This window comes from Microcaecilia unicolor, chromosome 3 (genome assembly GCF_901765095.1).
Source record: "Microcaecilia unicolor chromosome 3, aMicUni1.1, whole genome shotgun sequence".
In the NCBI taxonomy this organism is placed as follows: domain Eukaryota; kingdom Metazoa; phylum Chordata; class Amphibia; order Gymnophiona; family Siphonopidae; genus Microcaecilia; species Microcaecilia unicolor.
The window spans coordinates 419,112,332-419,235,593 of NC_044033.1; the positions used below are offsets into that span (position 1 = coordinate 419,112,332).

At 43.1% G+C, this 123,262-nt stretch overlaps 1 protein-coding gene and 1 long non-coding RNA gene across 2 annotated transcripts; one reads left to right on the forward strand and one right to left on the reverse strand.

Annotated features, from left to right (window-relative positions):
* Positions 1–28,823: 28,823 nt before the first annotated feature.
* On the reverse strand, positions 28,824–38,816 carry LOC115465182. The gene is made up of 3 exons (XR_003941347.1): positions 38,774–38,816; positions 29,320–29,354; positions 28,824–29,037 (listed from the first exon to the last, which is right to left on the reverse strand). It is a non-coding gene; the product is annotated as an uncharacterized LOC115465182 (long non-coding RNA).
* A 312-nt stretch (positions 38,817–39,128) lies between these two features.
* LAPTM4A (lysosomal protein transmembrane 4 alpha) lies at positions 39,129–115,584 on the forward strand. The gene is made up of 7 exons (XM_030198829.1): positions 39,129–39,356; positions 70,373–70,493; positions 73,295–73,371; positions 73,455–73,577; positions 88,002–88,097; positions 97,092–97,187; positions 114,918–115,584. Exons 1-7 carry the CDS (start codon positions 39,135–39,137, stop codon positions 114,990–114,992), a joined length of 810 nt encoding a protein of 269 aa, XP_030054689.1. The 5' UTR covers positions 39,129–39,134; the 3' UTR covers positions 114,993–115,584.
* Positions 115,585–123,262: the final 7,678 nt, after the last annotated feature.

Sequence of the window (123,262 nt, forward strand, 5' to 3'; positions counted from 1 at the left end):
TGACTCCTCACAAAACTGGCTCAGGAGCACAAAACCCCAAAGGTGTAGTTAAAGCTCAACTGAAACTAGTTAGAAACTAGGTCAGGAGCAGGGCTGTTAGCCTGTCATCCATCTGCTTGGGAGACATAGAAATACTGAACGTTCTATGCTGCATAATACCCTTAAGGGGTGAGTCATTATTTTCTTCCTCTGTCTCCATCTGCTGGTAAACAAACACAACCCACATGTCTGGACTAGTCTGATAGGATACTAGCTAGAGTTGTCAACTTACCCAGCTCAACTGAAAAAGATCTGGGGCCTAGTTTTGCCCCAGTGCATACATGGGTTTATAGTTCTGATTTTCTTAGGGTAATCAATGTAAAAATAAGGCAATAGGGCACTTAGGGGGAAAGTCACTAAGCTGCAGTGAGGTATGGCATTTTACCACAGGTCAGCTTAACACGGGAGTCACTAACCTGTGGTAAAACAGTACCACATGTTAGTGACTTCCCTGGTAAAAGAATAACAACTTGCAATGGTCTTGCAAGTTGTGTTATTCTTCCACTCTGGAGCATAAAGCCACTAACATTCAGCTCAATGCTCCTGAGAAATCCTCTCTTGAAGGGGTTGCCATTATGAACAAGGTGTGTATTCTGGGGTTACCATCCCCCATAAAAGATCCCCCCCCAAATATCCCCACTCCTATCCCTCCCTCAAAGACACGGAAGGGCCAAATACTTGAGCCTTGTCCCCCTCATTGGCAGATCCCCTCACCCTGCCATAGGTCTCCTGGCCTTATCTTCAGCAATTAGTGGTCCAGGAGTGGCAAGACAGGAGCAATTCCCAATCATTTCTGTCCCTATCAGCTTCAGGTTTCAAACTTTGTGCCCATGACAACTAGGAATTATCAGGAATGGGATGGTGAATAAGACTGAAAATACTATAATGCCTATGTATCGCTCTATAGTGCTACCTCGCCTTGAGTATTGCATTCAGTTCTGGTCACTGTATCTCAATAAAGATATAGTGGAATTAGAAAAGGTTCAAAGAAGAGCAACCAAAATGATAAGGGGGATGGAACTCCTCTCATATGAGGAAAGGCTAAAGAGGTTATGGCTTTTCAGCTTGGAAGAGACGGATGAGGGGAGATATGATTGAGGTCTACAAAATCCTGAGTGGTGTAGAATGATTTTTTTACTCGTTCCAAAAGTACAAAGACTAGGGGACACTCAAGGAAGTTAAATGGAAATACTTTTAAAACAAATAGGAGGAAATATTTTTTCACTCAATGAATAGTTAAGCTCTGGAACTCTTTGCCAGAGGATGTAGTAACAGCGGTTAGCGTATCTGAGTTTAAAAAAGGTTTGGACAAATTCCTGAAGGAAAGTCCATAGTCTACTATTGAGACAGACATGGGGAAGCAACTGCTTGCCACGGCATGGAATGTTGATGCTAATTGGGTTTCTGCCAGGTACTTGTGGCCTGGCTTGGCCACTGTTTGGAAAACAGGATACTGGACTAGATGGACCATTGGTCTGAAACAGTATGGCTACTCTTATGTTCTTATGTAACAACAATCTTGAAGTACTACTGCTAAGTTATAAGGTATAAGGCACAGTGCTGACCCCTTTATGATGGTGCCTGGGAGCATCAGTCATGCGTTATCATTCCAATGCTCCTGGGCAGGAAAAATAATGCCAGCTAGTATAATTTTCCTGGAATAAGGCAGCTTACAGAGCACAATGCAAGTGCATTATTCAATTTCTATAATAATATGGTGCTTTTCATGCACATGCATGCTTTGCATCTCATTATTATGCAACACACAGTATTTTAAACTAATGCATGATTTTTGCCATTTAATGTGCATTAAGGGGCACAAATTGTGCCTTATTCCTTTAACACGTTAAATAACAGACTAGAAGCAAGAGCTCTAAAAATGTCCTCACTTTAAAATTAAAGAAACATTTTTATTTTATTTGGCTTTAGCTCACATCTTTTCTAGTAGTAGTTTAAGACAGTGGCATAGCCACAGATGGGCCCACCCATTTAGGGCTCAAGCCCACCCAATAGTAACACTCGTTTAGCAGTAGCTGGTGGGGATTTCTAGCTCCACCAGCTGAAGTCTTTCCCCTGATGGTAACAAAAACGCTACTCTCCACGATACCGGCACCGGCGCATTCTCAGTTTTTAGCACATGCCTGCTGCAGAGTGCTAAGGTGGAAAGAAGCGTTTTCATACCAGCCGAGATATTTTTTGGGTGGTGGTGGTGAGGGGAGAACACTTGGTGCCCACCCACTTCTTGTCTAGACCCACCCAAAATCTGTTGTCTGGCTACGCCCCTGGTTTAAGATGAGTTATATTCAGGTATATTAGGTATTTTCCTGTCAGTCTCACAATCTAAGGGGTCCTTTTACTAAGGTATGCTAATGGATTTAGCGCATGCTAACAATTAGCACACACTAAATATCATGCAGCCCACTGCATACCTATGGGCTGCATGGCATTTAATGCACACTATTCATTAGCGAAAAGGACCCCTAAGTTTGTACCTTGGGAAGACTGTTCTGTAATGGCCTCCCAAAGGAAATGGTGACGTGCTTGGGAGCAGAAGGAGGTGTTGCTATCTGAAAGGAATGCACACGGTCTTTGTCACAGAAAATAGGTGTGTAAATAAGGAACTGCTTTGGTAAGAAACGAGGATGTCAAATGTATTTGTTTTACAGTAAAACATAGAAACTCCTGATTACAAGAAAAAGTCTGTCTTCTCAACTTTTCTCTTTCTCGCTGATAAGGAGAAGCATTTGGCAATTCATTTTCTATTTACAGTTCCTGGGGCTCTTAATGGAAATGTGATACCAGTAGCAGTATTAATATTTTGTTGCTATATGTAAATAACTTTTCTATTCAACTAAACACAGTATTTCCCACCTATTCTGTTTTTGGACTCCAGAAAGGTCTTTATTTTCTAATACTGCCACCTGCTGTTGGAATATAAAATCTCACCACAGCAGAATTATGAAAATTAGGGATTTTGGTTTTCAGGGCTTATTTTTGCACTTTCTGGTGTTGGCACAGACTCCTTGCTTCCAACTGCACAGACTTCTCACTACCGGCAGCACAACATTATTTTCACGGACTCTCAAATTTGTAAAACCTTGATTTTTCCACATATAAATTTGTGGAATTTTGAATGAATGAAGAAAGGTTGTAAATCAGATATTTTCCGAATTTCATTTAAAATTACGGAAATCAGAGCTGCTGAGTGCTGGGCACAAAAAAGTTCAAAAATAAACACCAAAAACCAATGCCTATAAAAATTAATAGCCTTACACATGTTGCTGTTCCATCTGTGATATCAATGCTCACCAGTGGGTTTACGATGGTGGAAAATTATAAACAGGATAGAGTCAATCTAGAGGGTGACTGCTAAAATGGTGAGTGGTCTTCATCACAAAGAGCATGTGGACAGACTTAAAGATATCAATTATATATATATATATATATATATATATATATATATATATATATATATATATATATATATATATATATAATAAAGGCAAGAGAAGGGAGCTATGATAAATAAATAGTAACATAGTAGATGATAGCAGATAAAGACCTGTATGGTCCATCCACTCTGCCCAACAAGATAAACTCATTACACAAGGTATGATGTGATATTTCATATGTAAACCTGATCTTGATTTGTCCTTGCCATTTTCAGGGCATAGACCATAGAAGTCTGCCCAGCATGGTCCTTATTCTAAAACTTTAGAAGTTGTCATCAAAGCCCCTGAAAAGCTCCATTCCAACCCATCCAAATCTATTCAGCCATGATCAGGGCACAGGCCGTAGAAGCCTGCCCAGCACTGGTACTGCTTTGAACTGCTTGTTGGGAAAGGCGGTATAGCAAGTATTAATAAATAAATAAATAAATAAATAAAACAATTTAATTAACTCTATAAATTCTATCTTTTATTTACAGAATAATTAATTCTGTGAATTCTATCTTTTATTTGTGTAAAAGGGTCTATGGACTCTGTAAGTAGGTCTATGCTTCTTTCAATGGAGTATACTGTGGACGCCAGTGTGGTAAGTGGACTGAACCATTTGCTATAGCACTCCCCCAGGATATTGTGTTTGTCAGTACAAGCTAAGAATGTTCTAGTCAGAGGGCTGAAACTGATGGAAGTGTATCAAGGTCAATAAACTGCTTTAGTGATGTGATGCTATTTGTAGGCTTCAGGGGTACCACTACTACTACTACTACTACTTATCATTTCTATAGCGCTACTAGACGTATGCAGCGCTGTATACTTGAACATGAAGAGACAGTCCTTGCTCGACAGAGCTTACAATCTAATTACTGGACCTAATCTAATTTTGACAATTATAACCCACTTAATTCCCTGAAAAGGTCCAATGTGGAATACAATATATTTGAAAATATGAAACAGTACAATAAGTAATGCCATTAACCAATGTATAATATACATAAAACTAACTAATCTAGTGGTTCCCAAACCTGGTCCTGGAGGCACCCCAGCCAGTCAGGTTTTCAGGATATCCACACTGAATATTCACTAGCGAGATTTGCATGCACTGCCTCCACTACATGCAAATCTCTCTCATGAATATTCTCTGTCGGTTTCCTGAAAACCTTACTGGCCGGGGTGCCTCCAGGACCAGGTTTAGGAACCACTGAACTAATCATCATTAGTCAGTTATTTGCCAAAGAAGTACGTTTTTAAACCTGGAATCACTATCATATATAAAATGTAGGAGTGTGAATGTAGATGGCTTCTCCACTGGGAATGACCATGGAGGAAATATGGAAACATCAGGCAAGAGTTAAAAAAAAGCCCTTAATTTGATGAACAGGAGCATTTTCAATTTGTTCTGCCAAAAGTGGAACTGCAATTTAAAATGAATTGCCATCATTTCATTTGGTTTTAGCAAAGATGTAGCTGAGGGCACGGACAAATTAGGGTCACTCTGGGAGAGGGAAAAGCCAAAAAAATTGAGGTCCTTTAGCCAATCATGCAGAAACTATTTGACAAGCAGCCAAATAAGCCTATCCCTGCCTGACCTAACCAAATCCCATGAATGATGATGTCAACATCTGTATAGGAAGACACATTACAGGTCAGGCCAAGGCACCATGTTCTCTCAGTTTTTCAGAGAGAGAAAAAATCCTGTGCTTGCTCCAGTGCTTCGATATTTCCATTGTTGAAGTGGAGAAGATACAAAATAATAATAATAATAATAAAAGAAAAATCATCCATAGATGATACAGCTCTGTGTCAGAAGCAGATAAGAGGGGAAGTTATCAAGATGTGGTAAAAGATCATCTTTGAATGCACCTTGATTTCCCATGGGATTTTGCAACCTGAGGTATCTCAGTCCTACAGGTTGATGAATCCCGTTTTAAAGGAATAATGCTGCTTGTGAACCACCACATAAATGGCATTATTCCAGCGGCCCGGGACCACTGGGCCAAAAAGCCATGACCCAGCAGTGCCATAGCGAGGGAGGCTGAACCCGGGGCCGGTCACTGCTGCGCACCCCCCCCCCGGGTGTAGCACGGCGCACCCCCCCATTGGCGCGCACCCCCCGGAGTGCATTCTTACTAGCATAGGAAAGCGGGGAGCGGGTGGGAGGGCCGATCCGCCCCGACTGCACGTCGCTGGTTCCCTGCGTCGGCTCCGCTGGTTCCCTGCTCTCTCTGCCCCGGAACAGGAAGTAACTTGTTCCGGAGCAGAGGGAGCAGGGAACCAGCGGCGCCAACACCCCCCCAGCGGCGTGCACCCGGGGCGGACCGCCCCCCCTTCCTACGCCACTGTGACCCAGTACTCCTGGGCTGGCAGAACAGGGTCCCTCCAGCATATGACCACCCTCCTGGGTCAAGTCCTGCTCACCCCCACCCGCTCACAAAGTCCAAACCACCCACCCCCACTTGCAAGGTAGCTCTTGCCCCCTTAAAGGGCTACCTTTTAAACACTGGTGGTCTGGAGGAGATCTTCAGGCAGGAACAATGCCCAATTGCTCCTGCCCAGTCTAGCACTGGCTGCAAAATGGCCCCCCTAGTGGTAGTCATATTTCTATATGCATTTGCATGTTTTGTATCTCATTGCTATATAACCCATGGTGATTTAAATATCACACAAAAAATTAAGTCAGTCTGAGTTAGGGGACTTCAAGTCATGTTAAGAACTAAATAATATAACTTAAAGCCCTGACACAGGCATTATACAGGGGATGAAGTTGCAAAGAAGTGTAGCCCTTTTTTTCCTGTCTAGCATAATAGAGGGGCACATTCCAAATTAGGGGGAGGGGCAGGCAGATTTCCCACTCTCCTTAGCATTCTTCATGAACAAGGAGAAAGAATGGTATTTAGGGGCCCTAGACTTCTGAGGTCTGATCTGCTACAAGTCCCAGTTTAAAGAAAAACAAACAGGATACCAGCTTGAGGTTGTTAAAAAATCAAACCTTTAGAGGGTAATTCAATAAGGAGCTGCCTAGTTTTAGGCAGCAGGAAGGTGTGTAAATGGTGGCATTCCAGTCATTTATTCGTGCTTAAATTTCATCTACACACATATCTGTAGGCCTGTTTCCAAAATTCTCTCTCAAGTGAGACCCCTAGCCAATGTTCACAATCTTCCTCATGTTTCTTTAATATTTGCTGTATACTATTCTCATCAGTTTGTATAGTCTAGGAACCAGCTTCCTTTTTGAAGGGGATTTAAAGAGGAATTTCTCTACTTCTACCAACTTTCTATGTAAATTAATGGATACCTCTTTCCTCGTTATCTATATTGAACGGTGTAAGGAGATTTAAAACAGCGGTGCAAATCCAGTGATCCACATGCATGCACCGGCGTTTTTTCACCGGAGGTTGAATGCAAGTGGACGGTGTAGGTTCCACCTACGTGGTATCCATGAGTAGTGACTATTGTGTAAATGTGAGTATATAACAATTGTGTGTATTTATAAAGCAGATAGAAGCCTGTAAGATCTACTACATGCTGTATTGCATTATTTTATTTAGAAACCCGACTCCTGATGACGCTCAAGTAGCGAAACACAGACTGTGTAGGGTCTGGGCTAATTTGCAAGAGGCGATGGTGGAGGATTGATCGCATATTGATTTGGAATGTTTTGGAAGACTTGAGTCCTTAACTACCAAGAACCTTATGAATAACAGAACTTTATGTGGTCTATGTCGTGAGTGGCTTGAACCTTAGGATAATAAAGCACATGGACATAAGAACTGATGACCACAAGACAGAATTTTGATCATATGACAGGGTTGTGGGGATAATCCCACTGATAAAAACGTTTGAAGAATTGTTGATTATTTCGGATTGTTCACTGGTTATAGAAGGTAGATAGTCATTGGTTGTATTAGCTAGAGATCTGAGATCTGAGGAGTGAGGATATGTGTATGAGTGTGAATGAGCATGTGTGTTTGATCTCAGGCGAGTAAACTGGTGTAGACATTTTTGATATTTGAATTAACATGTAAAATAAATTACAGCATTTATTATAACTGTTTTGTTTAGTATATGAATAATATTGAGTACAGTTATTTATACTGTTATTTAACCCAGTAGAGTATAGAGTTGTTATATTAAATGCTAAATCTTCTGTTTTGCCAGCATTCATCTTAAATCCTGAGTGTGCTGCATACAACTCTAACTCCTCCAATAATAGGGGCAGTAATTCCTTCGGATTTTGTATAAATATTAAGGTATCATCTGCATACAATAACATTTTCTTATGATCATTAGCTGTTTTTATAGACTGAATATGCTCATTTAGCCTTATTCTGACTGTTGGTGGTTCTATTGCTAGCTCAAATAACAGCAGGGACATAGGACGTCCTTGCTGTACTCCTCTATACAACCTGAAATTCTAACATTATTACCCAATACCCTACTTCTAGAAGCTACATAGAGTGAACTAATCCATGACCCAAAACAATTTCCCAATCCCACCTGATCTAACACTATAAATAAAATGGGCCACTCAACTGTCAAATGCCTTCTCTGCATCTATCATTATGCAGAGGACATTCAACTGTTTCTGATATACATGCTCTATAAGGTCTACTGCTCTACGTACATTATCTCCAATAACTCATACTTTAATGGATCCCATTTGGACATGATGGACTAAGTGGGGGAGCACCCTCTCTAGCCTGTTTACCAATATCTTGGTGAAAACAGTGTTTAGCAGTGCAAAGAGTCTAAAGCTGGTGCATTTTGAACCATCTTTCACAGCTTAAGTAGCACCACCACCTATGTGTCATACATTGATTTAGGCAACTCCCCACTCTCCACCACTTCATTGAACTGTTTGACCAAAATTGGCATAAACATCCCCTGCATAGTTTTATAGAATCCTCTATGGAATCAGGCTACCTTCCCTTGTGGGAGCCTCCATAATAACTGCTGTACCTCTTCTAACTATATGTGCCTATTCAACCAGACCCTATACTCCTGTCAACCTCAGAAGGGGTAGCGTGTCCAGATTCAAGTGCAATGCTCCCAATGGGCTTTCTGAGGTGTATAGACTTGTATAAAACTGACAAAATTCCACCACTACCTCTGTCTGCTGATTCCCCTTCCTCCAACCCTGCTTATTCATCCTCCTCTCAGCCGTATAGCCCATCCATTCAGTCTGCAATCATAATCAAGTCTTTCCACCACTTGGACTGTTTATACTGAAAGACTGAGTCTGTAAAGTCCACTCTACTCCTATTAACAGGATCTACTCTGTCAGTCTTTGACCTGGGACTGCTCCATTCTATTATTGTCCGTGTTGACTCTTGTGCTGCCCTTGCCCACCACAGCTTGAGATCCAGGCTCTCCTGTCCCACTGTCACAGCCAGAGCTTCCATTCCACTCAAATGCTCCTCCTCACTCTCCAGTATCTGCATCATCTTCCTCCTCATGCAGGAATATGGATCTGATCAGAACACCCCCATTTGTCCGCTGCACTTTTGCCCCATTTTCTAGAAGCACAGCTCAAACCAGATGCCCCACCTTTCCAGGCTGTGAGGTGCTTAGCCAGCCATTGGTAATTCTGGCACCCTTGTTCCAGAGGTGCCATATTGGCTTTGTAGAAAGACATTTACCTCTTTAGGAATGGCTAGACACTTCTGCCTTCCTGTTACTGTGAAGACCAGTTTGGTGAGGAACCACAGGCCTGCTTTATATCGTGCTCACACAAGCGCTGCTTGTACACTAACAGTTCCTTATGCTTTTTCAAAGTTAACAAACTCAAGACTGGGAGGACACTTACCTCCACACTGTCATATGTACAAGCTATCTGCCATCTCAGCATCGTGAGTACATGTTCGCAGTCCTGATAATGGAAGAGTTTAACAAATTCATGTTGGGGGGGGGAGGGTTTCTGTCTGGTTGGGCCCACGGTTCTTTGTTTGCCCTATTTCTTGAGGGGGTTCTGATGTCACACCCAGGAAGCAGGCAGGCATCCTGGTACATGGACTGACCCCTCTAAGCCTTCTGGCACACCATAGATCCTGTTCCCCCCCCCCCCCCCAATTCCTATTCTTTTGCTGTTGCAGATTCTCCTCTAATTGTTCCTGCTTGCACCTCAGTACTGCTCTTTCCCTCCTCTTTCTTGCCCATTCCTCCTCAAATCCATCATTTTACCCTCTTCTATGTCCATGTGCTCATTGCAGGTTGCCATTGTTGCTTCCAGTCTTTGCCACAGCTGCAATAATCTCTTTTTTTGGCTGTACAAATTTCTTTGACCATGAAGGCCACACTTTATTGTACTCTGGCGCCCATTTCTATCAGGGAAAAACTGGGGTGAAGATGCTGAAGCTCTCAGCACCAGTCTTCCCTGCATATATATCTTTTATGGAAGGGATGAGTTTACTGTACAATGGCTTTGTCATTCCCCCCAAACTCTTTGAGGTCACTGTGATTTTGTCTTAAGCAGTGATCAATCCATCTGGCCCACGAGGAGACTTCAATTGCCCTGGAACAGAAAAGTTTTGGCAGAGCTTACTCACCTAAGTCTAGCTGCCATGTTCACCAAACCGGAAGATATATATAAATATATATATAAAATTTGATCTGGCTCCTAGAAACTTGATAGATCATTTGTTCACTGCTGAACTTGTTAGCTTTTGTGGTGCTTGTGCTAGACTAAGTAATCGGCGCTTCTTTTAGGTGGGATGGATTGGCAGGATGCTTGCAGAGCCATTGTTTTCTAGGTTATCTATTCATGTCCATTCTAGACTTCTAGAGTTTAAAAGCTATTAATATTTGCTCTCTGTTTGGCGTCCTGTGTGGACATGAAGTGGCTTAGTCCAGTTTCTATTGGGAAGATATCCATGTTACTAAAATCTTCAACATGCAAAGCAAGACAAGAACCTTGGTTTGTACATACTGCAGGATTTAACATGAATGAACATAACTGGCCCCTATGGGAGTGGCATCTTGAAAGGGCCTGTTGACACCCTATTATTAGGAAACCCACACTTATCTGGGGTGTCTTGTCAGCAGAATTCAGGCATAAAGAAGTAAACCTCCATGGGGCAGAGCCAAATAGCTGTATGAGAATGAGAAAAAGACTGCCCGGCTTAGTGTGTCTAGATAGTTACCTATTTATGCAGCACAATAAGTTTGATATCTATCTAATATAACAATGAACCTCAGTTCCCAGAGCTGGCAGGCTGGTACCTCTCAGTTTAGTACATCTGGCCCACAACAAACAGTAAATTGATTGGAGTGTGGAAGGAATTCATTTAATATTTTCCACTGTCTAGAAAATTTAATTTAAAGCTAAAACTTGCAGCCAATGCCAAGCTGTTTACTGACTCTACCTGGAGTAAGCTGGAACTGCTTCCTAATTGTAGCCTTTGGAGGCTTGCTAATTTATGTAGCTGGCTGTGTAGTAAAAGTGCAGTTGTATATATGGGGTGAATTCTGTAAAACAATTAAGGGAAAGCAAAGCAAATTATGTACTGATCCAAATCCTCTTATTTTTATCCCTTCACATTAGAGTGTTAAATTAATCTTATACACATTTGCAAATTTTTACTGGTCCATCTAATTAACAATTCTGGAACAATTTTCAAAGCGATTTCCACAGGTAAGCACTAAGCAGGTGCTTACCTGGGAAAAAAATCCCATGTAAAAGTGGCACTACAGACAGGATTAGGGTGGGGTCAGTGAAGTACAAACAGGTGAACTTGCAAATTATGTGAGGTAAAGAATCCTCATGGCACTGACCCACTGCTGGATTTTCAAAAGGAAACGTCACATAGTATTTTCCTTTGAAAATCTAACATGAGGGCTGTTTAAAAATTGCCTTCCCTCTCTCCACATTTTGAGTGCATTGAATTTAGAGTGGCATCCATTTCTCTACTGTGCACGGGGGGGTAGGATCTGTTTCGTGTATGTGCAAGTCTGTGTGCAGTAGAAATACTAAAGTGTTTGCAAAAACAAACTCTTCATCTTGAGCCACAATAACTGGTTCTATATTTAGCATGAAGAAAACAATGCCAGGCAGGTTTTAATGCAGGACTGGCTTAACCCTTTAGGAAAACAAAGTAATCACTTAGGGCAGCAGCTTCTAGGATGCAGCAAAAACCAGCTGTAGTCATAGCAAAATGATAGCTCCTGACAGCTACATAATCTCAAAGAACCATCAGTATATATTTTTACCTGCAAAGAGAGTGATTAATGTTCAAGTTGCCCATTTACCTGGATAAACAACTTTTGGAAATTGCCATCATTATATATATAAAGTAAGATGTTCAATTATACATTATTACATTAATGTTCTGGGAAGGGTGGTTGAATTTAACTCTCAAAATCTTAAGTAGGGCAGCAATGCTAGGAGCCTTAAAGTTAATTGAAGGGAGCACAATGCTGATGGTTTGCCAAGGGCTCCTAATACCATTGCATAAGCCCTGTTTTAGTACCTGTGCACTGTGATTCTGTAACTCTCTCCTGACTAATTTGCCCTCTAGAACAGCAAACAAACATGGGGGATAAACATACCGGGTTTGATGTAGTCATATCCATCTGATGGACAGCCAAATTATATCACCAGTTCATCTATCTTGTGACACGCCCAATGAACCCATTAAGCTAGGCCTCCTTAATACCCACTTTTTAAAAGGTAAACATTTCCTAGTGAAAAACTTGATTTTACAACATTCATTAGACATATTGGGCCAGATTCTATATATAGTGACAAAACGTTGTTGCTGACCCCCCTCCCCCCCTGAGTTTAGGATATTCTATAAACCTTGCCTAAAATTAGGTGTGGCTTAAAGAATACGAGTAGTGGCCTTCCCACGATTAAAATGTAGGTGCAGACATTTACGTCAACTAAAACCTGATGTAAATGCCTATGTTTTATTTAGGTGTGGATTGGGCATATTCTGTAACAGTGCACTTAAATTTTCAGAATGGTCACAACCTGCCCATGCCCCTCCCATGGCCACACCCCCTTTTGAGATCCATGTGGTCTGATTTATGTGCATCACTTTATAGAATATGAATCACCGGGACCTGATGGTATTCATCCCAGAGTATTAATAGAACTAAAAAATGAACTTGCGGAGCTACTGTTAGAAATATGCAATCTGTCCCTAAAATCGAGTGTAGTACCGGAAGACTGGAGGGTAGCCAATGTTACTCCGATTTTTAAGAAGGGTTCCAGAGGAGATCCGGGAAATTATAGACCGGTGAGTCTGACGTCGGTGCCGGGCAAGATGGTGGAGGCTATTATTAAGAATAAAATTGCAGAGCATATACAAAAACATGGACTGATGAGACAAAGTCAGCACGGATTAGTGAAGGGAAGTCTTGCCTCACCAATCTAATGCATTTTTTTTGAGGGGGTAAGCAAACATGTGGACAATGGGGAGCCGGTTGATATTGTATATCTGGATTTTCAGAAGGCGTTTGACAAAGTGCCGCACGAAAGACTCCTGAAGAAATTGCAGAGTCATGGAATCGGAGGTAGGGTATTATTATGGATTAAGAACTGGTTGAAAGATAGGAAGCAGAGAGTAGGATTGCGTGGGCCAGTATTCTCAATGGAGGAGGGTAGTTAGTGGGGTCCCGCAGGGGTCTGTGCTGGGTCCGTTGCTTTTTAATGTATTTATAAATGACCTAGAGATGGGAATAACTAGTGAGGTAATTAAATTCGCCGATGACACAAAATTATTCAGGGTCGTCAAGTCGCAGGAGGAATGTGAACGATTACAGGAGGACCTTGCGAGACTGGGAGAATGGGCGTGCAAGTGGGCAGATGAAGTTCAATGTTGACAAGTGCAAAGTGATGCATGTGGGTAAGAGGAACCCGAATTATAGCTACGTCTTGCAAGGTTCCGCGTTAGGAGTTACGGATCAAGAAAGGGATCTGGGTGTCGTCGTCGATGATACGCTGAAACCTTCTGCTCAGTGTGCTGCTGCGGCTAGGAAAGCGAATAGAATGTTGGGTGTTATTAGGAAGGGTATGGAGTCCAGGTGTGCGGATGTTATAATGCCGTTGTATCGCTCCATGGTGCGACCGCACCTGGAGTATTGTGTTCAGTACTGGTCTCCGTATCTCAAAAAAGATATAGTAGAATTGGAAAAGGTACAGCGAAGGGCGACGAAAATGATAGTGGGGATGGGACGACTTTCCTACGAAGAGAGGCTGAGAAGGCTAGGGCTTTTCAGCTTGGAGAAGAGACGGCTGAGGGGAGATATGATAGAAGTGTATAAAATAATGAGTGGAATGGATCGGGTGGATGTGAAGCGACTGTTCACGCTATCCAAAAATACTAGGACTAGAGGGCATGAGTTGAAGCTACAGTGTGGTAAATTTAAAACGAATCGGAGAAAATTTTTCTTCACCCAACGTGTAATTAGACTCTGGAATTCGTTGCCGGAGAACGTGGTATGGGCGGTTAGCTTGACGGAGTTTAAAAAGGGGTTAGATAGATTCCTAAAGGACAAGTCCATAGACCGCTATTAAATGGACTTGGAAAAATTCCGCATTTTAGGTATAACTTGTCTGGAATGTTTTTACGTTTGGGGAGCGTGCCAGGTGCCCTTGACCTGGATTGGCCACTGTCGGTGACAGGATGCTGGGCTAGATGGACCTTTGGTCTTTCCCAGTATGGCACTACTTATCTACTTATGTACTTATGATGATTAGCGAGCTATGCATGTAAATCCTAATTAGTGACAATTAGTACCAATGCTTGTTAACATCCAATTATCAGTGCTGATTGGCTTGATAACTAATTAAGTTGCGTGCGCAAATCAGCTATGCATGTTGATTTTTGTGCGGAACTTTAGTTGCTGTTTATAGAATCTGGCGGATTGTGCCTCTGTCATATTTCAACCCAAATGTCCCTACAGGTTTCTCTTACCTTCACTACAATAGACTTGACAAGAGAACAGGAGGCTCCTCTGCCCCTTTCCCCATGCTGTTGGTCATGATTTTAATTCTATGAATGAGGTTTTTATTCTTTTCTATTCAAATATTGTTTTCCATTTTTTCTGGTTTTAATCTTATGAAAACTGCTTTGATCTGCTAAGGCAGTATAGCAACGTGTAATTAAAGTCTGGAATTTGTTGCCAGAGAATGTGGTAAAAGCAGTTAGATTAGCGGGGTTTAAAAAAGGTTTGGATAGCTTCCTAAAAGAAAAGTTCATAAGCCATTATTAAGATAGACTTGGTAAAAATCCTCTGCTTACTCAAAAGCGCATGGCTCGGGGTAAGGTATCTTGCAAGGATACCTCACAAACAGGGAAGATAGTGTTTCTGGATAGTGAGGTTGCACAACAGACCGTAGTAGGCCAGGTGCCCTTAAATACAACTAAAGATCAGACAAAAGATGGCAAATCAATAGTGTCAAGTACTAAACATCATGCAAATAGGAACAAACATACTCTGAAATGTGTATATGTAAATGCTAGGAGTCTAAGAAATAAGATGGGAGAGTTGGAAAATATATTGCACTAAATGAAAAATTGGATATAATAGGCATTACTACTACTACTTAACATTTCTAAAGTGCTACAAGGGTTACGCAGCGCTGTACAATTTAAACATAGAGGGACGGTCCCTGCTCAAAGAGCTTACAATCTAAGAGACAAGTGATCGGTCAGTCCGATAAGGGCGGACAAATTGGGGCAGTCTGGATTTACTGAACAGTAAGAGTTAGGTGCCGAATGCAGCATTGAAGAGGTGGGTTTTAAGCAAAGATTTGAAGATGGGCAGGGAGGGGGCTTGGCGTAAGGACTCAGGAAGGTTGTTCCAAGCATAGGGTGAGGCGAGGCAGAATGAGCGGAGCCTGGAGTTGGCGGTGGTGGAGAAGGGTACAGAGAGGAAGGATTTGTCCTGTGAACGGAGGTTACGGGCGGGAACGTAAGGGGAGATGAGGGTAGAAAGGTAGTGAGGGGCAGCAGACTGAGTGCATTTGTAGGTAAGAAGGAGAAGCTTGAATTGAATGCGGTTCTGATTGGAAGCCAGTGAAGTGACCTGAGGAGAGGGGTGATATGAGTATATCGGTTCTGCGGAATATGAGATGTGCAGCAGAGTTCTGAACATTACTGAGACCTGGTGGAAGGAGGATAACCAGTGGGACACTGTCATACCGGGGTACAAAGTATATTGTAGTGATAGGGTGGACCGGACTGGTGGAGGGGTAGCATTCAAGCTCATTTTCAAAGCACTTAGCCTCCCAAAGTTCCATAGAAACCTATGGAACTTAGCCTCCCAAAGTGCTTTGAAAATATGCCTCATAGTATATTAACGAGAGCCTTGACTCAGATAGATTACAAATTCAGCAGGACACAAATCACACCTTTGAATCATTGTGGGTTGAAATTCCATGTATAAAAGGGAAAAGGACGGTGATAGGAGTGTACTACCGTCCGCCTCGCCAGGATGAGCAGGTAGACGCAGAAATGATAAAAGAAATCAGAGACGCAAACAAAATAGGCAATGCGATAATAATGGGTGACTTCAATTACCCAAATATAGACTGGGTAAATGCAACATCGGGACACGCTAGAGAGGTACAATTCCTTGATGAAATCAAGGACAGTTTTATGCAGCAGCTGGTGCAGGAGCCGACGAGAGAAGGAAAAATTCTAGACTTGGTCCTTAGTGGAGTGCATGATCTGGTGAGGGACGTTATGGTACTGGGGCCGCTTGATAACAGTGATCATAACATCATCAGTTTTGATATCAACCTTGAAGTAACTATACACAGGAAGTCAAATACGTTAGCATTTAACTTAAAAAAGGAGACTATGATAAAATGAGAAGAACGGTGAAAAAAAAACTTAGGGGGGGGGGCAACTGAGAGGGTAAAAACTGTACAACAGGCATGGACGCTGTTCAAAAATACCATCCTGGAGGCCCAAGTCAAACATATTCCGCAAATTAGAAAAGAAAGACGGAAGTCCAAAGGACAGCCGGCGTGGTTGAAAAGTGAGGTGAAGGAAGCTATTAGGGCTAAAAGAAACAACTTCAGAAAATGGAAGAAGGAACCGTCTGAAAATAACACGAAGCAGCATAAGCAGTGTCAAAGCAAATGCAAGGCGCAGATAAAGAAGGCCAAGAGGGATTCCGAAAAAAAGATAGCAGTAGAGGCAAAAAAACATAGTAAAATATTTTTTTGGTATATTAAAAGCAGGAAGCCGGCAAAAGAATCGGTTGGGCCGCTGGATGACCAAGGGGTAAAAGGGGTGATCAAGGAAGACAAAGACGTAGTGGAGAGATTAAATGAATTCTTTGCTTTGGGTCTTCACCGAGGAAGATTTGGGTGGGATACCGGTGTCGGAAATGGTATTTCAAGCGGACGAGTCGGAGAAACTTACTGAATTCATGGTAAACCTGGAGGACGTAATGGGGCAGTTCGGCAAACTGAAGAGTAGCAAATCACCTGGACCGGATGGTATTCATCCTAGAGTACTGATAGAACTGAAAAATGAACTTGCGGAGCTACTGCTAGTGATATGCAATTTATCCTTAAAATCGAGCGTGGTACCGAAAGATTGGAGGGTGGCCAATGTAACGCCGATTTTTTAAAAAGGTTCCAGGGGAGATCTGGGAAATTATAGACCGGTGAGTCTGACGTCGGTGCCGGGGAAAATGGTACAGGCTATTATTAAATACAAACTTGCAGAGCACATCCGAGGACATGGATTACTGAGACCAAGTCAGCATGGCTCTAGTGGGGAAATCTTGCCTCACCAATTTACTTCAATTCTTTGAAGGAGTAAACAAACATGTGGACAAAGGGAGCCGGTTGATATTGTGTATCTGGATTTTCAAAAGGCGTTTGACAAGGTGCTTCATGAAAGGCTACAGAGGAAATTAGAGGGTCATGGGATAGGAGGTAATGTCCTATTGTGGATTAAAAACTGGTTGAAGGATAGGAAACAGAGAGTGGGGTTAAATGGGCAATATTCACAATGGAGAAGGGTAGTTAGTGGGGTTCCTCAGGGGTCTGTGTGAGGACCGCTGCTTTTTAATATATTTATAAACGATTTAGAGATGGGAGTAACTAGCGAGGTAATTACATTTGCTGATGACACAAATTTATTCAAAGTCGTTAACTCGCGACAGGATTGTGAAAAATTACAGAAGGACCTTACGAGACTGGGAGACTGGGCCGCTAAATGGCAGATGTCGTTTAATGTGAGCAAGTGAAAGGTGATGCATGTGGAAAAAGGAACCCGAATTATAGCTACGTCATGCAAGGTTCCATGTTAGGAGTTACGGACCAAGAAAGGGATCTGGGTGTCGTCATTGATAATATACTGAAACCTTCTGCTCAGTGTGCTGCTGCAGCTAGGAAAGCGAATAGAATGTTGGGTATTATTAGGAAAGGTATGCAAAACAGGTGTGAGGATGTCATAATGCCGTTATATCACTCCATGGTGCGAATGCAATTTGAGTATTGTGTCCAATTCTGGTTGCCGCATCTCAAGAAAGATATAGCGGAATTGGAAAAGGTGCAGCGAAGGGCGTCTAAAATAATAGCGGGGATGGGACGACTTCCCTATGTAGAAAGACTAAGGAGGCTAGGGCTTTTCAGCTTGGAGAAGAGACGGCTGAGGGGAGACATGATAGAGGTATCTAAAATAATGAGTGGAGTGGAACAGGTGGATGTGAAGCGTCTGTTCACGCTTTCCAAAAATACTAGGACTGGGGGCATGCAATGAAACTACAGTGTAGTAAATTTAAAACAAATCGGAGAAATTTTTCTTCACCCAACGCATAATTAAACTCTGGAATTCGTTGCCGGAGAACATGGTGAAAGCGGTTAGGTTGACAGAGTTTAAAAAGGGGTTAGACGGTTTCCTAAAGGACAAGTCCATAAACCACTACTAAATGGACTTGGGAAAAACCCACAATTCCAGGAATAACATGTATAGAATGTTTGTACGTTTGGGAAGCTTGCCAGGTGCCCTTGGCCTGGATTGGCCGCTGTCGTGGACAGGATGCTGGGCTCGATGGACCCTTGGTCTTTTCCCAGTGTGGCATTACTTATGCACTTCTGGGATAAGCAGCATAAAATGTACTGTACTGTTTTGGGATCTTGCCAGGTACTTGGGCTTGATGGACCTTCGGTCTGTCCCAGTATGGCAACGCTTATGTATGACTTATGTAACTGAATGAACTCTCCACCAACTGGTGCAAACTGCAACCTTTAAATAACTAGTCCTTCTGGTGTTCTCCAGCGGAACTCCTGTATTCTCCTCCCTGGGATAAATTTAAACACGCTCTGAAGCAGGAATATTTACACTTTGTATAGCCTGTCTATGCCAGTCCCCCAGAACAGTGCTCCAAAAGCTGTGCTCTCCTCTATATCTCCCTCCAGAGTGGCCTATGCATTGGATTTACCCTTGGGATGGGCACTCCCTGGTTCCTATCCCATGCTCCCGGGCTAGGTCTGTCTTCTGCCCACCAAGAGCTCCTCTCAATCAGTTGCCACTTTGCTGAGCTGCAACTCTCCTTTTTAGCCAGTGGTTTCACTCCTTCTCATTGTGATTCCCCTTTACTCCTCCAGATCAGTGGCAGGGGACCATCAGACAACTAAAGGGCAAACTATTACTTTTATCATCTCACTAACTCCACCTCCCCTGTCACTCATATACAGCAGGGCACTATTCCTCTGCATCTTATTTTCCAAGTTACTCCCCCTGGGCTGGGCCTCCCCCCAACCAGGGACTTCCCAGTCACTCCCCTTCAGTGACTCAGGGATTTAGTCTCTCAGTAATACCCAACCTAAAAGGGGATTACACTCTCCCTCCAGTTAACCAATCCCTTGCCCTCAAGGGATACTCTAGGTTTTGTTCTCCCTTCCCTTTGGAGCAACACAAACCCCACACAATATCATTTCAACTTTATTCAACATATAACAACATTTCCTTTATCACTCCTCCTGGTGGTCTTTGTCTTCACATAATCCCTGTTATGCAACCACATTATCCACCTCAAGCTTCATCACATTACTTCACATTTTGTAAAGAAATAATCCTCTATTTTTCCCCCACCACAATCTCCTCCTACAGGGAGATATCTCTTTATGAAGGGTCAGCTTGCCCCCAACCCCTCTTTCCTCAGGAGAGACTACTATTCCCTGTCTCCTTCCACACCCATTGGACATGTTATCAATGGTGGTGATTGTGTGTGTGTGTGTGGGGGGGGGGGGGGGGGCGGGTCCTCTTTTTTTACCAGCTTTAAACAGGACACCTAGGTAGCAAGGCTGTTCAAAGCTGTAACAATGTCAGTCACTCCCAGCATGAGTCAGGACACCCAGATACTACGAGGGTGGCAGCCTGTTCAGCTTTGTTACATCACCTGCCTTAACCATCTATATATACTCCAACATTTTTTCATACCCCCACATTTTCCTCCAAACAGTTGAGAACACTTTATTGCAACAAAAAACTTTTATTTAACACATAATTTGTCCTTCACACTTTACTTTTCCATAGCTATATAACATGATTGAGACCCCCCACTCCTCCCGCATTTGGGACCTGGGTCCAACCCATCATTTTTCCATAACTGCCCAAACATCATTTTTTGATTTGGGCAATTTGAACTCAAATCCTAACTGTTTCTAACCAGGGCCTATGCCCAACTATTTATTTTCATACTTCATTCTTTATACTTCTCTCTATTCCTATTTCCACACCATAACTAACACATTGTAACTGTTTTGTTTGTTTGTTTACTTGCTGGACCTGAGTCCTAATCCCTCAGCCACTTTGTTTAGCCATACCATTTGGGTTCTGGCTTCTGAACCATCATCCCACCAGGTAACAGTCTGGTCACACTATGATATTGGGTTCGATGCTAGAAGTCCACAATCTCTACACAATGTTTATAAATTGACCGCCCAATAGGCCAATTCTCACATTGGGTATCAATATAGTGGCAAGTTCAAGTGTCCTCCGGTCCATCCAGAAGGCTCCAGTTCGGCCTCATACACTGGAAAATGGCCTCCCATGTCCATACCTTCCTCTGTCCATCTACCATACACATCACTGGCAAGAGCACATAGGAGTATTCTAACCCTCACATAAGTACATAAGTAATGCCATACTGGGAAAAGACCAAGGGTCCATCGAGCTCAGCATCTTGTCCACGATAGCGGCCAATCCAGGCCAAGGGCACCTGGCAAGCTTCCCAAACGTACAAACATTCTATATATGTTATTCCTGGGATTTTGGATTTTTCCAAGTCCGTTTAGTAGCGGTTTATGGACTTGTCCTTTAGGAAACTGTCCAACCCTTTTTAAACTCTGCTAAGCTAACCGCCTTCACCACATTTTCCGGCAATGAATTCCAGAATTTAATTACACGTTGGGTGAAGAAAAATTTTCTCCGATTTGTTTTAAATTTACTACACTGTAGTTTAATCGCATGCCCCCTAGTCCTAGTATTTTTGGAAAGCGTGAACAGACGCTTCACATCCACCTGTTCCACTCCACTCATTATTTTAGATACCCTCTATCATGTCTCCCCTCAGCCGTCTCTTCTCCAAGCTGAATAGCCCTAGCCTCCTTAGTCTTTCTTCATAGGGAAGTCGTCCCATCCCCGCTATCATTTTAGTCGCCCTTCGCTGCACCTTTTCCAATTCTACTATATCTTTTTTGAGATGCGGCAACCAGAATTGAACACAATACTCAAGGTGCAGTCACACCATGGAGCGATACAACGGCATTATAACATCCTCACACCTGTTTTCCATACCTTTCCTAATAATGCCCAACATTCTATTCGCTTTCCTAGCCGCAGCAGCACACTGAGCAGAAGGTTTCAGCGTGTTATCGATGACGACACCCAGATCCCTTTCTTGGTCCGTAACTCCTAACGTGGAACCTTGCATGACGTAGCTATAATTCGGGTTCTTTTTTCCCACATGCATCACCTTGCACTTGCTCACATATCCCAAATAGTTGTTTTTAAATGTATATCCTTTGTGCTTATTCTGGGAAGCTTTACAGCTGTCGCTCCCCCTCGATGAACCCAGGACTCCTCCAATAGTTTCCATGGCACTGGCTCTCCTAAGCATCTGCCTGCTGTCTCCTCTACTTTCAGGATAGCTGCACCATGTACTCTTACCAAAATGGTGCTGATGTTAAGGCTCCTGAGAAGTTAACTTCTGGATTCCTCACTACCCACTCAGTAACAGAGGCCTTGGGGATATTCAAGTCCAATTCCCCCAAAGCCAAACACAGGTATCCCAACATCATGGTGGGTTTTGGAAGGCCTGTTGTTAAGTCTTTTGGTATTTTCCACAAAGTGTTCTATCCTTTTCCCCAGGTGGTCAGCACACTCCCGGGGTCTCTACCCAGGTTTCTATGGGGAAGCTCACCCACAGCCATCATGGGGATAACATCTGGGTAATACTGGCATCCAATTCTCTAGCCCCATCGCTTTCCCATTCTTCATCCAGGGTTTCCGGCAGGTTCAGGTCCCCCAACCCTGAACAGATCTGCGTGCTCATCAGTGAGTACAAAACATCAAGGAAATGGCCATTTTCGTAACAAAAAAATAGATGTTTTTCTGGTTCGAGAATTGCTATGTTTGCCACTTGATTTTTGGATGAAAATGTCTAAAATAGGATTTAGACATCATATCGAAAATGCCCCTCCAAGCCGCAGCTACGGCATCTGATTGGTGATGGATTAGTTCCTCTTCAGGGCTCTAGCTGTTCACAGTGAACCCTCCAACAGCTGGTTGGTATCAGAGATCAGTCTGATACATCCCCCTACTCAATACAGACAGGTGGATTCTCAGTCTGGTGAAAGTTGTAAATAATCAGCTCATGAATTCTTCCCTGTACTACACTTTGTACGGAGAGGTACAGTTCATAGTGTCACTGATAATTCAGTCCCTCTCCTCAGAGAGATGCATATGCCATCAGATCTTCTTCTCTACCCCCTTTCAGGTCCAAACTCTTCACCAAGCCCAGGATTGGCTGTGCCCGAATAGTCCCCAGGTGACTATTCTGGACCAATCAGGTCCATATTCATCTGTTCCACAGATGATATATAGACTGGAATAATGAGGGGCCCTTGGCTTTGCAGACTGTCCTTCTTATCAGGGCTTATACAAGATGGCTCACTAATGAGGTGGCTAATGAAGATTACCTCATTCCAGTGTCTGAAATGATCTCCTCTACAGCTTCATACAGAATAGACCAGAGAGCCAGTACAGTTGTACAGCTTGTCCTTGGATGATGTCAGCTAACACAGTGCCTGCAAGAAGTCTTGTAGCATCCATAATAGTATCGCTCAGAAAAGATGGTTCATAGCCTGGTCAGGTTTCAGGCCTACAAAACGTGAGCCATTTTTTCAGCGGTCTTTCTCTAACTTCTTTCTATGCGGTTGGGTTACATACGTCCACCAGCAGATGGAGACTGAGAAGAACTGGCTTCTGAGGACCCCCCTGCCAAAATGATACAAGCTCTTCAACCACATTCATGTGATGTTTTAACTGTTTTACAGTTTACTTATTTTTTGTATTCATGATGTGCACATTACATTGCAGATATAAAAGTATATGAATGATTTTAGCACATACTTCTTACTGGCCAATGTTCTAAGAGAAGAACTAAGGGTAAACATTTTCTAGCACCGGAAAAAGCGCATGGTGAAACCGAAACTACTGCCAGGCTCCTGGGTGAGCCTGGTGGTAGGGCAAATTCGCCACATGCTACCTTAGCAGTACCCCTGCTGCCCATTGATAAATGGCCCATAGTCTTCAATTTTTAAAAAATTGATACGAGTTACATTGGGCAATTCAGGGCCATCAGATCACTGATCTGGGTCTGGAACTGTATCCTTACTGTGAAAAAAAAATGCTGCTGTCTTGTTTTATTTAAATTTATTGTTCATGGGCATGTGAAATGGAGGGATATTATTGATATGACGTCTAAGTCCGACTCTGCAAAATGAGCAATTCAAACATGGAAAATGTCCCCACACTGGGTCATCTCTCATGAGTTCAGGTAGAGCCGATGGTGCAAGACAGTCCTTCAAATTCCTATTCCTTTTGAATGCTATTAATAATTCTTTATCAGAAAAGTATGGAATACTCTGTATCAATGACCAATTCATCACATTTTTTGGATTAAAAGTATTTCAGACACCAATTTGATATATAAGCGTTACCATGTTGGAAGCATAGCTTGTGGTCATTACACATTGTGCTATTGTGAGAGTGAAGCTAAGCTTGAGTTAAAGGTGACAACCTATCTTGACGTCTGTCATTATGATGTCATGATGTTATCAGTTTGGCAGTGATTAAAAGTTTGTTTATTAAGATAGATTATTCTTTTTGTCACTATTTATGCAATAGGTATGTGTTGAGAATTGAATGATGTGAAGGTATTAGTTTTTGACGTTTTTTAGTAAGTACTGACCTTTGACCTCGATATGAGGTTTTAAAATAGCAAGCCACAGCACAGATGGTAATGCTGTTGCACTAAGTCCGACTCTGGACATTTTGCCAGACAAAGAGGGGCATAATCGAAAGGGGTGCCCAAATTTTCCTGAGGACGTCCTCGAAGGATGTCCCGGCGAAGGGGCAGAGAAACCCATATTATCGAAACAAAATGGGCATCCATCTTTCGTTTCGATAATATGGTCGGGGACGCCCAAATCTTGACATTTAGATCATCCCTAGAGATGGTCGTCCTTAGCCTTGGTCGTTTCTGATTTTCGGCGATAATGGAAACTGAGGACGCCCATCTAAGAAATGACCAAATGCAAGCCCTTTGGTTGTGGGAGGAGCCAGCATTCGTAGTGCACTGGTCCCCCTGACATGCCAGGACACCATCCAGGCACCCTAGGAGACACTGCAGTGGACTTGAGAAATTGCTCCTAGGTGCATAGCTCCCTTACCTTGGGTGCTGAGCCCCCCAACCCCCCCCCCCCAAATCCCAATCCCCACAACTGTACAACATTACCATAGCCCTAAGGGGTGAAGGGGGCACCTACATGTGGGTACAGTGGGTTTGTGATGCGTTTTGGAGGGCTCACATTTACCACCACAAGTGTAACAAAAGTAGGGGGGGGTGGGCCTGGGTCCGCCTGCCTGAAGTGCACTGCACCCACTAAAACTGCTCCAGGGACCTGCATCATGGAGCTGGGTATGATATTTGAGGCTGGCAAAAAATATTTTAAAACATTTTTTTTGAGGGTGGGAGGGGGTTAGTGACCACTGGGGGAGTAAGGGAAGGTCATCCCAGATTCCCTCCGGTGGTCATCCAGTCAGTTCGGGAACCTTTTTGTGGCTTGGTCGTAAGAAAAAAATGACCAAGTAAAGTTGTCCAAGTGCTCATCAGGGACACCCTTTTTTTTCGATTATGGGTCGAGGACAGCCATGTGTTAGGCATGCCCAAAACCCGCCTTCGCTACACCGCCCGAGAAATTTGGTCGTCCTCACAACGGAAAGCGGGGACGACCCTTGGAGAAGGACGCCCGCCTCCCGATTTGTGTCGAAAGATGGGCGTCCTTCTCTTTCGAAAATAAGCCTGAAAGAATTCAGGTCAGTTATTATACCATATTTTATTTTGTACTTGATCTTACATTTGCATTCTTTTACCCACTGCATTCAATGCCTTAAAGAATCCTTTGCATTTGCTTTGCTTTAATCATTTCTTATGGCCGTTTTAAGCCACATTTTCAATGTTCATAAGTATACAACAGCTATTTGATTTCATGTTAAAACCCTTTTCCATATTTTACATAAGTATATAAGTGTTGCCATACTTGGAAAGACTAAAGGTCCATCAAGCCCAGCATCCTGTTTCCAACAGTGGCCTATCCAGGTCACAAATACCTAGCAAGATCCCAAAAAAGTACAAATCATTTTATATGGGAGTGGAGGAGTGGCCTAGTGGTTAGGGTGGTGGACTTTGGTCCTGGGGAACTGAGTTCGATTCCCACTTCAGGCATAGGCAGCTCCTTGTGACTCTGGGCAAGTCACTTAACCCTCCATTGCCCCATGTAAGCTGCATTGAGCCTGCCATGAGTGGGAAAGCACAGGGTACAACTGTAATTAAAATAAATACTGCTTATCCCAGAAATAGTATGTATGTTGCTCTATGTTACAAATACACACTAGCTGTTTTGTTCCATTTCGTTCTAATTATATTGGTCCTCCGTCACCTTTTAACTATTTATCTGGAGGAGTGGCCTAGTGGTTATGGTGGTGGACTTTGGTCCTGGGGAACTGAAGAACTGAGTTCAATTCCCACTTCAGGCATAGGCAGCTCCTTGTGACGCTTGGCAAGTCACTTAACCTTCCACTGCCCCATGTAAGCCGCATTGAGCCTGCCATGAGTGGGAAAGCATGGGGTACAAATGTTACAAAAAAAAAAAAAGATTGTTTTATATTCATACTGTAAATGTTGTATCAGTTTTCTATATATTTTCTACCAATATGTCTTTTATTGAGATATGTTTATATGTGTTTTATATCTATATAGACTCCTGAAGAAGGCACCTCCCGTGCCGAAACAAGGTACCTTGTAGAGTCTTCTCTCAAATAAATTTTATTTCAAATATTGGACGTCTCTGGTCTGCTTTTTGAAGAGTCTGGTTCTGTTCCCACTCCTGTTCTTGTTCCTGAGATTTTCCATGGGACACCGTTGTTCTTTTCCACCTTTGGTAGTTTTATTGCAAGTATAAGCAATTAAGTGTTTTTGCCATTGATGATCATCCATTGTCCCTGTTTTTTCTCAAACCTTCTCCATTTTCCTACTGTCATTTGCCTATTGTCACGATTGTGACTGTATTCCATGCCTACACTCATCTTGCCCCCGGGTGACCGGGCCCTGGGGTTGATGTGGACTGTCTTTTCCTGTTTCCCAGACGTCTTCCAGGTTCTATTCTGGTCCTGATGTTCCAGCATTCCAGACCTGCTCCGGTGTTTCTGCTGCCAAGCCTCACCTGTGACCTCATCTGTAATTGCCTTTATTAAGCTCCTAAGAATAGTCAGATTTGCCTTTGCAACAGAGGTCTTCAGATGTGCTTTTGTCTGTGAGTGCTTGTTGCTGTACTAGCTCTGCTAGTCCTTGTCTAGTTTGTCTTTAGCTTCTGTTCTTTACCGTTTATTTCTGCCCTGTGTGTCTTTAGCCTCTGTTCCTTCCTGCAGTATTCTGCCCTGTCTGTCTTTAGCTTTAGTTCCCTTCCTGCTTGTGCATCCTGCTTGTCCTTAGCTTCTGTCCTACCCTGCTTGTGTATGCCTTGCTTGAAAGTCCTGAATCCAGTCCAGTCAAGCCAAGTTTGTTCCAGTGTTTGGTTCCAGTCTAGCCAAGCCTAGTCTGTTTCAGCATCTGGTTCCAGCTCAGCCAAGCCTAGTCTGTTCCAGCATCTGGTTCCAGCTCAGCCAAGCCAAGTCCGTTCCAGCTTTTGGTTCCAGTCCAGTCAAGCCAAGTTTGTTCCAGTGTTTAGTTCCAGTCTGGCCCAGCCAAGTCTGTTCCAGCATTTGGTTCCAGTCCAGCCACGTCAAGTTCTTTCCAGCAGTTTGAGTGGTTTTCCTGCTGTTGCCGGTCTCTGGCAGCAGCCCAAGGGCTCACTACTCCGGATCACCCTCAGTGGTGTGACACCTATCACGTTCTACGTGGGATTCCTTTCGGTTTTCTCTTTGAACTCAATCCACAGAGTCATAAGAAGCATCAACAACTATCTCCAGTTCAGAAAAGAACTAAAAATGTATCTATTTAAGAAAGCTTACGATTAATCTCATACATCACTGAGGTTCCCTAACACATGTAACTAAAAATAACACTGTAATACCTCTTGCTAATTGTAAGCCACATTGAACCGAAACCTGGGATAATTGTGGGATATAAGATTGTATAAATAATAATAATAAAAAATAAACAGTACATACCAGCCTCTATGACAGCTGCAGATGTTATGGCCAGTCCTCTCAGAGCAGCAAGCAGTCAAGAAATGAAGTCTGAGACCAAGGAAACGTGGCAAAAGGATACAGAAATATTTATACAAAACAAATATGTGACACTAGAGAAAGGCTAATCCACTAATGTGTATTTTTTAAGGAGAAAATCCCTCAGAAACCTATCGGACTAGAAGTCCTAGGTTTGCAACAGGAGTGGAGGAGTGGCCTAGTGGTTAGGGTGGTGGACTTTGGTCCTGAGGAGCTGAGTTCGATTCCCACTTCAGCCACAGCCAGCTCCTTGTGACTCTGGGCAAGTCACTTAACCCTCCATTGCCCCATGTAAGCCACATTGAGCCTGCCATGAGTGAGAAAGTGCGGGGTACAAATGTAACAAAAATATAATAAAAACCGTTGATGAGTTTCTATCATAGGGATTCACACAACTCTCCTACTTTTTAATTTTTTAAAGTGCTCTATGCTGTGATTCCAAATTCTTAGCATTTAAATTTCGACTTGCATCTCTACATACAGGCTTGATAGAGAGCGCCAATGAATGTAAAGCAACACTTAGCTTAGGTCCGACGGCGCCACTGTTTCACCTTCACATGGCTTCCTCAGGGACTGGTGTTGCTGATTCAGCTCTCAATTTTCTAAAAAGATAAGATTCGGTCAGCAGTGTGAAAATACGCTTTAAAAAGCGGATATGTTTTAGAACACTGGTGCATACTTTCAAGTTATATTCTTCAAGAGAAAATGGCGCTGACACATCACACGCTGTGTGTGCTCTATAAATAGAACATTTAAATCAACTGCTCAAAAAATGGCTGCAAGAGGGGGCGTGGTGTTTGAGATTGACACATAGTTTAATAGAACACATGCCAATCAATTTTATTTTTCAAACCTAATGGTTCTAATGATTTCAATTTATGAGTTCATTTTGCTTCCCTTCTTTGTAGCATTAATTTTCTATTACCCCCTCTTTGGTTCCCATGTATCCTATCAAGGATGCAACATCTCAGTTCTTCAAATTTATGTTTAAAAGTGATACAATGTTCTACTATTGGTTCTTTAATGTTCTTTCTCGCGATGTTAGATCTATGTTCTAGCATTCTTGTTTTGAAAGCTCTTGTTGTCATACCAACGTATAATTTACGGCATGGACACTGGATGAAGTAGACCATAAAATCCGTTCTGCAATTGGTTAAATTTGTCAAAGGATATTCTTGTTTGTTCAAATCATCCTTGAACTTTTTTGTTTCCATAGTGATTCTGCATATTTGGCATGTTCTTCAGTTTGAAGTCAGGTGGCGTTACGGTATTAATCCTGCAAGGTCGCGTGATCTGTGTCCAACTGTCCTCTTTAAGCAGAGCTTCTTCATCCCCACTGCTGGCAATTTTTGATTCCTCGTGAAGCATTTCATCGATGTATTTCTCATTCTCACAGATGCTTCTCTATCTTGCCAACTCCTCCCTATGTTCCTCCGTTTCATTCATGAGGAATTTAAGCTACAGAAATATCACACATGGAATCAGGCCCTCTCCTTGGATCATGCTTTCTGTCGGCATACAGGCAGAAGCTGTTACTGGGGCAACAGCTTTGGTGACACAATGTTTTCCAGTACCTGTTGATGGAAAAAAGAAAACTGAAAAAACCCTACCAACTTCCCTACCTTTTCCTCAGCTGTTCTGTAGGTTAATGAATTGAGTCGAAGTTTATATTAAAAAAAAAAAACCTTTCCACTGGGGGAACTAACTAGTGTACACACAACACTAGGGTAACAGAACTCCTGGACCTTTTTTATCAAACTGCACTAGTGGTCCCCAGTGTGGTTGTCGCATGGGAACTGCTAGAACGGCTTGATAAGAAAGGCCCTAATAGTTTTAAAAGGGGAACAGATACTAACCTGCTGAAACTCTGACCGGTAACTCTCTTGGGAACCTGAAAAAGAAAATAAGAATTTTAAGAAAAAGATCCAATACATTCGCAAATTTAAGAAATTGTTGGTATTAAGAAGATTTAATGGTACTTATTTGATAATGGAAACTTCCTGGTAATAAATACAGAAAATGGGAGAATTATTCTGAAACAGAACGGTTTTATAGGTAATTATTAGTGTTTATAAAAGAAACTATAGTGAAACTGCTCAGAGTTAATGACGGGGGTCTTTTACTAAAGCTTAGCTCGAGTTATCTGCAGCAGGGCCCATAGGAATAAAATGGGCCCTTCTGCAGATAACTTGAGCTAAGCTTTAGTAAAAGACCCCCATAATTCTTATTGAAAGATTTTAATATTGAACTGTGCAATATTATTTATTGCATCCTACTGCACAGTTAAATGTTTAACATCTATGTTTACTTGCTACCTGAGCTCGAGGTTTCAAATATTTTAATTGCAATTTAAAAACTAGAATAATAAATTTTAAAAAATGTATTATGTAAAATGTCTCACCATGTAGCAGCAAAACAAGCACTATAAAGCACTACAGGCCAAATTCTGTATATGGTGCTGAAAAATCTGTGTGGAAAAAAATTACACATAGGTATATTCTCTAATGTATGCCTAAATTTTATAAATAGACTTAATTTCCACAGGCTATATAGAACACACCGAGCGGCTTGCCACACAACTAAATTTGGTTGTGTCCATTTAGGCCATGAATCCCATGAATCCCAATGCCTAAATTAGGCACAGATGGGGGTGGGGGGGGGGGGGGGGTGGGGATTCTATATATGGAGCCTAAAAAAATCCACGTGGAAGCATATTCTATAAGCGGTGTGCAGATTTAGGTGCAGTATATAGAATATGCCTAGTTGATATCCCAGTGTCTAAAACTACGCATGTCCATTTACACCAACAAAAACGTGATGTAAATCCTGTCGCGTAGTTTTAGGTGCACTGTGCTATATTCTATAACTACGTGCATAAATTTCAGAATGCCCACAGAACGTAATTTCCCCACCTATAACCATGTCCCTTTTTGCCTCTGCACATTAGAACTTAGGCACACTGCATTACAGAATACGTTTTGCTAGTTGTATGCGCAAATTCTAATTATTGCCATTTAGTGCTCATTATTGCTTGTTAAGTGCTGTTAACAATGTTGATTGGTTTGTTAAGGGGTCCTTTTACAAAAGCACACTAGCAACGCCCTTAGAAATAAATGGGCATCTCTAATATTTAGCGCATGCTTATTTCTAGCGTGCGCAAAAATGCTACCATGCTTTTGTAAAAGCATCCCTGAGGTGATTAATTTACTTGTGTTGCTACAGAATATGCTTGGATTTCGGAGCGGATATCTAGGTGTGCTATATAGAATCCGGGGAAGAGCAGGTGTATTCTATAATAATGAGGATAGATTTTAGAAATATCCACACCCCACCCATGGCCATGCCCTCTTTTCAACTATCCAGCTTCCGGAAGGGTATGGAAGGCGGGAAGAGGGTGTGGTTATGAGATGGTCGGCTTCGGCCGATAATGGAAAAAAGATGGCCGGCTCCGACGAGCATTTCGCCGGCTTCAGTTGGTCCATTTATTTTTACGACTAAGCCTCAAAAAAGTGCCCCTTACTCCCCCAGTGGTCACCAACCCCCTCCCACCCTAAAAAAAAATTTTAAAAATATTTTTTTTGCCAGCCTCTATGCCAGCCTGAAATGTCATATCCAGCTCCCTGACAGCAGTATGCAGGTCCCTGGAGCAGAGTTTTGTGGGTGCAGTGCACTTCAGGCAGGTGGACCCAGGCCCATCCCCCCCTACCTGTTACACTTGTGGTGGTAAATGTTAAGCCCTCTAAAAAACCCCCAAACCCACTGTACCCACATGTAGTTTCCCCCCTTCACCCCTAAGGGCTATGGTAGTGGTGTACAGTTGTGGGGAGTGGGTTTTGGGCGGGATTTGGGGGGCTCAGCACCCAAGGTAAGGGAGCTATGCACCTGGGAGCAATTTCAGAAGTCCACTGCAGTGCCCCCTATGGTGCCCGGTTGGTGTCCTGACATGAGGGGGACCAGTGCACTACAAATGCTGGCTCCTCCCATGACCAAATGCCTTGGATTTGGCCGGGTTTGAGATGGCTGCCCTTAGTTTCCATTATCGGCGAAAACCGATGCTGGCCATCTCAAACCTGGCCATCTCTGACATTTGGCCGGCCCCAACCATATTATTGAAACGAAAGCTGGGTGGCCATCTTTTTCTATAATACGGTTCAGTACTGCTCTTTGCAGCGCCGGTCAAATAGATGGCCGGCGCCGTTCGATTATGCCCCTCCACGTCACTTAGAATTTAGAGCAACACATTATAGAATATACTTAGTGAGTTGTATGCGTAAATCTCCATAAATGCCAATTAGTGCTGATAATTGCTTGTTAACATCCAATTAACAGCACTGATTAGCTAGTTAACCAATTAAATTATACACATTGTTATAGAGTATGCTTCGGTTTCCTTGTGAATTTTCAGGTGCCATATATAGACTCTGGGGATATATATGTTCCCATATAACAAAGATATATGGGTTTATAATAAATGGCACTATCCAGCATTAGCAACCAGACTTTAAGATGCAGACTCGAAATTATTCCAACCTTTGTTGCTAAAGCCTGTTATTTGCTGAAGTTGTGAACTTGCATATAGATGACGACTGCTGACAAGGGTCCCGATGTGCTAAAATAACAAGGTTGTTATCAGCATCGACGTAATGGCTAGAACAGCCAAGGGCTCTTGGAGTCTCCCATGCAGCTGGAGAGACACTGTGGCTGGCAAATTGCACACTGTTTATGAAACCTCAGCTTCTTGTCAAGGTGACCCCATCAATGTGGAGCCTGTGAGACAATGTTGGGGCCCCTGAAGTCATAATAATGGGGATAACAATGTTATATGTGTATCACCCCCAAGGCCAGAATGTACATCAATAGCACAGCTGCAGCCATGATTTCTGTATAAAAAGTGGCTCTTATCTGAGACAAGAGGCTGCTGTATTGACATTCCATCCATGGAGCAGACCTGCACTGAAGTCTGCATCAGGTTGCATGTGTGCCATCTACTTTGTATAAGTGCTGTGGGCTCAGTGTGACTCTTTTACTTAGGAGTATAGCTTAGGGATTTATGTGTATTTACTCTGAGCTGTTTCTATGATAAGACTTCCTTTGTCTTTATTCTTGCCTTATTTGTACATTATTTTTGCAGCTATTGTAAATAAATGCATACTCTGTTTTTATAATACTTGGTTGTGGAGTTAGCTCTTGCTATTATTTAGGGCATAGTGAGCTTAGATCTAAGGATAAAAGGGAACACGTTTGCTTCTGACATTTCACTGACTAAGGCGATATTATACTATACATGTTTCTTATATTCCACTAAGTTCAAAACAGATTATAAGCGGATAACGAATTCAATTCCTTCAGCTAAGGAAAATTACAACAAGGTTCTATAGATAAAAATTCTAACTCCTGGCCTTATTAACTCGTGCACATGTCATTCTCAATGAACAGCAATGTTTTTAATGCGCTTCTAAAAGCACAGTATAGCAATAATGTCCTAACAGTTAAAGGTAATTTATTCCACAATTTTACACCCTGATACAAAAAAGTACATTTCAATATTGATTTTTTAAAAACATCCTTAAAAGCAAGATAATTCAGTTTCAAATTGCGCTCTGACCTTGCCAAGGCAAAAGAAGAAGGAAGTCTAAACTGTGAATCATCTTATTGGAGATATATGGTGTATATATGGTATCAAAACTGCTGAGATTACTGCGACAGACGGTCCACTTGCGTAACGGTCTTTTTTAAGACCATTTTTAAGGTCTCGTCTGCAGATCTTTTATCCTTGGAATCTTTTATTCGCGTTTTGAGATTCCTTTGATGTGTTATATTCATTGTTCACCTTGATTAAAAGACTCCTGATGTAGGCCTATCCGGCCGAAACACAACGTTGGGTCGAGTCATTTTTAATGTGATTGTTATATTATCATTTGTTTGAAAATTATTAAATTTTGCTTATTTTAAAGACAATTTGGTTCCATTCTTTGGATAGCCTGGCTAATATTCCCACCTTTTTTATTTTTCATAGTATGATATATACACCATACAAATAATTTTAAACTTTATTCTTAAATTTGACTGTAAGCCAGTGCAATTCCTTTAGTAAATGAGATACCCTATCATATTTTCCCAGACCATATTATCAGCCTTGTGGCCATGTTCTGCAAAAACTGTAATCTGTATAAGAGGTTTTTGTAAAAAAAAAAAAAAAAAAACCCAAACAACGAGTTACAATAATCAAGACATGGGAACAAAATTGCCTGCGCCAATGCTCTAAAGTTATTTGAATGGAGCTTGGAGTGAATAACTCTGAGCTACAGCAATTGAAATAAAGAATCTTAGACAAGGCCTAGTATTAAACTGATTCATTTTAGAATTTATGCTTAGTGTCAGGTACCCCAATATCACTCCAATAAGGGTTGTATCTATATGCACCCACAATTTCTTCTCAATTTATGGAAGCTCCTGTCCTACTACTACTACTACTACTACTACTATTTAGCATTTCTATAGCGCTACAAGGCGTACTCAAGCCCACTAGGACCTATGCTAATAAACGGGGGAAACCATGACAATTTTTTAAATGAAGGGGAAAGGTAATCAGTAAGACTACATCCCTGAGAATAGGTGGCTTACATTAATCTCGTTCCTTCTGTTTCTATCAAGAAAATGTGGATTGCTCCACCCATGGGTCTGTGCAATTTGTGTTTAAAGAACAAAAGAGCAAGAAAAGGTACCAGACAGAAAACACTGCATAGGATCACAACAGTTTATTGAATAAATGCCCTGACAAAGCAAAGTATACCTGTTATGATTGTGCCCATGTTTCATGCTCTCATTCACCTTGCCCCATGGTGGTTAGACCTGGTGGCTGCTGTGGACTGACTGCTGGCTATTTCCCATGTTCCAGAAGGTATTCCAGTCCGGATCTTCCAGCCTTCCAGACTGTTTTGGAAGTTTTTTTCAACTAAGCAGTACCCGTACCTGGTGAACTCCCTTGTAGGTTGCCTGTATTAACCACCTGGAAGCTTTCTAGTTTGCCTTGCAACAGAGGTCCTCAGAAGAGTCTTCTTCTGTGTTTGTTGCTGTGCTTTCCTTGCTACTTTCTGTTCCTGCTAGACTCTGCTGGTTTCCTGGTTTGCCCTTCTGATTGCTGCCTGCCCAAGACTCTGCTTGCTTCTTGGTTTATTCTTCTGTTTGCTGCCTGCCCAAGACTCTGCTTGCTTCCTGGTTTATTCTTCTGATTGCTGCCTGCCCAAGACTCTGCTTGCTTCCTGGTTTATTCTTCTGATTGCTGCCTGCCCAAGACTCTGCTTGCTTCCCGGTTTGTTCTTCTGATTGCTGCCTGCCCAAGACCCTGCTTGATTCCTGGGTTCATGTTGATTGCCGCCAGCCTACTGACTCTGTGTGGTTCCTGGGTTCCCTGCTGCTTTGCTGCCTGCCAGTAAGACTCTGCTTGCTTTGTGGACTATTCTCCTGCTTGCTGCTTTTGCTTCTGTTCCAGCCCAGTCGCTCCAGTCCAGGTTGTACCTGTCTGTCTGTGTTCTGCCTTGTCTCCCGTTTGGGTGATTCTCCTGCCACTCCTCGGCAGTAGCCCAAGGGCTCACTTTTCCTGACAAGCGTGACAATACCTGATTCAGGTGTCCAAATTATATGCCGAAACATGCAGGCTGAAAAAGAAATCAAGTGATGCTTTTACCCTTGTGCTGCAAATTTGGGATATCAATGAGGTGTATTCCTCTTTTCATGATATAAGGAAGTGGACTATTATCTGCAACACTCAAGTGATGTTGGACCCCTGACGCAGGCATATTTCACCAAAACACTGCCATATCAGGTTGTTTATTCAATAAACAGTGGAGATTCTACTCTGCATTTCTGGCTGTTTCGCTTTTTGCTCTTCTGTTCGTTTGCTGTGAAATTTGTTTCTTCTGGTTTGTCAACTTGTGTTTAAAAACAGAAGGGATTATTTCCAGTAACCAGTCAAAACCATTTTGGTGGCTATAAATCCCTGCATAAGCAATTTGTCTTGTATCTCCTCTATGCTTTGCAGCTGTGCATTCAGCAAAGATACCTCCATATTCCTAGGTATTTTTTTAACCAGTTTTTCTATTAAAAAAAAACAAACCTGTCTCCCGATACTGTTAAATCTCACTGTACTCCCACCAGATGTGTTTAAATGTGCCTCAAGAGTCATACTTCCTCCAATACCCCTCCTATCCTGTGGGTATAACCTCTTAAGACATATAAAAGAGGGTTGGGAATTGGGAATTCATATGATCTTGCTTAAAGAGTGAACATAGATTGGCAACCAGGAAGTGTGGAAAAAGCAAATGGGAAGAGGTAGGATAGGGAGAAATAGAAATATTAATTGTTCACAGTATATTAACACATGTACACAAAAGCCAAACCAATAAAGGCTTTATTGAGGGACCAGAGTTGTAAGCCCATTCCACAACAGTGGGGACAGTGAGTAGAAAAGAAACGACAGATCTGTCAATCTACCTTTGGTAATCGTCAAAGTTATAGAAACTATTCTGAACGGGACTACACACAGCATGTTTTCAATAAGGAAACTTGATCAAGGTCTTTAATGAACTGACCGTAGTAGATCAGAAAAGTGCAGTGAATGCTGCCTATTGAACTGACAACAAATTAGCCAGTAAGGAAGTAGTGCAGACACTTCTGAACTGGGTAAGGAGTTCATTAGGAAGCTGAACCTTGAAAAGAGTGATAAATAGAATTCACTATGGGAGGCTTGATCTCAGTGCTGATGTTTTTCAGTATCTTTATATTAGTGACATTGTGGAAAGACCTGAAGGGCAAACATGCCTATTTACGGCTGAAGAGAAAAAGTTCAATAGAGTTAGAGTTAAGAGTTAGAGTTGCAACACAAGCGAGGTGGAATAATTTCAAAGTGATTGTAAAAACTGGAGACAGGCCAAGTTAGTGAAGGAGTAGCCTAATGGTTAGTGTAGTGGCCTGAGAACCTGGGGAACCAGGTTCGCATTCCTACTGTAGCTCCTTGTGATTCAAGTCACTTAACCCTCCATTGTCCCAGGTACAAAATAAGTACCTGTACATACTATGCAAACTGCTTTGATTGTAACCACAGAAAGGAGGAATATCAAGCTAAAAGGGAAGTACTGCTGGGCTACCACAGCAGTCTGGCACTAGTTCCCACCCTCAGCATGCATCATATCTGGCACTACAAAAATATATTTTTGTAGCGCCGGTATGTACTCGGCGGTAATCGGGCAGCAAGCCGTTAATACAACAAAAAGAATGTGTGTTTTTTTTTGTTTTATTAACGACTTGCTGGGTTTCTGCCAGTTTGGCGTTGCGGGGTGCTCTTCCCCTGACGAAGCCCCAGTTGGCGAAACGGGACCGTTGGGGAGGCCCTTGTTTGAGCCGCAATAAGCTAAGTAGCTGTGGTTGGCAGTAATGTTTTGCACTATGGCTGTGATATATAGCATTCATAAGTATTAGAAGCGCACGAATGAACTACTACTACTTAACATTTCTAGAGCGCTACTAGGGTTACGCAGCGCTGTACAGTTTAACAAAAAAGGACAGTCCCTGCTCAAAGGACCCAGGAGGAGGTCGGTAGAGGACCAGTGATTATACGATGGTGACTATACTGATGCAATCTTATTGATTAAAAGTTGTCACCGGTCTGAGGTCCTCTCCCTCTCCGTTATCAATACACTATCTTACAATTTATATTTATTACCTGCTGTTTTTTGGTTGATACCTTTTATAATTCAGCGGAGCTGTTCCCACAAGTTTTTGTTACCTTACATAAAATGGAAAAATACTATCTGAATGTTATGGAATGCAGAGCACAATATCTAAATGTTTATGAAATACAGAAGTCCAAGGTTTCTGTCACATAAGATTGCGGTTGCCACTTTGCTACAGGAATCTTTCCAAAACTCAAGTCTTATCACTGTTTTGTCAAGGAACCTCAAACACATCTTCTCTCCCAAACTGGTTACATATTCTTTGTGTCCTTGCTGAGCTAGAGTCAGTGGCACCATTTCTGTCTGGGGAGGGGAAGAGCACTCCTTGCTAGATCAGCATGACCTTGTATTCACAGCTTTTATAGCTCTCAGCAAAAATACAGAAAATGCAGCTTTCAGGCATTTTAAAGTTTGAGCTTTTAGCTAACTGACTTGTCAGTGGTCAGAAAAGTGCAAATCAAAAGTTTTTACAGCTTTTGGCAGTGCATTCCATAGTTGTGTACTTATAAAGGAGAAGGTGGAAGCATAAGTGGATTTATATTTGAGGCCGTTGCAGCTAGGGTAATGAAGGTTTAAGTATGAACGGGATAATCTGGATGTATTCCTGGATGGTAGGTTAATTAAGTTGGTCTGATTGTTAATTACCTGATTCTCATAACATGATATCTGTTTTGGTGGCCCTTTACTAGGTGAAAAACATTGCTGCACGCATACAGGGAGTGCCTATTAACAGCCCCTCCAAATGAGACAGTGATTTAAAATGTAGAACAAAAACTCCATTGGCTCCCTATTACTGAACGAATATACTTCCACACGCTGATTCACAAGATTATCTACAGAGAAACCCCAGGCTACATGTACAATCTGATCGACCTTCTAGCCAGAAACAACTCAAAATCTCGAACTTATCTCAACTTACATCTTCCCAATTGTAAAGGACTAAGTACAAAACATATTACGCATGCAACTTCTCCCTTATAGGCAGCCAAATCTGGAACACCTTACCAAGATCCATTCGAATGGTCAATGACCATCTACCCTTCTGGAAGCTACTAAAAACTTACCTCAAGCAGGCCTAAATGACCCAACTTAAGTTATGAGCCCTTCTGCGCTATCCGGATCAGACTATGAAGACAGAACCTGAAATTTGCTCCCCTATTTATCCTAAGTACATCCCTCCTCATACCTTCTAATATACTCTCCCATACTAAACAATACACGAATCCCATAATAACACACCCCTCTCCCAATCCCCTACCTCTACCATTCTCCTTTCTTACCTACCCACATCTAAACAAACACCTCTTTATTCACTTTATTACAGCTATATCCATTCAATGTTACTTTGTAAATCAGTTGTACCATGTAAGCCGCATTGAACCTGCTAATGAGTGGGAAAGTACGGGGCATAAGCGTTACAAATAAATAGTACTGTAATCGATGAAACCAATACGTCCTCTGTACACCAGTAAACTGCACAACCCAGCATGTTTGAAAATAAAAGTCAGATTAAATAAAAATGCTACCAATAATAAAGAACGATAAAGTGGATGCAGCAGCTCATCATAGATTTGCTTACTTTGTTTTGAGTGTTCTAGATTACGGCTGCGCGCGGGCGCAAGAAACAGGAAACACAGACTAACCTAAGTGGCTTCTTCAACGTTTTTACGTCATCCCGGCTCCTGTTTTCTTCAACCTTCTCCGTTAATCCACGCATCGCACGCTACTCTAGAAACTGCACGGTCTCTAGGAGAATAGCCAATCAATTCCGCCACACTAAAAATTAGGCGGGACCTCGGTAGTGATTGGCAACTACGTCGTCCTACTAAAGAACGGGATAATCTTTTCGTTCTGTTTCCAGTCACGCCGATAGTCTCCGCCTTGAGCTTTTGCCACTCGCATTTGATTGGTTATCGCAGAGGTCGCCGCCTCGCCGGCGTATGTGTATTTTTTTTTTTTTGTTGCCGTTGTGGGACGCTAGGGTCGCGCGGCCTCAAGAAGGTGAAGGTGTAGAGCGCCGGCGTCTTTTAATTTTTGTAGTGCGTCGCTACGCGGATAACACCATGAGCTTGAAGTGGAGCCGAGAGCGACTTTTCAGTACCAGGTGTTGCGGCTGTTGTCATGTTCGCATAGGGACCATTATTCTGGGCATTTATTATATGGTGAGTGCAAAGGAGTTTATGCTCATGCGCTATGTAGTTTGGGGTAGGGGCAGCTAGCTTGAGGCTTTGCCTGACCTGTTTATAGCGTTTCTAATAACTTGTTACTTGGCTTACTTATTCTGTTCAACCGAGTGACTGATTAGGAAGTTTGGTGCGAGGTTGTTAAATGCCCTAGCAGAACATTTAGTCTTACTACTACTTAACATTTCTAGAGCGTTACTAGGGTTACGCAGCGCTGTACAGATTAAGAAAAAGGAAAGTCCCTGCTCCAAGGAGTTTACAATCTAGCACTTCCTCTTCTTAAATTAACTTTGTGCCCCCCCCCCCACACTCTCCTTGCCTGATAATTGAATACACTGATCCTGTAAAAATGTATAATTGTATATTGTACCTCTTAGTATTAAACTCTTGATTTACATATGTCTGTAGTACCACTCTCCCTGTGCCTAAAATTTTGGGTGGATAGCTCTTTCAGTTAGTGTGATTCTTATATTGTTTTGACAGTAGTGATGCCCTAGATAACCACCTGCTCTATCTGCCCATCCCTTCAGGTTAGCAGTGACAAGGGAGCTTTCTGATCCCTGCCCATACTATGCATGGACGTGATTATTTACAAGGGCAAGCAATCAAGTGAGCCTTTTTGTCCCAGATTATTTAAGAGGCTCAAAGCTTATCTTCTATGTCATTTTGAAGAAGTTTGTTTTATTTCTTACTAGTAAAAAAGGCCCATTTCTGACACAAATGAAACGGGCGCTAGCAAGGTTTTCCTCGGAGTGTGTATGTGAGAGAGAGAGAGTGAATGTGCAAGTGTGTGTGTGAATGAGTGTGTGCAAGTGCGTATGTGAGACACAGTGTGAGAGAGGTGTGTTTCACACAGATACAGTGTGTGCGAGAGAGAGTGTGTGTGAGACACAGACACTCTGTGAGACTGAGTGTATGAGACCAAGAGAGTGTGTGAGTGACTGTGTGACACATAGAGAGTGAATGTGATACAGTGTGAGACATAGTGTGTGAGAGTGAGAAAGACATTGACTGTGAGAGAGAGAGTGTGTGTGTGACAGAGATACCTGCCCCCCTCTCTCCCTCCCTCTCGCTGGTGTCAGGCCCCCCTCCCTCTCTCTCTCCCTCCCCCTCTCTCTCTGGTGTCAGCCCCCCCCTCTCTCTGGTGTCTGAGTGTTACTGTGCAGGACGCTGAGCTCTGGCTGTGCTTAAAGGAACTGACCAATCCTATTTAATAGAATGCACCTCCAACATTCTGAAGCTGAGAAACCTCATGTGGTTGGTCACTTCTGCTTGTGACGAACCCGGAAGTATGTGATGTCAATTCAGGAGATAGATACAGAGAGCAGGAATGCCTCGAATGCCTCAGCCATGCAGTCAGCTTCAGAATGTTGGCGGGTCATTTTATTATATAGGAAGGATAATATTTCAGCATCTTCTCTGAAAGCATTTTATCAAACGTTGAAAATCTGTTACAATGCCTTTACATTGGTTTTTCAGTAGTAACTCAGGCAAAATACAAGATGTAACCAATAACTCAAGGACTTTAAATACAGAAGCAATGTTAACTGTATATTGCTCCTCTTAAGTATTCAAAAACAAACCTGTAATAGCTGTTGCAGGCTCATTTGATTGTATCTTTATTATAGCTGGCACAGAGAGTGAGATCCAGAGACCCTGCCTACTCTTCCAGCAGACATTGAGATCATGCATTGCATTTTTTTGTACAAAGATTAACACTTGTTTCTATTATGTGGATTTTTAAAAGTTTTCAAAACTATGGGTGGAACTTGGTATGAATAGTAACATTTATAAAATTGCTGGCTTCTTTAGGTCAAGTAGGAGCAAAAGATAGTATTTTAAAAAGCATTCCATTGATATTTGTTATGGTGGGTGGGGTAAGAAACAGGGACAGGCAGATGGGTAATCAGCAGGTGACAAAACAGTATAATGCAATTCTTTATAATGTGTTGGGGTGTCAAAATACGTATTTCATCACTTTAATTTCAAAGGCCTTGTCTTTAAAAAGTTATCTGACCTTTAAGGTGATTGATTGCAAGTGCCCAGGATATGAAAGTGCTCATCTACATAGCATCTTCACTATATTTTCTGAATGGAATACAACATTTAAGGAAGAACTTGAGTAGGATCTCTTTATGTTGAATATTTTTCCCCATGTGGGTAAACGTCATGATCCTGTGATATGAGCTTGGACAAATTGCAGCTTGGTATATTGTGGGACCTGTACCTCGCTCTGCTTCTTGAGCTTCTTTGAAAGTGTTTCCACTAAATTTTACTTCAGATTTGGTTGTTGTCAGAACTCAGAAGGCCAGCATTGGTAGAGCCAGGACTTTTTTAATTAATTCATCCTCCTGAAGTAGTAGCTGTAGTAGATCTTTTATGATTTTTCTCTGTTTTTCCAGCTCTGAAATTCAGTATAAGGAAAAGAAACCCTGAAAAAGATTCCCTCTTATAGCTGTGGGGAATTTGTTTCACCCGAATTTGTGCTGCTCTTATACCAGGCCCATTTGTTAAAATGAGCCCTGGCCCTGTCTCAGCCAGCTGAGGTAGGGCTTGCCCTGGTTGGCCCCATAGGAGACTTGGGACAGTCTTTGTAGTCTTTGTCAAGGGGGTCCAGCACAAAAACAGCTGGCCTCCATGTCTGAGGTGGGGTCGTTGGACTCCATTTCCCCCTCCCTTTCCTCTGGTGGCTTTGTCAGGGGAGTCTTTACACCCCTCTTGGCTGGATGAATTGGTGGTGGCGATGTTCCTGAGGAAGGAAGGGATCCAAGTGCATCCCTGTCTTGATGACTGGTTGATTCGTGCAGCATCGGAGCAGGAGAGTCTTCTGGCCACCAACTGGGTCATAGCTCTGTTTCAGTCTCTGGGTGATCAACTTTCCGAAAAGTCATTTGGTTCTGCCCTGGTCTTTGGAGGATCTGGAGGTTCACTTTGACACAGTGCATGACAGAGGCTTCTTGCTGGAGATCCGGTGGAACAAGCTTTAGACACAAGTGCTCCACCTGTTGGGGTTCGTGAGTCCCTGAGCATGGAATTATGTTCTGGTCTTGAGGTCCATGGCGGCCACTCTGAATATGGTGCTGTGAGCAAGAGCCCACATGCGTCCTCTGCAGCACTGTCTGCTGAGCAGGTAGTTGCCAGTGTCTCAGGAGTATCAACGAAGTCTTCAGTGGTTGCCCTGGGTGAGGCACAACATGAATTGGTGGCTTTGCAACTCCAACTTGCAAAAGGGGATTTCCTTAGCCTCTCCGCAGTGGGTTGTGGTGGTAATTGATGCCAGTTTGTCAGGTTTGGGGGGGGGGGGGGTCATTGTCTCCACAGGGATGAGCAGAAGCTTTGTACCGTGATGGAAACAGGGTGGCTGATCAATCTGCTGGAGGTTCAAGAGGTGGTGGATGCCTTCCGGCTTTTCAGGACTCTCTGGAAGGTGTGGTGGTATGCGTTCTGTCAGACAATACGACAACGGTGGTGTACATCAGTCGACAAGGAGGCATACATAATGTAGCGCTGACCACAGAGGTATGGAGTCTTTTGGAGTGGGTGGAGGCCATGTCCTATGTCTCTCGGCATACAGCGGATCAGCACAACATACAAGCGCACTTTCTCAGTTGCAGTCTCCTGAATCAAGCGGAATGGGAGCTCTCAGCAGCGGCATTTCTCCAGATACAGCAGAAGTAGAGAAGGCCAAAGTTCAATCTCATGGCAGTACAAATGCACTGCTGCAGCCCTGGCCAGTCTGCGCTTCTCTACGTTTTCCCACTGTGACCCTTGTTAGGGCGAGTCTTGCACAGGATTAGGTGTCACTGGGGGCCAGTCATTCTCGGATTGGCCACAACGTCCTTGGTATGTGGACTTGGTCCATCTGCTGGTGGATGCTAGTGCTGTCCGATTCAGTGAAGGAGGTTTATGATTCAATTCGCTCATATGAATTGATTTTTTTTTTATTCGATTCAGTTCTTTTAGGCTACTATGGAAATGAATAGCTTAGGCGCCCCCCCTCCCCGTTTAATAAGCCTGCTATGTGCTAATGCCAACTCAGCCCATTCACTTTCAATGGGCTGTGTCGGTGTTGTCGTGTGACTTGGTAAACGGGGAGGGGGGGGTAAGTATGTTTAATAAATCACTATTTGCATTGTTTTGGAATTCAAAATATAATTATAACAGAATGTCAAGTACATCATCATGCACACAGAGTGTAAGTTCAGAAGTCTACATTCCCAGCTGGCTTTTTGATTAGTTGCAGGCAGTCTGCAGGATTCAGAGTGTAGTTAATTGTGAAGTAAAGGGAGAAGGGAGGGTGTCAGTAAGGAGTATCCTTTTAGAGATCAAGTAGGTGCATACAAAATTGCCCTGGCATATACAGTATACACGTAAAAGTTGTCACTCCATATATGTTGCACTCACATATTTTCTATCTACATGCCATCCCTATTACCCTCTCAGATAATGAAGTGAACTAAAGTTATATCAACTAAAAATAAAATTCAGTATGTGAGGGTGACTTGTGTCCCATCTAGATGCTGCAGAATCTGCACTGAATTTAATTTTGTTTATATAACTTTAGTTCACTTCATTTTCTGAGAGGGTAATAGGGAATGCATGTCACCCACATTCTAGAATGAAAAAGTGCAGATAATACTGTAGAAGAGGAATCTATTCTTCAAAGATGAATAAAAGTGTTACTATACAGTAGCTACATTTTTTTGTAACAATTTTAAAGAAATCCATCCAAGTATAGAAAACTTTGTGGTAGGAAGAGCATCCATGACAGGAGAGGGAGATGTACCACAATAATAGAAGAAAACCAAAAAGTAAGATAGCTAATCCATAAACCCACACTAATATTAAGGAGCATAAACTAAACGCTATTCTAGCCCCCATATTGTTCACAGTTTGAAAATTCTCTTGCTAATATAACTGAGGTGAGGTCCACACACTAAATCTTACTCTGCTGCTCTCCACAACTCAATCTCAGCACAAGATATTTTGTTTTAAGCATCAGTTCGAGGCCCCAGGGTGGTGGGACAAGGCGGGTTTGTGAAAGAGAAAAGGGGGAGGCTGGGTGGGAGAGAGAAGAGCTGGTGCAAAAGGGGCTCTGAAATCTGTAAGAGATGCTTGCAAGAATCTCGGAAGGAAAACCCGGGGGTTCCTGTCACCGTACTCACGTTGGATCTCCCGGTCCCTTTTCATTGCTCTCCCCAGAACTGCCACACCACAGCTCTTCCCACCTGGCTTCCTCATACCCAGCAAAGCCCGTGTAGCTTTTAAAACTATTGTTCTTCACCAACAGGGAGCACTATCAGTCAGCGACACTGCTTCTGTGGACCCCATGGCCTTCCCTCTGGTGTATTCCTGCCTCTGCAGAAACAGGAAGTCGTGTCACTGGGAAGGCTGTGCAGCTGGCACGAGCAGTGTCGCTGGTTGCTCATGCTGCCAGCTAGTGAAGAAAAATGGCTTTAAAAGGTACGCATGGGGAATCAAGATATCCAATTCATTTTTTTTTTGTTAAAAAAAACCCCCAAAACATGAATCAGCAAATCGATTTGAATCGTAAATTGGACAGCACTAGCGGATGAACCCCTTCGGCTTCCGTTCTCTCCCAATCTGTTGCATCAGGGTCTGGTTCAGATGGAGGATCCCTCCTGCTTTGGTTTTACAGCCTACTACTACTTAACATTTCTAAAGCGCTACTAGGGTTGCGCAGCGCTGTACAGTTTAACAAAGGACAGTCTGGTTGAGATTGAGGAAGAAGGGGTATTCTAACTCGGTGATTGCTACTCTTATTAAGGTCAGGAAGCGATAGACTACGACAGTATATGCAAGGGTGTGGTGTACTTTTTGAGGCATGGTGTGCAGCCTGCGCCTGGTCATCGTTTCTGGCGACTGTGCCACAGTTGTTAGCCATTTTGCAGGAGGATCTGCAGAAAGGTTTGGCATATAGTTCTCTACAGGTTCAGGTGGTGGTGCTTGCCTGTTACATGGGGCATGTGACTGACGCTTCTCTGGCAGCTCATTCGAATGTGGTCCATTTTTTGCAGGGCGCTCTCCATCTCGTCCTCTGCTTTGCCGGCCATGCCCAGCCTGGAACCTGAATCTGGTGCTCAAAGCTCTACAGCAGGCACCATTAGAAACATTGCACAAGGCTTCAGACAAAGGTCTTACTCTGAAGACTGTGTTTTTGGTGGCTATGGCCTTGGCTCGCCAGGTCTCTGAGATGTGCAGGCGTTGTCATGTCGGGATCCATGTCTTCAGTTTCCGGAGTCTGGGGTTACATTATGTATGGTCTCTTCCTTTTTCCGAAGGTCCTCTTAGCATGTCATCTCAATCAGCCTCTCTTTTTCCCTTCATTTAGGAGGGAGGACTATCCGGAGGATTTTACAAGGCTTTCGCTTTGGGACGTTCGGAGAGTGCTGCTCCATTATTCGCAGGTGTCTAACGATTTCCGGTGTTTTCATCATCTCTTCGTGTTCCTGTCAGGACACTGGCAGGGCCATGCAGCATCAAAGACAACGATAGCACGTTGGATCAAGGAAGCGGTTTCCTCAGTCTAGGTTTTGGAGAGCTGGGCTCCGTCGCTGGAATTGCGGTCCCAACGTGTGTTCTTTCTTCAGAGGAAATTTGTCGGGTAGCTACTTGGCCTCCTTGCATACTTTTTGAAATATTACAGGTTGGATGTGGTCGCATGTGTGGATGCCAGTTTTGTTGTGGCAGTGTTGTCTAGGGGAGTGGCGGCTTCCCATCCTCTTTAGGGATTGCTTTTTTATATCCCACCAGTTTTTGCATTCATCTGCTTCAGAGGCTCAGGAAGGTAAAATTTATGCCTTACCTGATCATTTTGTTTCCTTTTAGTTGCAGCAGATGAATCCAGGATACTACTCGTTCAGCCTCACTTTGTTCTGGTCTTTGACAGTGGTCTCTTTTGTACGTGGCCTTTCCGGTTTAGTTGCAAAAAAAAAAAAAAAAAAAAACCAAAACAAAAGGTACAGGGGGACTCGATTTTGTTCGTCCTGTTTGATGAGGATTACATGTTTGTGAGGAAGGCTTCCAGGGTATCTTGCTTCTGGTTCTACTTTGTGATAACACATATGCTGACTGACTGAGGGGCTGGCCGTCCAGTATCTCTGTCTTCAGTTCAGTATTCTCTATCTCCACCTGCTGGTAGATGGGCACAACCAGCTTCTGGATTAATCTGCTGCGACTAAAGGAAAGAAAGTTATCAGGTAAGGCATAATTTTACCTTTTATGGCAGAACAGGAGGTGATGCTTCAGCACACAGGTCCAAGCAGAAACAAATTGCTTCTGCACGTGTACTAGAATGTTCTGTGCATAAATTGGCAAATTTTGTTGCAGAAAATTCATGTAATGCTGATATTCATCTGCAGACTAATATTCCAGCACGTGCACATATGGTGTGCTTGCACTTTATTGCTCAGACATGTGCACCATACTAGGTGCCCTCAATGCTGAATCTTTTGTTAATGTGTCTGGTATGCTTACCCTGATGGAAGTGCATCTAAGTTAGCATTACATTAGCTTACTGCATTAACTGCCAAAAAGTCACATTTGCATTACTAGCTGTACTCTCAGCCATCAGCAAACAGCTCTAATTCATGGCTTTCTGCATCAGTCCCTTTGTGTGGTTTGTGTGGCTGTTTTTTGAATATGTAGTGTCCTAATGTTGATAGCTAGCTTAAATTACTACAAAGCTTTTACTTGACATGATGGGAAGGAATGTATACTGGGTGGAACTAAGTGGGGAACCAGGTTTTTTATTCTCATTTGTACTCTCTCTGAATATGGCAGATCTTACAAGCAGGCATACTCTGTGGCTGGCAATTGAAGAGGAATAACTGGGCAGACCAGATGGATCAGGTTTTATTTCTGCCAATAACTAAGCTGCTGTGAGCAGTTTTCTTCTAGTCTTCCCTGGAGTGATTGGTTTGCTGTTCTCAGCTTTGAGAGTCATGCAAGAAACCAAAGGCACCTGTACAAAATTTGATAGCCTCCGATTTATATATATATGTGTATGTATATGTATATATATATATGTATATATATATATGTATATATATATATGTATATATATATATATATGTATATATTTATATTATATATATATATATATATATATATATATATATATATATATATATATATAATATTTGTAACTTTACAGAAATGAGTGTGTTTTATCTGTCTTTGTCAAAATGTTCATGGTCCTATATAAAATCAGGTACTGTGAACAGTCACTATAAATAAAATATGAAGTGTCAAAATGTATTTTTCTCCTCTCCAATTTATTTGATTCTCCTGTAACTTTAAAATATCAGCCTCCGTGTGCAATAGTATAGTCCCAATTGCCTTTATACTATTTGGTGTAATACTGGGTTGTGTTATGTATTAAATATTTATCTCCTTTTTCAGAATTGCTCAAAGCTAAAAATACTATAGCTACAGTAAATAGTGATGCTTTAAAGCAGTGGTCTTCAATGCCAGGCTCCTGGGCTAGTGATGGCCTCTGGAGCAGCCCTCATCATTCTGTCTTTTTTTTTTTTTGCCTCTTTACCCAAGCGCAGGACAGAAAGAAGGACATGGATGGGAGGAAGAGCTGCATGGTTGAAAGATGAGGCATTTCTCAGTAGTGAAGAGTATATATTTGGAAATGCCCACTTCCTTGAGAATACACAGAACTAAGACATGGTGGCAGGGGTGGATGTCATTGACACATACTGATCAGCAGTGTTGAGTCCTCATGTGGCAATATGTTTGGCTCTTCCCTTTAACTCCTTTGGATTCAAAGTGGCCTCGATTTAAAATTTAGTGAAAACTATTGCTTTTATAGTGATTTTGTTTGGGAGAGGAGAGATGTTAGCAAAGAATCAGATTAGCTAATTGGCCCCTGTTAATGAATGTTTTTTCACGCTGGTTTTAATTCTTAGCAAGTGCTGGAAAAGTGTGGCTTAAAATTTTTTTTTTTTATAGTACCAGTTACTTTGGTTAAAAAGCTAGCTGTGCCAGATAACATTATGGTTGTATCTCTTGTAGTCTGTCTTTAAATTAGCGTCTGTTAAAAAAAAAAATCAATTTTTATCTATACTCATTGGTGACCTTCCCCCCCCCCCCCCCCTGTGGTTTTTCTTACTCTTGATGTATATTGTTTTTGTATTTTATCTTGTGATAATCTTATTTCTGAAATAGTTTGGTAATCTCTCATGGGACCTCCACACGAACTTTCATTACCACAACACCACTTTGTATTTGTTCACATCGGAGTCTGCGAATGCATCTCTGGCACTATTGTTGTTGCAGGAATTGATGCATGAATTTATGATACTTCAGAAGTCAGACAGCACACACCAGAATGAGAGAGAAATCTTCTTTATTTGCCAGCAAACAAAGTAGAACATCAGCATTAAGTCTCTTCTTCTCTTTCTCAGCTCTCTGTGTCTTTCTCTCAGCTCTCTGTGTCTTTGTGGCTTCTGTCTCAGCTGCTTCTCTTCTTATGCTGTCTTCTCCTTCTTCTGTCTGTTCCTTCTGTCCTTCTCTTTCTTCTGAGCTCCTTCTGACGTAAACTGCTTCTTCTCCCACTTAAATACAGTTCTATCTAGCCTAGCCTAGCCCCCTTACTCTCCAATTGGTTAAGGAATAGATTGATTACCTTGCCTCAACCAATCAGCTCCATACAAATATCAGTTACATAGGTTCCAGACATCCTAAACTGACCTGTGACCTGGGGCCCCTTACACCAGACATTTGGGCTCCAGTCTCTTACATGTTATTATGATTGATTTCTCATATTCCTAGTACTAACTGCTAACTAAACTCTGGTATTCATTAAAGGGGTCAAGGGCCAATCTTACTTAATAGCATACATATCGGGTTATTACTTTCAAGACCATTCCTACATTTTACCTATAATTAATCAAGGAGAAGAGAGCTGACTAGTCCTGACCTTTTTCACCTATCAGCCTATACATTGAACCAGCCAGAACTGCAGATAACTTAAAACACATGTTGGCCTCTTCACTGCAGTCCTTGCTTAGAAAGTCAGACAAAGAATTGAACAAATATTCTACATAGAAATTACAGAATAAAACATATTCTAAAATAAGCATCCTTATAAAACATATTCTAAATATCAAGAACTTCTAAATTCTAATCTATTGCCTCTCTCTAAACAGTATTTCTGCCTAATCTTTAAACTACAATATGTCATATGTCTGGCTCATGCCTGCTTGCAAAACTATTCAATATGCCTAATAGTATACAAATGTTGAGCTAGCCTTCATTATTCACAAGGGACAGAGTTTCATTTCTCACTGACCTTTCTAACCTTTGGCTCGGCCAAGCTAGACATTGAGTAATTAACTCCAGCTTGCATCCCTTCATTTGCAGGACTGAGAATTTAAAATAGTATTTGAGCACCTTTAAACAGAATTAACCCTTAATATGATTTCTTATATATATTATGCCCATGGCTGCCTCATTGTAAGCCACATTGAACCTGCAAATAGGTGGGAAAATGTGGGATACAAATGTAACAAATATAAATAAATAACTCATGATTCAAGATGGCCGCTGCTGGAGTCTGACATACCTGCCGCTTCTCTGAATCTCCTAGTTTGTGGCGATGCTGAAAAGAAGGGGTCGGCCCTCCACCGCTCCTCAGCGGCAGAACCTTTCCTCTAACCCGGCTACAATACAAACTTTTTTTCAGAGAAACATGGTGCCAGAGGAGTCTGGGAATAGCCCGTTGGTCTGTTCTGGGGTGGATGGAGACCCCGCAGTGTTCCCAGGGCTAGAGCTGTCGCTCAGCCCCGATGAAAGAGCTCCTCCCCCTCAACCCTCTGGCTGCAGTACTCCTCAGTTGGTGTCCTCTGTCCCGAAGCCCACATGCAGTACGGGAGTAGAAAGATGGGAGGTGATGACATCAACTGGAGGAGTTTGGACTGAAGGAGACTTTGACAACCAGACTGGAAGAGTATTATCAGCTACTCCTGGAACAGCGAAGGAGACTCCAGCTGTGAGTGAGGAACATGGTTCTTCTATTAACATACAGGTAACAACGACTGTATTTCCTGTATCAATGGACAAACCAAGTGAAGTTACACTGGATAGTCTATGGACATTAATAGTAGAGCTGGGAAAAGCAATATGCCTGCAGATAAAAAAAAATTGACTCAAGATTTATCCATGTTAGAACAGAAGACAAGATATTGAATCTAGAATGGAAACCTTAACGAATAAAAATAAGGAATATGAAAATGAAGTTAAAAAGACACAATCATATATCAAGAATGATAATTAAGGCCCTAATATCCCTTAGAAGAAAAACTGAATCCTTGGAAAATTCGATAAGAAATAATAATCTTCGTTTTTATTTCCCCAAACAATTTGCGACTTCTCCAAGAGATATGTTAAGGAAATACATAAGAGATATATTGGGAGTGGCCGAAGAGGGCCCCCCCCCCCCCCCCCATTTTCTCAAATATATTATCTGCCAACAAAAACAGAATCAAATTTCTCAAGAACTTGATGTTTCAGAGATTCTGGAAGCTTCTGACAGTGAAACGGTAACACCGTCAACTTTGATTGCAGTTGTGGCATTAACTCCAGATAAAAACTGGTTAATGGGACTATTTTTTCAGAATAGGGAAAAAAGTTTTCTTGGACTGAAAATTCGTGTTTTTCCTGATGTTACTAAAGACACTCAGAAGCATAGACAATTTCTTATGATAGCCAAGGGTACTTCATTTGGTGGCAAGGGCGTTGTTAAATATCAGATGAATAAGTGTGTGTGTGTGTTTTTTTTTTTTTTTTTTATCCCCCCTCAACTCACCGCATTTCTAACTGCTAAGGGGTCTACCGGGAGGGGTGGAAATAGCTCTGTGTAATAATGTACTGGTACCTTTTGGGAATCAGATTCAGCAAATTCCTGCTTTGTTTTTCTAGATAAATGATTTGAATATCCATATTTCCTTGTCATCAAGCAGATGAAGCCATTACGTATGGGTTGTGTCCATCAACCAGCAGGGGGAGATAGAGAGCACTCAACTTTTCACAGTGCCTCATGGCCAGCCAGCTCCACTGCCTCTTCAGTATTCTCTATCTCCCCAAGCAGGGTGGCGGCAGCTTCTTCGAGCTCCATCAAAAATCTGCCTGGGGGTGGCTCCTGGCTTGCCAGGTGTTAGAGGCTATAGCAACTTCACTTTGAAGGCACATAGGTTAGCCCTTTCCCTGCCTTACCCTTGCCCCTGTGGATGTGGACATATTAGCTTGCTTTTCCCTGTCCTTTCCCACTCAGTGGATGCAGGCACATTGGTTCGCCTTTCCCTGCCTTTCCCACTCATCTGAGCCTCCGGAGTTCTTATTACCTCTGCTTTCCTCACAGCGTTAAAAAAAAAAAAAAAAAATGGAACAGAGGTTTTCCTTTGATTCTTCTATGGGACCGAAGCTGTGATACTCGGTCCGGTGAGATAAGAGTGTTTTCTAACTCCTCCAGGGTGGGCCCATGATCGGGGCGTTTTTGGCGCAAAACCGCCATTTTGAATTTTCCCTCCGTTTTCGGCGATGGCTGCAAAGAATGTAAAGTGCTGTTCCCGGTGTGGCAAGCGCAAATCAGCAGCGGGGCTCTGTAAATCGTGCTGTACAGGTGTAAGAGCCGGCCTGAGCATGGTGAGCAATGATTCTTCCCGCTCAGAGCTGGCAGCGGACGCCATTTTGAATTCTCTGCATGGCGCAGCCTCCATAGAGATGGAGAGCCCTGAGCCCGGGGGGGGGGGGGGGACCTCGAATTGAGGCTATTCAGGGAGCGGCTAGCTCCGGAGGGCGAGTTTTTCTCCCCTGATTTTGTGTTATTGCATAAAGCATACATGCTGAAAAGAGCTCTCCCTCAAGGGTCGTCTGAGGCCCCTTCTATTGTCCCCCCCCCCCCCCCCCCCGGTGGATTCTGGCCTGGGACTGCCCGCTGAGGCTATTTTCCCTGATAATTGGCATAAAGAAAAGCGTAGAAGGGCTAATTCCCCTTCAGATTGTGGTGCACCTCCTTTTTCCCCCCCGTGGTCGGGCTGTGAGGATTCGGAGAGTTCTGGCAGGCCTTCGTGGTCTGAGGAGCCAGAGTCAGGTGCAGAATTACCACAGGATCTGGATGATCCCTCCGCGGTGAAGATTTTCCACCGTGATGAGCTGCCAGCGCTTATTTCAGATGCCCTACAGGTCCTTTCTATTGAAGCGCCTGACAGTGGCACAGCCTCCTCTGGGAATCCTAGGATGTCTAGTACCAAAAAGCCTGCTCAAGCCTTTCCCTTGCATGACTCCATCCAAGAGCTTATTTCCTCTCAGTGGGCTGACCCCGAGGGACCTTTGAAAGTTTCCAGGGCTATGGGGCAATTATACCCTCTGCGTGAGCAGCATTTGGCTCACTTTGCAATGCCTAAAGTAGATGACCTATTCACTGCTGTGACAAAGAGAACTACCCTCCCTGTGGAAGGAGGAGTTGCCCTGAAGGATATACAAGACCGTAGGCTGGAATCAGCACTTAAACGGTCCTTTGAAATTGCAGATCTTTACTGTTCGGGCGTCTGCATGCAGTTGTTATGCTGCTAGAGCCTGCCTGGCGTGGTTGCAACAGGCAGTGGAACAGCCCGGAGATGGAGCGGAGCCCTTCTCTGATGTGGCTTTGCGGCTGGAGTCGGCCTTGTCCTTTTTGGCTGATGCCCTTTATGATATTGTCAGAGCTTCGGCTAAACAAATGGCAGTAGCAGTGGCGGCTCGCCGTCTTATTTGGCTACGACATTGGGCAGCAGACATAGCCTCTAAGCAAAGATTGGTGAAGTTGCCCTTTCAAGGCCTTCTCCTATTTGGTGAGGAGTTGGAAAAAAAATTGTTAAAGGCCTGGGAGATCCTAAACCCCAGTGCTTGCCCAAAGATAGGCCGAGGCCTTCCTCCAAGGGCCAGGCGGTCCACTCCTCTTATAGACCTCGCTTCCGTGAAGCTAGAAGGTACCGCCTGGGGCGTTCTGCTGGGTTCACTTCTCGTGCCTGTTTTTCAGCAGAGGAGCTCCTTTCGCTCGGACAAGCGTTCTGCAGCCACCGGCTCTAGGCCTGGTGTTCAGGGGCGACCCTCTCAATGATGGTGCGCCGGCCCCCTCCTCACTTCCTGTCATCGGAGGACGTCTTTCCCTCTCTGCGAGGAGTGGGCCAATATTTCCTCAGATCAGTGGGTTCTGGACCTGATCAGAGATGGCTATAGAATAGAATTCAATGCCCCAGTAAGAGACGTGTTTGTGGAGTCCCGATGGCGGTTCTGCCGCCAAACAGGCGGTGGTAGAGGAGACTTTGCAAGGTCTGATTCAGTTAGGGGCCGTGTCCCCGGTACCTCCCGCCGAACACGGCTACGGCCGATACTCCATCTACTTTGTGGTGCCGCGAAAAGGTGGGTCTTTTCGCCCTATTCTGGACTTAAAAGAATTAAACAAGTCCCTGAGAGTGCGGCATTTCCACATGGAAACCCTGTGCTCCGTCATTGCTGGTACAGCCAGGAGAGTTTCTCACGTCTCTAGACCTGAAAGAAGCTTAATTGCACATACCAATTTGGCCCACGCAGCAGAAGTTTCTGAGGTTTGCGGTGTTGGGAAAACATTTCCAGTTCCGGGCCTTGCCTTTTGGCCTCGCCACAGCTCCACGAACCTTTTCGAAGGTAATGGTGGTAGTAGCTGCTTTGCTCAGGCGAGAAGGTATCAGGGTTCACCCGTACCTGGACGACTGGCTCATCAGAGCAGACTCAGAAAAAGAGAGTCAAAGATAGTCTCCAGTTTCTCAGGATTATCAATGCAGACTTTCTTGGCTCCCTGCGGCCCGACTCAGCATGGAGTGGTGGCTCTCAGACAGCATGCTGCGGCGAGGAATGCCGCTGGCGCTCCCCGATTGGTGTCTAGTAGTTACAGATGCCAGCCTGAAGGGCTGGGGCGCACATTGCAAGGGGAAGCATGCCCAGGGTCTATGGACACCCGAGGAGTCGGAGTGGTCCATCAACCGCCTGGAGTTGATAGCGGTGTTTCAGGCGCTTCTGGCCTTTCAAGTGACCCTGGAAGGATTGGCTGTCAGAGTGATGTCGGACAACACGACAGCAGTGGCCTACATAAATCGACAAGGCGGCACTCAGTGCAGAGCACTGGCCGTGCAGGCTGAACAGATTTGCCACTGGGCCGAGCTGCATCTTCAGTTTCTATCGGCAGCTCACATTGCAGGTCAGAGCAACGGCAATGCCGATTATCTAAGCAGACATCAGATCGATCCAGCAGAATGGGAACTAGCAGACGAAGTATTCCTGCAGATATGTGCCAAATGGGGCAAGCCCGTGATGGATCTTATGGCGACAAGTTCAAATGCCAAAGTCCCGTGCTTCTTGAGCAGACGGAGAGATCCTCGCTCGGCAGGGTTGGATGCCTTGATTCAGCCCTGGTCTCCGGGCCTACTATATGTGTTCCCTCCGTGGCCCTTGATAGGGCGCGTGCTCCTGCGGATTCGGCTGCACCCAGGAGAAGTGGTCCTCATCGCCCCGGATTGGCCCAGGAAGCCTTGGTATGCGGACCTCCGACAGATGCTAGTGGAGGCTCCCCTTCCTTTACCTCTGGTACCGAACCTGTTGTCACAGGGCCCAGTAGCCATGGAGGACGCCTGCCGCTTTGGTCTTATGGCATGGCGATTGAGAGGGCGCAATTGAGGGACAAAGGCTATTCAAACAGTCATTTCCACTCTCCTGCAGGCCCGCAAGCGTTCCACTTCCGTGGCTTATGCCAGGATTTGGCGCCAGGTTGAGTCTTGGTGCGCTTCAAAAGCGATCACACCCATGCGGGCTCCTGTCTCGCTGATTCTGGACTTTTTGCAGGATGGTGTACAAATAGGCTTGGCCTATAATTCCCTGCGGGTGCAAGTGGCAGCGTTGGCCTCCCTTCGTGGTAAGGTTGAAGGCGTGTCTTTAGCTGCTCATCCAGATGTGGCACGGTTTCTTAGTGGGGTGCTTCGGCTCCAGCCTTCCATGCGAGCACCCTGTCCAGCTTGGAACCTGGGGCTAGTTTTGAAGGCTCTGCAGGCTTCTCCTTTTGAGCCGCTTCAGCGAGCATCGGAGAAAGATTTGACACTAAAGGCCGTTTTTCTTGTGGCCATTACTTCGGCGAGTCGGGTGTCAGAGCTCCAGGCGCTGTCCTGAGAGACCCATTTCTGCAATTCTCAGAGTCCGGGGTCACGGTTCAAACCGTGCCTTCCTTCATGCCTAAGGTCAGTGATGGCGAACCTTTTAGAGACCGAGTGCCCAAACAGCAACCCAAAACCGAATTATTTATTGCAAAGTGCCGGTACTCATTATGGGCGGGGTCACCACATATGACTCCACCCCTATGATAGCCACACCCCTTACACCAGCCATGGCGCATATAAACAGACATCATTGAAAATATTATACTAGTGTAGGAGAAAAAAATAACATGACTTTCTTCCATTATAAATCATTTCTGTAAGCTGTTACAGCTCCAGTATGCCCAGTGCAAAATAAGACAGCAGATGTAAATTCTCCAATTCGACATATTCCAAACACTAAAATGAAAATAAAATGATTTTTCCTACCTTTGTTGTCTGGTGATTTTGTTTTTCTATCCATATTGGTTCTAGTCGCTGATTCTGCTACTCTCTATCTGTTCTCTTAACTCCGTTTCCAGGGCTTCCTTTCCATTGATTTCTTTACTTTCCTCCTTTCTTCTTCATTTCTTGCCCTCCATCCATGTCCAGCAACCATCCTCTCCCCTCCAGCCACAAATGTCCAGCAGCCCTCCTCTCCCCCCTGCCCTACCTCCCAGCACCCGGCAGCACCAGGCCTCCCTCCCACCCAGCACCCACCATCAGGTCTCCCTCCCACCCAGCAGCACACAGACAGCACCAGGCCGGCCTCCCGCCCTCCCTCCAACCCAACGAGCATCAGGCCACCTGCCCGTCCGTCCTCCCTCCCTCCCTCCCAGCACCAGGAACCCCCCTCCTCCTAAAATTTAAAAAGCGTACCTCCAACCTCCTCAGTCGGGGTTAAGGCGGCGTGCGTCGGCAGCGAAGCACCTGTGCTTCGCTCGATGCGCCTTCAGCCTTCCCCGTCTCTCAAGCTCCATAGGCGGGACCAGAGCTTGAGAGACAGGGAAGGCCGAAGGCGCGTCGAGCGAAGCACAGGCGCTTTGCTGCCGACGCACGCCGCCTTAACCCCGACTGAGCAGGTACGCTTTTTAAATTTTAGGAGGAGGGGGGTTCCTGGTGCTGGGAGGGAGGGAGGGCGGGGCGGGCTGTTGCTCGTTGCATTGGAGAGAGGGCGGGAGGAAGGCCGAACTGGGAGGGAGAGTGGGCGGACCAGCGATGGCGACGGCGCGCGTGCCAAGGGAGAGGGCTCTGCATGCCCTCTCTGGCACACGTGCCATAGGTTCGCCATCACTGCCTAAGGTGGTTTCAGCGTTTCACCTAAACCAGCCTATTTTCTTGCTCTCCTTTGATAAGGAGGAGTTTCCAGAATCTTTTGGGCAGTTGCACCTGTTGGATGTGCGCAGGACTCTGCTGCAGTATCTGCGAGTTGCTATCTCTTTCAGGATCTATGATCATCTGTTTGTTTTGCTATCAGGTCCTCGCAGAGGGTCTCCATCGTCTAAAGCCACTATTGCCCGCTGGCTCAAAGAAACTATCTTTTCAGCTTATCTGCTTGCCGGCCGGTCTCCGCCTGTAGCTTTTAAGGCGCATTCTACCAGAGCGATTTCTTCCTCTTGGGCTGAAACTGGAGCACTCTCTCGTCAACAGATATGCAGTGCAGCAACATGGGCTTCTAAGCTCTCTTTTGCCTGACATTACAGGCTGGATGTGGCTGCTAGGAGGGATGCGCGTTTTGGAGCACAAGTGCTAGCGCGTGGTGTGACCTGTTCCCACCCTATATAGGGATTGCTTTGTTACATCCCATACATAATGGCTTCATCTGCTTGATGACAAGGAAGGGAAAATTAGGTTCTTACCTTGGTAATTTTCTTTCCTTTAGTCATAGCAGATGAAGCCATGAGCCCTCCCTGTATGATTGTCTGTATGCTGTGAATCTGTTTCAGGTTCTGTTCTTGTTTCCTGAAGTTCCTTCCTTGGGAGAAAGTTGGAAAACAGTCTTCAGGATTCATGTTCACTTATAGGAGGATGAGTCCATTCCCTCCAGTTTGTTTTGGAGGATGTTTGTTCCCTCCAGGAGGTTGCGTGTATCCCCTCCAGTTATACAATAAGGAGGAGGAGTTTATTCCCTCCAGGAGGATGTGTTCATTCCCTCCTTTTGAGTTCATGCCCTTGTTAAGGGGCCATCGTTCGCTGTGAGGAAAGTTCATGTTATTCCCATTGCGGTTTGCCATACTGCTTTGGAAGCTTCAAATACTGAAGAGGCAGTGGAGCTGGCTGGCCATGAGGCACTGTGAAAAGTTGAGTGCTCTCTATCTCCCCCTGCTGGTTGATGGACACAACCCATACTTAATGGCTTCATCTGCTATGACTAAAGGAAAGAAAATTATCATGGTAAGAACCTAATTTTCCCTTCACTAACTCAGAATATTCTAAAATGAAGATTAAAAAACTGGGATGGGGAGGTATGGACTAATACAAACAAAAGTGAGGACAAATGTGGAGGGAATCCAAAAAGCTTTATTAATAACCATAAAATGACCCAACACGGCCATATTTCGGCATGTAAGCCTGCATCAGGGGTCAAACAAATCTCCTTTGGTTGTTACTTGATAAGAAACCAAGAGAAAATCTGGTTATGGACTTTCCGCAAATTCAAAAATTAGAGAGCTCAACATATGATGTGCCTCAACGGAATCTAACCTGTACCCGTCTGTCCCCACTGGAATCTCCTCCATCCCCGCTGTCCCCTGTACAAAAATAATCCTGCTTGGGGTAAAATGACCCAACTTAACAGTAGCCCATGTTGATAACTTAACCTTCTCATTGCTCTATGGGGATTTCAATGTCATAAACCATATCCATTAATTTTTTTGTGTTGTTATAATTGCTAAGCTAGCTTAGAAACATAAGGAAAGGATAAGTAGGCTGGCCTGGCACTACACTTCGGCGGGAACCCTCAGGACCTGCATCAATCCCCGTGGGAGTTCTGTGGACTTGGAAGGGATCCCTGCAGGATTCCCACTAATCTTGTGCCCGTGCAGCTCACTAGCTACTGCAAACAGTTTTGAAAGTGGTATACAGAGCACTTGGGGTCATGGCTCTTTCCCCTCTCCGTGCCCCCCTCCCCCAATACCACAAAAATGTTTCCTTGGTGAAACACATCCAGTCCACAAGATTACTCTTCTCAAGTATATATCAGGGGCGTAGCCAGACACCCAATTTTGGGTGGGCCTGTGTCCAAGATAGGTGGGCAGAAGAACCCCACCCCGTCCCACTGATGATTTCGTCTCCTCTTCGATCACCTGCATGCCGTATGGTCTCTCAAACATCCCCCCCTCTCCCGCATACCTTTTAAATAGCATATTTTCACTGGCAGCGAGCAGCAACTAATACCACTCATGTTGGTCCCACAGCCTTCCCACTGATGCAACTTCCTGTTTCCGCATACGCAGGAATATGTCAGAGGGAAGGCTGTGGGGTTGGTGCAAGCAGTATATATCAGTCACTGCTTGCTGCAGGTGAAGATCTGCTGTTTGCAAGGTATGCAGGAGGAACAGCTGTTGGGAGTTTTCAGCTGGTAGGGTTTGGGAATCCCTGCCAGCCACATCATAGGTGTGCGGCTACTGGGTGGGCCTGGGCACACCCAGGCCCACCCTTGGCTATGCCACTGGTATATACAGTGGGGGAAATAAGTATTTGATCCCTTGCTGATTGTGTAAGTTTGCCCACTGACAAAGACATGAGCAGCCCATAATTGAAGGGTAGGTTATTGGTAACAGTGAGAGATAGCACATCACAAATTAAATCCGGAAAATCACATTGTGGAAAGTATATGAATTTATTTGCATTCTGCAGAGGGAAATAAGTATTTAATCCCTCTGGCAAACAAGACCTAATACTTGGTGGCAAAACCCTTGTTGGCAAGCACAGCGGTCAGACGTCTTCTGTAGTTGATGATGAGGTTTGCACACATGTCAGGAGGAATTTTGGTCCACTCCTCTTTACAGATCATCTCTAAATCATTAAGAGTTCTGGGCTGTCGCTTGGCAACTCGCAGCTTCAGCTCCCTCCATAAGTTTTCAATGGGATTAAGGTCTGGTGACTGGCTAGGCCACTCCATGACCCTAATGTGCTTCTTCCTGAGCCACTCCTTTGTTGCCTTGGCTGTATGTTTTGGGTCATTGTCGTGCTGGAAGACCCAGCCACGACCCATTTTTAAGGCCCTGGCGGAGAGAAGGAGGTTGTCACTCAGAATTGTACGGTACATGGCCCCATCCATTCTCCCATTGATGCGGTGAAGTAGTCCTGTGCCCTTAGCAGAGAAACACCCCCAAAACATAACATTTCCACCTCCATGCTTGACAGTGGGGACGGTGTTCTTTGGGTCATAGGCAGCATTTCTCTTCCTCCAAACACGGCGAGTTGAGTTCATGCCAAAGAGCTCAATTTTTGTCTCATCTGACCACAGCACCTTCTCCCAATCACTCTCGGCATCATCCAGGTGTTCACTGGCAAACTTCAGACGGGCCGTCACATGTGCCTTCCGGAGCAGGGGGACCTTGCGGGCACTGCAGGATTGCAATCCGTTATGTCGTAATGTGTTACCAATGGTTTTCGTGGTGACAGTGGTCCCAGCTGCCTTGAGATCATTGACAAGTTCCCCCCTTGTAGTTGTAGGCTGATTTCTAACCTTCCTCATGATCAAGGATACCCCACGAGGTGAGATTTTGCGTGGAGCCCCAGATCTTTGTCGATTGACAGTCATTTTGTACTTCTTCCATTTTCTTACTATGGCACCAACAGTTGTCTCCTTCTCGCCCAGCGTCTTACTGATGGTTTGTAGCCCATTCCAGCCTTGTGCAGGTGTATGATCTTGTCCCTGACATCCTTAGACAGCTCCTTGCTCTTGGCCATTTTGTAGAGGTTAGAGTCTGACTGATTCACTGAGTCTGTGGACAGGTGTCTTTCATACAGGTGACCATTGCCGACAGCTGTCTGTCATGCAGGTAACGAGTTGATTTGGAGCATCTACCTGGTCTGTAGGGGCCAGATCTCTTACTGGTTGGTGGGGGATCAAATACTTATTTCCCTCTGCAGAATGCAAATAAATTCATATACTTTCCACAATGTGATTTTCCGGATTTAATTTGTGATGTGCTATCTCTCACTGTTACCAATAACCTACCCTTCAATTATGGGCTGCTCATGTCTTTGTCAGTGGGCAAACTTACAAAATCAGCAAGGGATCAAATACTTATTTCCCCCACTGTATGTTACAAAGTGTTTCCTCCTTCAATCGCTACTCTTCAGGGCAGGCAGGAAGGAGCAGCTTGGCACATGGTGGCCCCATTTCATTCCCAGACCACTAACACCAGTAGTGGCGGTCTCCAGGGTCCAAGGGTGCTGCGGGTACCTGTGCTGTTACTAGACATGTAGGTGACCTGGTGTCTGGAGTATTTTTTTCACACTTATCTGAAATTGCACAATTCCTTTTTTTTTTTTTTAAATCTGAATACTTGGAACTTTTTATAACTGCAAGTGTAGCTGAAATGTTGATCAGGCCATTATTTATATTTTCTTTTATAAACACTGGTATTCAGTTAGCACAAGTTTTATTTCTGAGCAGGTGTGTCAGTTGTCAAGACTTTAACCCTTTATACCTTTTAATGATTGGTGCTTCGGCTTAGAAATCTCAAGCTTTTGTTTCATTTTAACCCCTTACTATAGTGCCTGTAGTTCTGCAAACTAGTTACTGCATTTAGGATATCCATAGTGAACGCGCCTGAGATAGGATTTCCTCCCTGCTGCCTCAGTTACCTCCAGCTTTATGATTAACCTAAACCCAGCTGGTTTGTGGCCCTCCAGACTGGGATCTGAGATACTTCTCTAATATACTTGGATGTATGTTTTTTTTTTTTTTTTAATGCAATTATTAACTTTATAAGACCAAATGTAAAGTGGAACAGGGGATAATTCTTTCCTGCTCATTTGACTGAAATGGAGAGTGTGTTACACGAACCCTGCTACCCTACCTCTACTGCAGTGGTTCTCAGCGCAGTACTTAAGACAACCAGCCAGTCAGGTTTTGAGGATGTGTGATCACTATGCATTGACTCCATTGTAGCAAGTCTATGCTATACATATTCTTTGTAATGTAGTAGCATAGTAAATGATGATGGCAGATAAAGACCTGCACAGTCCATCCAGTCCGGCAAACAAGGTGGCCAGTACCCCACCTGCCATTCCGTGCAGGTTACACTTTGTAGATATCTGAGAACTGCTGATCTGCTGCGAAAACAAACAGTTGTTTGAACCCTGACCAATCTGGGAAGGTTAAACTTCCCAGGTATGTTTAAATAGCAAACAAAATCCTGAAAGTGTCAAAATAGGCTTCACAAATGGAAGAAACGGAAAATTATTTTGTTTTCTTTGATGCCTCTAAAAGGAGGTAGACAGAGTAAAGGCAGTATTAGGACAGGTCTTGAAGAAATGTGGCCAACACACACTCAGGAGCCAATGCATAAAGACTGATGGAGAACTGTGTGCAGATGTCCGAGTGCCTGGCTCTACTGTGAGCATAATACTGTGCCATGTAGAAAGTTAAATGTATTCTAATTTTATATATGAGAACTTGTGGCCAATGGGGGGGGGGGGGGGGGGGTGGAGGGGAGCTTGCTGGGCACATACACAAAAAAGGTATTATGCTAAGTGTGGGTTCTTGTGCCCATGTCCAAAGGAAAACGGAAGTGCTAGCACACATTGGCTCTTGTTCTTCTGCGCCTAAATATAAATCTCACAAAAAATTTTATGTGCAAGCAGTTCTTGTGAAGTTCATGTTTAGGAGCAAAACAGGCATCCATGTGTGCTTTCAATTTTTTCAGACATGCGTATATGTATGTAACCTCCTGTCTGCCTTTGAACCTTGCAGGGGCTTAAGGTTGTAAAAGGAGACAAAACTGGCTAACTCAAAAACCAGTATGAAATCCTCTCCACGATCTCTTATATGTAGCTTCAGAGTTGGTAAAGTTCTCACAGTAATGTTTTTTTAGGAGTTGGTTTATCCACCCCTCTCTAGACCTCCGCGGAACCCCTTTCCACGGTGAGATGAATCGGGGTCCAAAGGAGTGCCTTCGGACACGGAGGTGTAGGGGGGGTGACAGAAGGCGCAGTTCAAATCTAATTCCCATGACCACAACTTTCTGTCTTCTAGGATCTAGGTGAATCTTTGGCCATTTATGTTCCCACATAAAGTCTACATGAGTGAGAGATAATTTACTTATGTGTATAGTATTTATGTGAAACAGTTTGAAGAGAAGGAAGAGATTGAAACTGAAACTGAGACTGGAGAAGTTTAGTGATAAAGATAGTCTTTATTCTCACCAAATAAATCTGCCAGCTGTTGCACACATCAGTCAAATTCTGGGTTCAACGGACCGTAGCTTTGCCTCCTGGGAGCGTTGGGGAAAGAATCCGATTTTAACTCAGATTCACAGTCCTTGTATAGTATTTGCAGTCCATACAACTCAATGGAGAAAGACTTTTTTTCTAATTTTTTTTTCATCTATGAATCATACTTAACCGCAGGTCAGGTGCCCACCTGCCCCTCCTTTCTGATATTACTTAATAACGTCAATTTCCGGACTTGTAAACATCTTTCCTAATATAGAGAGATCAGTTTCTTTGTATCTTGTGACTCTGGGAGCCATTTTAACTACAACAGACTCCATGTTCTGAACCAAACTTTTTAGGATCTTAGCCATTAATTCCTTGATCTTGGCTTTTGCACTGCTTTTGAATGTCACACTAAATTCTAATAAGGCTTATCAAGCAGCCCTGCTTCTGCAGGTGCTCAGCAACAAGGCCATCATCAGATTTTTAGGCCTAGTCAGTGCTTTTCAGCAGTTTAAGCTACATAACTCGGCCCACCACTATTCCAGTGGATGGGTCTCAAGCTGGGACACATATATTAACATTCCCCTCTTCACCCTATCTCATAGGGTAACACCAGGGTTATCTTACTATGGTACCATCCATTCCAGAAGGTATCCTGTAAAACTATCGGATTAGAGAGTCTGATTAAAAGCTGGTATGGCCAAGATTTTGGAATTCAGGTCACAACATAGACACCGTTTCTGTTATTCTAACCCTTCTTGGGGCTTACCCATATCTGTGATTAAGTAACATACTATGATTACAAAGATAATATCTTTCAACCTATTAATATGCAGGTTAAATCTTACTTTTACATATGTATGTATATATATTGCTAACAATCATTAATTCTTTGGTTATATACTGATTATATGCTAAGTATACGTTTGCATTGATTACATAGTCATATTGATTATTGATCACATCATTTTATAAAGCCTTACATCATTATATTGCATCCCTGTGTGCTCTTAATCGATTATACAGTTGCAGACATCTCTACAGTGTCTCTAACATTTGCATAGCGATTGGTCCATCTCATAGGGAGATAGTCCAATGTATTGTCTCCTGTGGTATTGGGAAGGAGATTTTCGTACAGGACATATTGTCCTGTGGCTGCTTTCTTGGTTATGGCAGTTTCAATTAAGCGTTCTACTAAGCCTCTAGCACACGGGATTATGCAGCATCCTACTAATACAAAAATTGCAACCACTATGATTATGGCGGTGGCTGCAGAGATGATAAATGTCTTCCATTTACCAAATGCTTTATCCATCCAACCAGTCCAGGATGTATCAACACCCGAGTTCTCAGCCAATTCCTTTGACAGTGAGGTAAGGCCTTTCAAAGCTCTGGTAATTGACCCATCTGGGGCAGTGTTGTTGGGGATAAAGGTGCAACATTGTGTACCTATTTTGCGGCATATGCCGCCATCTGCCGCTAGCATTTGGTCAAGCACTAATCGATTTTCAAGCGTCATTCTGCTAGTGGCATCTAACTGCGCTGCAATTCCTTGAACCGCATCTCTGGTATAATTCACAAATCTCTGCTGGTTGTAATATATGTAGTTAATCCAATCTACGTTCTTGTTGATGGTCGACCACCAAAAGAAGGCAGATTCGAATCCTGCAGCAATCTGATTTCTAGCTTTGAACTCATCAGGGACCCCTCTTGGAACTCCAATTGCATCTATATAGACCCGATCATCAAAGGATCCAGGCATTGCATGTCTCTTCACTCGTGAGGAAGAGCTGCTATGAGGAGGAATCAAAGATGCTATAATGATTGGAATTACCAATTTGACTAGGGCACATCTGCCTGTCCAACTTCTGTGAAGTGTATTGTGGAGGGTGTGGGTTCCACAATACCACCATACATCGGCAGAGCCCCTTTTCCTAGGGTGGTATTGCAATTGGTCAAATTTTCCAGAAACCGTGGGTTTTTAACTGCATGTCTGTCCAGACATGTATGATTACTTGTAGCAGGGTCTGGGATTCTGAATGCCAGTGGTACCCTCAGCCGAGGGGGCAAGTAGGGGTGATGTTTGTCAAGATGTTGACAAGACTGATTAATTTCTTCTTTTACCTGCAATAGCTCTAACATACACCAAAAACCATCTGGATCATTGTAAAGATCTAAAGGAAAAGGGACTACTGTAGGTTCTGCCCTTGCATGGGCGCAAAAATAACAGTTAGAAACATTCAGACTCGATGTAGTATAGTGGGCCCATTCGAGCCACAGATTAGTATCCCCAAACCCAGTTTCTAGTGCAATTAAATCTTTGGAGTTATTAATTGGTACAGCTTGATAGGGAATCTTTTCTTCTGGGATCTTGGTTGGCATTAAGGGGTTTCTTGCAGGTTGGGGAGGGGGAATAATCTGAAATATGCCAATAGGATCCCTGCCTGTGGTATCTATTCCTAAGGAATAGGTTCTGTACGTAACAGCAGTTACTCCTCTGAAAGTGATAGCCACTTGATTGCACTTGGTCATTGGACAATTAGTAAGCACTCGTGGTTTCATAATAGAAATACTCTTTTTGAGTTCTGGAATCTCTTTACCTGAGTAGGGAACCCATGTACCTGTGTACCACCATACTTCTGCCCAACTTCCACATGTGGAAAAGGGACACAGGTATATCTCAAAAGCTGACAGATGTAGCTGTACAGGATGTTCACCACACGCAGTGTAAGCGCACACATCGAGGGTTATTGTAATCGTCTCCTTAGTTGTAGCTAATGTTATTTTGTTATTAGGCATCATTTTCTGAATTAAACTTTCTAGTGTCTGCATTCCCTGTACAATGGGCATGGTGAACACACATAGTAGGAGGACTAGGCACATCATGTTGGCAGTTTTCATGATTCAACACCGTATCAGGACTGTAAGAATGGCAATTGACGAGTAATGAATAGTGTGAGTAACAAAATTACCATGTGTCGAAAGCCTCTGTTTTACCTCTCTGCATTGCTGTGTAATACTCGGTGGCTTCATTAGCATTTGTTTTAATGCAGTGTATGGCCAAGTATTATGCACAGGTTTCAGAGTCAAAAGACAGTAAGTTCATTGCAGAGATATCGAGCAAAACATGTTTGTTCCATTCTCCCACATGCTCTACCACATCAGTGCTGCCACATGGCTGTCTAATCTACCTAGTAGTCAGTCTGTCCTTCCTTTCAGAATATGGGTGTGCCTTGCTTTCTTTCCCTGTCCTGTATATGGAATAAGTGGTATTTGGAATATCCATTAAAAAGCTACTGGGAATGAGAAGAAAGTCAGTGTGATGTTCACATGGAGGTTGGAGAATTACTATAACTTAGCTGCACCTCCTTTTTACTTAGACTTGTAATAGTGGAAGGAATCATAGGCTTTGGAACGGGGGAACCCTTCAGAATTTTGAGGGAGCAGGAGGCGCGCAACAGGCTCTCCCCACTCCCACCCAATACCCCCCTGCCGCGGCCACCACTGCTGCTGCTGCTGTTTAATCAGTGGTGGCAAAAACCGAAAATGATTGCGGGGGCCGCACTGTTCCTGCTCACGGCTGCCAGTCCCTCCTTCCTGTGATATAATTTCCTGTTCCAGGGCAGAGGCTGTCAGCTGCAAGCAGGAACAGTGCGGCCTCATGATCTTTTACTTTGTTTTTTGCCGCCATTGCTGAACAGCAGTGGTGGTGGCTATGGCAGGGAGGTATTGGGTGGGAGTGGGGACAGCCTGTATGCCAGTGGCAGTGGGGGTGTCTGGTTGGGCGGGGGGGGGGGGGGAGAGGGGTTAAATACTGAATATTGGGGGGGTGCTGAAAAAGACACACTGGATGGAGGGGGAGGGGTAACATGCTGGATGGAAGGGAGAAGAGATGGGACAGATACTGGATGGAGTGGGGAGGGAAGATAGACACTGGATGGAACTGGATTGAAGGGAGAAGTGGCAGATGCTGGATGTAGGGAGAAGAGGAGGGCCAGAGGCCGGATGAGGGGTCTGATGCTGGCTGGAAGGGGGGAGAGAGGTGGCAGATAATGGATGTAGGGAGAAGAGGAGGGCAAGATACTGGATGAGGGAGAAAGGTGATACTGGATGTGGGGAGAAGAGAGCCAGATATCGGATGGAAAGGGGGACAGAGGTGGCAGACGCTGCTGGATGTAGTGGGGATGTTACAGTGGGGGAAATAAGTATTTGATCCCTTGCTGATTTTGTAAGTTTGCTCACTGACAAAGACATGAGCAGCCCATAATTGAAGGGTAGGTTATTGGTAACAGTGAGAGATAGCACATCACAAATTAAATCCGGAAAATCACATTGTGGAAAGTATATGAATTTATTTGCATTCTGCAGAGGGAAATAAGTATTTGATCCCCCACCAACCAGTAAGAGATCTGGCCCCTACAGACCAGGTAGATGCTCCAAATCAACTCGTTACCTGCATGACAGACAGCTGTCGGCAATGGTCACCTGTATGAAAGACACCTGTCCACAGACTCAGTGAATCAGTCAGACTCTAACCTCTACAAAATGGCCAAGAGCAAGGAGCTGTCTAAGGATGTCAGGGACAAGATCATACACCTGCACAAGGCTGGAATGGGCTACAAAACCATCAGTAAGACGCTGGGCGAGAAGGAGACAACTGTTGGTGCCATAGTAAGAAAATGGAAGAAGTACAAAATGACTGTCAATCGACAAAGATCTGGGGCTCCACGCAAAATCTCACCTCGTGGGGTATCCTTGATCATGAGGAAGGTTAGAAATCAGCCTACAACTACAAGGGGGGAATTTGTCAATGATCTCAAGGCAGCTGGGACCACTGTCACCACGAAAACCATTGGTAACACATTACGACATAACGGATTGCAATCCTGCAGTGCCCGCAAGGTCCCCCTGCTCCGGAAGGCACATGTGACGGCCCGTCTGAAGTTTGCCAGTGAACACCTGGATGATGCCGAGAGTGATTGGGAGAAGGTGCTGTGGTCAGATGAGACAAAAATTGAGCTCTTTGGCATGAACTCAACTCGCCGTGTTTGGAGGAAGAGAAATGCTGCCTATGACCCAAAGAACACCGTCCCCACTGTCAAGCATGGAGGTGGAAATGTTATGTTTTGGGGGTGTTTCTCTGCTAAGGGCACAGGACTACTTCACCGCATCAATGGGAGAATGGATGGGGCCATGTACCGTACAATTCTGAGTGACAACCTCCTTCCCTCCGCCAGGGCCTTAAAAATGGGTCGTGGCTGGGTCTTCCAGCACGACAATGACCCAAACATACAGCCAAGGCAACAAAGGAGTGGCTCAGGAAGAAGCACATTAGGGTCATGGAGTGGCCTAGCCAGTCACCAGACCTTAATCCCATTGAAAACTTATGGAGGGAGCTGAAGCTGCGAGTTGCCAAGCGACAGCCCAGAACTCTTAATGATTTAGAGATGATCTGCAAAGAGGAGTGGACCAAAATTCCTCCTGACGTGTGCAAACCTCATCATCAACTACAGAAGACGTCTGACCGCTGTGCTTGCCAACAAGGGTTTTGCCACCAAGTATTAGGTCTTGTTTGCCAGAGGGATTAAATACTTATTTCCCTCTGCAGAATGCAAATAAATTCATATACTTTCCACAATGTGATTTTCCGGATTTAATTTGTGATGTGCTATCTCTCACTGTGCCAATAACCTACCCTTCAATTATGGGCTGCTCATGTCTTTGTCAGTGGGCAAACTTACAAAATCAGCAAGGGATCAAATACTTATTTCCCCCACTGTATGTTTTTATGTACCCAATAGGCTAATGCCTAGTCTGTCACCCCTTAGCAATGACAGTTTGACTATACAACCTGCACGTGTTACCAGTGTCACTTGGGGACATCTAAATAAGGTAGTTCTCTCCTCTGGAAGGTTTGGGTGCTCTGTGTGTCATGCTGGAAGATCAGAGAAAGGTCTGAGGCTAGAGAGGCTAAGAGCAGAACAGGTAAGAAATATTTTTCTTTATACCAGTGTTTCCCAAGTCAGGTACTGGAGTACCCCTTTCCAGTCAGGTTTTCAGGATATCCACAATGAATGTTCATGAAAGATTTGCAGATAAGGGAGGCAGTGCATGCAAATCAAGTTCATGCATATTCCTTGTGGATATCCGGAAACCCTGACTGGCAAAAAGTACTCCAGGACTGGACTTGGGGAAACACTGCAGTACCATTTCTGGTAGAATGGACTTCTGCCCTACAATGGCAGAGGTAATTGATTCTGATAACAGTAATGCTAGATGTTCTGATAACCTTTCAGAAGGGGATTGGCTGGAGAAACCACTGGAATGTCTTTGACACATTTGAGATACAATTCTTAGAATTCTGGCTCTGCACAGTGCTTTGATGTCATTCTAGCTGCATTTCTTAGAATTCAGGGGTTCAACCTGCCTTGTGACATCAGTTCTGGGAACTTTCTTAGAACTCGGGCTCCAATGAGTGGCTCAAGTCTTGAGGGTTCGTTGCGACCTGAAATTACTTTGTAATATGTTAGCCAATACCAGGCCACAGGTCTCACTCAGACAAGCATGCCTTCTTTATTACACCACTCTTGGAACCATCTGTCTATATTATAAAGCATCAGGCACTGCAAGATAGTTGACTTCCTTCAAGTATCCAACAGGTGTACTTGGTCAAACTCTGTGATATGCTGGCAGAGGTTTGTTCCTCTATAAGTACTTGACCCACTATACTGTACCCCTACCTCAGGTGTTGGTATCATCCGCAAAGGTCCTTATTCTATAAAGGTTATGCTTCTAATTTAGGGCCTTTTACGCTTATAGATTTAGCATACATTTAGGAGCGTAAATTTAGGAGCATAATCTTTATAGAATAAGGCCCAAAGTGGCTGACCCTATCAGCAATCCCTTCCAATAATGTTAAGATTTGGATCATGAACCGACCTTGTAGTACACTACTTGTAACTTTACTTTCCTGATAGTGAACTACAATTACCACTGCCTTGTGTCTCCTTCCACTCATAAGAACATAAGACTAGCCATACTGAGTCAGACCAATGGTCCATCTAGCCCAGTATCCTGCTTCCAACAGTGGCCAATCCAGGTCACAAGTACCTGGCAGAAACCCAGTTAGTAGCAACATTCCATGCTACCAATCCCAGGGCAATCAGTGGCTTCTCACATGTCCATCTACATAACACTCAACCAGTTTTTATCCTAGTCAGTCACTAAAAGCCCTATACTGAGAGCACTTAGTTTATTTATGTCATCTGTCGAATTTTGCTAAAAATCTAAGTACATCAAATCTAGTTCTCTCCCTCAGTCCAACACTCTGGTTATCCAGTCAAAGAAATAATCAAATTGGTCTGACGAGATGTGCCTCTAGTAAAAAAAAACATATACAGGTATTTGATATTTTACATGTTTTCACAGGTGGTGAATCTGCTAACGGGCATTTTTCTGACAGTGGAAGTGACTCATCCTAACACAGTGCCATCGGTCGACATACAGTATGAAGTCATTGGTAACAACTATGCGTCTGAGAAGATGTCTGGTAAATACTTTTTTTTTTCCTTTCCCAATGTGAACATCAAAAAAGAACAACGTACTAACATTCAAGAATACTAGAAATACAGGTAGCCAAACATCGTACAAAGACTTCTTGCCTTGCCCTCCCCTCCCTCCCACCAATATTTATAAAATAGCATACTGGATAGGAGTTAAGCAAATTAATTAGAACAAGAGTCGAGATATTATTGCAAAGCAGTCCCAGGAGCAGACAAAGTGTCTGTAACTGTATTCTGTGCATTATAAAATTTATATCTGTGTTTAGTTAGGGTCAAAGCAGTTTACATATATGTTGATAGGTAACTCATTACTTATCTACAGAAAGGCAGTATATCAAGTGTGGAATAAGCATAACAAAATACCATCTATTAAAACATACAGACCTAGGCCCAGATGCATCAAACAAACGTAACAAAATCTAAATCGTTAAAGTCCTTAACGATTTTGAAAAACCGAAGCATGCACCAAAAAAACAGGTCAAACATGTTCGTTGCGGTATCCAGAAGTACAATGTATCACTGAATCGTAATCCCCGTCGTAAATGGCCCCTAAATCATGCGCAGAGCAGCCAAGCGTTATGCTGGCTGCTCTGCGCATGCCACAAACGTCCAAAAAAAACCCACAACACAAACATGTGCTTCTTAGTGCCACTGAAGGAGGTTTTGGATTGGTCCTGTGGGGGTGTTGCCTGAGGGGTGCAGGTCTCCATCCTCCCACCATTGTCTGTACACCCTGTTTGGGGGTGGACTCCCTGGGCTCACTTTATTTTTTTAAAAGAATTTGGCCTGGTTATCTTTATTCCCTTGGTCAGGGTAGGGAAGGGAAATGCTGGACCTGATGGCTCTCAAGTTGCCCCCCCCCTCAATTTTTGTCTATAAAGGTGGCCTATTCATAAGTATAGACTCCTGCCTTAGCCATTTAATGAAAGACACCCCTGAACGCTTCATCACAGATCTTACTGCCCACCTTAATTTCTTGTTGCAGCAGGGTTCCTTCCCTACCGAACATGGTAACATATATTACTCGCACCTATACCCAAAGACGCCAAGAAACCTATAAGTTATGTTACCAACTACCGACCAGTGGCCTTCATTCCCCTATTAACTAAATGGATGGAAAACAGAGTGACCTTTCAAGTCAATGAATTTATTCAAAAATTCACCATCCTTAATGAGTCTCAATCGGGTTTCCGTCCTACCCACAGTACAGAAATGGTATTGCTTACTTTATTATCTAAATTCAAACAAGAAATATCATTCGGAAATAGCATACTCCTTTTACAGTTTGATATGTCTGGAGCATTTGACATGGTCGACCATTGTATTCTTACTAGACTTCTGGATAAGTTGGGAATTGGTGGCAATGTTATAAAATGGATCGAGGGCTTTATTACCTCTAGATCCTATAGAGTCAAGTCATCTACAACAATATCATCTCCCTGGTCATCAGATTGCGGTGTGCCTCAAGGTTCTCCTCTATCCCCAGTTCTATTTAACCTTATGATGATCCCTCTAGCTAAATCCCTTTCCAAACATGGTCTCAACCCTTTTGTATATGCTGACGACGTTACCATATTTATTCCCTTCAAATCTAACCTGGCAGAAATTTCCGACAAAACAACCAGTGGTATGAATAGCCTAACTTCTTGGGCCAATGCTTTCAAAATGAAATTGAACAAAGACAAAATTCAATGCCTAATCCTCTCTTCCCACTATTCCACATTCCACCCAACTACTCTCACCACTCCTGATGTCACAATTCCTATATTCAACAATCTGAAAGTTCTTGGAGTTACATTGGATAAATATTTATCCCTTGAAGACCACGCAACTTTCATCACGAAGAAAATGTTCAACATGATGTGGATGTTGAAGTGTGTGAAACCTTATCTCCCATTGAATACCTTCCGCAGCTTGGTACAATCCACGGTACTCACCCACGCTGAATACTGTAATAGTATCTTCGTTGGATTTAAGGCCCAAATCATGAAAAACTTAAGACTGCCCAGAACACGGCAGCTAGACTTATTTATGGGAAGCCTAGATTCGAAAGTGCAACTCCCCTCAGTGTGAAACTTCATTGGCTCCCTATTAGAGAACGAGTCAACTTTAAGGCCATCACACTAATTCACAAGATCATCCATGGAGTATCACCAAGTTACATGGTCAATCTATTAAACCTTCCGACCAGAAATATGTCAGCATCTTCACGATCATACCTTAGCCTGCACCTTCCCAATTGCAAAGGTCTAAAATACAAATCCTACCATGCATCTAATTTCCCCTACCTGGGATCCCAACTCTGGAATGCTCTACCCAGATACATTCGGTCAATTAGTGAATGTCTTCCCTTTAGAAAACTATTGAAAACTCATCTATTCAAACAGGTTTACCCGAAGGACTTGACATACCATAAGCAAACATAACAATACATCTGTTTACCGGTTCAACTAAACATTAACAACAATGACTCAGAAAATATCTCCTCCTTACCTATCCTTTCTCTCACACCTCTTCTATCCCATTTACTCCTTGTTCATTTGTCCTATCACATACCTCCTGTGTTGATTCTGATACTACAGATTGTATTCTGTTGTTACTATGTAAGCCGCATTGAGCCTGCGATGAGCGGGAAAGGGCGGGGTACAAATGTAATAAATAAATAATATACGTTACTTGGCATGTAATGGTAATGAATATACAAGTTTATGCTAAGCCAATAGAACATGAACTTGTTTGTTTTCTAAGCTGTTGTAATGTCTTAACTTTTTGCTTTCATTTTCTCTAGAAAATGCCTGTGTTCTCTTTGCTATCACCCTTCTCATGTTCACTATCAGTGCAATGATGGTGTATGGCGCAATTACTGTGAGTTTTATTTATGTTTTAACTTCTAACTTTTTCCTGATTGATCAGGGTAAAAAATGATTTAAAGTTATTTTTCTTTCCAGCATCGAGGAGGGTGGCTGATACCATTTTTCTGCTATCAGCTCTTTAACTTTGCTCTTAGCTGCCTCGTTGCCATTAGCGCTTTCACCTATTTGCCAAGAATTAAGGATTATCTGGAGCAATTGGTAAGTGCCTTTTTTTCTACTACATAAACAGGCTGGGAAAAAAATGACAAGATGGACTCCAGGCTCAACATGGTAACTTTTTAGATTTTTTTCTTAAATTTTGTTCTAATTGAAACTTCCTTTCATGGTTGTGTTGATATATTTGGAAAAAAACTGTATGGCATCTATCTGAGCTTGTTTTCTGAAAATATTGTAAACATAGTAGATGACAGATAAAGACCTGTACACTCCATCCAGTCTGCCCAAGAAGATAAACTCATAGCATAAGCTATGATGTGATACTACATATACATACTTGATCTTGATTTGTGCTTGCCATTTTCAGGGCACTCACTGTAGAAGTCTTTCCAGCACTGGCTTTGCTTCTCGATTTACTGGTGCCATTTAATTGCCGCTAAGCTTGTTTGGTTCCATGCTTTCCATACAGGATTCCTTTGTGTTTATCCTGTTCATTTTTTAATTCAATTACTGTTTTCATCTCCACAATCACTTGTGCGAGGGAATTCCTAGTATCTACCACTTTCTCCACGAAAAAGTACTTCCTGATATTATTCCTGAGTTGGGCTGCCGCCCCTCCTCCCCCCCCCCCCCCCCCCCCCCCCCCAAGCAACCTCAGTTCATGTCCTCTTGTTCTCCCACCTTCCCGTCTCTGGGAAAAGTTTGTTTGTAGATTAAATACCTTGTGCCCTTTTCTCTCGGCGATACTGGCTCTGAAGAACCCAGTCCTAATTACCACCTCTGTGTGTGCTCTTAGTGTGTGAAAGGCTTCATGCTACTCGCTATTCAGCCTTTCAAGAGGGAAATGCATATGTTTTTCTATGCTTGAACTGTTCCTAAGAGCTAGGCCTAAGGCCTGTACTTTGCTCAGTTTGGTTCTCACATGTTAGCCTACTAGCTCAGCATCTTGTATAATAATCATTTCTTTCTCAGGAGCTGAGAACTGACACTTCATAACATTTAATTTGCAGCTGAGTACATGACCAATGCATGTATGGTATAAGGCTACCTAATGGTTCTGGTTTATGGGAAATCACATGATTTCTGGGAAAATGTAACTTGTAACAGTATGTAATGTCCAGGGCAGTATTAGTTGAGCAGACCTTGTCTTTCAGGATGTGCGCTGCTGATTGGTAACCTGCTCCAGGGAGAGAACTGTTTTGTAGTTTTGGCTCTGTGAGATGCTTATAAAGGTAATTATTGGCTGCGCTTAATGGAGTCTAAGTTCTCTTTCTTATTTTCCTATGCTTCCCCCCTTCCTGAGAGGGCTAACAAACGGGAGGAAGTAATACAATACCCTGGAGGAAATGAGACACGGACATCTTCAGGTTCTCGTCTGTCCTCTTACATCTTGTGATGCAAACCCCATACCATTTTCATTGCTCTTATCTGAACGTCTTCAAGTCTTTGTACATCCATAGCAAGATATGGCCTCCAAAACTGAACACAATACTCCAAGCAGGGTCTCATCAGTGACTTGTACAGGGGCATCAACACCTCCTTCTGCTGGTTATACACCTCTCTGTGCACCGTAGCATTCTTCTGATTGTGGCTACCTCCTTGTTGCATTTTCATCACCTTGAGATCCTCAGACACCATCACCCTAAGGTCCCCATCCTGAGCTACGCTTATTGAGCTCTCTCTTCCTATCTGGTACATCTCCGTTGGATTTCTGCCCCCGCCCCCCCCCCCCCCCCCCCCCCGGGTCACCACTCTTCACTTCTTTGCATTAAATTTTAACTGTCAGATCTTTGACCGTTTGTCTAATTTTTGGAGCTCTGTTCTCATGGTTTCTACTCCCTTCAGGCTAATCACTCTGTTGGCAATCTTTGTGTCATCCGCAAAAATGCAAAAAGACAAACTTTTCCTTCTTAACCCTTCAGCAGTGTCTCTCTCAAATATATTAAACATAATCAGTCCCAGTACCAAGCCCTGATCCACTACTCACCTTCCTTTCCTTCAAGTGAATTCCACTTGCCATCACCCTTTATCTGTCGGTCAACCGGTTTCCAATCCAGTTCACCACTTTAGGTCTTAAGGTCGACCCTCTCAACTTATTCATGAGTCTTCTGTGAGGAACCATATCAAAGGCTTTGCTGAAATCCAAGTAAATTATATCTAGCTCCAAGTTTATTCAATATTTGCTAAACTGTGCATCAAGCAAGGTTGGGCGGTTTACAACACTAGAAGAAAAAGGAGAAAGAGAGGAAGGAGTTGGGTGGGAACTACAAAATATGATAGGACAGAGAGGAAAGGAATAGAAAGTAACTGATCTGCCATGTCCTACAAGCCCCCCCCCCCCACCCCCTTGGAAAGGGCTAGGTATCATTTATATGCATCCTCAGTTTTGAGCTCGGTTTTAAATTTAGCCAGTATAGTTTGTGATCGTAAATGGGGAGGGTACAGCATTCCAAAGGGATGGACCACTGACAGAGAAGATCACACACTGGGTAATGTCATATCTAATTTGTTTGAAGGTTGGGATAACAAGATTTTGCTGGGAGGACTGGAGAGCCTTGGATGGGCAATAGTAATCACAAAAGGAAAGTAGGAAGGCCGTAGTCGGAACTATGAAGACAAGAATAAGAATCTTGTTGGTGATCCAGTGTTCAGCTTTCAGGAGGGGTTTGGCACATTGAATTTCTTGGAACCTGTGATTTTATTTGATAGCGGTATTTTTAACTAATGTGTAGGCGATGTAAATCCTTTTGTCCAAGGCTTTTGTATAGAGAGTTGCACTAATCTAACTGGGTGAGCACAAGAGAATGTGCCAGGATCATAAAGGTAGATTGCTGAAGCAATGATCTGCTTGCGCTAATCATACACAGTTTATAAAAACAGTGCTGTACAAATGAGGTACCATGGTCTATCCAGTTCTTTGGTAACACAGTCAAAGAAATTACTCAGATTTGTTTGGCAATATTTTCCTTTGGTAAAACCATGTTGCCTTGGATCTGCAACCTGTTAGATTCTAGAAAGTTAACTATCTTTTCCTTCAGCATTGTTTCTATTATTTTTTTTCTGCCACTGGTGTGAGGCTTACCAGCCTGTAGTTTCCCACTTCTTTCCTGCTCCTGCCTTTCTGAAGAGGGACCATATCTAAAGTTTTAAATACCTCCTTAAGAGGTCTCACCAGTATTTCTGTGAGCTCCCTCAGTATCTTGGGATATATCCCATCCAACCCCATAGCTTTGTTCACTTTCAGGTTTTCAAGTTGTTTATAAAAGCTTTCTTCCGTGAACGCTGCAATATCTTCTCCATTCCCAGATATACCCTCGGCAGTCGACTGCGGTCCTTCTCCAGGATTGTCTTCTGTGAACACTAAAGAGAAGTATTTGTTTAGCATGTTATCCTCATCACTATCCACATACAGTGGGGGAAATAAATATTTGATCCCTTGCTGATTTTGTAAGTTTGCCCACTGACAAAGACATGAGCAGCCCATAATTGAAGGGTAGGTTATTGGTAACAGTGAGAGATAGCACATCACAAATTAAATCCGGAAAATCACATTGTGGAAAGTATATGAATTTATTTGCATTCTGCAGAGGGAAATAAGTATTTGATCCCCCACCAACCAGTAAGAGATCTGGCCCCTACAGACCAGGTAGATGCTCCAAATCAACTCGTTACCTGCATGACAGACAGCTGTCGGCAATGGTCACCTGTATGAAAGACACCTGTCCACAGACTCAGTGAATCAGTCAGACTCTAACCTCTACAAAATGGCCAAGAGCAAGGAGCTGTCTAAGGATGTCAGGGACAAGATCATACACCTGCACAAGGCTGGAATGGGCTACAAAACCATCAGTAAGACGCTGGGCGAGAAGGAGACAACTGTTGGTGCCATAGTAAGAAAATGGAAGAAGTACAAAATGACTGTCAATCGACAAAGATCTGGGGCTCCACGCAAAATCTCACCTCGTGGGGTATCCTTGATCATGAGGAAGGTTAGAAATCAGCCTACAACTACAAGGGGGGAACTTGTCAATGATCTCAAGGCAGCTGGGACCACTGTCACCACGAAAACCATTGGTAACACATTACGACATAACGGATTGCAATCCTGCAGTGCCCGCAAGGTCCCCCTGCTCCGGAAGGCACATGTGACGGCCCGTCTGAAGTTTGCCAGTGAACACCTGGATGATGCCGAGAGTGATTGGGAGAAGGTGCTGTGGTCAGATGAGACAAAAATTGAGCTCTTTGGCATGAACTCAACTCGCCGTGTTTGGAGGAAGAGAAATGCTGCCTATGACCCAAAGAACACCGTCCCCACTGTCAAGCATGGAGGTGGAAATGTTATGTTTTGGGGGTGTTTCTCTGCTAAGGGCACAGGACTACTTCACCGCATCAATGGGAGAATGGATGGGGCCATGTACCGTACAATTCTGAGTGACAACCTCCTTCCCTCCGCCAGGGCCTTAAAAATGGGTCGTGGCTGGGTCTTCCAGCACGACAATGACCCAAAACATACAGCCAAGGCAACAAAGGAGTGGCTCAGGAAGAAGCACATTAGGGTCATGGAGTGGCCTAGCCAGTCACCAGACCTTAATCCCATTGAAAACTTATGGAGGGAGCTGAAGCTGCGAGTTGCCAAGCAACAGCCCAGAACTCTTAATGATTTAGAGATAATCTTCAAAGAGGAGTGGACCAAAATTCCTCCTGACATGTGTGCAAACCTCATCATCAACTACAGAAGACGTCTGACCGCTGTGCTTGCCAACAAGGGTTTTGCCACCAAGTATTAGGTCTTGTTTGCCAGAGGGATTAAATACTTATTTCCCTCTGCAGAATGCAAATAAATTCATATACTTTCCACAATGTGATTTTCCGGATTTAATTTGTGATGTGCTATCTCTCACTGTTACCAATAACCTACCCTTCAATTATGGGCTGCTCATGTCTTTGTCAGTGGGCAAACTTACAAAATCAGCAAGGGATCAAATACTTATTTCCCCCACTGTAACTGTTCTCGGCATCTTTCAGTCTTACAATTCCATTCCTAGCTCTTCTCCTTTTTCTAATATATATATGAAAAAAGATTTTGTCACCTCTTTACATCTTCCTTCTGTGCTTTCACTAGCCATATTTCTCTCTACTTCGAGTATAATCAGGTAATCTTTTCTGTGATCCTTTTGTTGCGTCATTTTTTATTTCTTCTTCCACGGCTTTTTTTTTTTTTTTTTTTTGCCCTTATTTTTTCAGCCATTTGTTTGGAGAACCAAATAGGCTTCTGTTTCTTTTGTTTTTGTTTACATTACTTGTCTGAAGGCAGTATTTATTCCATTTCTCCTGTGCCTGCCTGTGCTATCAGCTCCTTTATTTCAGTTATTCTCCCATATTACCAAAGTCAGCATGTCTGAAATCCAGTACTTTTTTCTGCGTCTGCACTCTGCTTTTGCTCTTATCAAACCATATCGAATGGTGATCACTATTGCCTAGGTGGGAACCCACCTGGATGTTGGAAACACTTCCTCCATTTTGTGAGCACTAGATTTATTTATTTATTTATTGCATTTGTATCCCACATTTTCCCACCTATTTGCAGGCTCAATCGTCGCCCCTTCTCTCATGGGTTCTGTCACTATTTCAGTGTTTCGGTGGCTGTTTGCTTTTAATGATTGATATATGCAATTGTATACTGTGTGAATGTTGCTCACTGCCTATATGCTGCAGTGAGTGGAATAGAGTATGAAATAATGTTATGTATCTTGAACAATAGGGTCGGCATCAAGATTTAAAGCTGAGTTTCTCAGTATCCTATATACCCAAAACGCCAGGGTATTGTTTCTCAATCAGTGTGCTGTAAGACTTGATCAGGTATGAAATGGATCTGAGCAGGAAGCTTTTCCAGACTAGCACCCAGACACTCTTCTTAGCACCTTGCAACAAACGTGAAGAAGATTTTTCTGACTACATATTTATTCCTCATTTTTGTGTATAACCTTTCCCTAAGGTTATGAGATGGTGAGCAGCATTCAGATATCCAATAATGCAATACATATATTAAAAAAAGAATACACAGTATATATCTACATAATACCAAAAGGCCAATCAAAGGGGAAAGGATTCCACATAGAGGGTCCAGCAGAAGATGGGTGGGGAAAACTCTTTAGTTACCAGCAAGCATTAAACTGATATTACTTCTAGCAGAGCTTGATTTTTAAGAGCATAAACATTAAGCTGGCATGTACTACTGGATCAGTGAACACACATAGGCAGTGGCCAGACCTATCTTAGAATATAAAGATTTGTTTTTATGATTAATATCTGAGTGATAGGAAGCTGGTGCAGTTCCTCTTACATTGGTTTTAAATGGGCTGCTGCATTTTCAGATTATAATCTTTGGCAACCATAGTTAAAGATAATTACAGTAGTCTAATATAGTCATATAATATGTGTGCACAACTAGAAGTAATTCAGGGAGTTCCAAATAAGGACTTAAATATTTAGTGTTTCATAGGTGATGAAAGCAGTCAATAACAATGATTATCTATGTGCCCATGGCCAAAAAAAAAAAACAGTCAAGCCAAACACCTAAGATCTTAAACTTGACTTAAAGGTTGCAGGTTTGTCTTGCACTCTCAGATTACATAAGTACATAAGTTTTGCCATACTGGGAAAGACCAAAGGTCCATCAAGCCCAGCATCCTGTTTCCAACAGTGGCCACAGGTCACAAATACCTGGCAAGATCCCAAAAAAGTACAAAACATTCTATACTGCTTATCCCAGAAATAGTGGATTTTCCCCAAGTCCATTTAATAATGGTCTATGGACTTTTCCTTTAGAAAGCGGTCCAAACCTTTTTTTTAAACTCCGCTAAGCTAACCGCCTTTACTACATTCTCTGGCAACAAATTCCAGAGTTTAATTACACGTTGAGTGAAGAAAACCTTTCTCCAATTCGTTTTAAATTTACTACATTGTAGCTTCTTCGCATGCCCCCTAGTCCTAGTATTTTTGGAAAGCGTGAACAGATGCTTCACATCTACCCGTTCAACTCCACTCATTATTTTATAGACCTCTATCATATCTCCCCTCAGCCGCCTTTTCTCCAAGCTGAAGAGCCCTAGCCGCTTTAACCTTTCTTCATAGGGAAATCGTCCCATCCCCTTTATCATTCCCTCTATGTCACATCCCATAGTTTCTACGCCCCAAAGATGATTGACTTGACTTTGTCTTCCATAACTCTTCACAATGTAACCCATAATCGCAATGTAACAAACTGTATTTCCATAATTCATAATGTATTGTAAGCCACACTGAGCCTGCAAATAGGTGGGAAAATGTGGGATACAAATGTAACAAATAATAATAATAATTTTCATCGCCCTTCTCTGTACCTTTTCTAATTCCACTATATCTTTTTTGAGATGCGGCGACCAGAATTGAACACAATATTCAGAGTGTGGTCGCACCATGGAGCGATACAAAGGCATTATAACATCCTCATTTTTGTTTTCCATTCCTTTCCTAATAATACCTAACATTCTATTTGCTTTCTTAGCCGCAGCAGCACACTATGCACAAGGTTTCAATGTATCATCAACGACAACACCTAGATCCCTTTCTTGGTCTGTGACTACTAATATGGAACCTTGCATGACGTAGCTGTAATTCAGGTTCCTCTTTCCCACATGCATCACTTTGCACTTGCTCACATTAAACGTCATCTGCCATTTAGATGCCCGGTTTCCCAGTCGCGTAAGGTCCTCTTATAATTTTTCACAATCCTCTCGCGATTTTATTGTAGGTCATTGAATCTATCAAGACTGAATTAATTCAAATTTATTCATCAATCAGCTTTTGATATCTTTCACCAATTTAAATACATAAGTAGCCACATGTGCCTCTCCTTCCTATCTCTACAGTCTAAAGTGTGGGAATCTGGTAGCAATCAGAATGTGAGCAGCTAGGCTCCACTGTGTACTGTACACACACCACACATAGTACCCGAGCTACCTCCCTTTTGAGTCTTCTAAACCTCTGTTATTCCTACTCCGATTCCTTAAGTAAGACAGGGAGAGCATGCACTAAGTGTTAGGCAACTGCTCTCAGATTTCTCCCTTTCTGTGTTCTGTATCTAGTCTGTCCATTGTGATTATGTATTTACACTCTTTCAATCTGTTTAAAATGTCTGTATGTGAATGCCAGAAGCCTAAGAAATAAGATGGGAGAGTTAGACTATATTGCACTAATTAGAAAAATTAGGTATAATAGGCATCTCTGAGACTTAGTGGAAGGAGGATAACCAGTGGAATGCTTGTCATACTAGGGTAAATTATGTCACAGTGATAGGGTGGACCAAATTGGTGGAGGGGTAGCATTGTATGTTAAGGAGGGCCTTGAATCAAATAGATTGAAAATTCTGCAGGAAACAAAGCACATCTTGGAATCTCTATGGATTGAAATTCCATGTGTAAAGGGGAAAAGGATAGTGATAGGGAGTGTATACCATCCACCTGGCCAGAATGAACAGATGTAAAAATGTTATCAGAATTAGGGAGGCTAACAAACCGGGCAATACAATAATAATGGGTGATTTCAATTACCCTGATGGGTAAATGTAATATCAGGGCGTGCTAAGGAGGTAAACTTCCTTGACGAAATCAAGAATTGCTGCTTTATGGAGCAGCTGGTACAGGAGCCAACAAGGAGGAAAAATTCTAGACCTAGTCCTTAGTGGAGCATATGATCTGGTACAGGAGCTAATGGTGCTGGGGCTGCTTGATATCAAATCTGATGATGATATGGTAGCTGTTACCAGCTCTGGACTAAGCACACACAGGAAATCCAATATGTTAGCATTTAACTTTCAAAGAGGAGAATATGATAAAATGAGAAAAACTGTGAAAAGAAATTTAGAGGAGCAGCTGCGAAGGTCAAAAATTTACATCGGGTGTGGATGCTGTTCAAAAATACCAGCCTGGAAGACCAGGCCAGATATATTCCATGTATTAAAAAAAGGAGGAAGGAAGACCAAACAGCTGGCATGGTGAAGTGAGGTGAAGGAAGCTATTGGAGCTAAAATAAAATCCTTCAGAAAAAGGAAGATGGAGCCGACTGAAAATAATAAGAAACAGCATAAGGAATGGCAAGTCAAGTGCAAAGCGCTGAAAAGGAAGGCAAAGAGGGACTCTGAAAAAAAGATTGTGGTTGGAGGCAAAAACACATAGTAAAACTTTTTTTTACTTATATTAAAGGCAAGAAGCCGGCAAAAGAATCGGTTGGACCGCTAGATGACAAGGGGTAAAAAGGGCACCGAGGGAAGACAAAGCCATAGCGGAGAGATTAAATGAATTCTTTGCTTCGGTCTTCACCAAGGAAGATTTGGGAGAGATACCGGTGCCAGAAATGGAATTTAAAGCTGACGAGTCGGAGAAACTGAATGAAATCTCTCTAAACCTGGAGGATGTAATAGGGCAATTTGACAAATTGAAGAGTAGCAAATCTCCCTCCTGGACCGGATGGTATTCATCCCAGGGTACTGATAGAATTAAAAAATGAACTTGCAGAACTATTAGTAGTATGCAATTTATCTTTAAAATCAAGCAAGGTACTGGAAGATTGGCGGGTGGCCAATATAACACCAATTTTTTTTTTTTTAAAGGTTTCAGAGGTGATCTGGGAAATTATAGATCAGTGAGCTTGATGTTAGTGTCAGGCAAAATGGTAGAGACTATTAAGAACAAAATTACAGAGCACATTCAAAAGCATGGATTAATGAGACAAAGCCAACATGGATTTAGTGAAGGGAAATCTTGCCTCACCAATCTACTTTTATTTATTTATTTATTTATTTATGCATTCTTCTATCCCACTATTATCCAAAAACAAGTTTCAATTCAAAGTGGCTCACAATTTACAAAATGGCTTACAGTTTTTACATGGTGGATTTGCGACTTACATTTGGCTTACAATTTACATTTGGTGTATTTACAGTTATGCTTTGCGGTGTGGGACTTCATCTTTATTTCGTGTGGTTATTTGGGGTTTATGAGGAGGTAGATTAGACGGGAGATGGCATCTGTGACTTTTGCCATTTTTGTTATGTTCTACAGAGTCAGTTTGAGGAGGAAAGATGAGGTTATCTCTGTGGTTAGTTGTAGAATTTTTTGAATAGATAGGCTTTCTTTTTCTTTCCTGAAATAGAGGCGGTTTGAAGGGGGTGAACAAACGTGGATACAGGTGAGCTGGTTGATATTGTGTATGTGGATTTTCAAAACGCATTGACAAAGTATCTCATGAAAGACTCCAGAGGAAATTGGAGAGCCATGGGGGATAGGAGGTAGTGTTCTATTATGGATGAAATACTGGTTAAAAGATAGAAAACAGAGAGTAGGGTTAAATAGTAGTATTCGCAAAGGAGAAGGGTAGATAGTGGGGTTCCCCAGGGGTCTGTGCTGGGACTGCTGCTTTTTAACATATTTATAAATGATCTAGAGATTGGGAGTAACTAGTGAGGTAATTAAATTTGCTGATGAAACAGTTATTCAAAGTTGTTCAATCGCAAAAGGATTGTGAAAAATTACAAGAGGACCTTACGATACTGCTCATCCAAATGGCAGATTATGTTTAATATGAGCAAGTGCAGAGGCAAGATGGCAACTGAGAGGGAGTTTTGAAAGACGCACCTGCTCAAATACCTTGGTTTCCTTGTGAACTCCTTTGGCATGCCTAAGAGGAGGGGCAGGCAGAGAGCGGATCCCGCAGCTCCTGCTCTGCCGTCGGTTGTTACTTTGGAGCGTTGCTTCACTCCGGGGGCAGTATCGGGTGCAGGAACTCCGATGTAGGAGAGTGCGGGGGAAGGAGAGCCGCCTCAACGCCAGGAGATAGAAACAACGCTGAGCCCTGAACAACAGTTAGCCCCACCCATGCCGGCAAACACGCCAAGGGACTGAGAAACCCCTAGTTCCCAAGAGGTGGAGGGGACTCTCGGAACGGGACCCAACTCGGATGAAAGCCTGCCGAGGGCAACAGCACATGAAGTGCTGGAAATGAAGTAGGGGAGATTCTTGACTGGAGACCAGCTACCGAAGGAAGCAGGATCAATAGAGCAGTCTACCCACACAGACCAACCAAGTAAGTTTTTATTGGGAGAGAAACCAGAAAATATAATGTCGGATGCCATTTGGGAAGCATTAAAGAATCTGGAAACTTTATTTTTACAAAAGGTTTCCCCATTACTCGATCAATCTCAGGCACTATTGAATAAAGTACCAGTCCTAGAATGAAGAATACAAACTATGGATAAATCAATAGAAAAGAATTTGAAAGAAATACAAAAGTCTCATCAAGTACAAATTAATTTAATTAAAGAAAATCAATATCTACAGAATAAAATAGAAACTTTGGAGAATGCCCAGAGAGCTAATATACTTAGAGTGATAAATTTTCCTAAGCAGCCTATGATAGCTCCATTAATAACCTTTAAAAGATACATAGGTGAAGTTCTGAAGATACCGGAAAAGGCATATCCACCTATTTCAAAAATGTATTACTTATTACCTTAGGAGAACCAACAACCGGTGGATCAAGGAGAGGAAATACCATTTGATACTATGGATTTAAATTTGACACAAACTTTGGAAGATGACAACTTGGGATTAACATCAATGACTTTAATAGTAACTTTTGTATTACAACCGGACAGAAACTGGATACTTAAACAATTTTTCTTACATAGAGAACAGCTCTTTATGAACTACAAAATAAGAATGTTTCCGGATATTTCTGAAGTAACTCAAAAACGGCGTAAAGAATTTCTTAAATTACGGCCAAAGATGCAACAATTGGGTGCTCTTTTCTGGTTAAACTTCCCATGCAAATGTGTTGTTAAATTAAATTCTGTAAAATATATATTTTTGACCCTATACAACTTAATTCCTTTTTGGACTCTAAAATTACCCTGTTACCCTCTGTACAGTTAAGACAAATTACATCTACTCCGTGAATTAATTAGGAACTTCTGGAACTCCCTCTCAATCCTTAGTTCTTTATGGAAAGAATCTTTAGTTTATTCTTTGTAATTACCTGTATATGTTGACATGCCTCCTATATTGTGGACTATAGATGAATGATATAAAGAGTTTCAAAATTTTTTCATTTTATGTTGTAAACTTATTAACCCTAAGCAAAATATTTCCTCTTTTGAAGTTTTACTATTTCAATGTAAGATGGGATTTATAGAATTATTCAGTAATAATATTTTTCCTCTGTTAATCATCTTTGCCAAACAAAATTGTAAAAACAAAATAAAAATGTATGAGCAAGTGCAAAATGATGCATGTATTAAAGAGGAATCTGTACTATGGTTCCACATTAGGAGTCGCCAGCCAGGAAAGGGACCTAGGTGTCATCGTTGATGATACGTTGAAACCATCTTCTCAGTGTGTGGCGGCTAAGAAAGCAAATAGAATGTTAGGTGGTGTTAGGAAAGGAATGAAAAGCAAAAATGAGGACATTATAATGCTTTGTATTGCTCCATGGTGTGACCACACCTCAAATACTGTGTGCAATTGTGGTCACCGCATCTCAGAAAAGATACAGTGGAATTAGAAAAGGTACAGAGAAGGGCAACAAGAATGATAAAGGGGATGGGATGACTTCCCTCAAGGAAAGGCTAAAGCGGCTAGGGGAGAGATATGATAGAGGGCTATAAAATAATGAATGGAATGGGTAGACGTGAATCGCTTGTTTTACTCTTTCCAAAAATACTAGGACTAGAGGGCACGCAATGAAGCTACAAAGTAGTAAATGTAAAGCAAATTGGAGAAAATATTTCTTTACTCAACGTGTAATTAAACTCTGGAATTCGTTGCCAGAGAATGTAGTAAAAGCAGTTAGTGTGCTTTTAAAAAAGGTTTGGATAGCTTCCTAAAAGAAAAGTTAAGGTAGACTTGGGAAAATCCACTGTTTTGGGATCTTGCCAGGTACTCTGGGTTGGCCACTGTTGGAAACAGAATGCTGGACTTGATGGACCTTTGGTCTGTCCCAGTATGGCAACACTCGCGTTCTTGTTTGGCCCTCCCATAAAAAAATAGATGTTCTGCTGGCCCTGCACTGCCTTTTTTTTGTTTGTTTTGCTATTGTAGTAAGGCAATAGAGTAGGTGCATACATACATACATACCTTCCTAAACAGTGTAGGTTATTCTGTCTGTATTTCTCTGAGTCTACCATTATCCATTTTGGGAGTAATTTTTAAGGCTTTCTGCATTTTACACATGGAAAGGGGTTTTTTATATGTATGCATACAGCTGCAAACTTTTTAACCAAAAAAATATATCGTATATGTAATTTAGATATGGAAATAAACAGTGCAGATAGTGACAGATACACACAAGCTTTAATTGTAGAGCTGCAAATTAGTATATTGTCCGACACAGGCCGTGTTTCGCCCAAAGGGGCTGCATCAGGGGCTATACTGTGTTCTTGACCATCCAAAAAAAAACAAAAAACAACTAAATGTGTGGGCTATTCCACCATAAAGTATTAAAACAGCACCATTGTAGAAACAACCAGCACAAACTTAACTCCAGAAGCAAAAGTAAAATTGTTCTCCAGAAAAATGCAGCATGCACATATACACACACACATCTTAGTATTAGCAAGGAACACGTAGTCAGTACCTACTGCGTCTGCTCTGGGCTGATCATTGAGAGCCCCTTCAGTACTTGATTGGTCTACCTTTGAACCTCTAGGAGAGGAAGTTCCTGGCTGCAGTGGAGGCATTTGCTGGTTTTTGTATCCATCTCCAAGGAGCTCTCCTGTGTTTGGAGGGAATGGCTCACTGGACCCTAATGCTGGAGTTCTTCGTGGTCCAGAATTTATTTATAGTACCAAAAACAAGAGTAGTCGGGGGTCAGGGTCTCCAAGGGAAAGACCCTGACACTGGTTTAGGTTTTCCCATTTGAAAAAAAGTAAGATAAGGGTCACTAGAACACTGCTGAGTGTCCTGCCGCTATCTTAGGTTTTGCCTCACCCACCCACAAAAAATAAAATAAACCTAGTCATTTCTTGTGGCTTATGGCATCAGGGATTAACTATCTATGATTTTCCTCAATTTTTTTTTATAAATGGGAGAAGCTGTGTACATGCACCCACAAACACGAATCTGTTTTATTATCATAAGCTGCACTTCTGATGACCCAACACTTGACTAATTGCCTGCTTCAGGATTCAAAAACACCATCTCAAATCTTTTAGTAGGCTAGCAGCACAAACAAAACTTGCATGCATAAAATACACTTTTTTTTTTTCTTTTAAACATTGGCACCTTCTTTGTTCTTTCTAACTTAGTATCAAGGCTATTGACTTATGTAAATATATTAAAATGTGTTCAGAATTTTCAGTATGCTTTTTACCATATAAGGTGATTGTGGAGTCTGTGTTGTGTTGAGTTAAACTCTTTTTGTGCTTTGAATTAGCCTGATTTTCCATATAAAGATGATGTGCTTTCGCTGGACTCAAGTTGCCTCTTGTTCATTGTCGTGGCCTTCTTTACATTCTTCATTGTGTTAAAGGTAAGTTGACATGTGGGAAATAGATACAAAAAGTAGGAAATCAAAAGGGTTTTTGACATGTGGGATATACATACAACAGATTGGAAAACAAAACCTTTATTCTGTTTTAATAGCATGTCTGTGTCTGGGTGGTTCCCTTGATAAGGCTAGTGAGCCCACACTGTTCTTTTCTTGTTCTTCTGGCCACCCTGGTTTGGTGTGATTTGTTACACATGTGTTCATGTGTTTGAGGCCTGCTCTAGTTTTTGAAATCCTAGCGCCACACAACCTTTTTTTATCCACTATGCATTCTCTTCTGCCTGCCAGCAGAGTGCTCTGACATGGTATTCAGGGTGCATACAGTGCAATGGTATGGTATGCCTGAGCTCTATATACTTAGTACAAGGGCATTCAGTTTCAGGACAAAGACAGCTGTAGTCAAATTTGAGTACAGTATGTAAGGTTGTAAAAGGTGTTCATCATTCTACTTTTAGAATTTGTGTATATGAGTGTTCTGACAGAACAGGTTTCCTTGAACCATCTTTTGAAGGATAAGAGTGAGGAAGTTAACTTTCATGAATTTATTTGCGTTCTTCAGTGTCAACATATATCACAAAAGGTGGGGTTTTAAAGGTGCCAAAGATGTGTGGTTTGTGTACTGGATAACAATAGTTAAATATCTGTTGCATATGGTGAGCTTAACATATACAAATAATATGGGTGCAAAATCTGACTTAAGAATCCGACACTACCTGTATTAGGATCCAGGTTTGACATAGGGCAAGGGGGAGGGGCTGAAAACTGAATATCAGTTATCCAGGTGATTTATCTGTAAAGATACGGATACATTGAAATCCTACCTAAACAGATAGCAGAGTCACAATGCTGGCACCATCTGTATGTATATATGTATTTTTTTTATACAACTATTTGTTTGGACTTGGCTCATGGCTTTTTCAGTAGTAGCACAGTTACATTCAGGTACAGTAGTTATTTCCCTGTCCCTAGAGGGCTCCAAATCTAGTTTCATACCTGAGGTAATGGAAGATTAAGTGACTTAAGTTCACAATGAGCATCAGTGAGATTTGAACTGGGCTTCTCTGGTTCTCAACCTGTTATTCATTTGGCTGCTAATCCTATTTTAATACCTCTGCCTATACTGGCACTGAATAAAATCTCATTCCAGAATTAAAATTTAAAAATATCAGTACTTAAATTTTGCTTTTCAATTGAAGATGGTACAGAGGAGATATAAGGTATTACTACAGACCAATACGGAACACACAACACTAGAAGTAACAATAAGATAATTTTTAACATCATCTTTATTTGGCGTTCTCATCATTACATATCAATAGACCAACCGACAAAAATCGTTAAGCATTGTAACTTTCATACCACAACATCATTATTTGTACTTAACATATGCCATGATCCGGCAATTAGTCAAAACATATGAGACCTCGCTACATTTTTCATGTAAACCCCCCTTCTCCGAGGACAAGCAGGCTGGAGATCACCACGCATGGGTCGTCCGCGACGGCCCAGGAGCTCCGGAAATTAACAAAAAAGTTCTTGAAACAGCGCGACGGGTGCGGGGACATCGCACCTCGCATGCGCGAGTGACTTCCCGCCCGCGCGCTTCCCTCAGTTTCCTTTTTTCCACTTCACGAAGAGGGGTTATTTTTCTGCTGCTCCTCGCGTTGTTCTGATAGCACCTTTCTGGCCCCGTCAGATATGATTCCCTCTTCTTCTGGACTTGTCAGAAGAACCGTGGAGATTGGACTGTTTTCCGACCCTCATCACTCAGAACCAGGGGTCGCTTCTACATCTCAACCTCCAGTCTCTGGCTCTCACGGCCTGGATGTTGAGAGCTTAGAAGTTGCCTCTTTAGGCCTCTCAGAGGGTGTCTTCCGAGTCTTGTGTGCTTCCAGGAAAGATTCCATGAAAAGGAGTTATGGTTTTAAATGGAGGAGGTTTGCTGTCTGGTGTGACAGCAAGGCCCTAGAACCTTTCTCTTGTCCTACACGGACCCTGCTTGAATACCTTCTACACTTATCAGAGTCTGGTCTTAAGACTAACTCAGTAAGAATTCACCTGAGTGCAATCAGTGCTTATCACCGTGTAGAAGGTCAGCCTATCTCTGGACAGCCTTTAGTTGCTCGTTTTATGAGAGGTTTGCTTTTGTCAAAGCCCCCTGTCAAACCTCCACCTGTCATCGGATCTCAACTTCGTTCTCACCCAGCTGATGAAACCTCCTTTTGAGCCACTGAATTCCTGTCATTTGAAGTACTTGACCTGGAAGGTCATTTTCTTGGAGGCTGTTACTTCAGCTCGTAGAGTCAGTGAGCTCCAAGCCCTAGTAGTTCATGCTCCCTACATTAAATTTTATCATAACAGGGTAGTTCTCCACACTCATCCTAAGTTCCTGCCAAAGGTGGTGTCTGAGTTCCATCTGAACCAGTCAATTGTCTTGCCAACATTTTTTCCCCGACCTCATACCTGCCCTGGTGAGGACAAGTTGCATACCTTGGACTGTACGAGAGCATTGGCCTTTTACGTGGAGCGGACAAAGCCCTACAGACAGTCTGCCCAGTTGTTTGTTTCTTTTGATCCCAACAGGATGGGGGTTGCCATCGGAAAATGACAATCTTCAATTGGCTAGCAGATTGCATTTCCTTCACTTATGCGCAAGCTGGGCTGACCTTGGAGGGCCGTGTCACGGCTCATAATGTTAGAGCCATGGCTGTGTCAGTGGCTCACTTAAAGTCAGCTTCCATTGAAGAGATTTGCAAGGCTGCGACGTGGTCATCAGTCTACACATTCACATCTCATTACTGCCTTCAGCAAGATACCCGACGCGACAGTCAGTTTGGGCAGTCGGTGTTACAGAATCTGTTACAGTTTGGGGTTTAGAATCCAACTCCACCCTCCTAGGCCCATTTATGTTCTGTTCCAGGCTGCACTCTCACTTAGTTGTACTTGTTTTCAGGTCAATCTCAGTTATGTTCTCGCCGTTGCGAGGCCCAATTGACCACTGTTCATTGTTCTGAGTGAGCCTGGGTGCTAGGGATACCCCATGCGTGGTGATCTCCAGCCTGCTTGTCCTTGGAGAAAATGAAGATACTTACCTGTAGCAGGTATTCTCTGAGGACAGCAGGATGGACATCACCACAACCCTCCCTCCTCCCTTTAGGAGTTGTTCTATTCTAGTTTGCTTGTTATATAACTGAGGGAAGCGCGCGGGCGGGAAGTCACTCGCTCATGCGCGGTGCGTTGTCCCCGCGCCCGTCGCACTGTTTCTGGAACTTTTTTTTGTTAATTTCCGGAGCTCCTGGGCCGTCGCGGACGACGACCCATGCGTGGTGATGTCCAGCCTGCTGTCCTCGGAGAATACCTGCTACAGGTAAGTATCTTCATTATCCCTCCCCCTCCCCCAATCAAAACAGAAAAACATATTAAACATAGGAGGAAGCTAAATATCTCAAGTCTAACACATTAGTTTACTATTTTTGGATAGCCTGACCACCCTACACCTTATACATTCAAGAGCAGGCTACGCTCCTTGTGTTGAAGCATAGACCCATAAGGTTCCCATACATCCTGGGAACGTTTCCACTGAGATTCAGGTCTGTTACCCACTAACTTACGCTCCATGAGTTCCATATCAAACAACAATGAATGCCACATTGCTAACTGGGGAACTCTCTGCATTCGCCATTGGGCAAGAATGACCTTTCTAGCCAAAAGTAAAGACTTTGCCACAAAAAGGCGCTGCTCGTCCAACTCCACCTGCAGTTGTGTCCCATCCTGGAATAAGAAGCCCATGGGATGTAGCAGAATCTTCCTTCTGAGACACCTGGACAAAAAACTCCTCACCCCTTCCCAAAAAACTTTCCTTTCGCATGTCCAGAACATATGGCCTAGTGTTGCCCCATCCTGCCCACATTTGGGACATCTGCCTGATTCAGCAAACCGGGCTTTAAAAGCCCTCCAAGGAGCAATATAGGTTCGTAATAAAAAATTTATATTCCTGTTCTCTATGAAGCATATTTATAGATGTTTTGGCAATATTATTTTGAAGCGCTGCTGCTGAGATGACACTCTTCAATTCCCCCGACCATGCCTCCGCCACCTTCTGTAGAGCTAAGTCAGGTTGAACCTCATATAGAGCTTTTACATATTGGCAGAAGCGAGGCTGTTCCTTGTCTTTCAACCTCAAACATACCGTGACCTGCTGAGCAAAAGAGGCCCCAAGGTGTGTCACAGGCAAGGAGGAGATATAATGCCTCATCTGTAAAAACATAAAAATATCTGAGTCCACCAGCTCGTATCTCTCTTGCAAAGTGGAGAAGGGAAGCACTTACCCTCCACATCCAGTAGATCTCCTACCCAATGGATCTCCCTCCCTCTTTCTTCCCCCAAAATTCCCCCACTCCACATGCCAGGAGGGAAGTCAGGATTCCCCTTTAAAGTCAAACAGGGAAACATATCTAAAACCCCGTAGAGTGGAACACAGTGCCCTCCAGATCACATGTCTCCCAAAAGCCTGAACCAAGTGTGCTGCTCTATCATGTAACATCTGATGCTGACACGGGGTGCAGAAACATAGCCTCCACCTCCCAGGGTGTAAACCCCGATGTACCCAATAGCCAATCCCTAACCTGTCGCATTCCACAGCCTAAGTTATACTGTCTCAGATCCATAAGCCCCATCCCACCCTTCGACCCAAGGATCATAAGTGTAGATAAGGGAATTCCTCTTACCCTTCCACAGAAATATCTGTAATGCCTTATACAATTTCTGCAAATCCGCTTCTCTCAACCACAAAGGCAATGTTGGCAACTGATATAACCATCTGGGCACTATAAGCATGTTATACAGGAAAATTCTGCCCGAAAGGGCCAAAGGCAGCCCTGATCGTAACCACAAGCAATCTACAGATTTCTGCAGGAGTGGGGAGACATTTAATTCATACAACTTGCTTATATCAGCGGGTATATAAGTACCCAAATACTTAATGGAGCCTGCCACCTCTCTCAGCGGAAAGTCAGCCCCCAAAGTATCAACCTGCAAATTGATCGGTAACGCCTCAGATTTAAATACGTTCAACTTAAGCCCAGATAATTGATCAAAGTCTGCAAACATCTGTCGCACCAGAGGTAGTGTCCACCCCGGTTCCGTCACAAGTAGCATTATATCGTCTGCAAAAGCCATGCATTTTAGTGGAGCACGCACACAAAGAGATTGCAACTTGATCAGATCATTCGTCCACGCTGCGCGGCCGAGAAGAACACTTTGGCTGATGGGGGTTGGGGTCCCCCGCCAGCACAAGTATGCAACGGCAGCGGGGGAGGGTTTGCAGTGGGAAGTGGGGCTCGAGAGGGTCATGGCAGGGGGGGGTCCAGCGGTCAGGAACTCGGAGGGAGGGATTCTTCTGACGTTGCGTTACCATGGGCGGAGCGATTATGAAGCCTACGAACACTACAGGGCTTCACTGCCATGGAGTCAGCTTCAGATTGTTGTAGGTGCGAATTATTATATTAGATTACCTCGAAGCTGCATCAGCAAAGTCTCCAAAAAAAGAATATATAGCAAAGGCGATAGCGGACAGCCCTGTCTTCTTCTTCTCCTCAGAGAGAAAACCTCAGATGATACTCCATTCACTAATACAGCTGCTGATGGGTTTATATACAGAGTTCGAATTGCCTGGAGAAAAAAACTCTCTATACCGTATAAGCCCAGTTACGAGACTAAAAAAGACCATTCCACCCTATCAAAAGCTTTTTCAGAGTTGAAACTGATAGCCAGAGCAAGGGTGGACAACTGAGCACAATGCTCCAGCCCCAGAATCAGATGCCTTACATTTACACCAGAATGCCGTCCCTTCACAAACCCCACTTGATCAGATCCCACAAGCTTGGGAATCACCATGGCTAATCTCTCAGCTAAAATTTTCGCTAACAATTTAAGATCTATATTTATGAGAGAGGTCTGTAGGACTCTGGCTGCAAAGGGTCCTTCTCTAGCTTAGGTAAGACAGTGATCAATGCTTGGTTGGACCACTGAGGAAAACCTCCCCTCTGTATAGGTGTCAAAGTAGGCTCCCAAGAGACCCATCACTCTCGTATTTAAGATTTTATAAAATTCTCCGCTGAACCCATCAGGCCCAGGCGACTTATGCAGCTTCACACTCTTTATAGCTCTCTGCATTTCAGGCCCAGATAAGGGCTCAATCAATTTGGTTTTTTTCCTCGTCCAGCAAACACGGGACTCCACAAGGATGGAGGAAGGATTCAGTTTTCTCCTGCTGTCCACTGCCCTCTGCCCTATACAGAAAGCTATAGAATTGGACAAAGAGTGTCTCTAGCTTCTTTTGCTCAGTCGCAATCTGACCCTGCGGATCTCGAAGTGCAGCTATTGCCATTGGCCCAGTCCAGCTTTTTGTAAGATTCGCCAGGAGTTTACCAGGTTTATTTCCAAATCTAAAAAGACGAAACTTATAATAGAAAATATTTTTCTGAGCCTGCTCCTGGAAAAGATTATTTAAAGAGTGCCTACATGCCACAGTTGGATGTGTTCGTAGCCGCCTCTTTAGCATTCTGATTCTCCTTTCTAAATCAGTCATACGACTGGCTTGATAACAAAGGATATAATATGTCCTCTAATCACTGCCTTTCCTGCATCCCACATCAAAATCGGATCGGAGACATGTTCTTTATTATTGTTGAGAAATTCCTCCCACTTTTGGGTAAGATATCGTCTAAAGACTTGGTCTGTGTAAAGATGGGCCGGGAATTGCCACCTCCCTCTTATTCCCTCCCCGGGACCTCCCACATCTAGAATTATAGAGATAGGTGAGTGATCTGAAATCACTAAGGGTCCAATTTCCGCCCTCTATTTTATGGAACAAGTCTTTAGATACAAATATATAGTCTATTCGGGACTGTGTTGCATGGGCCTTGGAGACGTGCGTAAAATCTCTTGTGGATGCAACGTTCTCCAAGGGTCCACCAAATCCAAACTACGCATAAAAACCCCTAGGCCTTCCGTAGATCTAGGCCCAGATCTCTATGTCCTGGCATTAGTGTCTAGATTCGAGTCCATGATAGCCTTGAAATCACCCAGAAGAATTTTAGGCCCAGCAATAATGGACAGTTTTGCTATTATAGTCCTAAAGAAAAGCCTTTGTGCAGCATTAGGTGCATAGATTGAGACTAGAATGATGTTAGAGTGGTTTAGTTTCCCCTCCACTATGACAAACCTACCCTCTGTGTCCTTTGTGACCCTGTGTTGAATGAAAGGCACTGATTTACGAATCAATATGGCTACCCCCGCCTTACTTTTGGGTACAGAAGCATAACATTGAGCCACCCAGGACCTTCTTAATTTCTGATGTTCAATATCATTAAGTTTAGTTTCCTGCAATCCCACAATATCAGCTTTGTGCCTTCCCAGGTACTGCAAAATCTTAGATCTTTTTATTGGCGCGTTAACACCAGACACATTCCACGATATTAATTTCAAACCCTTAGACGCCATCATGGGCAACATAAAGATGAGTACAGATACACAATATAACATTTGCCTTGACATCCCACCAGAGAGCCCAGCCTCCCCCATGGTAAGCAACTAACCACAAATCCTGTTCATCACTCCATATACTCCTCCGCTTCCCATATGACTTCCATATTTGCTCCACACTATACAGAACCTCCACCCTCTTCTCCCCCCCCCCCCCCTCTCCACAAACACATCCCCCTTTTTCGCATCCCAAACCCCATATTTCCCCACAATCACACACTACCAACAGAATCGCACCTTAGCAATCTAGGATGTTGACATAAGCATATACCCAAAACCTAGCTAAGTGCATCATACAACAGAGATGGAAAAAAAAAATACATCATTCTCCGCACTATTTCAACAGATGGAGAATCAAACTGCTGTGTCCAGCTCCCCCGACAGGGTGTAGGTAGGTAATCCTATAGAAGTCTTCCATAGTTGTATCACTTTGGAAACCATTGCTGCACTTGTGACTTAGCTGCTTCACTAGTTTCGAAAATATGAATCTTTCCCTCCTTAATGACGCGAAGTCAGGCAGGGAACTGTGGAGTAAATCTTAATTGTTTCTCCACCAGTGTTTTACATATCTCCGAATAACTTTTACGTAGTTGCGCCACTGAAGCTGAATAATCCTGGAACAATAGTACTTTAGTGTTCTGGAACTGCAAATCTTGCATTGACCGATATTTCTGCCAAACTTGTTCTTTATGTGCAAAATTCAGAATCCGTGCTACTACCATGCGGGGCCTGGCCGCACCTTCCACGAGTCTTCCTACGCGATGTGCGCATTCTATCTGAATAGGCCCCATTGAGGATTCAGCAGTGACTCCGTGAACCATTTTTCTAACAACTGCTGTAGGTCCAAAGATAAATTTTTAAAAAAGAAAAGAAAGCCAGTTGCCATCAAAAAGCACTCAAGCCTCCCCATGCACAAGCCATCTTATCTTATGCCTAAGTATTAAATGCCAGGGGATTTTCAACTTAAAGCAACCCCTGGTGAAGGAAACCACTGCAATGTTTTTGGGACCTGATTTTAGAGGCTTGGATCTTTCTGTCTGCTGTGTGGACAGTCTGGTTAACATGGTGCTGAATGACCACTTAGGTGTCACCAGCATCTCTTACCTCGGCCACATGATTTGCAAGGAGCCACTGAGAGAGCCCTGTAACATTTAAAATACATGCTACAGTGTTAAAATTCTTTCCATGGTTCACATACTACCAGTTCATGCTATAGTCATATGAGGGTCTGATGGGGTCAAAGACAGACTTAAATTCATATTGGTTGATTTATAGGTAAATGGTAACAAGCAATATGTCTTCAGGAGTAAAATTCAGTTCCTAATGAAAAGGAAAGACTTTATTTCAGTTGCCTATGAAAATATCTTGGATTGTCTGAAAATACTTTATTGTTTGTTCATACTTGAGTGTTTTTTTGTTTTGTTTAAATAGGCCTATCTTATCAATTGTGTATGGAACTGTTACAAATATATCAACAGGAATGTGCCTGATATAGCTGTGTATCCTGCGTTTGAAGCTTCTCCACAGGTATGGTGCCAATTACTGTCATTTAAAAGTGAGACTGAAAGCAGATGTAAAAACTTAAACCTTCAGTTAATAGTTTTATCATTTGTGTAGGTGAATGGGAATAGTATTCTTAACTGCAAGGCAAGGATACTTCTGTTGTGTTGTAAATGAGAAGTGCAGTGGAAGGTGTAGTCACTTTATTTGCTAATTTTTCAAAATAGGCTACGGTATGTTTCTTAAGTTCCTTGGAATTCCCAGGTACTGCATGGCTACATCTCTGTACTTTTATGAAGTAGCTCCTATCATTTGCTTGATATTTGCCCTTTTAAGTTAAATCACTTGGCTGTTTCTAGTCCTTGAGGAACCAGGCTTCTACAGACAAAACAATACAGTGGTGTGAACTGACACTTCCATAATAAGGACTAAAGATATCACTAAGAGTTTAAAGGATGGGTGATATGTATAGAATAAGTGCACAGGTTTGAAGATGAACTCTTGGGGCACCTGTCTAGTATGCTTAGCATACTATAATGAAAACCATAAAAGGACGCCAGTCCTTCCAAAAAAAAAAAAAGGCGAGAGTGGAAGTTGCTACAAACCAGTTCGAAGATGGCCAATACAGGGTGCGCTGACAAAATGTACCTGACGAAGGCCTGCATGCCGAAACATTTCTACACGCAAGGACAAGATGTACCTGATGATGGCCTGCGTGCTGAAACATGACCTGTCATACCCGATAAGGGCCATGTTTCGGCACGCAGGCCTTCAGGTACATCTTGTCAGCGCACCCTGTATACTGCGTCTGAAGAATAAAATTTTGTTATTGGCCATCTTGGAACTGGTTTGTGGTAGCATTCTATAACTGCATTATTGCATGTTGTATGCGTCAAAGCCCATTTTAGGCCGTGGACTTTGTGGCATGTAACACATAATTGTGGCATGTAACACATGATAAAGGCCTTAGTTTGGTAAGTGTGGGTATTTGGAGGGGGGTAGTAGGGACGTTGTCTTTCTTTAAAAAAATAAAAAAAAGATGGTAGGTGATTTCTTATCAGTGGCAGCAGTGATCTCATGAAATATTGCAATGACATATTTAATATGCCACTAATGATGCTGACACACACAAGAATAGACACATTTTGATCAATAAAAATGTTCTATATATTGCGGGTTACCACATTTAAATATTTTAACACTTGTGTTTAGTCAGGAAGCCAAAACCTCCAATTTATTCTTCAAGCATGGGGGAAGAAGTAGCCCAGAATTCATTCTGCACTCCATAGTCATCTTCTCTCTGCATTTCAGAATTAGTGATACTGAGCAGCTTCTGGGGAATGTCTCGTGCATTAGTTTTTGTTGCATGAGACAACTCCCTCCATACCACAAAGAGGAAAATGCCCATTACAAGAATACTCACAGGGCTATCAGCCCTAACACTAATAACATCTCTGGAAACTCTAGAAACTGAAAGTGAGCACAACAACATACCGATACTCTGTGACTTACACCACCCAGCGGGAATAGTCACCCTCTTCCCAGGGGAACTCGGACAGTCAGAAGAGGCACTCCAAAAAATGGAAATCACTCACTCGACGAACAACCAAAACAAAAGAACAGAAAGGAGAACAAGAAATAACAGAAACCCAAACAAACAACGAATATTAGCGCAGTTGCGCTAAGAGGACGAATATTTACCAGTACCAGTGGGATATATCATTAATTCTTCATGTATAAGTTTCGTTATTACATTTACATAACATAAATGTTGGAAAAAAGAGAAAAATATATTACAGGAAAATCTACATACATAAGATTGAAATAGCTTATAATTTCGTCCACTACTTATTATAGGCAAGATACAAGGAAAAATATAATTTGAAATATAATTCTAACAAAAGAGGGGATATGTTAAAAGGACCACTAGTGATTGCCAGCATTCTCATCTGTGGGGGCATTGAGACTACCAACTACTTCTCCTTCATGAGATAAAATAAACTCCTGTAGTTTACTTGATTTAAAAAAAAAAAAAACATAATTAACTGCATTTAAAGAAATTAAACATCTACATGGAAATTTTAATAGGAAAGTCCCATTCAAAGCAAGAACCCTTGATTTCAAGTCTATAAATTGCTTTCTTCTTTTCTGAGTCTCTCTGTTCAAGTCAGGAAACACCAGTATTTTAGTTCCAAGAAATTGTGTTGAAATGTGTCTGAAGTAAAGTCGGAGTATGTTGTTTCTATCGGTCTCGAATGCAAAAGTCACTATTAAAGTTGTACGCTCCATGATCACATCAAGAGAACTTTCCAAAAATTCCGTTAAGTTGTTGTTGAGGGTCAGCAGGAACCGATGTCTGAGTGATGTAATATGCCTTAACAATAGGAGGAAATGCTTCTGTAGGAATCATCAATACTTCTGTGCAGTACTTCTTAAGCATATCAATGGGAGTAATCAAAGGAGATCTCGGAAACTTAAGGAATTTCAGATTATTCTTCCTCATTTGATTATCTAAATATTCTAATCTTCTGTCCAAGATATTTCTATCTTGGATCAAGGTTCCAGTGGAACTTTGCAATTTTTTAATTTCATCTTCATTCATTTCAATTTTTTGTTCATTCAATTCAACTCTTTCAGTAAAAGAAGTTTTACTGATTCAATGCCAAAAGTTCTTGCTTAAATGAGTTATTTACCTGAAGGAATGAAGTGTTTAGAGTCTGGATAGCTTCCCATAGCACATCTAGTGTTACTACCACAGGTTTTACAGTAGTCCCGAAACTTCCAGAGGTAACTCCCTCGATTGGAGAAAACAGAGGGGCACCAGCTCCAACTGTTTCTGTTAGTATCTTTTCCATCGGCGTAGACGAAACATCAGGGCTTCTTCCAGCCTTCGAAGTGGAATTAACATCTTCGGGAAACTCCCCTCGGGGCTCAACTGCTGTCGTTGTTTCCCTTCCTGGTCTCGGGGGAGGTAGCTGATAGAGCGGGCTTAATGAAGCCGCTTCTATTTTGGATTCCCCAGCTGAACAAGGGGATTCAATCAAGGTAGGCCTTTGCATAGCCGGCGGTGGAACTCTGAAGTCTTCTAGCGTCGTCTGTCTGAGAGTGGGATTAACACCGGGGTTAGGGGAGGCTTTCACCCCAGTTTTCCCTTTCCTTTTCCCCATTTAAAATGAGGAAAAAGAATTTCTCTTCAAGAATACACAATTCAGATTGCAAGAGCTCTCAAACCACATCTCCTCCCACAGACGCCATCTTGCCTCAAACTCCCAGTGGGATATATCAATACCAGATCGGTGGTAAATAAAACAGAAACAATCAAGGACTGGATAACCGATGAAGACCTTGGTCTTATCTTCCTTAATGAAACATGGATATATGACAAAGAATACCCCACTGTCCAGGATCTATGCCCACCAGGTTATGAAATCTTACACTGGACCAGAAAAGGAAAAAGAGGCAGGGGAATAGCACTGATCTACAGAGCCTTCCTAATGGTTGAAGCCATAGTGGAATCTATAACACCACAACTGGAAATCACCTCGTTCGCAATCAAAGACCAGACCCTACTCAATCAACTGTGCTGCATCCTATTCTACAGACCCCTAGGAACCTGGAAATCAACCCAAACAAACTTCATGGACTTCATTCCAAGTGCATGTGTTGCCAACCCCAACATCCTGCTACTAGGTGATATTAACCTACACCTAGATGACCAGAAGGTAGATGGCGCTAAAGAATGCAACAGATTCCTTCAACTATGGGACCAGCAACCACCAGTGACCACAACCTTTATCAGACGCCATGCTGTAGACCTACTAGCCTATAGATTCTCAAATGATAATAACTTCAATATAGAACCTGACATGGACAGCATCCCCCTGGTCTGGTCACTTTAAGCTAAGTATGTCCCTCCGCTGGAAAGAACACATATATAAATTACGTGGAAAGATTGATGCAACCAAATTTTGGTCAGCCATATACAAAGACCAGAGGTGTCCAGCAACCGACACAGAAGAATTCCTATCAGAATAGGACAAAAGGTGTACCAACATACTGGACACATAGTGCCTATGAAAACAAAAACTGGACAGAAGCACAAATCGGTCCCATGGTTTGATGAGGATCTAAAAGAAGTCAAAATCCTCTGCAGACGACTAGAACGATCATGGTGAAAACACAAAAGTGAAACAAACAAAAAACAGCATGTAGAGACTCAAACAGGTACAAGATCAAAATCAGACTGGTAAAAACAAAATTTTATAAAGAACAAGTAGGCCCAGACTACAAAGACACAAAGAAACTATACAAAATATTTAACAACCTAATAAACACCAATCCGCTAATGACGGCAAACAACAACCCCCCCCCCCCCCGCCAGCTAATGTCCTCGCTAGATACTTTGAAGAAAAGGATTCTCAACTTAAGGAGAAACCTTAAACAAGATGACATAAACTTCGAATCCCTAATTGACGAACTTGACCACCCCATGGAGGAAACGCCAGTAGACAGAACATGGACCACCTTTACGCAACCTACAAAGAAGATAGTAATGCAAGTGCTAAGGAAATTCTCCACCTCTTACTGCATGCTAGATACATGCCCCAGCCATGTACTAAAAATAGCCCCGGACCGATTCATAGACCAACTCATCTCTCATTGAACTATGTTTCAAGCAGGTTGTTTCCCCACAGAAAAAAAGGCAACATACTGCTTGCACCAGTCCCAAAAGACACCAAGTAAAACGTCAATGACACTTTGAACTACAGGCCGGTGGCTTCCATACCTTTAACAATTAAAATAATGGAAGGAATAGTGGCCAACCAACTAACTGACTACATTAACAGATTCTCCATACTACATGACTCCATCAGGATTCAGACCCCATTACAGCACCAAAACAGTGTTGACAACACTACTGGCCAACTTCAAAAAGGAAATCTCAAACGGGGAAAAAAACATACTTCTATTTGACATGTTGCGCGCATTTGACGTGATCGACCACCTAATTCTCAGAAGAATCCTCGATAAGATTGGAATTGGAGGCAAGGTGCTTAACTAGCTCCAAGGCTTCCTGACTACAAAATACTTTCAAGTCAAGACAGCTTCTTCTCTCTTCCCTCCATGGAAAGTAGAAGTGAGGTCCCCCAGGGCTCGCTGCTGTCACCGATGCTTTTCAACCTAATGATGACCACCTCCCCTAGCCTGAACACTATCTAAACAAGGCTTCAATCCCCTTATCTACACTGACGACTTGTCCATTTACATCCCCTTCCATAAGAACCTATGCAAAATCATGTTTGGAATTGTGGACGGCTTAAGCATAATAGAATCCTGGGCATCATCATTCAAGCTCAAACTGAACAAAGGAAAAAAACACACTGTCTGTTAGGTTCTCAGGTTCAAAACACGCAGACAGGGACTCAGGAGTAATTGTGAGCCCTTGGGAAGCAGGCAAAACCCACCAACCAACACTGGAACACACGGGACTGGACCTAGGCTTCACCTACACTTAGCTGCCGTTCCCCGGGGGTTGAGCCCCTGGGTGCAGGCAGCCGGCAGGGCTTGGAGGAAAACTGGTACTGGAACTAGCAGGCAGGAACACCAGAGAACTCACACTAGGAGGGACACTAAACAAGCCAGACCACAACAGGGTTCAGGATAGGAATCAGGATACAGGATTTCCAAACAGACCGGACTGGAAGGAAACTGAAAGCAAGCAGGGCAGACAGGGGTTCAGAAGTGCCCACAGGCACCTAGACAAAAGCAAGGCAGACAGGGGTTCAGAAGTGCCCACAGGCACCTAGACAATAGCAAGGCAGACAGGGGTTCAGTTTACTCAGGAGGGAAAGGAGGCCAAAAGCAGACAGGATTCAGAAGTGCCACCAGGCACCCAGACAAGAGCAAGGCAGAAGTGCCAACTGCACCAGGAATACAGGGTTCTCAGACAGGAGGAAAAGGGAGCCAACAGGACTGGAATCTAGGATTCAAGGCAAGCAAGACAAGGCAGAAGTGCTAACAGCACCAAACACTAACCTGGACCTTTAGCGTTTGCAAAGGCCCTGAATGGAAGAACACCACTTATTTTATTTTTGTTATATTTGTACCCCGCACTTTCCCACTCATGGCAGGCTCAATGCGGCTTACATGAGGCAATGGAGGGTTAAGTAATTTGCCCAGAGTCACAAGGAGCTGCCTGTGCGGGGAATCGAACTCAGTTCCTCAGGACCAAAGTCCACCACCCTAACCACTAGGCCACTCCTCCACTCCTGACAGATGATGTCACAACTACAGGACTGAGGCAGAAAGTATACTGAAGCACAGAGAGGCTCAACACACACAGGTGCAGTATAGTGGAGTAATTAGAGCCACTCTGGAAGCAGCCAACACACAGAGACAGAGGTAGAGCTAACTCAGGCAACACACACAGGTGCAGTATAGTGAAGCAATTAGAACCATGCTGGGAGCAGCCAGCATACAGAGACAGAGCTAACTCAGGAAGGACAGACAGAAGCCAGCTAAGAAGCTGACTACCAGAAATAAGGTAAGTTTGAGAGGGGTCACAACCACAATCGTACAACTGTCTAATACTCACCTCATCATACAGTATTGAATGATACCCAAATATTGACGCCATGGACACATCCCTCTCAATATCTGACTATCAAAAAATCCTAGGAGTCTCTGTCGACCGCAACTTATCCCTTGACAAGCAAATCTCAAACACAATGAAGAAAATGTTCCAAACCACTTGGAAACTGAAAAGCATAAAGAAATACTTCCCGAGAAACGTATTCCGCACATTAGTTCAACCAATGTCCTCGCCCATGCAGATTACTGCAATGGAATTTACTCCGAATGCAGGTAACAGCTACTCAACAGCACAAACACTGCAGCCAGACTGATATTCGGAATAAATCGATACAAAAGCACAAGACCATTACTCCTCAAACTTCACTGGCTACCCATCAAAGAATGTATATCCTTCAAAATCTGCTCTCTACCCCACAGGATAATCTGGCCTTGCACAGAAATACATGACAAACCTCATAGAACTACCTTTGCGAAACACAAAGGCGCAAGAACCTACATCACCCTTCACTTCCCCAAATGCCAAAGCCTAATATACAAATCTGATTTGTATTTATTTGATAGAGGCATATAAAATAATGAGTGGAGTGGAACAGGTGGATGTGAAGTGTCCACACTTTCCAAAAATACTAGGACTAGGGGACATGCGATGAAACTACAGTGTAGTAAATTTAAAACAAATCGGAGAAAATCTTTCTTTACCCAACGCATAATTAAACTCTGGAATTCGTTGCTGGAGAACATGGTGAAGGCGGTTACCTTGGCAGAGTTTAAAAAGGGGTTAGACTGTTTCCTAAAGGACAAGTCCATAAACCACTACTAAATGGACTTGGGAAAAATCCACAATTCCAGGAATAACATATACAGAAAGTTTGTACGTTTGGGAAGCTCGACAGGTGCCCTTGGCCTGGATTGGCCGTTGTCATGGACAGGATGCTGGGCTCGATGGACCCTTGGTCTTTTCCCAGTGTGGCATTACTTATGTACTTATGTACACTCTACCAGCTTCACATACATTTGTCCCAAAATCTGGAACACAATACCGAAAGTCCTAAAATGGACTACCAACTACTTAACTTTTCGAAAACACCTGAAAGCCCACTTCTTCAGACCATCTTTCTTCGAAGATCACGCCCAGGCCGACTATCCAAATATACAAAACACCACGACTTACAAAGTAACCAACAACACGTCAACTCACAATGAAAATGTGGGGTACAAATGCAGAAATAAGATATAGCAAAGAATACCAATTTAAAAAGAAAAGTAAATCTTTGACACAGTTTATAGAGAAGAAGAGAGAAATATCCTAGAAATGTCATGGCCTTCTAAAGCATTGCAAAGCTTACAGGGTTCTTATCTATCATGGACCCAAAAAAACTCCTTTAAGTACAACAAAATTAGCTTAGTTAATAAATGTCTTCACATTTTCTCATAATCCATATATTTTTGAAAAATTCCAATATTAAAAAAAATTATAATTGAGATGAGTGTTCTAATTTTGATGATAATGTAATTTCATTGCCTGACAGAGGCCTGTGTTTCACACTCCAAGCTGCTTCAAGGGCAATTTTTCAGACTTCTCATATTGAGAGATAATTGAGAAAATGTGCAACTGAAGATGATAAACTAATTTTGCATTTAGAGAAATTTTTTTCTGGGCCTATGATGAGAACCATATGAGTTCTGCTTTAGGACAAGAAAATTCTGCGGTGCTTTTCTGTTCTGTGAATTATAGCAAAGGTTTACAGTTGACTTTTGAGATTGAAAATGTAGAATGCCATATAAATTAAATGGCTTTTAATTCCAGCAGTAGAATGATTTTAAGAGCGGTGTTCTCTCCTCGCCCTTTAATCAGTGACTAGTACATAGGATATTTCTGCTGAAATGGTGTGCTAATTTTTGTTGCTGGAGCAGGGAATTCTGTTGGTTCTTTCTGAGCCATTTATAGTGGTATGAGGTACACTAGTTTGTGTCTTAACTCTGCCTCCAGTGCCCTAGTAAGTGGGTGGTATTTAAAAGCTCTACAGTACTCCTAGGCCCCAACTTTCCCAAAGTCAATTATGTCTGGCGCATTTCACCCATGTATGATTGATCTCTGTTAACAAGAAGACTTCAGATAGTAGAATCTTGTGTGTTTTTGGATTTCTAACATGGAAAACAAGATCATCATTTTAAGGGCATAGCTTAAGGGAAAGAACGCTAGCTATGATCTTCTGATTTGATTGTTGTCGGCCTTGGACCATGACCAAAGCCTTATCCAAGCTATTTCTTGCTCCCTATACCACAGAAATGGGAAATGAAATCGTGTAGAGAGGATGGCAGACAGGTTTTTCAGAGTTGGTGCTGTCGTCCATTACGCCGAGAGAAGGTGCAGCTGATGTAGACCTGGTAAACCCGAAGTAGCAGGCTAATTCTAGTCAGAGCTATTAGTTTCTTGTGTTGTGTTAGGCTCCATCTTCTGGCACCTAATGTATTTCATTATAGGAAACTGTAGCAACTAGTACTGGAAATAATAGATGTCATCAGTCTTTTTTTCTGTCCAGTTCTGCCACACTTTTTTTCTTTCCTCGTGCCAGAGCAGGTATTGAATTTTCTCTTCCCATTTCCACATGCATCCTAGAGATGGTTTTGGTGACTGCCTAGCTTTTCTATTGGTGTGAGCCAGGGGAGGCAGTATAGGGGAGTATTGGCAGGTGACTGCAACAATGGAGTAAGAGTAGGAAGGAGGAGGCGCGGGTAGTAGGTGAGGAAGTGGGGAATCAGGTAAGAGGTGAGAAGGAAGAAAAATGAATAGAAAGTGACAATTGACATGGGGGAAACTGGTGATTGGGACAGCAGCTTAAAGAAAAATAAGAATGTGTGATGCAAACTTGCCACAAGTTTGGTTTGTGTCCTCTTTATTTTTTTCTTTTAACCTTGCCACTTTACTCTCAAGAGACAAGGGGTCTTGATTTGTAGTGTGCATGAGTCTTGCCTTATTCATCTAAGTGTCTCTTTGTACTTAGCAAATGAATGCTATTTTGACACAATAGGAGATTTTAATACTGTAACACAAGTAGACTCTTATTCGAAAGATGAAAGTAAAGGGTAACCTTCATGGCCTAAAAGGAGTAGCCCTGATATCCAGCTAGATGACTAGCACAGTATATTAGATTGCTAATAAATTAGATCACAAATACTTTCCATTTGCTGAGCACAACCCCCCCCCCCCCCCCAAAAAAAAAAAAAACACATGCCTTGAATAACAAGCTCTCATTTTTCTTGCTCAGAGAAGGTTAGAGTGAGTGAATCTGGCATTTCCAAGGAGCTACTCATGAAGGGGTATTTTTACTAAAGCTTAGCATGCGCTAACAGAATTAGTGCATGCTAAATGCTAAGAAGCCCATAGGTATAAAATGGACTTCTTGGAATTTAGCATTCGATAAGCTTTAGTAAAAGGGCCCATAAGTCTTTACAGTATTTGTAGAATGTTACCTCTTGATATGAGATGCATTTTTGAAAATTGTTGAATACATAGCAGTTTTTAATGTCGCATTCCCACAATGAGATGATATGCAAGTGCAATATGTAACTGTATATTAGTTCAAACTTTGCTATGTTATATGACATTTCGTCCTTTAGATTGTAAGCTCCTTCGAGCAGGGACTGTCCTTTGTTAAACTGTACAGCGCTGCGTAACCCTAGTAGCGTTCTAGAAATGTTAAGTAGTAGTAGTAGTAGTTATATGAGTGGGAGGAGGGAGTTTTTCTTTTCCTATATAGGTTCCTTTATTCTCAATGTGGGTCTGTATATTCACCTTTAAGAAATCTCCTAACCCTCAGAGTACATAATGCAAAACCATATTCAAGCTAATAAGACCAAAGCCCAGTATACTTTTCCAATTGTGGCCAACCCAGGTCGCTAGTATCTAGCAGGATCCTCAAAATGTACATATTCCATGATGCTTCCTCAAGTCTACCTTGTCAACAACAGTTTATAGATTTTTTTTTCCTCCAAGAACTTATCCAAACCCTTTTTAAATGCAGCTAGACTAACTAGCTGCTTTTACCACATTCTTCAGTAATGAATTCTAGAGTGTAATTGTATGTTGAGTGAAGATACAATAATCAGTATCCAGGGATATAATGTCAGTTGTAGATTAAATTATGCTACTAAATTATGTAATGTTAATGTTTCTACTACCCCCAGTACTTGTATTAATTCAGCAACTAAGCTAAATCTCCTGAAGTTCCTAAATTTACTACTACTACTACTATTTAGCATTTCTATAGCGCTACAAGGCGTACGCAGCGCTGCACAAACATAGAAGAAAGACAGTCCCTGCTCAAAGAGCTTACAATCTAATAGACAAAAAAGTAAATAAAGTAAGCAAATCAAATCAATTAATGTGAAAGGGAAGGAAGAGAGGAGGGTAGGTGGAGGCGAGTGGTTACGAGTCAAAAGCAATGTTAAAGAGGTGGGCTTTCAGTCTAGATTTAAAGGTGGCCAAGGATGGGGCAAGACATAGGGGCTCAGGAAGCTTATTCCAGGCATAGGGTGCAGCAAGACAGAAGGCGCAAAGTCTGGAGTTGGCAGTAGTGGAGAAGGGAACAGATAAGAAGGATTTATCCATGGAGCAGAGTGCACGGGAAGGGGTGTAGGGAAGGACGAGTGTGGAGAGATACTGGGGAGCAGCAGAGTGAGTACATTTATAGGTTAGTAGAAGAAGTTTGAACAGGATGCGAAAATGGATAGGGAGCCAGTGAAGGGTCTTGAGGAGAGGGGTAGTATGAATAAAGCGACCCTGGCGGAAGACGAGATGGGCAGCAGAGTTTTGAACCGACTGGAGAGGTGAGAGGTGACTAAGTGGGAGGCCAGCAAGAAGCAGATTGCAGTAGTCTAAACGAGAGGTGACAAGGGTGTGGATGAGGGTTTTGGTTGAGTGCTTGGAAAGAAAGGGGCGGATTTTACGGATGTTGTAAAGAAAGAAATGACAGGTCTTGGCAGTCTGTTGGATATGAGCAGAGAAGGAGAGAGAAGAGTCAAAGATGACCCCAAGGTTTCGAGCTGAGGAGACAGGGAGAATGAGAGAGCCATCAACAGAAATCGAAAACGGGGGGAGCGGGGAGGTGGGTTTGGGGGGGAAAATGAGAAGCTCGGTTTTTCACCAGGAAAGGCTGATACCTTGAACAAGGCCCTTTGATGCTTGGCCAATGACTGGAGAATTATGTAAGATTAAGGCAGTTTATTCAGTAACACTTTGTTTTAGCAAGCTGTTGCAGTGAATGAGAAGTTGTGTATGATATGTGCTCAGATGTGATTTTGAGAAATGTAGGAGTTTTCTTTCTTTCGTAGTGTTTTTTTTTTTTTTTTTTAAATTTCTTGTCAGCTTACACTGTTCTGAACCAGCGATGGAGGTAGAGAATACTAAATTCAACCAGTGACATCACTAGGTGTTATCTGCTGTGGTTGTCTCTGGAACAATCCAGTATTTTTCTTTACCTTCCAGCAGGTGGTAGGTTGTGCTGTGAGGCATTGTCCCTGGCCTAGCTCCCCACTCTGCTGGCTGTAGCCACACAGCATGGTCGAGCCTAACAGCCACTCCCTGGTCAGCCTCAGGACTATACCTGGTTGAGCTTGGAGCTTGTCTCCGCAGCCCCCATTCACATTCTGTAGTGCCTCTGGGCGACGCTTTGGCTTGGTCCCGAGGAATCTCACCTGAGGGGTGCAGGTGCCCATTCACCCTATTAGGGTGTGTCCCCTATGTGCGCCCTTGCAGCTCCCAGGTGCTTAAATTGCTCCCAGAGTGCCCTGGGCAGCCCTTTTTAACATTTTTTAGGGAATAAGGCTTTTTTCGCTGCTCCTGTCATTTTAAAGGGGTGGGGGGGAAGCAGAGCAGCTCTGAACAGAGAAATCCCCCATCTTATGGTGGAGGGATTTCCCTGTAATTAAGGGAACTCCCTTAATTTGCACCCTCAGCCTGCGACGGAGCAGCATCCAGTTCCATGGGTTGAGGCAGGCTCGGGCAGTGTATCAGGCCCGCACTTGCCGGACAATCGCTGAGGATGCCTTTTGGGTAGCGCTGCTCTATGTGCAGAAACCAGCAGCTGAACACAGTTGCCAGTTCTGTCTGCACATAGCGCGATGGGTGGTTTCTAACTTTGGAAATGGTTCGGGGGGGGGGGGGGGGGCCCTCTGGAATGTCGGCCATTTTGTCTCCCTTGGGGATTTTAGTCTCCTCAGCAGCAGGAAGCTGTCCCTTCCACATCGGGGGTAGAGGGCCTACCTCACATACCCTCCTTGGGTCTGTTTGGGAGAGTCTTGATGGGGGGGCCCTTTGGCTCCAGAGCTTGGTACAGTTGATCTGACAGCAGTTGCATTTGAATGGGCCCCCCACCCCTGGAGGGCGGCTCTGGTTTGGCTTCCAAACGGCATAGGATCGAGCAAAGAGTGCTTGAGGTGCCAATTCCCTCAGAGGAGGTGGGGAGGACTCCGAGGTCTTCTTCTTGAACCCTTGTCTGAGGCTCCCCATCTGAGGAAGCTGAGGAGGACAATTCCATGTGATCAGTTTCGGCGAGAGGACCTGTCTTTTGTGTTAATGATGTTATTAAGGCCTTTTCTATGCTGTGAACTTCAGCTGTGGACTCCATTGAGGGGGATCCACTGCTAGAGGGGCTCACCGGGCCCCCGAAGCATTTTCCTCTGCACAAGGCTCTTATCTGCATGATGGCAGAGTAGGGTGCCAGGACTCTATATCATCACTCTAGAGGAGGTTGAAAGGTATTGGTCTTTTCCTAAGGTGAATGCTCTGGTCTCAGTGGTCACCAAGGTGATTGCTGTGCCAGTCCAAGAGAGCTCTGCTCTGAAGAAGCTCCATGACATGAAGGTGGAGAAGCAGCTTCTACTGCCCTGATCTGTGGGTATATCCAGTATTCAGGCTGCCATTTGTGGCAGTTACATGGCAAAGGCTGTGCTGTGGTGGTTGCAGCAGCTCCTGGAGTTGAACAGCCTTTTTGGCGGACATTCTATATGATCTGGTCTGCTTAGCTTCACGCTCAGTGGCCGCTTCAGTGGTCGGATGCCGGTGGTTGTGGCTTTGCCACTGGGTGTCGGATATAGCTTCCAAAAAGCAGAGTCTGCTGCCCTTTAGGGGGTAGTTGGTCTTTGGAGAGGACCTGGAGAAGCTGGTGAAGGATATGGGGGAAGCACGATCTCTTGACTCCCTGAGCTGCGGCAGAAAGGCTCTGTGTTCCTCTGCTTTTAAGAGGCATTCCAGAGAATCAAGATGGTATCTGCCTGCTCGCCAGTCTACGTCTGGGGGGGGTGGGGGGTGGCCAGGGCAGGTCCTTCAGGCAGGGTTCCTTCAAGACCCCAAAAGAGCAAGCCTCACTGGCGCCTTCAGTACAGGCACAGCCCCCTGTTCTGCCCAATTAGGGTGCATTGAGCCCCTCGGTGCCAGTAGGAGGCAGGCTGTCTCTTCTGGGATGAGTGGGCTCTGGAGGTGGTCAGCAGAGTTATTCTCTGGAGTCTGACATGTTCATGGCCTCATCCTTCGGTTCAGCTCAGAAGCAATAGGCTGTTGCGTCCACTCTGCAGCACCTGTGTGCTTTTGGGGTGGTAGAACCTGTGCCTCCGGCAAAGTGTGCTTGCCTCAGGGTCCAACACTTTCGGAAGAAGACGTGCTCAGTTATAGTGTCTGTGAGGCTGGGGTAAAATGGGGGAACAAGACATATTTTTTTTTAGATATGTTAGTGATAGAAGGAAGTGTAAAAGTGGCATTGTGGGACTCAAAGGGGAAGAATATGTAGAAGCTAATAAAGATAAGGTGGGATTGCTTAACAAATATTTCTGTTCTGTGTTCACAACTGAAGGACCAGGAGCAGGACTGCAGAAGACAGACAAATAGGAATGGAAGGATGGTAGCCCACGAACGATTTTCAGAGGACTGTGTTTGTGAGGAGTTGGCTAAACTAAAGGTAGACAAAGTGATGGAGCCAGATTGCATACATCCAAGGGTACTGAAGAAACTGAGGGAAGTTCTAACTGCTCTGTTGGCTGACCTTTTTCAGTGCTTCTCTTTCTCTAGTCTGGAGTGGTCCCAGATGACTGGAGAAGAGCAGAAGTGGAAGTAAGGAAGAGGTTGGGAACTACAGGCCAGTAAGTCTGACTTCCATCATAAGCAAATTAATGGAAACGCTTTTAAAACTGAATAGTAACATTTTTGGAATCCAAGGGATTACAGGACCAGAGGCAACATGGTTTTTACTAGAAGTAGGTCTTGTCAAACAAATCTTTGTCTTTGTCATAAAGCATTTGGGGATAGACTTAAAAATCTTAATATGTATTCTTTGGAAGAAAGGTGGGAGAGGGGAAATGTGATAGGGGCATTTAAATACCTATGTGGCATAAATGCACAGGAGGCGAGTCTCTTTCAATAGAAAAGAAGCTCTGTAACGAAGGGTCATAAGATGGTGAAAGAATAGAAATAACCTGAGGAAAAATACTCCTTCACAGAAAGGAATTTGTGGAACGGCCTCCCAGTGGAAGTGGTGGGGATGAAAACAGTATCTGAATTCAAGAGAGCTTGGGTCAAGTACATAGGATCTCTAAGGGAGTGATAGGGAGAGTAGATGACATGGATGGGCAGACTGCATATGCCATATGGTCTTTATCTGCCTATATTTTTCTCTGTTATGACCTCATGGAGGCTTAGCTCCATATCCCTATCGTAGATCATCACAGGAGATATCTGCGCTTCTGTGTGTTGGACAAGCATTTTCAGTTTCAGGCCTTGCTTTTTGGCCTGGCTATGATACCATGCACATTTTCCATGGTGGCGGTGGCAGCACTTCTTTGGCACCAGCAGGTTCAGGTTCATCCATATCTGGATGACTGGCTGATTCGGGCAAACTCGGCAACGGAGGTCTTTCAGTCCACCGATCGGGTCATCTACATTGTGGAGTTCTGGGGTGGGTAGTGAATCGTCCCAAGAACCATCTGTGTCTGTCTCAGGTTCTGGAGTACCTGCAAATTTGCTTTGACACGTGGCAGGGGATGGTGTTTCTCCTGGAGGAGCGGGTGCAGAAGCGCCGGTGTGCAAGCTTCTGCAGCCCATGGTCTGGGACTACTTGCAGCTCCTGAGCTCCATGGTGGTGACTCTGGAAGTGGTGCCTTGGGCAAGAGCTCATATGCGCCCTCTGCAGCAGGCCCTGTCATCCCAGTGGGCTCCAGTCTCTCAGGACTTCAGTCTTTCGCTTCTGCTTATGACCATGGTCAAGCTCAGTCTGGCCTGGTGGGACTGTCTGGTAAGGGGCATCTTCGGCAGGGGCCTGCATAGATGGAAGATCCGGATCCCTTCTTGCTTACAGTGTGGTCATTGAAAGGCGGTGCTTAGAGAATCTTGGGTTTTCTCCTGCATTGATAGCTACCCTGCTGTGGTCCAGGAAGACCTCCATATCCCTGGCTTACGTTAGAGTCTGGAGGGTTTTTGAGCCCTGATGCGAGGAATGGATCCTCCCCCCCCCCCCCCCCCCCCTCCCGGAGGACTCAGGTCCCCAATAGAGATTCCTGAACAGGGCCTTGCCTTGAGTGGTGGCATTACCTAGCTTTTCGGGGAAGGTGAAGGGCACCTATCTGGCTTTGCAAGGGGAGATAGCTCATTTCCTGAAGAATGACGCACTTCCTGAAGAAAGTGCCGTCTGCTTAACCCTTCCTTTCCTTTGTGGGACCTCAATTTGGTTCTCTAGGCATTGTGAGGGGGCGCCGTTTGAGCCCTTGCACTCTGCTTCCTTCAAGGACCTCACTTAAGATGGTGTTTCTGGTAGCAATCATCTGTGTTCAGAGGGTCTCAGAAATTAAGGCCCTATCATGCTGGAACCTGTATCCCTTGCGTACAGTCTCGTCCTTTCAGCTGGTGTGTTTGCCCTCCTTCAGGGTGGGAAGTGGTTCTGCTGCAGACCAGAGGCTCTGCAAACTGGATGTTTGGAGGGTGCTTCTCCAGTACCTGGAGTAGACAAATGAGTTTTGCCACTCTGATCACTTATTTGAGCTCTTTGATGGCCCTCAGAAGGGTCAGGCAGCTTACAAAGTGGATTAAGGTGGGTATTGTCACCTACATCAGTATGGGTAGTCTGGTGCCTCAAGGACTGAAGACCCACTGAACCAGAACTCAGGCGGCATCTTGGGCGGAGGCCCAGGCTGTTTCACCTTAAGAGATTTGCAGGGTGACATGGTCTTCCCTCCCATTCCTTCGCTAAGCACTATCGGTTGGATACTCTGGCCAGGGTCTGTTCGGACTTCGGCAGAGTGGTCATTCTGGGGGCCTTGTCTTCTGCCCAGTAGGTCTGCTTTGATACATCCTGTTGGTTAGGAACAGTGTAAACTTGATGCTAAGAGAGGAAAAATTACCTGATTTTTCTTTTTTGTAGTCAGCGTTGCTGTTATGAAATCACGCCCTTGGAAGACCTTGGCCCCAGGGTTCTGGGCATGCTCTGTTTTGAAGTAGTTGAAGAGTAAGATCTGATTTTCATTGGAAGCCATACCTGATATGGTTATTACCTGGTATATGGAGGGTAGCGAGTGCCACTCTATGGTGTTTTTGCTCGCTTGCTTATCATTGCAGCTGCAGTGATTGGGGCTCAGTGCATTATAGAAAGGGACCTTCTGCTGCTTGGGCAGATGCATACTGGATTGTTCCAGAGAGCACCACAGATTATACCCGGTGATATCGCTGGTTGGATTCAGTTTTCTCTACCTTCATCTGCTGGTGGGAATGGATAAGACCCACTGGTTCAGAACAGCGATGCTGACTAAAGAAAAGAAAATTATCAGGTAAGGCACAATTTCTCCTTGATCTCCTCTCCCAGTCTATATCAATATTGAACAAGGGCCACAGGATCTTCAAAACGTTTTGTACATGTTCATCCAGAAAACAAAACAGTAAGGGTTACATCTGTGCTTCCTCTCTGGGAGGGGGAGGGGCAAATGAATTGTATGAGCACTACTTGTGCAGCATTTTAAACCCTAGCTGATTGGAGGCATAGGAGCAGCACACAGCTGCTAGTCCTCACCTTTTAATAAACATACAAATTTTTTCATATGAGTGAATATTGTTTTCTTCATGTTAAAGTGGTTTCAGTGCATAATGACTTAAAATTACATATGTATTTTGGTTTACTTTTACAGTATATTCTCCCATCCTATGAAATGGCAGTGAAGATGCCAGAAAAGGATCCTCCTCCTCCCTATATGCCTGCTTGAAGCACCTCCCTTTGTTGATAAAAGCATCTTATATTAGTTTCTTCTGCATGAGTGATGGGAAAGGGGTGATTTTTTTTTCTTCTTTGCAAACTTGTTCTAGATAATAGAAATTGATTTAAAGGAAATCATATTGTGGAAGTTTAAGGGTCTCAGCATATTACAAGCGTATAAGCACTTTTTATTCTTTATTTTCTCTTATTTTATTTTCTATTGAACACTTGGAGCTTTTAATGCCTTAAACTGTAACCTGAGTATTTTTGTAATACATAGCTTGCAAGACCTAAAGAGGTTTTCAGAAGACAATCTGTTAACAAATTGTTTCTTCTTTAAAATGTTTATTGGTAGTTTTTAGGAATATGGTACTTAAAACCTTTTAGTTCCTTTTGCACTTTTCTTTACTTTACATTTATATTGTCAGGTAGTACCCTAAGAAATGAGGGAAAATTGTGGAAGATTTACACCCTGCTGTGTACGCATGCAAAATGCACACTGGGTGAACAAAATATAAGATGTGATAAATGATGGTTGGCATGTTCTAATCTATATGTATCCTCATTTTTGTGATAAAATAAAGCTTTGGTAAATATTTTAAGAACTGTTTCAATATAGCATTCTCCCACTTCTCATCCACCTTCTGTAAAGATTAGATTTTCAACATGCTATTCTGTATTAAATGATTTATTATGGATATACATTTTTAAAAATGGTAATATCGGTAGAATTGTGTAATTCCCAGAACTTGCCATTTCATTGTTGGTGGTTTATTTTTCTTGAAGCTTACATGGCTCCCATGAAATATCCATCAGTGGTAAAATATTCCTTTTTAAAAGTGTGTAATACACCATATTTTCCCACTTTGAAGATGTTGTAAAACTAGAGCAACAGCAGTGAAAGGCAAGGGCTTAAATGTTTTCGGGTTTTTTCCCCCAAATTAAAAAAAAAATGGAGTTAATTTGCAGTAATTCCTGTTCAGCTCCAGTAGTCCACAGAGCAAATAAAAGGATTTTGCATGACGTTTGTGCCCTTCTAAGGATTCTTGCCTTTATTGGGCATAGTGGACAATAACTCAGTCTCTCCCCAGGGAAGCTGTGCAGTGGACTTACTTCTGTCCTAGATACTAAATAGCCACAGAAGCCAAACCTGAATACTACCTAACTTCTGGCATGTTCAAGGAACTGCATCAAAACAGTGAGGACAATATAAACAAACACTACTGTGGCAATATTTTAATGGAAAAATGCAAAGAGTGGGAGAGCGACCAAGGATGCCAGAAATGAACATCCTCCAGTTTCTGGCATCCTTGGTCGCTCTCCCACTCTTTGCATTTTTCTGTTTTTACCGTGGGGTGTTTGAGTTCTCCTCCGCTTGCCGGCGGATCTCCTGCAATATTTTAATGTCCTTTTTGAAAAATCGAACAGCTCGGAATACAAAATTATCTTTCTGAACTACAGATTTACTTGGCACAAGGTATAGTACTCCATAGATCTAATCAAATGTGTAACTTACCTTGCAAGCCTTAATTGCTTTTTACCCTTTTGTAGCTGGGTGTGCTGACAGTTTTTGACAGCCTGATCTTTCTTGTAAACTTCACAGGGAGGGCAAATTTTTCAGAAGCTATCTGAAAAGTACCTAACCCTAAAGTGTGCAGTAGGTATCAACAAGACATACTTTTTTGATAGATAAGGTTTAAGTAGTCTAAGAGCCTTTGTAGGATGGGAAGAGGTTAAAGAAACACATGCACACATCATGTTTTCAAATCTAGGCACATTGGTTTATACAGGTGCAGATTTCTGTAGCTACATTCCCTCCCCCCCCCCCCCCCCCCCCCCTCCCGAGAGAGAGAAGATTTTTTTTTTAATTACTCTATGTAAACCACGTCTAGCACATGACCTTAAACCATGTATAGCACATGACCCTTACTCATAATGCCTGCTGCTCCTACTCCCAATTGGACTACTGTGTCTGAATTGCCATTAAAGGATGCATTGGCCTCTGTTGTACGCGAATTACTAAGTTTTTGGTATGGGAGGAAATGCAGTACAAATTCTTATTGTGTTCAGTTGGGCCTTACCTAGCCTGGTTTCCCATCCTCAGAAGGACTCTGATAGCCTGAAAACTGCCTAGGGCTATCCTGAGGACTGGGTTGAGAAGCACATTAGATATTAATGTGCCATAGTGCTGTTCTACATCATACAACCATAGCTTAATTTGTATGTTTTACCTAATTATTCTAATTGTGTACTATGCTAACATCTTGGTTAGCTTATATATCTGAACTTATCCTATTCTGCTCATAGAAAATATGTGTCAATCACAAATGCAGTGGGGATTATGGAAGATGTTGGGAGGGATGGAGAGTTCTTTTCACATGAAAGACATAAATTCAGTTTGATACTGTGGATGCACATACCATCTTCTCTTCAGAAGGCAGTAAGTTAATTTATGCAACCTGCTGTAGTAAAAGCAGACAATAACTTACCAGGCACTAACTGCCAGGTGCTGACCATTTCTATAACCTGCATGTTCTCCACCCCATCTCTGCCCCCTTCTAGTGCTATTTCACGTGGTAACTGTTTTCTGTACATTAGTAAACAGCCTGATTTTGGATGCTTTAGGAAACACGTACAAAAATCCAGTAGTTAACATGGCCAGTTTCAAACCAGAAAAAGTCCAACTTTTTGTTTTGAAATAGCCATTTGTTAGATGTTTTCTTGTGTTCGGTGTCTTTTAGGACCTGTTTTGAAAAAGATAGCCAAGGGAAAAATGCACAAAAATAAGCCATTGTGATGTGGGTGGGGGTGGGGGTAGGGGTAGGGGGGTTGGGATGTGGTGGTGGCGGCAGCAGCAACAACAACAGCAGCAGCAGCATTCTTAGTAGACTGGCCACACAGACATCCCAGCACAGTGGTGGGGCACCCTAGGGGGCACTGCAGTGGACCTTACATAAAATGTCCCAGGTACACATCTCATTATTTCCCCTTTATATTGTATGGTGATCCCTCTAAAATCCTACTGTATACTACTACAATAGCCCTAATGCCTGCAGGTGTCACCTATATGTAGGTACAACAGGTTTTCGGTGGGCTCATATGTTCATCACAAGTGTACTAGTTAGAGTGGGATATGGGCCTGGGTCCCCTTCTCTATAGTGCACATTTAGCTACTCCAGGTACCTGCTTGCTGATCTAATAGGACTAGCCATAACATCTGAAGCTGCTATAGAGCCTAGTATGTACCATTTCTATCGCATCTTTGAGGGTGGGAGGGGGTCAGTGACCACTGAATGAGCAAGGGAGGGGGTCATGTCTTAATCTCTCTAGTGGTCATCTGGTCAGAGAGGCAAAATCGAAAGGGGTGCCCAAGTTTTCCTGAGGGCGTCCTCACAGGATGTCCCGGTGAAGGGGCGGGGAAATCCGTATTATCGAAACAAGATGGGCGTCCATCTTTTCATTTCGATAATACAGTCGGGGACGCCCAAATCGCGAAATTTAGGTCGACCTTAGAGTTGGTCGTCCCTGATTTTTGGCGATAATGGAAACAGAGGACGCCCATCTCAGAAACAACCAAATGCAAGCCATTTGGTCGTGGGAGGAGCCAGCATTCGTAGTGCACTGATCCCCCCCTGACATGCCAGGACACCAACTGGGCACCCTAGGGGGCACTGCAGTAGACTTCAGAAATTGCTCCCAGGCGCATAGCTCCTTTACCTTGTGTGCTGAGCCCCCTCCCCCCCCAAAAAAAAAAAAAAAAAAAAAACAACCCAAACCCACTCCCCACAACTGTACACCACTACCATTGCCCTTATGGGTGAAGGGGGGCACCTACATGTGGGTACAATGGGTTTCTGGTGGGTTTTGAAGGGCTCACATTTACCACCACAAGTGTAACAGGTAGGGAGGCTGATGGGCCTGGGTCTGCCTGCCTGAAGTGCACTGCAACCACTAAAACTGCTCCAGGGACCTGCATACTGCTGTCATGGAGCTGGGTATGACATTTGAGGCTGGCAAAAAATATTTAAATTTTTTTTTTTTTAGGGTGGGAGGGAGTTGGTGACCACTGGAGGAGTAAGGGGAGGTCATCCCCGATTCCCTCCCCGGTGGTCATCTGGTCATTTCGGTCACATATTTGAGGCTTGGTCATAACAAAATGCACCAAGTAAAGTCACCCAAGTGTTTGTCAGGGACACCCTTCTTTTTTCCATTATTGGTCGAGGATGCCCATGTGTTAGGCACGCCCCAGTCCTGCCTTCGCTATGCTTCTGACACGCCCCCGTGAACTTTGGTTGTCCCCGCGACAGAAAGCAGTTGAGGATGCCCACAATTGGCTTTCGATTATGCTGATTTGGGCAACACTGGGAGAAGGATGGCCATTTCCCGATTTGTGTCAAAAGATGGGTGCCCTTCTCTTTTGAAAATAAGCCTGTTAAGGTACCTTTAGGTATTTAGTTATGATGTTGGTGTAGACCTGCTTCAAACTTTAAGCCCTGTATGTTTTTCCTTTGTTCCATTATGGCAAAAAAAAAGAGAGTCCACGTTTTACGAATGCCCAGATCCCAATCCCAACACTCCCCTGTTATCTGTCTTGATATTTTTGACATGTATCCGGGTTTCATCATCCTCCTTGTGCTTTAGGCTCTGAACAAAAGTGTTTGCTTTGCTTACCAGGTAGTTCAGCAGTGCATTATGCAATTAAGAGAAATTCTGCATTTTCAATTAGAGGTCCAGTGCTATAGAATCAGTTGCCCAATTATTTGAGAAATATTACAGAACTTCCTTGTTTTAGAAGAAATTTAAAAAGCACTCATTTATTCAAGCTTTTTTTGTCTTTTATTAATTATAGACTGTTTGTTTTTTTTTTCTGTTTTGCTTTGTTTTATGTTTATTTTATTGTAGTATAGGTGGGCTAAAAATACCTGGAATTACGAAGCACCTGATGAACTATTGGGGTCTTTTACAAAACATTAGTGTGTTATCAGCCACAGGACCCATGAGTTAATCTTTAGTAAAATACCTCCTATTAGGTGTTACTTGAAAAATAAATAACAGTACTGTTTCGTTTGATGCATAATTTAACATATGAAACTCATTTTCACAGGATATTGTGGAGGCAGATAGCATAACTGGTTGCTGTATTATATGTTTATATTTGACTTTATGTAGTATTTCATTTTAGGATTATTATTACTGAGTACAGGGTCCTCATACATCAGATATGCCATTTGAACATTGAGATCAGCAAATCTTAAATCGCTCTGCTTTATGCTTGGCTTCATGTTTAGTAAAACAGACAACCTTGTACTTCAGACTTATTCTCATTTACACTTCCACTCACATTTCATGCATCTATTACATTGCCCAAAGCTCTGTTAACAGTTATAGCTTAGTGCCATGTTTTACTATCATTAGATTTCGTCAGGTTATCTCTCAATATCTGCTAGAAAAGATGAAAAATATTCTGCCATGTAGCTGAAAAGGGGGCACGGCTATGGGAGGAGTGTGGGCATGTCAAAGGTGTCAATCACATTTACATGCATTGTTTACAGAATTTGGGGCAACGTGTGTACGTTTAGACACATTTACACCAGGTTTTCAGTGGCGTAAATGGCCTTGCCTAGATGTACGCATGTCACCCCAGCCTATGCGCTATTCTATAAACTGTTGTGCTGTAGATGTGAATTACAGAATAGCACTATGCGCATTATTTAATACGCCTAAATTCTGGATGCCATATACAGACTCTAGCCCTTTATGTATATTTTTGTAACCCATTTAGATTAATTGGATAACAGTTTAGAAAACTGATACACAACACAATTAAATAAAAAAAATATATAAGTAAAAGCTACTTGTATAAAGTGTTGCCTTCCCTTGGATTGGGTGCCATATTTAACATGGCACTCCAGTAGTATTCTTTCACCATAGGGCAGTTGTACTGTAGTTGAACATTCTGTTCTCTACTGAACCTTGTTCTAGAAAATGGAGATCTTGGTACATAACAAAAATTTATGGCCTGTGCTTACCTTATCTATCTGGTATCTATTGCAAAGGCTGTTAACAGTAATGTCTATATTGCATTTTTTGACACTGTCAAGATGGAAATGATTTAAGACTTTAAACAGCATCTCTAAATGTGGTGTCTATAGACATTTTGGACTAGATTCAGTAAATGGTACTCAAATCTGAGCACTGAAGAAAATATGCACTGAGCACTATTTTATAAATGGTATGCCAAGTTGGGCACCATTTATAGAATAGTACGTAGTGCAGGGTGTAATTCCTCGTGTATAATTAGACATGGATTCTCCAAGTTCTATAATACTGCATGCATCTTTAGTGAACACCCCTGATCCATCCATGCCCCTCTAATGGCCATGCCCCCTTCTCAGTTACATGATACAGGATTTGTGCGTACATCTTTATAGAATAGGGCGCACAAATCCAAATTGCCAATTAGCACCAATAATTAGTACCCAATTGGTGCTAATTGGCTCATTACTCAAATTGCACACACATTGGCCACATGCCCAAATTTGCAAAAGTAATTTTTAGTACCATATATAGAATCCCGGGGTTTGTGCAAGGAATCTTCCAGAGAGAGGGTACCTCTGCTAGTATCTACCTAATTTTTTTTTTTTTAATTTTTGTTACATTTGTACCCCGCGCTTTCTCACTCATGGCAGGCTCAATGCGGCTTACATGGGGCAATGGAGGGTTGAGTGACAAGGAGCTGCCTGTGCTTGAAGTGGGAATCGAAGGCCCAGGAAATTAAATATATAAAGATTCTGAGGTGCTCTATCCTGAATACCTAACAATGGTGGAAGTAATTCAGTCATATAATGCGGTATCTGAGTATGCAGAAGTTTAAAATTATAGTACAGAGTTTAAAGTTCCTGAATTCCTGCATTAGGAGCCAATGTAATTCACAAAGTAAAGGTGAAGCTTTATCATATTTCTTGGACGGGACTGTGTTTTCAGTGTTTGGAGTTTAATTATCATAAAACTAGAACATCCATTGTAAATAATAGTACAGTAGCCAACCTGTGTTAATAATAATGCTTGGACCAGTAAGCAAAAGTGCTCAAACAGAAATGCCTAATTTTCTGCAGCTTTCTCAACATCAGGAAAAATGTCCTGATAAAAGCCATTCACGTGTATGTTAAAAGGTAATGTAGGATCTAAAGTGACATCTAAAATTTTCAGACATCTCCATAGGAAAAGTTGTTCTGCCAATCTCTAAAGATTGGCAAGAACATAGGCGCCCGTACAAGAGGCTTAACGGTGACCTTCCCCTGGCTGCCTCCTCCTCGAAGGCAGGATGGAACAAAACTGCATCTTCCTCTCCCCGCCGGGCACCATCGCCCACCCCCTCACTTGCAGCTCCTCTCTTCTTTTACCGGCTGGCTGCCTGCCAGACTCCCGCTTTCTCCCTAAGTCTCCAAGACAGTCCTCCAGCGGTTCCAGCTCTGCTGGAGCCTCTTCCTGTGACACACTTCCCGCCATTCCGGCGGCAGAGCTTGGCTGTGAGTGACTGCCTGTGACTGTTGCAGCATGCGGCTCTTTTTCAGTCAGTCACCGAGCCAGGGAGGGAGGCAGCAGATCGAGCAAGCAAGCAGGTAAGTGTTCTCAGCTGTAACTATTGAAAGAATGTCAACTGCCCTAGGAAGGTCAAATTTATTCTGATGATCAGAGAATTTTATTAAACCACATGTTCCTAGGAGATCTTGCACAATAAAAAAAAAAATACCTTTTTTAATCCATAAGTCCCAATTGAGGGGGTGAGTTCCCAATATGAAATAATGTATTGCTCAAGAGGGATAGAAGTTGTATCTAGGGCCTTGAGTGGCAGATTTTGGTCCAACTTTTTCAATGCATTAGCCATAGCTCTGTAGTACAGGCCAATCTTCTAGTAGTGGTATAGACTGCTTATTAGTCAATATGTATAATGGAAAGGGCAAAGAGAGATGATGCTCAATCAAAGCCCAGACTGGGCATAATCTAGATTGTATCTACCAGCATGCTGCACATAAGTGCAATGCATTACTGTAGTGCTTGAAATTTGGAATATTGACCCCTCCTGCTATGTTGAGACATTGGAGGATTTTGAGGGCAATGCATGGGGTCTTTCCTCACCTTAAAGCCTGCTTAATTTTGATTTAACCATTTTATATAGAAACTCTCAGAGAAGGGGAGGGGTAGCTTGCTAAGTACATTGTTAATTTGGGGAACAATCACCATCTCTTTTGTTGATCAGACTAATCTGGTTCACCTTTT

What these genes read in the sequence shown, in the direction of transcription:
- LAPTM4A (XM_030198829.1), top strand. Translation starts at nt 39,135, where the DNA reads ATGTGTATTTTTTTTTTTTTGTTGCCGTTGTGGGACGCTAGGGTCGCG. An exon ending in TGCGTCTGAGAAGATGTCTG is followed by an intron (nt 70,494 to 73,294) that starts GTAAATACTTTT and finishes CATTTTCTCTAG; the next exon opens with AAAATGCCTGTGTTCTCTTT. An exon ending in TGGTGTATGGCGCAATTACT is followed by an intron (nt 73,372 to 73,454) that starts GTGAGTTTTATT and finishes TTTTCTTTCCAG; the next exon opens with CATCGAGGAGGGTGGCTGAT.